The following is a 144,179-nucleotide window of genomic DNA, read 5'->3' as shown; positions in this document are numbered from 1 at the left end:
TGGATATATTAGCAGTAAATATCTACAGTTATTTCTGTATTATTAATTCTGCATTGCCTTCTGGGTTTGTTTTAATCCAGGGTATATGAGAGACCTAGGTGATAGCAGTGCTCACAGAACAGCTGCCATTTTGAACTCCAAGCAAGCACAAAATTTGAAAAACTACACAGTTTGTCAGAATAAAAAATCAACAGGCATAACAAAGTCATAGTGTTGAAGCAGAAATTCTGCAGAAAGCCTGATAATAGGAAGATGCAGCAGTATTTACATAATATATGGTTATAATGATTATTAATATTCTAGAGGTCATAAAACATTGTAACAGATTATATTGGTGAAGGAGTAGGACAGTACAAGCAGAGAAGGGTAGGGTGTGATAGATGGTATAGTAAGAATAGATGTGGAAAAGGTATGAGTGTAACCTCAGTGGATTATGAAAATTGGAAGGAAGGGTACCCTATTCTAAATTAGTAGTGGGGATAGAGAGAGTAGAGGTAGGAAAAGGTATTAGAGTACCTCAGCCTGGGCTCATACAGGAGAAAATCAAAGCTTTGTTGAAGTATTCTTTTATAGAGGTATTGAAGGAGTACAGGTTAGTAACAGTTTTGATAGTCAAAGGAAGGAAGTTCCATAGTTTTGCCACAGAGCAGGAGTAAAGGAATAGGCCTTGGGTTTTGTTAGATTTATAAGTTGTGAGAAGATAATTGTCTTCAGATCTGAGATGTTAATTTGGGATATAAAAGTTGATTAATGGGCTAAGAGCAGGACAAGCTAGTTGGTTATGGATGATTTTGTATACTGTATTAAGTTGTACGTATTGGAGGTGGAGGGGGAGTTCAAGCCATCTTAGTAAATGTAGGACTTTAGAAAGATGAGTTAGAGAGGTTGTGTTGTATTGCATCACCTGCAGTATGTCTGTCACATGCATAAGGTATGTGCTTCTGTAACTATAAGAGAAGAGCGGGTCTATATTAGATTATTGAAAGTTTTATTCAGCGAACGCTCACATGAGCGAAAATGCTGGAAATTGAAAGGGTGTTTGTGGGGTCATGGTACAGTGAGGAGTGGGATATTTGCCCTTTCCTCACTGTAGTGCGATCTTGGAGTTGTAATATATAGTTAGCGGGGGGGTGTGTGGGGTGCCCCCGACATTAAGCAGTTCAATTTACATCGTTTTTGCTTATGTGAGCGTTCACTGAATAAAACTTTCGATAATCTAATATAGACGTGAGAAGAGCAATATCTGTTGCTATGGTCTGCATGTTGCCAGCCTTGCTTGTGTGGTTTACCAATGTCTGTTCCATTATTACTTACATGTTCCAGGAGACATGGCAGACATATTGCCTCCTCTGATGACACACTTGGTAAGGCTATGTAGATATGTTGCACTTTGTCATGTCTCTCATTGCAACAGGATCCTTTATAATGTTTTTTACATAGCATAGCTGCTGTGACATCAGGTTGTCACCGTTCCAGTATGTATGTCTGTAGGCAGTCATATTCTCTTTTAGCCTTTGCATCATCTGTCTGCTTTTGACAGTAATGTCTTAACATGCTTGTTTGTTTAGTTTCTCTTGACATTACAGTGTCTACTTTACACCACCTTCTTCTTGCACCAGCCTTGGAGCAAAAACATGTTAAGACCGTCTTCACCTTATATATATTTGCAAGATGTTACACACACATATGATTGTTATGAGTACATTTTTAGTTCTGCATTTTGTAGGGCTTATACATTCTGCATAGTCAGATTAGCCACCCATTATTATGCTTGTTTCATATCCATTGTGTCATACATCTTTTCAAAAATAGCTGACAGCATGTATTTTACTAATAATGCAGTACTGTTTTCATGTCACGTTTTAATCACAGTGGCATTTCCTCCCACACTATCAGCAGTGGAGTCCTAAGACACATCAGGTATTTTCTCCCATAACTTTGTTGTTATACTCAAATTCACACTTGTCTGCTATATGACTGAAATGTTTGTTGCCTGCACTGCAAGATCTGTGCTACACCCACAATGAGGTAATCCATGATCTAGAGTATTATTAACTGCATGCAGACAGTCCTCTATATTTCATAGTCTTATTACTTTTTCTTTCACTTATGTACCAGTATACTACATGTGTTATCTGCGTTTATTTTTGCACGACCGTGGCATACCTCCTGCAATGGCACATCAACTGATCCTGAAAAGGCATGTGATGTGCCACAGTACAAAGAGCAGTGCATTGTCTTCATTGCCCAGTCCAGTAAAGGACAGTCTTTTAGGTTCATAGGTTCATAGATAAGTAGGGATACCACCTGTCCCACTTTGCGAGGGACAGTCCCTCTTTGGGCAGTTGTGTCCTGCATAAAAATTGACAAAATGGCAAATGTCCTGAGATATTAGGACAAACATATTTCCTAAGTTTAATGTAATAGTTGCATAAAACAGTTATTCTGTTTCTGAAACACATAAATGTTATAAGAAACAGAATAAGCAACTAAAATGCTACAAGAATAAGCATTTATGTAGGCAAAACAGTGAAGTTCTGTCCTTTGTACTGGCTGTAGGTATATTTTGCCTTGCAAAATCTGATGTTTGTACAAAAAATGTCCCACTTTGGGCATTTGAAAAGGTGGCAACCCTATAGATAAGTACTAGGCTAACTGCCCTTGTGGGCCATTTTAAATCTAGCCATTTGCCCCATGTGGGAATCAAACCCTGCACCTTGTGTTTGTAAGTTAACCACCTTAACCATTATGCCATCCCCCTCGTGGTCCAACCTCAGATTGTGCGGATAGTGTCACCATGCATTCTGATGATGTGGGCCATCAGAAATGCATATGTTAATGACCATGACCTACTGTCCATGTTCTATGGAAGTGTTGGTGACCCCTCCTCACAAAGGAGTCATAATGTCCTTCAGACTACACACAGGAGTATGGCTGATGTGCATGGAAATGTGTCACAAGGTGTACACTTATGTCAGAGGTGTATGAGCATTTCCAGTAACATCACCAATTGTATAGCACACTTGTTGCATGTGTTAAACAAAGAGTAGGAGCACAGACATGGTGAGGGCATACCAACACTGGCCATGCTGTATAAAAGCATGGTATTTAACTGTCCTTGTGGGCCATTCCAAGCCCATCCTATTACCAATTCACTTCTCAGTACACCTTCCTAAACATACTGGAAAATATTAAGATGCAACCAAACACTGTAATACTGGGTGATTTCAACTACCCTGCCATTAACTGGGAAAACTGCTCGTGTACCAACACCTTTGCCCACTGGTTCTTGGAATTCATAAATTCCAATGACCTGGATCAACTAATCCCTAGTCGCACCAGAGGCTCCAATATCCTAGACCTTGTCATTACCAACATGAGAAATCGATGCTCCACACCTATGGTCATCCCTCGTTGGTCAGGTCTGACCATAAGCTAATCACCCTTGATATCCACATCCCACCCCCATCCCACAGTAAGGAAACCACCATAAAAACTTCTCCAAAGCCAACTTCATGCTACTCAAGTCAGAAGTGACAAACTTTATGACACCCATGCAGATGGGAACTGAAAGTTTGACTGCTGAATCCTACACTAAGGCACTGCACAAGCACATCCACTCATGCATAAATTGTGCCATCCCCAATAGAACCAAGATGCTCTTCTCCAAAAAAATGAAGCCAATCTGGTGATCCCTTGCCATAAACAAACTTTACAACAAAAGGAAGAAACTGTTGCAGAAAACAGGAAAATCCAAGCATGCAAAAAACTCCCTTACCAGCCTCAGTAAGAAGCTGAGATCCCTCATAAAAGTCCTCCAAAGCAAGTTGCAAAAATTAAATTGCCAAAGATTCCAAAGACAACCACAAGGCATTCTATAGCTATGTCAATGCTCAGATCTGCTCTGAGTTACAACAGAATGGCATTAAATATACTGATCCCAAGGATATTGCCAGTATCCTGACAGGTCAATTCAGTGCAAACTTCACCCCCACTCTCACTCCCTAAAGGGCCCATCTCAATACCGAAAGATTGCCAAATTCTGGTAATAACAGTCACACAGGTAAAAAAAAACACACTTTCCAAAGCTAAGAATACAGCATCCATGCGACCAGATGACATCCCAGGCTGTGTACTACATTATCTACAAAATGAACTGGCACCTCACCTGAGTGTCATGTTTAATCATAGCCTCACCTCAGGCTTTGTGCCCACTGAGTGGTGCACAGCTACAGTTATCCCACTCCACAAGGAGGGATCCAACTTGGATCCCAGAAGCTACTGCACCATCAGTCTGATGAGCCTGATTTGCAAGGCCATGGAATGTATTATCATGGAACCTATAAACAAAGACATTGGCAACCTTCAATCACTGGACCCCACACAGTTTGGGTTTGTGAAGGGCTGATCCTGTCTCCTGAACTTGATTGACTTCTTTGAATCAGTCTAAAGAGCCATGTACAATGGTAAGGTGGTCCACAAAGCTTATCTGGACCTCACCAAGGCTTTTCAACACCATCCCCTGCTCTGGAATCATAGATAAACTTGCTAAGCTGGGCATTAATCCTTATGTCACTTGATGGGTTGTCAACTGGCTTACTGACTGTACCCACACTGTAAAAGTAGCCATCTCCAAATCCAGCTCCAGACAAGTGACAAGTAGAGCACCTGAGTGTTCAGTCCTGGGACCGCTCTTATTTGGCATCTACTTCTCTGAAGTACAGGCCAACACTAAGGGACTCTGGCTAACAAAGTTCACAGATGACTGCAAACTGGGAGCCATTATTGAATCATCAAATGATGTGGATAGTCTACAAAATGGCCTTACAGAAACAGATGCTGGGTGCCAGAGCCATGGGCCCAAGCTCAATGCAAAGAGATGTATAGTCATCTACGTTGGGAAAAAACTTGTACCTGTGAATTACCGCATAGGTGGCAGTACACTAAACACTGAAAGTGTGATAAAAGACTTAGGGACACAGGTGGACAGTTGTCTCATCTTCGATAACCACATTGCCACAACAGTCAGGAAATCCTTCTATGTGGCACACCTCATCACTAAGGGCTTTTCATCCAGAAAAAAGAAGTCATTGCCCCACTGTACTCATCCCTCATTAGACCCATTATAGAATACAACACCCCATTTGGTATGTACCTCTTAAGACATCTGCAACAACTGGAAAGGCCGCAGAAATACCTCACTAAAAGAATCACTGGCCTAAAGCAGATGCCCTATGATGACCATCTAAAAAAACTCCACCTCTGTTGCATATTGTCTACTCAGAGGTGATCTCTGCTTAACATACAAGGCCATGTCAAACCCAGAGCTGTTAGACATGCTACACTTAAAGAAATCCCAATCCCTCAGAGACACACACTCCAGGGATCTAAACCTTGTCATCACAATGAACAAAACATGCTAGAGGGATAGGTTTGACCCAGAGATTCCCCAGACTCTGGAATAGACTGCCCATACATGTCAAGCAGAGTGCCTCTTTGGCCGTCTTCAAAAGAAACCTTGATGATTGGATGGGAGATAAGAAATTCACCCCGGGGATCATGTCAGTCACCCTGCTAGACAGGGGTCCAGGGAAGTAAATGTTGTGGGAAGAAATAGCCAGGGAATTGTTATGGCTAGGCTTGTATAGGCCCTAGGGTCGATAGCCTAGTACCATCCTATGAACCTATGAACCTATGAACCACATGTGAGACTCAATCACTATGCCAACCTCCCACAATGTGTATGTTGCATACTCTGTGGAAAACATTGCTACAGCAGTGTCAGAACAGTGCCATTGTTCAAACCAGGTATTATATGCCCAGATCCTGATGAGCAGGTTGTTATCAGTAGGGAAAGTCAGATCCCCTCTCTGTAGACCCACCTGTGGCACTCACATATTAATATCTGTGCTGAAATATGCATACACATCTGCTGGTAGTAGTACCTCTCAGACACCAGCAGTGATGTCCAGACAGAGGCATGGCAGTAGTGCTCCTTACCACACATTGATCCATATTGTAGATGTCACCACTTCCAGCTCATTGTTAACATAAAATGCAAAGTGTTCCCAGACATGGTAATGGCAGTCATGGTGTGAGTCAAAAGTGTGGCTGCCCTAAAATGCATTAGAGTCACACTGGCAATTTAGCCAATGTGTGTTCTCTTATGTCATGTTAACCTTATAGCAATGATGACTGCTGTGGTGACCACAGAGTAGTACAGCTCTAGGTGGTTCTCAAATATCTGATACCACAGGGTTTGTATGATCATTTATCTTACAATAACAACTGTAATAGTGTTGTGTTATATTATACACATCCGTTATTGTCATGATTTAAATTAATAGTCATTGTTACATTTGAAACTCAGATTGCATACATTGTGACATATAGTACTACTTGACATACAGCAAATGTGTCCACAGCAGTAGCATGTTTTGTTCAACATTGAAAAATGTGTTACACATTTCATATCTGCCCTCCATTATGGCATGTACTATTGGCATACTTCATGCTGCATGCCAGAGACAACTGAGACATTATTACTGTGGTACTGCACAATTGTCCCACACAGCAATACATACACTTCCCTTCTCATTCATGATTTTGAAAGTCCATGTTGGACATTACCTTTCATGTGTTCATTTCCATACATACATGTTTGAACATGCACAGAATCATAGAATCATAGGAGGTTACTAGGCTGATGTCCCTATAGCCTTTATATGCCCAGCCATTCAGGCCCCAGTTTTCCCAACTATCAATGCCCAAGGGCTAGAAAGGCTATGGTGTATGTCTGTGCCTTAGGACATCTACAAACGGCCCTGGTCTATAAGGGTGCAGGCAACAAAATAGGGATGAATCTGTGACTTCTCATACATTGACCCAAAGTGTATACTATGTGGCCTTAACAAATAATAAGCTGCAAGTTCCATGGCCAATGTTTACTGCTTGGTTGTGATATTTGTTCTGATTTGCACATATGTGGCAATCATGCTGATTCATGTTGTTGCACATGCATTAGAGTGCTGCCTATGTGTGACATTGCAAGGTGGAATGTTTCATATGTTTTGTATGGTTTATGTTATGTATGTGGATTTGTTGTAATTATTCAGTATGCAGTTGATATTTTTGCATTCTGTGTTGCAATACATTTTTACATATATGTATGACGTGTGATATATGTCTGTATTTTGGCAATATATCTGCATATAGCATATGTGGATTGCAGTCAATTTCCATCATATATTCAGTAGTATTTTCTTTAATTTAATGTAAGTTATACAGGTGGATTCCACCATTAACTGTCTGTATGTTGACATGCACGCTAACTCTTCCTTCTGTTGTGACTCCTCTGGTGTGATGCATATGTGACAGTGTGCTTGTGTTTGGTGATGTACCTCACATTACCTTGTCCTGCTGTCCATGTTCTACTAGAGCTTTCCAGATATGTTCATTCCTACAGCACATGATTGATTTTGCAAATGTTTTGCATGTGTATATTGTGCTTAGGGAATGTATGATATTCAATGAGGACAGCTACCGGACCAGTATCATTAGCTCTGTTCATTGCCACTGTACTGGGGCAGCACTGTGTGAACATCACTGTTTTGTCTGAGTATTTCTGTATGTGGGTCATGACCGAAAGTTGTGAGTCAGATGCTGGCATGTTGCCTGAACTAGTAAATATGGCCACAGCCTCCATCACCCATTCTTCTGACCTTAGTGTCCTTCTCATTGTTTTGTGTTGCCACTTATAGCTCCACATCAAGCATCTGAAGCTCTTGGGGTAGCTGACCCATACACACTGTTGGCAAGCCAGCATGTTTTACTATCGTGTTGTGTAGTGTGGCACATATGGTGACCATTTTTGATGTCTTTTCAGGTGTATATTGGAGTGCACCCAGGGGTGTGTCCAGACATCTGAATCTTGCTTGGAGCATGACAAACACATACTCAATGGTGTTCATATTGAAGTGTGCACTCTGTTGTATGCTGCCTCATCAGAGGTTTCTGGGGCTCTGTATAGCATCATGAGCCAAGGCTAGAGTGAATAACTGCAGTTACCTGTTACTAGGAGGTAAACATACATATTTAGTCTACCTGCTCAATGTGGGAAAGTATGTATTCTTCAAACATCATAACTGTGATCCTTCACTTACCAAGTAGTAGCCACTCAGGTATTTCACCGTGTTGGAAGGCAGTCCTCAGACCACTTTCCCTCCAAATTGCTATACCATGCACATTACCAGGGTGTGTTGCCATTATATTAGTAATGAGGTCATCTGTAGAGCACACAATCAGACAGTTGAGTGATGGCCACCCCTTTCTAATAATGTAACATTCAGCATCAGGTACCAATAGTTTTTTTATTGTGGCATCGGTGCAGTCAGTTACACCAAGGACAGAGGGAAATTGGAAATGGTGGAGAATGCATCCATGGCAGTACTTCACTCCTTGGCTGTTTGTGTGGAAAGTGGATGTGCACATTACTGCCAGAAACTGTTCTAGAATGTAACTTGCATTGTCTAGGTCACTCCTAAAACACCATCCATATGTCACCAAAATGTTCCAGAGTCCAGTATACCCAGACTCAAACACAGTTTAGTTTCTGCTGGTACTGGGTTACCTGAAGATTGCACTCAGACATGTAGGTGCGTGCATCCTGCACACTGCCTGCACCAGTTGTCTGTCTAACCTGTATCTATCAATGATTTCTTGCCTGATCTGCAAGGCCATGGAATGTATTATCATGAAACTTATAAACAAAGACATTGGCAACCTTCAAACACTGGACCCCACCCATGTTTGGTTTGTAAAGGGACAATCTTGTCTCCTGAACCTGATTGACTTCTTCAAATCAGTCTCCAGAGCCGTGGACACAGGTGAGGTGGTCCACACAGCCTATCTGGACCTTGCCTAGGCCTTTGACACTATCCCCCTCTCTGGAATCATAGATAAACTTACTAAGCTGGGCATTAATCCGTACGTCACTCGATGGGTTGCCAACTGGCTTACTGACAGAACCAACACTGTAAATGTAGCTGACTCCAAATCCAGCTCCAGACAAGTAACAAGTGGAGTACCTCAGGGTTCAGTCCTGGGACCACTCTTGTTTGGCATCTACTTCTCTGAAGTACAGGCCAATACTAAGGGACTCTGGCTAACAAAGTTTGCAGATGACTGCAAACTGGGAGCCATTATTGAATCTCCAAATCATGTGGATACTCTACAAAAGGGCCTTACAGAAACAGATGCTTGGTGCCAGAGCCATGGACTCAAGCTCAATGCCAAGAAATGTATAGTTATCCCCTTTGGGAAAAACTAAACACCGAAAGTGTGCTGAATTGGGTGGCGCAGTGGTGCAGCGGTTAATGCTGTCACCTCACAGCAAGAAGTTCTCCGGTTCGATTCTCGGCTGGGGTGCCTTCTGTGTGGAGTTTGCATGTTCTCCCTGCGTTCATGTGGGTTTCCTCTGGGTACTCCGGTTTCCTCCCACATTCTAAAGACATGCTTCTGGAGCATTTCTCCCTGGGCATCTGCTGAAAACAGGATCTGTAGAACCTAGTCGGACTTTCCCGGTCAACAAATGTTAAATAAAAATAAAATAAAAAGTGATAAGAGACTTAGGGACACAGGCGGACAGTGGTCTCACCTTCGATAACCACAACAGTCAGGAAATCTTTTGTATGTGGCACAGCTAATCACTAAGGGCTTTTCATCCAGAAAAAAAGGAGGTATTGTCCCACTGTACCCATCCCTCATTAGACCCATTATAGAATACAATGCCCCATTTGGTATGTACCTCTCAAGACACCTGCAGCAACTGGAAAGGCTGCAGAAATACCTCACTAAAAGAATCACAGGCCTAAAGCAGATGCCCTATGCTGATCACCTTAAAAAACTCCAGCTATACTCTGTCACCATGTCAAACCCAGAGCTGTTGGACATGCTACAATTAAAGAAATCCCAATCCGTCAGAGCCACATGCTCCAGGGATCGAAACCTTGTCATCACAAAAAACAAAGCATGTTGGAGGGATAGGTTTCTGACTCAGAAGCTCCCCAGACTCTGGAATAGACTGCCCATACATGTCAAGCAGAGCGCCTCTTTAGCCCTCTTCAAAAGGAACCTTGACAACTGGATGGGAGAAAGGAAATTCATCCCGGGGATCACGTCAGTCTCCCTGCTAGACAGGGGTCCAGGGAAGTAAATAGTGTGGGAAGAAATAATCAGAAAATTGTTATGGCTGGGCTTGTATAGGCCCTAAGGCCGATAGCCTAGTACCAACCTATGACCCTATGAACCTATGGTCAGAGAGCTGGTTTATCTGTAGCTTGGCAGTGTGCCTTGCTGGCTGCCTTCTGGGACACATTGGTAGATTGTCCTCTATTTTGGCTTACAGAACTCCAGCCTACTCTAATGCATTAAATGCAGCTTGCATTTTTTATTTTTTTAATTTATATTTGTGGAATCTACAGGATTGTTACAGAAACCACAGTTAAATACTAAAAGTTATGCTGCAGCACAAATGGCCTCCGCTGAGTGTTTTCCTAAAAGTATTGGAGAAGTACTGTTATACATTTACACTGTGTTAGGTACAGCCATTATGCTTTTGAATCATTAGGCATGCTTTGAGTCCAAAATTATTCTACACTGAATATAATATTACTTGTGCTTGATTTTGTCTCCATTATAGAATCACATCTGCTGCCAACATCTTCCTTTTGTGTTCTGTGCTGCCCGTACCTTTTTTTGGAATATGGCCTTATGTTTTGGGGTTATACAAGTATATAAGGGGGTAGTCCCGGAGATCCATAATGTCACATAGCTGTGATAAATAGTATGGATGTTTTAGTGAGACATAGTATGATGTTGATTAGCTATATATTCAGCATAGTACTGACATGTCTTAGAAAGGTCTGCATAGTAAATTGTCACAACTGCTGTAATGGTAGCAATCATACACTCTATTGGTGTGCTTGATGCTATGTACTTTTTCATGCGCAATGAAGCACCTCCTAGCTTCAGCATAGGCACGATATATAGACACTAGGTAGCCAGTACAATAAACCTGTGTGTAGGAAGGAGAAAAGTGTGAAGGTAGCAGGGGTAGATAAATGTCAAACACAGATAGATGCAGTCAGAGGAGTTCTGTGGTTAAAATGGGTGCAAGGTAAAACAGACACAGGCAGAGGGTGGAAAAGTGGTTGTGTGGATTTATTTATTTATTTATACAGTTTATAAATTATAAACACAGTGTAGAGAGTGGCATACAAGGAAGGTCTGTCATGATGTAGGGGATAGGGTGAGAAATAGTAAACCTGCCTGGATGGTCAGTAAAAGTGCCAACCCAGATGGCAGTTTTCTCTGCAACTGATACTATAGGCAGGCTCTGTCTCTGGTCACTAGGTTCTCAGTGCAGTTATCCAGCTGCCAGCCCAACTTGGTGCTAACATTTTGCTTCTGGTGAGAGAAGAAGCAGAGGAGTATTGTATCCCAACAGACTGAAGCTGTGCTGAGACCAGCATTAGTAGTAGCCAGGCAGTAGTCATTCATGCGACTCCCCTTTTTTCATCATTCTTGACATGCTAATTCTTTGTTTCAGTAAGTACTGCTTGATTTCTTTCTAACTTCAGGATCTGCCTAAATACTTCATCCTTAAATGTTCAGGATCTATGTATTAGTTCCCCCTCAAGTGTTTGGCCGTGCTCTGTACAGACTCAGCTACCTTGAGTGACATTTTTTCTGTAAAAGTACAATTGAAATTTCTCCAATATCTAGTTGCACACAGGACAAATAGTTTGCAGTGATAAGCACTCTCCACATAGTTGCAAACCAGATACTCCTGACAGTGATTGATATTTTCACTCCAATAGTCTAATCTATAAAAAAGGTGTGTTACCATGGATAAAAAACAAAAAAACACCCAGCAGAGAAGAAGTACAGAACTAACTCAAAAAACAAGCCACCCTGATGGAATCACAAAATTAATCAGATGTATAACAGGAAGAAGAAAAACATGCAAAATTTAGGAGGTGCAGCACCCAGCAGGATACAAGCATTCTCATTAAACTAAACAAACGACTCAGAGGACAAATAAAGTCTACCGAAGCCAAATTTGATGTAAGTTTAGCCTCCCAAGCCAAGAACAAGCACAAAGCATTGTTTAGCTATGTCCACAACCTCAAAGGCAATACACAATTGTGTGCAAAGCTCATTGTAAATGGAGCCACCTATACTGAGCCAAAAGGTATAGCAAATCTCCTGGATGATAAATTCAGCTCCAACTTTTCTCTTCTCTCCTCCTCAACCTTCCCTCAGGAAATATCATTAAATATAACTCCCTCTACTGTCATTAGGGAACAGGTCCTTAATGTTCTCTCTAAGACCAAAAACACTGCATCAATGGGCCCAGAAAATATCCCAGGATGCCTTTTAAATAGCCTCAAACATGACCTATCAGGGCCTCTGGAATTACTATTTAACTGTAGCCTCCAAGCAGGCTTTGTGCCACATGAATGGAGAAAAAGCAACAGGTATCCCTCTTCCAAAAGGTGGGCCATCTACAGACCCTGGAAACTACAGACCCATAAGTTTCACCAGTCTTATATGTAAAGCCATGGAAAGAAGTATCATGGAGATGATCAATAGAGATATAGTAAACCTCCAGACACTGGGCCAAACTTGGTTTCTTAAAGGGCAGATCATGCCTACTCAACCTGGTGGATGTATTTGAGAAGGTCACCAAAGCAATGGATGAGGGCAACATTGTTCACACTGCCTACCTTGATCTGGTCAAAGCATTTGACACAATACCACACTTGAGCATTGCTGGCAAACTCAAGAGGTTAGGTACAAGCCTGTATGTCACCCAGTGGATAGCCAACTGGCTCACAGACAGGACCAGGAAGTTAGAATTGGGAAGTCCACCTCTACAATGAGGCCACTCACAAGTGGAATCCCTCAGGGATCAGTCCATGGACTGCTCCTTTTTGGCATTTACTTCTCAGAAGTCAAGGCCAATGTCATTGTTCTCTGGGTGACTAAATTTGCAGATGATTGCAAATTAGGAGCTGTCATTGAATCTTACACTGACACAGATGTTCTCCAGGAAGGGCTGACACAGTCAAACAACTGGTATCAGAGTCATGGACTAAAACTAAATGCCAAGAAATGCATAATTGTATCCTTTGGGAAGTCATCCATCCCTGGTAACTATCATATTGACAACACATCCCTTAGAGTTGACCCAGAAATCAGGGAGTTAGGGACACACATAGATAGTAATCCAGCCTTTGATCATCATGTGTCTACAGTGGTGAGGAAATCATTCTATGTTGTGCAACTTATAAACAAAGGTATGGCATCTAAGTCCAAGGAAGTCATTGTTCCACTGTATTCAGCATTCATCAGACCTATAATTGAGTACAATGCCCCCTTTGGTATGTACCTAACCAGGCATATGCAACAACTGGTATGCACAGAGGCTCCTCACTAAAATAATACAGGATGTAATTAATATGTCCTATGCAGACCGCCTCGAGGCCCTATCCCTGTATTCTGTCTTCTACAGGCTTTTGAGGGGAGATCTATACCTGGCATACATGGTATTATCATATCTCACTCTGACGGACCTCCTGCATATCACAAAACAAACAGCACCAGAATTACCCTTTCAAAAGACTTAAACCTTGCCTGTGATATAAATAGGACCTGCAGGAGCGATAGGTATGTATCCCAGAGACTACCCTGTCTATGGAACAGGCTCCCCATCCATGTGAATCAGAGTTCTACCCTAATCCAATTCAAGTGCAACTTGGATAATTGGATGGAAAACAGGAAATTCATCCCTGGTTTGACACTTATGTCTCTGATGCAAACAGGTAACCTGTAAATGGTTAATCACCCAGGCCCATGCTTACACTTATCAAGGGTATCAGAACTTGTCAGAGATTTGGGATGCATGGCTAGGCTTAAAAAGGTCCTTGTGGTCATTAGCCTAGCAAACACCTATGAACCTATGAACAAATTGCCACATGTTACACTAATTGTTCAAATGGGACCCTACCTGTCCACTTTTGGAAGAGGACACTCAACCTCCATGGAAAAAAGGCCATGGAGGCCACCAGTGAGCCCTCAAGGTTGCCTTCCAAAGGGTGATCTTCATCTTTCTGCAGACAGGCAGGCTTAGCGATGGTTTGTCACCCAGAATCTGACTGCCATTATTCTACATCCTATGCAACAGGTGAAAGAATGGAAACAAAAGACTTAAAAAAGAAAAAAATACAACATTTTAATGGAGTACATAATGCAATTTAATTTCAGTTTTAATTGATAGATGTTTACAAATTACACTTACCCACCCCATGAAGAACCTGTCACTTATTAGGCAGGCATCACCAGTTCAATTCAATGTCCTCTGCCAATATTATGCCCTGCTGAAAAAATTCATGTGACGAGGACTTGTTAATACATCATGTAGGCACAAGGAGGAAAGTAGTACCCCATTCCCATGGTAACACCTTCTGGATACCACATGACACTCTCTATTGAGCAGCAATGGTACACAATAGAAACCATCACTAGTGCAGACAAGTTGCACTATGAGCTTTGCAGAGTCCATGCATAAGCATACCCTGCACATGACTTCTTAGCCAGGGAATGGACAAGAATAACCATGGTATTACTGACTATGGCTAATAATCTATTACATTATGGGCACAATTCATTAACAGTTAGGCTAAATCCTGTTATTAAAGTAATTATTGAGCTATAAAGCATGGTCACCTCATTGTGGGAGACAACATTTAGTTGAATAATTTAGGAAAAGCAATACAGTAGGTTTTAGTTTGTTTTGCCATATAATCATACAGACGGCAGACAAAACATGTCAAGGGAAAATCAACTTCACTATTGCAAGCTGCACACATGTGTGCATAAAAATATAAGCAGATACTGAACAGTGGATGGTGGATGGTAACATAAAAGACATAATAGTTTTCTACCCTGTTGTGAATGTGAGAGCTCACTATGACAAGGAATTTACACAATGGTAAGATGCCCTATGGTCTTTTTTTGTGTGGTGGAGGTCACGTCCTGAGAGGAAAGAGACAACAAGGGCCAGACATAATAGTGTACAACCATGGATGCAGAGTCTACACTTTGACAGATGCACACAGACTGCCAGACATACTACACATAAAATGAAATCTCCTGTACATAGATCACACCATGTGCTCTTAGCCCAGTGCTGCAAAAAGGCAGGCAAAGGTTACATGTCCACTGCTGTTATATGAAAGGCACAGGATATGAATGGTGACAACACATTAGCAGACAGTTATGTGACTACCACATAAAGAGAAAGGTACAGTAATTAGATACAGGGGTATTCTAAGAACAGTTATGCATAGCTACATAATGACTCATATGTGTAATCAATAGATATACATGTCTTATCACAGTATATACAGAATAGCCACAACTAAAAATGTTCATAGCACTGGACAAAAAAAGTTACTACAGGCTGTATCCACTTATGGCATACATATCCTTGACAAGTGGGACTCAGGCAAGGCTTTCCAGAACTATGCATGGTATGGTGTGGTGTTGTGCAGGATATCAAATTTGTGGGTTGCCATAACAGAATGGTAGTGCAGGTGCATTGCAGCGTCAGTTGTATGATACTGCACCTATGATCAAGGCACATAATATAGCCAAAGACAGGTCCATCGCAGGAGGAACACTAATACAGAAGCATTTTTCAAAAGTGAAACAGATCCTGGTATCCTGATCTGGCACAGTTGAGTGAACCCTTTTAGTTGTGGTACTTTGGATGTTAATCAATGGCTGATGTTGCCTCCCTGTGTCTGTAGAAGAAACACAAGATTAGTTCTAGCATGTTCAATTACTTTTCTATACTGCTACACTGTTGTACACATATGTAGGGGCTATTCTGCATATAGATATCTGTTATCCAGTTACATTGTGTGTGGGGGGGGGGGGGTAACTGACACAACCTACATCACACAGTATGGGGACTTTAGTTGGAGATGCTAGCCATAATTTACTAGCCATAGTTCCAAGGCACATCCTGGATCAGGTGCACCACCTCAGTAAGCACCATTATGAATTGCCTTCTTGCTGCCTATATCCATGGAAACAACATATCCAGGGCTTTGTGGATCAACTGTGTGCACCTACCAACTAGAGGGCCCTATGGAAAATCACCCTATATGAAATTCAAGTATAGGTTGCATGCATGCCAAACATGGCAATCACGGGAGCTAAATGTGTTGTGCATAAACTGATTTTATACAATACCTTGTCTATTGTATATCACCTTGCAGTTGACTGCTCAGGCTCTTTTAGGGCTATAATTCTTCATAGGTTCATAGTTTCATATGTTGGTACTAGGCTATCAGCCCTAGGGCCTATACAAGCCTAGCCATAACAATTCTCTGGCTATTTCTTCCCACACTATTTACTTCCCTGGACCCCTGTCTAGCAATATTATCTGTTGTTAATCTATATTTCAGCAGTTTGATTATATTCCCAGCACCCTACTAAGAGAACTTCAAGCTAATAGCTGCCAGCTCAGTCCTTTCTGTATTAATGACCTTATTTCTGCTATTAGAATGTGTAATGTTTGCAGGAATTAACTATACCCAAGCTTGTCCCATAATAAATCCATATTTCTTTGTCATGATGGTGTTCTAGCACTTTTGCCATGCATACTATCTTTTTTGTGCCAAAGTGCTGATAGTTTTCCCTATTATTCAGCAGTTTTGAATCCTCTTATAACTTACTTTTGGAATATATGATTTGTACACAGTGACAGTGGAAAATTTGGACTGCAGGTGCCTGTATTCTGTAGGTGCTTATGCTTTTTCATCAGTACAGTGTCCGGGTGATAGATTTCCAAGGCTCAGGCAATGGCACTATACTTAATAAGTCAAAGTATGATTAGGTACCATGTTCCTTTATTTCACAAGTACATTCCAAATACATAAATATTGTGATACTTAGAAGCATCTACACCTGCTGCTTATTTACTTTCCAGAGCAATTAAGTATATTCCCAATAAGAGGGGTGCACGTTTCATGCTTTGTGAATATATAACTTATACGACAAAGCTTGAATGCACCCATGCAGCTTGATTGCCATGTGTTTCTCTGCTGCTTTCAGTTATCAGTCTTTGAGTATTAGTGCACCCATGCAGTTTGACTGCCATGTGTTTCTCTGCTGCTTTCAGTTATCAGTCTTTGAGTATTAGTGCACCCATGCAGTTTGATTGCCATGTGTTTCAATGCTGCTTTCAGTTATTAGTCTTTGAGTATTAGTGCACCCATGCAGTTTGATTGCCATGTGTTTCTCTGCTGTTTTCAGTTATTAGTCTTTGAGTATTAGTGCATCCATGCAGCTTGATTGCCATGTGTTTCTCTGCTGCTTTCAGTTATCAGTCTTTGAGTATTAGTGCACCCATGCAGCTTGATTGCCATGTGTTTCTCTGCTGCATTCAGTTATCAGTCTTTGAGTATTAGTGCACCCATGCAGTTTGACTGCCATGTGTTTCTCTGCTGCTTTCAGTTATCAGTCTTTGAGTATTAGTGCACCCATGCAGTTTGATTGCCATATGTTTCAATGCTGCTTTCCGTTATTAGTCTTTGAGTATTAGTGCACCCATGCAGCTTGATTGCCATGTGTTTCTCTGCTGCTTTCAGTTATCAGTCTTTGAGTATTAGTGCACCCATGCAGCTTGACTGCCATGTGTTTCTCTGCTGCTTTCAGTTATCAGTCTTTGAGTATTAGTGCACCCATGCAACTTGATTGCCATGGGTTTCTCTGCTGCTTTCAGTTATCAGTCTTTGAGTATTAGTGCACCCATGCAGTTTGATTGCCATGTGTTTCTCTGCTGCTTTCCATTATCAGTCTTTGGGTATTAGGTACTGTCATGTGGAGTACAAATACTACAAAAGCCAATGTGAGCAAGGGTGGTGCTTATATAATTTACTTACACTCTAAACAAGTAATGCTGACAAACAGAATTAGCATTACTAGAAGTGTGACAGGCCTTCGTTAACTTGCATTTTGCTAGGGAAATGTAAAAAAAGAGTGAGAGAAACACTGTATTGTCCATGAAGGGCAGACTTGTTAGGACAAAGCATTGTCGTTTTCTAGCATCTCTTATCATTCCAAACACCCACTTCTGCTCTCTCACATACCAACCAAGAGGCCAAGCAATGCTACTTATAACCCTGTGTCTTCCAAATCCAAACACAGATCCATTCAATTTGAAGTGGGATGGGAGACAGTCTGCTTTAAGGAATGGTGGATATGTACCAGCTACTTGTGTATTACATCGAGGTTGAGGATGGATGGATGGATTCCTTTAAGAACCAGCATGACTCTTTAATTCTGTGACATAAACAAAAATTGCATTAAAATAGCAATAGTAGCCAGAAGTTAAAATATCAGTTGAGTCTAGCCCCAGAGTTGGGGAGTGCTCATTCAATCTAAAAGTAGGGGAGTCGAGATAGAACCAAGCTCTGATTCCAAATTCATGAAGAGCTCTTGTAGTTTACAACAATGCCTGCAAAATTAGCTCACTGAATCACTTGCTCATTAATTCCAAAGCTAACAAACAGCCTTCTGTTAAATCATTGTTTTTTTCTATTTATAACTGGTCACTGTTACATGGGGAGTGTGTGGGAGGGTGGGTGGGGGAGGACTAGTTCTCTTAAGATATTAAAAGTTTAAATATCTCTAGTAGTGCAGTAAGCCTATCGGGATTTCAGAGATGAGTGTGAGAGAGCTGAGGAAGTAAGTAAATACAGGGAGGACTAAATGCAATTTAACTACAAGACAGTTGTAAATCTGCTGCATTCAAAGCAAGTGTGTTTGGATGATCTGACTGCATGAAAGAAAGTTGTGTTCTTTTACCTATGCTTGAGTTAACCAATAACTTCATAATTATAATCCTGACAGTTTCATGTTTGACAATACTGAGTCCTGGGAGCACAAAACAACCTGTTTAATTTCTAAATGGGAGTTAAAAATATCCAGTTTGTAAGCTGCTTTTAGAAATTCTTTAACAGACTTTTAAGTTGTGCTTGCTCAGGGATGGACTTACAGTGAGGTGAGTTATTGCAGGGTAAAAGACATTGCGACAGTAATTTATTCAACATCATTAATAGCAACATGTGATTTTTTTTCCAGTGTGTTGTGATCCTGAAATCTGTGCAAACCTATATATCCTTTATAATGCAATTTAGCAGTATGAATGTAGAATGGGAAAGTTTAAATCAAAGTTTTTGCAATTCCTTATATGAAGCGGTAACTATATATTGATTCTACAGGTCTTTCACAATTAATTTAGAAGTTCTTTCATATTGAATTAAGTTGGAATGTAGTGACATGCACTGGAAACTGAATTAGATATAAAACTTTAGGAATGTGTTTAATGTGATTTAAGTATGATCACAGTGTAAATTTAGATGATGCTGCCTTCTTTGATGTGTTAGTATTGAAGTCCTAATCAATCTTAGATTTGAATTAGTGGATTATTCATGATGTCTAATTAAATTCAGCACCAGATATGAATTTTTTTAGGTAGATCAAATGCCATTATGAGATGTCTAGAACTTATCAAGTGTAAAATTAATGTTAAGGAATACATACTTTTTTTTATTTTTATATTGTTGTAATGTGTGTTATGAGTTGTCTCAAATATATTTTATAAATATTGGCAACCTGTATAAACAGTATAGTTTTCTGTGGGCAATTATATTTACTTAAAAGTCTAAAATGATGGAGGTTTACTCTGATTTTTAGTGGCTGAGTGATTTTGTAACCTTTGGGACTCTCTCTCCTACTCTGCCAGCCATTTATTTCATGTCTGAAATCAAGTCATTGTCATCTCCTAGACCTACTGTAATGAAAAATCTATAGCAATGCTCCCTTCACCCAGTATCCATTCATCTTAAATATCACCCTTCTAAAGCTCTTTGCCTAACATATAAACATCTGAATTAAAGTTTTCATCCTTGGTGTCAGACTCTGAACTCTGGGAATAGTACTTTCCTCATACTCAAGTATTGCAGTGATAACCCCTTCCCAAACCTTTGCATCTCCACCTAGTTTCTGGAGTTTGACTTAATCCTACCAACTACTTAGCTCCCATTTGCTATGGTTAAGACACAATCCTCACAATAAATATGCTCAGAAAATCAGACCACTTTTCCTTCTTTAAATTTGTTATATTACATTTTCTACTTTCTGCCTAAGAGTATTTTTCTGACAGTCTATCTACATCTACTTGTATCTCTACCAACAAGTACATCTCATGGTTGGAGTTTCTAAAGTGACACCTAAAATATTATGCTTTTAATCACTAACTTTGGAATGTTGTTGTTTGTCTTTCGGCTTTTCCCAGTAAGGGTTTGCCACAGTGGAACTCTGGTCCGCTAATGATTGGCAGTAGATTTTTTTACAAAATGCTGAGGTGTCAGCTCGATGCCCAACCTTAAATGAAGGCATACCCATTTAGGCACTCATGTCTTTTGAATGCTACCAAACCACGGGGAGGACATGCAGACTCCACACAGAAGGCACTCCCAAGCCCAGCCGAGAATCAAACGGGAGAACCTCTTGCTGTGAGGTAACAACGCTACCGCCGTACCACCGCGTCATCCCTAATCACTAACTTTGGAATAACAATAGCAAAATATTATCAGTTACCGTATACCATGTCAGGCCTTTCTTCCTGTCTTAAAATGCAGAACTTTTGACTATGATATTATATAGCCTTTTTGTGCTGGGTGTGTGGTAAATAGGGCTGATACCCTGACAACAGCTCATACAAACATCTGACCTAGGAGGAATTATTGCCATGAGCACTGAAGGACATGCATGGGACAAGGTAGGAATTCTATGCTACATTGCTGATTTAGTGAGGTGCTATGGCCCCCTGTTAAACTTATATAACTTGAAATTATGTATTTTCTTATGTACTAGTTCTTATTTTTGTAATTCAGTTTCAAATGTTTTTAGATAATTCATGTAATTTTAGTGATAGCTAGTCTCTGTGTTTATTTAATTTTACCACTTTCTATTAAATCCAAATATGCTGCTTTTAATAAAAGGCATCATTGTTTTCTGATTGCTGTTTTTCCAGATTTGTATTGGTATTACTTACTGAATAGTATTGTGGTCATTGTTCAGAGAACATGCAGAAATTTCTGCCTAAAATCAGCTTGAAGTTGGTCATCACACTAACCACGAATGATATGAGGATTGATATATTTGTTTAGTTTTTGGGATGAGGTGATGAAGTCCATGGTCTTAATCAAATGATATTGCTGTTCCATGTCATCATAGCTCCTGTGATCCATTAATGAATCAAATTGTTTGAATTTGCATATGTAGTGTATATTTAAGCAGAAATCCATGACTGCCTATGGATAAATCTGACTTTACCCATGTTTGCCTTTAAACCACACAAACTGTGGGTAAATCCTGATACACTCATACCCTGTTGTGGATTGTTGCTAAATGCTATTACACAATGACATTATTAAAAAAAGAAATTACTTACCTTTCTTAATAATGTCTTTGTTTAACACCACTCTTCATCTGGCTTTTCCTGGTTAGGGGTCACCACAGTGGATCACCTGTCAGCTCATGATTGGCAGTAGAGCTTTTATGCTGTCAAGTTGCCAGCCTGGCACCCGACCTTCCACGGAAGGCACACACACATGCACAGGGCCAATTTAGAGTGTCCAATCTACCTACAGCATGTCTTTGGGAGGAAACCAGAGCACCCAGAGGAAAGCCATGCGACCACAGGGAGGACATGCAGACTCCACACAGAAGGCACCCCAGCCAAGGACTGAACTGGAGAACCTCTTACTATGAGGCGACAACGCTAACCACTGCACCACCATGGCTGCCCTGTTTAACACCACTCTAGTGTTCCTATATGTTTCTCCTTCTTTTTTGATGAACTGCACATTTGTATGGAACCTGTGACCCACATTTGCACAGTACATCAGTGCAGTACAGGAGAAGCAATGGAGACATGAGAATCTCCATTGCCATTTTTTAATGCAAGAAATCTGGGCAAAGCCGAACATAATTGGGGGGGACAAAGGTCCAAAAATAGGGACAGATTGTTTTGCTCAGAAATTTACTGGATCAAGAAGTTTTTTGTTGCATGCATTTTCTGAAGTTTATGAAGCCTAAACCACAATTGTCTGCCATTACTTAATTACTTCCATCCTTAGTGGCTTTTCATAAAACTTCTTTTTTTTTTTTTTTTTTTTTTTAGCATGAAAAGATCAAAATGATGAGGCAAAAGCCTGGACATTCTGTGAAGATCCACACAGTTGACCGGAATGAGACCTGCCAAGATTTAAGAGGGACAGTGCAGAAATTCAAGGAAAATCAGGTACATTGCTGTTTCTTTACTTTTGCAGAAAGTGTCTGTTTGTAGTTGAATTTTGCTCAGCCGTCCATATTATATGCCAATAGAAAAGTCTGTCCACTCAATGGTAATTGAGAGACAGACTTTTTATTGTAATATGCTCTATTTACAATGGCCACACTTCACATTTCAGGCAGCATCTATTTAAACTTATGAGCAGACCTCTCCCTCCACTTCACTCTTTAAAAGTCTTCTAATTCTCAGGGTCTCACTTTTTGCTAATTTTTGCACCTAGTTTTGCTTATGATAGAAAACAAAACAACCTAGACTGCTTTAATTCTGTTACTTCCACAACACTGCCCTTCACTACCTGCTTGGAACTTAAGTGGTCACTTTTTAGCTAAACAATCTCCACTTTATTCTCTTTGACGTCCCCAGTTGATCCTCAGACGTGCCTTTCGTTAGGCTAGCTATTTGAGTCTGAAGATTACTCAATGTCTCCAGCATCTTCCCATCCATCATGCTTTATCTCCAGTCTATAAATGTTTCCAACTAAAACCTAGCATCATGCATGTTCCATACTTTACGAAAAGGAAAATCTCATTACACTTGCACATAAATTCACCTAGCAGATTCAGAGAAAACTGAGCACTTGTACATTAAAGCACTCCTTATTCTCAAACATGCCATTCCCCAACACTGACAATGTGATAATGCCCTGACATGAGCCATTAGTATACCTGAATTGCAAATGTCCAACATATTCACAGTAGAATAATGCCCCCTCAGGAGCCTTAGTGTTCCTGATTCACAAATACCCCATAAATCAATAGTGTAAAAATGCCCTGACAGGAGCTATTAGTATGCCTGAGTTACAAATACCCCACAAACCCACAGTGCAATAATGCCCTGACAGGAGCCATTAGTATGCCTGAGTTACAAATACCCCACAAACCCATCCCCTGACAGGAGCAATTACTATTCATGACTTAAGAACGCCACACAGTCTCAAAGTGCAATAATGGCTTAACGGTAGCATCTCCACTGATGTCAACAAGACATTTGAATGATATAATTTCCAGATATCTGGGTCACACACACGGGGAGAAAGTCATGTAGGCACAATCTATAACATTTTATCTACTGCAAGGCTAGCCACAAACACCAAATCATGCTGCTCTGCCTTACTTTATTATGCATAGTTTTCGTACACAGCAACTGGGAAACCATTATTGCATATGTGGAATACATGACACGGTAATGGTTCAAGGCATATCCCACTGCTCTCAGCACCTTCTGTTAGTAGTAAATAATCCACGTTTTAGCTATAGGAAAACCAGAAGATGACCCAAAATGTGGTAAAAAAATGTCATGCTGTTTTATATTATATGTGTAATGAATCTTAACCTCACAGAATGGAATAATATCGCTCCAACTGATAATCCTATTATTAAGTATAGCATTGTCATATCTGACCCATGTCTGTTCATTGTTCTCTGGGATAGATAGACATAGTGGAGGATAATATCACTCTAATAATTTTTCAAAACCTAATAATTTTCTAACACAAGAAGCTTGCATTCTGTTTCTTAAAACAATAATCTTACCAAAGGCAGAGTCCAGGTGAGCATAAATAAACTTTTTTGGTTTATTGCCCAATCTCCTCAAAAGGAATACTAGTTGTTCTTCCTTGCTAAACCCCACAACCTTCCTGTAGTAAACAGGTCAATCCTTATTCTTATCAGTCTTAGACACAGACCCCTTTTACCTTAGTTACAAGCCCCTGGAAGGAAGTACCTTCTTAACTGCAGTCTCAGCCTTGTCCACTGTTCTTTAATAAGTCAGACTGTAACTCCAAAATAATAATCCAACTCACACTGCAGCCAACATCTAAACATATTTTGTTATTGCAGCTTGGAATAATACCCTATTCAAAAACAACCTTTCAATTCAGTCCACATTTGAGATGGCTCTCTGACAAGACTTTTCACGAGGAATCATCTTTAAGGATTCCCATGGCTTTATTTCAGAACGTGATTAAAAAGGGGAATGGTTTCCCTGTCTTTATCATCATCTGTTCTTTCTGTTTTTATAACAAGCATCTGAGTATCCAATGCTGCTCTAATATAGACATTTTCAATATATTTTTTGGCTGCTGCTCTATCCTCCTTGAAAAGATTAACATATCCCCTGCTCTGTGCTTCTGATACTATCAAGTACACTCTAACTAGTTCTCTCTTAGGCCTGACTTTTGCTGCATTTTTTTTGAGTACAGTGGTCTGACACATTTTAATCTATGTTTCTGTTCCTTACTGCTCTTTCAGTAACTTCTGTTATCTTTCAAATACTGTAGCATTTTATATTTATTTGCTTTTACTATCTATAATTAAATCACAGATTAAAACAAGGCTCACTATTTCACTCTATCTCTCTCATTTTGTCAGGGGAATTTGCAATTTTCCCCACTTTGGTGCAATTTTGGAGTTGTTATATGTATAATTAACAAGGATATGGGGTGCGGGGGGATTGCCCCCCACAAACAAGTTTTTTTTGTGCATTTTTCAGTCAATTGATCAATTGCATTTTATCTCTTGGGTTTGATATTTTTATTTTTTGATATATGGGTGTGTATATGTTATAAGATATATATATATATATATATATATATATATATATATATATATATCTACACACACATACACACACACATATATATATATATATATATATATATATATATATATATATATATATATATATATATATTTAGGTCTACTGAATATAATCAAAAGACCTAAATGTCAGTATTGAAAACATCAACCAAAAAATGTGAACAATGCAAACATCAACATGAAAAAAAAAATCACTCCAAAATATACACACTGATAAAGCCCACCCTGTGTCCCCCTAATCCCAAAAGTTGTGAAATCTCAATTACCTGTAGCTCGTCTGATTAGCTGACCAAATCAGATATTGACTAAAATGCCATTTGATTAAATTCATGACTCTTTATATATATATATATATATATATATATATATATATATATATATATATTGTGGTTCAGTAGTAGCTGCCAAATCTGGGAAATTCACTACTGACTACTGAAAAGTCAAACAAACCATCATCACAATAAATAAAAAGCAGCAGCTGCCACTAGAGCTGTATCATAGCCAAAGTCACTTGAGGAAGCAGGCTTCCTGATTACTATAATATTTACAGTTTATTTTGTTAAAAAGAAAATAAAACTGGGTGTGCTGATGCAACTTGAAACCCTGTCCACACACACACGCACACACACACACACACACACACACACACACACACACACCTCTCTATCTTTATATATATATGTATATATATATATATATATATATATATATATATATATATATATATATATGGATTCACTTCATAATCTCAAAATACTGAAACATCGAATTTCAGTATCTCAAAACTATGAAACCAAATCCACAAAACACCGAAACTACAAAACCCCGAGCCCAATACCGCGAAATTCAAAACACCGAACAAACCGCATACACTGCACCATGCATACCCCACAACACCCATATCACAACATAAACAAACAAAAACTGCACACATAGACAACTCATACACACATAAGCAGGGGGCCAAGCCACCTTGCACCCCCCACACCACCCCTACTTATATATACTAATTCCAAGATCGCACAAACAGGAAACAAAAGCAAACTCACACATGTACATTCTCCAATCCCTCACACACACATCAAACATATCAGCACACTCAAACACATCTAACCGCTACTCAAATCCCTTACAAAACATTCACTTACCTGAAAAAACACCTAGATCCACATACGGCACCGCATACCATAAACACACGATCCCGGGCATCACATAGCGTAAGGCCATAGATTATGAACTTCCGCTATTTTAAACATTCGGGTTTATAGTCTCGAGATACTGAAATTCAACATTTCAGTATTTTGAGATTAAAAAAGGCTCCTAAATATATATATATATATATATATATATATATATATATATATGTGTGTGTGTGTGTGTGTGTATGTGTGTGTATGTGTATGTATGTGTGGGTTTGTCAGCATATCAAACATGAAACGGAGTTTAAAGGATAAACACAGATAAAATCCCTTTAGCTAGCAGATCTGGGAGACTCCTCTGTCTCTCTGGTACCCTCATTGTGGGAGGAATAAATACACCTTGTTAAAGTTTCCAGTAGTTTATTCAGTTAAGTAGGTAGATGGACAAATGTTCTTGTTCTAAAGAAAAAATAAAATTGCGTTAGAACATGAATGAGACTTCATTACGGAATTGCAAGAAGTTAGCACATGAAGTTTTTCTATATTGTGATATTTATATCTGATGTTTTCTTGATTTTGAACAAGGTTATCAGTTTGTAGTCAGACTTATGAAGAGGTTACCAGTTAATGCATATAGTTGCTATATTTCTAAAGACGAGAGCAAGAATATTTTATTTTTTCCTGCATTTCAAATATAGGTACCAGTTTATTGAAGTGTGGTTAAAGTCTCTCAAGAAGATGTAGTTCCTTTGTGTTTAAAGGTCATCCAGTATATTTAAGAATGAGGCATGGTTTTCAGGGTTCATTGAGTTGTTGCTGTAGCATACTTTGATTTGATAATTGATTTTATTTAGTATGATTTATAAAATGTGATTTGTATCTCACACAGTTTGCGTGTCTGTAAGAGTCTGTCTTGTGGTAATGTGGCCTTTAACAAGTATGTTTACTTCGTCACAGTTCCAGTTGAGTCTAAATGCATAGTAGGTCCCAAACCATAGTATCTGAGAGTGCTTCCTGCACTTTTAAGTCAAGTTTCATTAATAATACATGCAAGAATGTGATCCAAATGCAGGATGGATTTGTTTTTAGTGTCCTCCAACTTCCAGGGCACTTACTTTCATTAGCTATTTGCTTTATTAGCAACACTACCTTGATATTGTCTGGTTCTTGATTTTTTTTAAGTTGAAATATCCAGTAACTGTATTCTCCCTAAAAAGACATTTGAGGGACAACAAGTCATTATGCAGAAGCCTTGGACTGAAAGGTATAAGCCTTTCTTGGCAAAGCAATAAGACTGTGCAGCAACACATCCCAAGAAGATACATACTGGACCCCCCACAAACTACTCTATTAATTCAGAATGTTGTTTTAAACAATCTTCTTTTCTTTGTACCTTGCTATTCTTGGAATAGGAAAGATTTTGCTCAATAAGAGGGTCTTTGCTGCATTTGTAACATGCACAGAGTGCTTGGAAATCTCTGCACATACCTCTCTCAGCGAGTTTCCTGCCAGGTTTACTTCCAAATGGACCACAACCATGTCATAGTTATACCTGCTAACTTTGAGGGTCTTAAGGGCTGCTGCAATGTCAGAGATCTTGGTAACTGAAAGACAATTCACTGTTATCCTATTTTTATTCAGACTTGTGAGAGTTGAGTCTACATTTGGGGGGGTGCATTTTTTTTTTTTTTGGTGATTCTCTACTTTGACTATTGTAGTGTGTACTGTGGGTCTGGCTTAACTTTGGAGGCTATGGCAATGACTTCTTTTATAGCCTTGGCATATGATAATTTTCCAGATATTTCTGTGGAGTGCTCTATAGGTCTGTGGGGGTTGCTGTGGGGGTCTACGGTTACTTGCCTGGAGTGGAAAGTCAGTGATCTGGGATGTCGGTGTTATGCGGTTGTCAGGCTTTTTGTTTTGGCAATACAAAAGTCAGGTAAGTGAAGGTTTGGTCTACTGAAGGAGACCCATCTGTGTTGCCCACAGTCTGCTCATATGTATGAGTGATGCCTTTATCTTAGTTAAATAATAGTACCTTTCACACATAGTTTGTAATGAGGTACAGTAAGTAAAATAGCTCACAAGGGCTGCTAGCCTAATACTCACATAAAAAGTAATAGCTATAACTTCAAATTCAGAGAAAACAATAAAATACAGAAAAAATACACAAAATAGTCAAAACTGCTTCAAATAGCCAGACTTTAAGTATAATATAATAAATATACCTTCCCAGATGAAAATTGCATCAAAATACCTGTTTTAGGTTTTAGTTTGTGGACAGGAGCTTTAGCTCCCTTGTATCTTAGGATATGCTAGCAGTGGCTGAATGGTTATGCAAGATACATAAGTAGGGAAATGAAAGCTGTAAACAGTTAAATTCTAACCATAATGTTTATATTCCCAGAACTGCAGAAATTACCCCAGTCTCATCAGGTTTAGCCACCATAAGCTCTAGATAAATCTCACAAAGCTCGCCAAAGATGGGTGTTTGAAGTTTAGACAGTGAGGTAAAAGCACAACAAATATTTGCAGCAATACATCAATAAACCTCTTAACATCACTGAATCTACAGAAAAGCACATACATTTAGTGACATATTGTTTATCCCTCTTAACAGCATTTATCCACTTGAAAGCAATACAGACTGCAGAATCAATTAATTAATAGCTGCAATTTCAAAATTGCTGAAAAAAAACCCAGAAAATTCAGGAAAAAAATGACAGAACCCTTTCAAAATTCATTTAAATAGCTAGGCACAGCACAGAATCTACCTGAAAGCAGTGCAAACAGTAAAATGCATTCAGTTATTTATTACATTCAGAGAAAACACAGTAAAATACAGAATACAATAACAACCACTCAAAAATTGGCAAGTTTAAGTATAGTAGAATAAATATAATCTTTCTGTTTCCCAGATACAAAATGGAGTCTAAACGCCTCTTGTTTTATTTTAGCTGTGCATATGTGCTTCAGTTTCCAAGAGCCTGATGATAAGACAACAACAACAGACAGCTCAGGAAAAAATGAAAGTCCTAAAAATCTAAAACTCTAACAAATAGTGTTTTCACTGGGTAAAACCTTAAATCTTCTGTAGTAGGTACCCATGGGATATATGCAAATAAACACTCAAGGACATAGCAGTGTTTTACTTATGTGGTTTCTTAATGGCCATTACTTTCATCCAAATAAAGCCATATCATACACATGCATTTTTCACCCTTTTTTAACTTGCTCAGTAAAGCAAAAGTGGATTGTTTTGCTATACTATAGAAACACTGAGCTTAATACCAAGCCTGATGTCTATAAACATTAGGCTGCCTGCAAGATAGCCCAAATAGCATCCAAACCAAAGGGAAAAATATCACACAGGCAAGCAGCTCAATAAAAACTGCACAGAATGATCAAGCCAAAACAGTCTTCACTCTTTCAATTGCATATCTACAGCTTGTAGGGTTAAACTTTGTTGGACTGAATGTACCTACGAAGACATAAAATGTAAAAATCATGGGCATTTAGAAGACATGTAGTTGAAATACTGATATGTCTTTCAGGGATCCTTTGCAGATATCTGGTGGGCCTCCACTACAAGAGATTTAACATAGTACACAGTGAAGGCTCTAGCTTGGCCTGATCTTTCTTGCAGTTTTTGCTGAATAGTTTGTCTGACTTTTTCAGCCTTTTGGTTGAACTAATAGTGTCCATCTTCCCAGAAACACATTACTCAACCCCACTCTCCCAAAAAGTAACCCCAGGGTTGCCAAATTTCATATCGGCATGGTAGGGAGGACAAAAAAAAGTGAAGAGCAAAAAAAAAAAAGCTCTTTAATGTGGAACTGAGTTCCACATTAAAGAACAGTAGATCTACACTAAACACGGAGCTTCTCGTGTTTAATGCAGAACAACATTGCAGTTCTGCATTCAACAGAAGTAGCTCCATGTTTAGCGATTTTTGATTACCCCGTATACCGGCATACAGGCCAATCAAAAATCACTAAACACAGAGCTACTTCTGTTTAATGCAGAACAGAAGAAGCCCCATGTTTAGCAATTTTTAATTGGCCTGTATGCCAGGTATATGGGCCAATCAAAAAAAAACAAAAAAACAAACAAAGCGGAGGCTGGCCAGGATTTAAACCGGCAGGGCGGGACTCGGGATCAGGCTGCTGATCTCAGGACAGTCCCGCCCAAATAGGGACATCTGGCAACCCTGGGTAACCCCCACAAGCTCTAGATGACTTGCATAACTAGCTAAAACTGGCTGCTTAAACTGACTAAAACCAAAGCAGATAAATACAGCAATACTGATTAATCCACTTAACAGCAAATCACAAAGAAATCACTGTAAAGCAGTGCAGTTTGTTAAAACAAATCAGTTAATAGTTGCAGTTTAAAATTCAGAGAAAAAAGTAAAAGTAAAAAATAAAACTGGCTAGGCAGAGAGTAAAAGCCAAAATATTTAATAAAACATATTTAAAATATTCACAAAAATACTAGTAAAACAAACCGGATGAGCGCTTTCATACTCAAAGGTACTTCATCAGATCCATTCTTACATCAATTAACGTTGCACTTATATGACTCAGTGTTTGAGGTCACGTGATTTTAACAATGGCTTAATGAGGATGATTTCATTCAACCCCTTGCCTGAATCAGCCCTTAACAGATGCATCCATTTCATTTCTGTGCATTCAGTTCTTGTTTTTATGTCACCACCTCACAAATTAAGTGTGTATATTTCTAGCATCAAAAACTTGAGCCAATGTTCACAACTTGTTGACAAGACATGTTTGGACAGTGCATTCCTATCATCTTTTCTATGGACAGCATACACATGTTCTCTTATATGGCCTCTCAAGCAGCGGTTAGTCTTTCCCACATAGAAGATTTTGCAGATAACACAAGAGGCACAATAAACAACATTTTTAGTACTACAATCTGCATAAAACCAAATATTAAATGTCTGCCCTGTTTCTAGATGCACAAAATGATCATCCTTATCAATATATCTACAAACATTACAGTGACGACAGGGAAAGGTCCCTACTCTCCGACTAACTGTCCCCTCCTCACGATCAGACAGGGGTTTATAACACAGCATTTTGTTTAATGGTGGATGATTTCTGAAACAAAAGGAGGGGGTTTCACCCAGCAGTCTCTTACAATTGTCATCTGACACCAAAATCTTCCACTGCTTTTTGACAGTTTCACAGACAGACCCTGAACCCCTGGAATATTTGAGGTTCATATGCACAGGTTGAATAGAGCTACTGGTAACAGGGACAACATCCTCACTTAAGCCTCTAAAGTATGGTCTAGTGCATGTGTCCCTTAACATAACTGCATCATTCTGTGCAGTTGTTATATCTAGGTCACTGCACCCTCTTTTCATTAAATTTGAGGCAAGTGTGTCAGAGGAGTCATACATGTCACTGTCTCTTGTACTTAGTCTGACTGTCCTAAAAACTGACCTTTGAGAACATTCTGCTTAACATGTTTTGGATGCATACTGAGTGAGTGTACTGTGTTATTAGTTTTGCAGGGCTTAACGTATTGTCTCCTATCTGAGAAAGTTGGTTGTGCTATTTAAATAGGACACAAACTGGTCAAGGCTTTCTAATGTGTGTCCCCATACAAGGAAGAGGTCATCCACATAACGACCATAATAGAGTACAGAGTCCTTGAACCTGTTGTTGTCAGAAAGAACATTCTGCATTTCTCATTCAGCTAATACCATATTGGTGTAGCTGTTGGCACACACAGTGCCCATAACTACCCCTGTTTTTTGCAAATAGTGTTCGTTCTCACATAGCTACCCCCGTTTTTTGTAAATAGTGTTTGTTCTTAAAGATAAACACATTATGTTCTAAAATCAGCTCCAGTAGAGTGCAAACCAAGTAGACCTTATCACTACTGAAGGTTGAACTCTTCCCTAAATGCATCCAAACATAGCCAATGCCTGCATCATTGGGAATGCAGATACACAATGAAGCGACATCCAACATGACCAATACGGCCTCTTCTCTAAACCCTGTGGTAGACCAGTTGCTCAATTTACTCAGGAAATACCTGGTGTCTTTGAGGATATTCCCTGTCCCATTGTCCACTGGACAAAGTTGTTTCTCTACAAAAATGGATAGTGGCTCAGTGGCCCATCCCCTACCAGACACTATGGGCCACATAGGTGGATGCAGTCTATCCTTATGTACTTTGGGAAGTCCATACATTTTAGGTACTACTGCATGCTCAACCAGGAAGTACTCGTACAACTTTCTGTCAACCATACCATCCATAAGTAAACTCTCCACTCCCTCTCAGATATTCTATTGGTTAACCTTGTAACTTCTCCAGTATTCAACTTAACATAAGTGTTCTCATTAACCAGCATTATCTGACTGTTGTAATTAAATCAAAAGGTGCTTCAACAAAGTATTAGTTTAAGGGTGTGCACACACAACAAATTGTTAGTTTAAGGGTGTGCACACTTATGCAACCAGCGTATTGTACGTTTTTTATTTTTTTATATTTTTCTCCTAACAGATTTGTTTGGTTTTCAAGTGAATTGTACAGGTTATAGGTCACATTAAATGTGGGAAAATGTTTGAAATTATTTATTATGGTCTCATTTTTTATATCACAAAAACCTGGCATTTTAACAGGGGTGTGTAAACTTTTTATATCCAATCTGTGTATGTATATACAGTGTTCTGTTTTTTTATATGGGTCTAGTTTGGAATTTCAAAATTCCACAATCTTGATGTTCTAAATACTGACACTCAGAACCTCAGGTTGTGGAATCTTGAAACCTGTAAATGGAGATCGCCATACAGTATGGAATGGGAACATTACAGTACTCTTCCCTGTAGTGCTATCTTGGAGTTAGTATGTTTAAGTTGCAGGGGGTATGGGGGGAGGGTGCAGACGAGCTTGCCCCCTGCAAAAATGTATTTTTTGATGTATTCTTGTTTGTCTTGTTTTTTTTTTTTTTTAATTTCAAGATTCCACAATCTCAAGGTTCTGAGCATCAGTATTTAGAATGTTGGGATTGTGGCATTTTGAAATTCTATAGTGGACCTATGTGTGTGTGTATATATATATATATATATATATATATATATATATATATATATATATACATACAAATCTTTATGTCATCCTTCCTACACTAGGTCAATCTATTACGGACACTTTAGTGAAGCATAAGGGCAGGTGCTGCACTCCTGAGTGTACCGTCTTTCGGATGAGACAACAAACTGAGTCCCCATCTGCTTGAGATGGTGGTAGGCCAGGTGGATGTAAAAGATCTCACAGCACCTATCAAAAAGAGTTTGTGTCCTTTATTAAATATCTTATCTACAACATTTGCAATAATTACATGACATACACTATTTACTGTTATTTACATCTGTTACACTCATTTTCCATAATTTGCATAATGTTATACATGCATTTCATTCTCTTTATTTCTAATCATTGTCTGACCCCCCCCACCTTTTTTCCGTAACAAAAATGTTATTTTTTTCAATATCGCTCCCATTTTGCAGTCCCATTAAATTTTAACTAATTCAGTCTTTTATTCTATATAGTCCATATCATGTAAAATATCTTTCTATTTTCTTTACAAATTCCCCTCTTTTATTACTTTAATATACCATATTCTAACATATCCATATTCACATCATCCATTTTCTTAATTCCTTCCACAACAAATCTTTCACATAGCTTTTCCCATAATTTCTTCACCCTTTACATTAAAAAAAATGTTCTGTTGTTTCAACTTCATTACAGTAATTGCATATTTTTATTCTGTTCTTTTATATGGTGTATTTTATTTTGCAGGCAACTTTTTTATTGATAGTCTCCATAGAAAGTCTGTACATTCTACGTATTTTTGACACCATCCTAGTTTTGCCTTTATGGCTTTTATTTTTTCTCCTTCCAACCTTTTCCATGGATAAATACAGTAATACTTATTCATTATGTTTAAATACAACACTTTCTTATCATCTTCTGTGTAACTTATCTTTATTTTCCATAACACATTATTTTTTCTTGATACTGTACTTCAGCGGTGTTGCAGCAGTAGCGTTGTTGCCTCACAGCAACAGGTTCTCCCGTTCGATTCTCAGCTTTGGTTGGGAGTGCCTTCTGTGTGGAGTCTGCATGTCCTCCCCGCAGTCGAGTGGGCATTCGAAAGACATGCATTGAATGGGCATGCCTTCATTGAAGGTTGGGCATTGGGCTGGCAACTCGACACCATAAAAAACAACTGCCAATCATTAGTGGACCGGAATTCTGCTGTGGTGACCCCTAACCGGGAAAAGCTGAAAGACAAACAACAACATTATTTTTCTTGATACTCTTATTTCCACATTCACACTTCCATTTTCTCTTTTAAAATTACTCACCATGCACCATATTTTTTTTATTTTTCTTTCATTATACTAATTAATGACCTACTTTCCTCTTTTATCCATGCCAATGCTTTACATATATTTAATGAAACTGCTTAAAACACTGGCTTTGCCAAGCCTAGTCCTCCTTCTTTTTCATTAACATATAATACACTTCTTTTAACTGGGTTTAATCTGGATCCCCATGAAAGTGAAAACACAATAGATATTAATTGGGTTCATATTTTACAGGGATCATGAACACATTTGCTGAATATACAATGTTCCCAGTAATACTGAATTTATTAAATACACTTTCTTTTTACATGTCAACTTGCATGTTCTCCAAAATAAACACATTCCTTAATTTTTATGTCTTCCCATTGCAGCATTTTAACTATCTCCTTTCCAAATGTTTTACCTAATATTTTTATTTTCTCCATGTTAAACTAAATATTTCCTATTTTACCTTTTATTTCCAAACCTTTACTTTTGTCCCTATTTATAATCATACCTATTCCTATAGCTATACCTATACCTATATATAAATTCATATGAAGAAATGTAATCCAAACTGTTATTACTCATCTGGTTGAAACATTTTTATGGATTTAAAAAACAGAAAGTACAACAAATGAGTGAATGTTCATTTGTTTGAATAATACATAGTTGAATTTAGTTTTGTAGGTGTGTGCAGGAAAATTAGTATTTGAATGAAAAATATGGTTATAAAGATGTACAAGACTGGTATGTATGCAGCTGGTATGTATGTGCAAGTGGTTGCCAGTTATGGTTAAACTCAGGGTTAGGTGAAGGGATAGATTCAGTGTTGTGCATGTTTCTTGTTGTGTGTGTTCTCTCTTCTTTTGTACTATGCAGTGCTACTGTTAGATAAAAGGTTTTTAGTAATATAGTTTGTACGGTAAGAGGCAGGGGCAGTGTTACGGTTATTGTTAGTGTTAGCATGCATGAGAAATGTGACACAGGGTGGCAGAGCTAACCATCTGACATATGGCTGCAGTAAAAGGGATTAAAAATCAACTACATGAATTGTGCAGTTTGAGTATACTAAACTGAATAGCTGACCAGCCACTCAGAATTATAGAGTTCATTTTATGAAGATATTGCTTTTGTACAGACAAAATTCAATTCTTTTTATCATGACACACTGGTGCTTAAATATTTATATGTATTAGAACAACATATTTTTATGACTAAGTAAGAGGTTAAGAAGTATTGGACATAATAATTATAGCATCCAATAGCTGGAGTGGAAAAAACTGATGGCATCTAGCAACATGGTGATAGACAGGGAAGTGTCTGATATCTAACCTGCACACTAATAAAAAAACATAGTTATTAGTCATTACGGGCAGAATAATTGTTTTGAATTTTAGGAAAAGGCATATACCAGGCTTATTTGCAGCAAAAGAACAAAAGAGAACAGCTCATATATAACTTTATTTTTTATAATATTCCCATAGAAGGAAATAATACTGTATGCACAGAATCAACAATATAAAATAATAATTATAATAATAATATTATTGATGATGGTGGTGGTGGTACCATGGAGAACAAACACAGAAAATACAGAGTTTGTAATGCAAGAAGAGAAGAATGAATTATCATGGCCTTGTGGCATATACTATATGAATATTCTGCCTCTGCTCAGATCCAAATGATAGATGAACACACTAAAATGTTTCAATAGGGAGTAATAGATGCAGGGACGTTTAATGAAGTTAGAGAAGAGTTTTTTATTTACTTGGCATAGAAGGCAGACATAAAGTGTTGGATAACTAGAGCAATTTATGATTATATGACATAGATTTTCACATTAGCAAATGTATTAAGTCAGAAAAACTAGTTCATCATGACTTAGAGAACAAATGCAGTTTTATAGGTTTAGAAAAGCAGTATATTATAGCTGCTCAATTATAGACATATATTTAATCCAATCTGTAATTTCTGAAGTACATATTTCACTTTATTTGTAGTCAGGTTATGATTTGGGTATTTTCAAAATACTGCTGTATTTATAAATGTGACAAGGAAAATAGAGGTACTTGTCTTCTTTATATACACATAACCCAGGATTCATAGAAATGTATTGTACTTCTTTCCAAGTCTTCAAACCAACCCAAGCATTGTAACTGTAAGAATAGACAAAGTCATAATTTCTATAGTACAATACTGCTACATAATGTATATATATATATATATATATATATATATATATATATATATATATATATATATATATATACATATATATATATATATATATATATGTAAAGAGAGAGAGAGGTATACAGGAAAGTAAAAAAAAATTGAAGGGGAGGCAAAGGGTCACACATAATGACATCATATAGGAATGATCAAAATGGGGGATAGCTGTCACATTTTTTTTTTTTTGTAGCGAGAGAAGGGGATTAAATAATTAATTACAGCAGGCAAAGAAGATAGGACAGTAAACACAGACAAGCAGATGAACAGAAATATACTTGCACTCAGGGGCAGAAGTGCACACATACTAAGATGGCTAGCCACTGGATGAAGAGAGAGAAAGACAGGACAGATACATTGCAATGGGGAGGGTTGGACAATGCACAGGAAGTGGGCTGTGAAATAAGAGGAAGAGCAACACATACTGGGGATGGTGTGGAATATAAGCAACTGCCATATTATCCCTAAACTAGGGCAGATGGGCATTACATGGGTCCATCATCATACGATTGAATGGGGTAGTCAATGGCATGTTCTCACCCCCTCCTCATAATCCAATACTATGGTATAATTACTTAAATGAACCTGCTATTGGCCATATATCATCCTATTGTTTGCTGCACTGTGTCATCTACCGGTTCCTTCAGCTGCAGCTGTGCAATCTCAGGCTGTGCAGATTGGCTACCTACCAGTGATGAAGCAGAGCCCTCACCCCAGGAAGGCTCTTTGAGAATCAAAATCCTCAGGGACTTCAGCAGTAATAACAACAGTGAGACATGGTGGAGGTATCTACAGAAGATAAGTCATCTAACATCCATACATATAATGAAAAAAAAATGCAGAAAAAGACATAAGTTAAAGTTTTTTGATATCAGAATGATACATTTAATAGGCATGTCAGAACTTGTATTGGAAAAAAAAACATTTGCTGAATGCAGACACCTCCCTCTTTCTCCTATGGAAGGTAACATGGATTGCATCATATTCTAATCATACTAAAAGAGAAAGTGTAGAACAGAGAACTGTGATAACCATTAGGTCAGACAATAGAACAGCATATATGATTCATAAGTATCTCCCATTATCTGCAAGACAGGGAAAAGACAGGTATGTGCATGCCCTGCACATATGTTAAGAGATGTAAAGTGAATATGGCACAGATATACACGGAGAGACACCATGAATTATGCAGTGACTGTGATATGGTTCAACCTGATGCCAACCCAGAACGGGTGCCCACAGAAACCTACACAAATATACGTAGAAGTGTAACAGATGCAATGTCACTCCACTTTTAGCATAGCTTACAAACCTATACAGTAGCAGACATAATTCCTAGGATGAGCTTGACAATTACTCAGCAGTAGCAGTCCCAAACTTATAACAGGATAAAAGACAAAACATAAATATAAATATATATGTATATATATAGACACACACACACACACACACACACACACACACACACACACACACACACACACACACACACACACACACACACACACACACATGCACACACACACACATATATATATATCTATGGGTCTACTTCATATGACTGAAACTTAATTTGACTGAAATAGATTTGACTAAGACCAAAACACTGACAGTTCATAAGACTGAAAACTCATTTGGCTGAAACTCATAGCACTGATACATTAAAGTAAATGCATATGTCCTTTTCCCTACTGTAGTGCAATCCTAGAGTTAGTATATATAGCTAGGGAGGGTGTGGGGAGCACAGCCCCCACATTGGGGGATGTGGGGGGTGAAGGCCCCCACATAGTTTAGGTAAATATTGTTTTCTGCAAAGAGTTATTCATTGCAGTTATAAATATCCATGTGTATGATTTAAAATGTATAAAGTATAGGGGTGGGCTATGCCCCCCCACCAACTATATATACTAACTCCAGGATCACACTACAGTGGGGAAAAGGGCATATACCTTTTATTTTAATGTGTCAGTGTTATGAGTTTCAGTCAAATGAGTTTCCAAGTCTTTTGAAATGTCAGTGTTTTGGTCTCAGTCAAATGAATTTCAGTCAAATGAAATTTAGGTCATATGAAGGAGACTTATACATATATATATATATATATATATATATATATATATATATATATATATATATACAAATAAACAACTCTCAAAGATTTTCCTGCCTAATGTCCAGTCCCAAGTGTTGAGCTCATCATGGCTCTTGTGCTGCAGTTCATCAAAACAATGCCTGCACTCTCCTTGTCTTCTGGCAATGCCTGTGGCTAATGGAAATTATTCAATCAGGATATGGCATGTATACACTTTAATATAGGTGCCATGATAAGGGGCACAGTACAAGCACCAGGAAATGGCCATGAAAGAGATAAAGCATTATCTTGGTCTGCTTCAGGTATCATGCAGATTTTGTACAGTAAGCACCAGCAGGATCGGCCATTCTCCTGTATTTTTGTGGAAAATGGTACCATGTTGATAAGGATTAAGTCATGGCATGGGAGTCAGACCTGTAATGTGTGATTTCTGCAGTACGACTCCTCATGAAGTAGTGTGATGTATGTACCAGCATGGCTGTCTAACACAAAGCCTTGTCCTTAAGCTGTTAGACGTGAGTACAGGCAACAGGCTGTCTCTTCGATCACTAGTCCATCACAGCAAAATATATCATTTCATGGACATGCTTGCATTCTGTTATATTTTGCTAAAGTTGAGCAAAAGGAATATATGTACCAACATGTGTTTTATGTCTGCAGAAGCCATGGACAATAAATTTTTCTGTAGTATCGCAGAAATGTGCCACTCTATATGGCTCTCACTATTACACTAATGTTATGGTCTGTCTAATGTATGTGATAGTCTGTGATGATCCAACAGACGTAACACATATCCCTCTCACATACTGCAATAAAGTCATATCCCAAGGTAATCCCATGTCCTGGAGACAGGGCTACCTACCTAGACCTATAGGGGTTAGGGTGGTTACCTTACAAAAGCAAAGTGCAGGGCTTGATTCTCACATGGACTGATTATCTAGGCTTAAAATGTCCCAAAAGAACAGTTAGTCTAGTACTAATCTATGAACCTATGAAATATCGGACATCATGCACACCTTTGGTAGATAATATCATTGTTTTCCTTAAAAATTGCATACGATTTACCCCCATAGCTGTCCCTTTGATTATTGTATGATCTGTGTAGGTTCCCCTTTTGTATATGGTTGCTGTTCTGCCTATGGCAAGTATTCACAGGTGTCCATATGCCTGGTTGACAAGAAGAACAGCAGATATTGAGCATCTGCCCTGATGTAAATTATGTCCTGCTACATGCACAAGAAATACAGTGAGTGCTTCTATGGGACAAAGGAGATGCTTACCAGCCTTTAAATAACCTGATGTGGCAGATACTGTCCATGAAATAAATGCCATGGGAGGATACACTTGCATACTGCAGCAGTGCTGTGAGCAGGTTACCAACATAATGTAGCATGCCAAGGCAAAGGCGTGTTGTATAGCACCCGAGAGGTCAGACAAGGTGTGGCTGACAGAGCCAGAAGAGGAGTTTTTGCCCATACAACAAGACACTGCTTTTGAGATTACCCCGGGATGAGTAAACACTGTTATCATGATATACCCACCCTCAGATGTCTTAGTGGATAATACACCAGGTTATCACTTCTTGCACTAGATTTCTTTACAGCTGCACTTTGTAGCTCCTGCAGACTGCCCATAGCAATTGTTGACTTTGTATTGTTTAAGGAACCAGAGGGTATCCAGGCATGTGTGGATGGCAACAGAAGCAAGCAGTTTATGAATGGTACATCTTGCATGGACACGCTTATAGAGCATGTTACTGTTTGTGTCACAGGAACCCATTCATGTTCTAGTGTGTTTTTTGCTGTGTATTAACATGACAGATTACTGGTAATATGACACTTTTACATCCTAGGGAACAGCATCAGGTTGATATTAGCATCTCTGCTGGGGCTGACCATGATGATGATGAAATATAGATTTCTAAGTCTCAATCAGATGACAGAGTGGCACTGCCTTTCTTCATCCTGAGTGTGGAGGCCTCCTCAATACAGGAAGACTGTGTGACCTGTCCATAGCTACATTAGAACATGTATCTGTGCAGCAATAGAGTTCAACATCTCCAGTGGGGGAGAGAACTTCCATTGTTCCATCCATAAACAATTCTTCCTCTACTTCTATATAAGCTGATTAAAACACTTAATCTTTGATGGACACATATCTATCATTTTGCAGACCAGTGGGGTTGATTAACATCATCAGATGTCATAGGTTACCTTGATGTGGGCAACAGTCAGGATCAGTCAGCTAATGTGCTGCTTTGTAACTCAGGTGCAAAACACTCCAACCCAGTTTAGTATGGTCCTCTTCACTTTGCTATACTGTGTCTGTGGGGATGTGGAGACCTGAGGCACCATAATGATTTGTCTGCTTAGGTCTCTGGTGAGCCAAAGTACTTCCATGTTCATCTATATGTAGATGATTGTTAGAGTCATCATCCCATCACTCACAAGCAGTGTTGTCCAAGGTCAAATAAGGAATGTACAAGGGGTAATGTGGTTTATGTTTCAGGGGTTATACTGCTCATATCTGCATCTACACTTGTCTCATGGTCAGTCATCTTCAGTAGTCTCACTTTTGAGTGGCAGGAAACTTCATGTGCATAACTCCTTCCAGTCACAGTTCAGACTTTACAAATCATCTCTCTCAGGGTTGACCAACTTTCTTATTGGGACAAAACAGCATAGTGGGCAGATATTGTGTACACTTAGTGACAACCAAAAATAGCACAGGATATCCTTAACCTTAGAAATGTATACACTGCATCAGGTCATGGTCTCAAAGTGGGACTAAAACTACTTCACAAGAGAGGTGCATGGCACACAACACCACACTGAGATTCCAGATTCAGACTCCTGCTACATGCCCCCTCACTTCTGTGCAAAGTAAGACTTGTTATCATCCCTGTACCCATCTAAGCATGTGATGATGACTGTGATCCAATACATCAATACCTGTCGTACATGTGGGAATATCTGATCCCTAACATAGCCCAATTAATAGCCTGATAATTACATTGCATGCCTCAAGTTTGATCTGCATGACAGTGCAGTGCCACTTTGTGCTCATCTGTCCTGATAAACCTGAAAAAGACATTACCACTTTGTCTATGGTGCCATGTCCTGTGCCTGTCAATATATGGAAAGATTTACCACTTTGTCTATGGTGCCATGCTCTTTGCCTGTCACTGCATGGAGGGATTTACCACTGTGTCCACAGTGACATGCCATGAACCTGTCTCTTTATGGAGGAATTTGCCATTGTGTCTACAGTGTCATGTCGTTTGCCTGTCACTGAATGGAGAGATGGCTGTTCACCTGCTGGAACTGCTGCTCCACCACACTGTCATCTGATGATAGTGTAGATGCACCATCTATGATGGCTATTTGTGTACCTGGTCCAATTGTATTTAGACGTAGTGTGCCTGTCTCTTCATCACCATACTATATAGCATACAATGTGTTAGATACATCCTGTAGGCTAGAGCTAAATCATATTACAACTCTCTTCCCAGACATCAATGTAGTAGAAGTAGGCTTTGAGCAGACAGATGTGTTCTCTATTGCATTGTGCTTCTGTATGCATGTGGTGTAATTATGGCAGAATATCAGTTCTCTGGGGCATCCATATAGGTGTTATATGCTATGGTTCCTACCTGTATCCAGTATTACCAGTAATAAGATGATATGTTGTGGGGGACTAAATACTTCTGGGCACACTAGCTGTGTAAAAGTATAATGTCACATTAGCCACAGCACTTTGCACTTATAAACTAGATGGCACTGTAGGATTTCACTATGCAAGAACTGGAGATATAGTTGAAATGTGTGCAAGATATTTGAATCGTGCAAACTTGTTGAGAGTTGTACAGACACATTGATAATGATCCTATGTACATCACATAGTACCTGCAGCTCATGGAATAGTACCCTTTCTTGTTCACAAACTTTTGCAACTGTGGTCCAGGTGGGCCTTTCTTTCTACATCCATTCACTCTAGTGGAGCAATTTCACAGAAGCCACACAAGGTGATAACTGTTTCATGTGGCATGCTAGAAAACCATACATGATTTTCTACATGTAAAGGTATCATACTGGGGAAGTTGATAAGTATTCCTGAACTGTGTAGGCCTGAGATATACCCAATTTATCCTTAGCTGGGCTCTGAAGAGTTCCTGTAGCTAGAATGGAAGGGAATGTAATGGTATCCTCTGATATGATACACAAATTATATATAAATGTATGTATATGTCTATATTCATCTATGAATATGTGTAGTATATATATATATATATATATATATATATATATATATATATATATATATATACATAGATAGATATAAATATAGATATAGATATGTGTGCCTGTTATTCATTTGATAGCACTACGACTGAATGCTGTATGATCAATACAAACACAGCAAAACAGCATGGAGTTTTCATTTATCTCCACTGCAGTATATTTAAGTTCAGGGGCTGTGGGGGGATGCCCCCCTCATAGAAGGTGTAGGGGCCAAAAAAGTTACCTCTGAGGATAAGCAACAGTTGACTTGCTGGTTTTTGTTTTTATTGCTTAGCACTCAATAATAGAGCTGTTGGTGGATCGATATCTAAGTGACCTTATGTATATGATCTGGCTTACTGGCACTAGTCCATGAGTTTGTGTGTGTGTGTGTGTGTGTGTGTGTGTGTGTGTGTGTGTGTGTGTGTGTGTGTGTGTGTGTGTGTGTGTGTGTGTGTGTGTTCATTGCTGTCATCAGAATTTCTCTCACTTATTGAAAGAAAAATAGCACTGGTACTATCCATGGAAGAAACCAACTGATCACTGAGCTGGTTTGTCAGATGAGGTAAAAGTGCATCTGTTGATGTGAGATCTGTAGGTGGAAAAGGAAGTCATTGAAAGTTCTTTTTGGACAATTGATATGACTTCATTAAAGGCAATGGATGTCATCTCTATCAGAATGGGCATATTCTACTGGCACATTCTCTGCAGGAAAGTGACTGAAAATACTATTGTGTGAAGACATATTCCATGTGATGGATTTTGGAATAATACTTTGTGTTATTTATTTATTTTTTGGAGTTTCCCATGCTGAACAAAAAGCATTGCTCTACTGGCTGCTCTGTGGACTCATTTATTCCTCCTGTGTAAGATTCATTCTTGGGGGTGACAATGAAGCTACCCAGGAGAAGGAACAATGATCTTCCTATTTGCACACTACTGTGATTTATTCACCAAACCATGACCTCCATTGCACATAGCTAGTCATGTCCGAGCAGATGGTGTGACATGGGTCTTTGTTATGTATACCCACACCTGTCTAGGAAATATAATCAGTTGGCCATCCTGCCTTCATAAACTCCTTCTATGTAAGGCACAGTCTGTAGTGCATCTCAGCAAAAGACAAAGGGTACTGGGCACACATTCCCTGCTGTTCAAATAATGCATAAGCAGCCTAATCCTGAAAATTCCTCTTATCTCCCGAACTAACACCACTAGGTGTCCTATACACATTTAATCCTTAAGCTGTCTTGTTCATAGCAGGGTTTTATATCTGATTTCTAACTAAGCTGCCTTACTTTTTTCTATTGTAACTTGATAGCATACTTACTTTTTAGCATGTTATGAAATACTTTTCAGAGTGAATCCTAACTTTATTTTATATCGATTGCTGGGGTTACTTGGTGTACCACCCAATAAAACACATCTTTTACAGCTACTTGATATGATGAAGTTTTCTACAAAGATTGCCAGTGAGATCTTTTTTTGTGTGGTGTGAGCTTAATTGTAGTACAAATTTTACTTTGTGATTTTTCTTTTTCTTTGTTTTACCTTTTAAATTCTGCATAATTGGCAGCTATTCCCTAATCAACTATTGTCACCAACCCATATGATTCACTTGCTGAGGTGTAAAATGAATAACTTAAGATTCTGAGGCAGATTGGCTTCATATGATGATAAAGTGAAAAATGTTATACCGTTCCGGATTGAATATAGGAGTTTTGCTCAAGCATTGTGTACAGATAAACGTATTATAACTAATTCATTAATTTTGTTTAATGTTCCAGTTCCAGAAGCCATGCCTGGATTACAAGTGCCTCTTATTTGATCCATTTTAGCCATAGTAAGAAAAATAGTTACAAAAACATGGAAATGTAAAATTGCTTTATCTTTTACTGACTTAATTTGTTTGGCTAAAAATGTTTGCAAAAAGGAACAGCCAACTTAAAAAAACGAAAACATCTAATATTACACAGTATAGATAGTGGGTAAAACTAAACGATTTATTAGATAAGTATTAATGGTTCGGTTTATTAAACTGAATTTTTAGTGGACCTTTCAAAATAGTTATGATTTTGTTATGTTTCTTGTACATGTTTGTTTCAAAAATAAAAATGAATTCAAAAAAAAAAAGCATCACTGATTAGTAGCTTTTGGTATGAGAACTGCATGGCGAGTGCATGTAGACGACCAAAAGTGGGTGTGTGATTGTGGTACAGACATTCCTAGGATAGAGCAGCATGATCATGGATAAAGAAGAGCTGTCTGGCATAGTAATAAAACATAGATAGGGGTTGATGAAGACTGTCTGTGAGATCATCCCCAGGTCTTTGTAAAGCTGCTTATTGAGCCACAAACTGCAAATGCACCAAAACCTTCCTCACTAATGACAAGAGACATCAATTTCCCATCCATAACTTAGACGGATAGAAGCAGCTCCCAGAGCAGAGAGACATATTATGTCACAAAAGGTGTTGGTATAATGAATGAGAGACATTGTGTTATACGTTGTGTGGAGGATCATCTCCTTTCACAAAACATTTTTACTTTTAGAACCAAGGGTGTGAGAAGGTCAGCTACTGGGAGCATGATACCTAAGGCAACTGATGCTGATATTGTAATGAACCCCAAAGATCACTCTGCAGTATCATTGAACTTGGAGTTATCAGTGTGGAGGGCAGGCTCTTAAATGGGGAGGAAGAACACTTTAATCTTCATGAAGATTGAAGTACAAGCAGTGCTTGCTTTAACTCAACATATGGTTTCAAACTCCCTTACCAGCCTCAGTAAGAAGCTGAGATCCCTCGTAAAATCCTCCAAAGCTGGTTATGAAAATAAAATTGCCAAAGATTCCCAAAGACAACCACAAGGCATTCTATAACTATGTCAAGAATCTAAATGGCAATGTTCAGATCTGTTTTGAGCTACAACAGAATGGCATTAAATATAATGATCCCAAGGATATTGCCAATATCCTGGCAGATCGATTCAGTGCCAACTTCACCCCCCTCTCACCCCCTAAATGGCCCATCTCAATATCGGAAGATTGCCAAATTCCAGTAATAACTACCACACAGGTAAAAAACGCACTCTCCAAAGCTAAGAATACAGCATTCATGGGACCAGATGACATCCTGGGCTGTGTACTACATGAGCTACAAAATGAACTGGCACCTCACCTAAGTGTCATGTTTAATCATACCCTCACCTCAGGCTTCATGCCCACTGAGTGGCGCACAGCTACAGTTATCCCACTCCACAAGGGGGGATCCACCTTGGATCCCGGGAACTACCACCCCATCAGTCTGATGAGCCTGATCTGCAAGGCCATGGAACGTATTATCATGGAATTTATAAACAAAGATATTGGCAACCTTCAAACACTGGAACCCACCCAGTCTGGGTTTGTGAAGGCCTGATCTTGTCTCCTGAACCTGAGTGACTTCTTCGAATCAGTCTCCAGAGCCATGAGTGAGGGTAAGGCAGTCCACACAGCCTATCTGGACCTTGCCAAGGCCTTTGACACCATCCCCCACTCTGGAATCATAGATAAACTTACTAAGCTGGGCATTATTCCCTACGTCACTCAATGGGTTACCAGCTAGCTTACTGACAGAACCCACACTGTAAAAGTAGCTGACTCCAAATCCAGCTCCAGACAAGTGACAAGTGGAGTACCTCAGGGTGCAGTCCTGGGACCGCTCTTGTTTGGCATCTACTTCTCTGAAGTACAGGCCAACACTAAGGGACTCTGACTAACAAAGTTCGCAGATGACTGCAAACTGGGAGCCATTATTAAATCCCCAAATGATATGGATACTCTACTAAAGGGCCTTACAGAAACAGATGCTTGGTGCCAGATCCATGGGCTCAAGCTCAATGCCAAGAAATGTATTGTTATCCCCTTTGGGAAAAACATGTACCCGTGAATTACCACATAGGTGGCAGTACACTAAACACTGAAAGTGTGATAAGAGACTTAGGGACACATCACCACGACAGTCAGAAAATCCTTCTATGTGGCACACCTCATCACTAAGGGCTTTACATTCAGAAAAAAGGAGGTCATTGTCCCACTGTACTCATCCCTCATTAGACCCATTATAGAATACAATGTCCCATTTGGTATGTACCTCTCAAGACATCTGCAACAACTGGAAAGGCCACAGAAATACCTCACTAAAAGAATCACAGGCCTAAAGCAGATGCCCTATGCTGACCGCCTTAAAAACTCCAGATATACTCTGTTGCATATCGTCTACTCAGGGGTGATCTCTGCTTAACATACAAGGCCATGTCAAACCCAGAGCTGTTGGACATGCTACACTTAAAGAAATCCCAATCCCTCAGAGCCACATGCTCCAGGGATCTAAACCTTGTTATTACAATAAACAAAACATGCTGGAGGGATAGGTTCCTGACCCAGAGACTCCCCAGACTCTGGAATAGACTGCCCATACATGTCAACCTTGACGACTGGATGGGAGAAATTAAATTCACCCCTGGGATCACGTCAGTCACCCTGCTAGACTGGGATCCAGAGAAGTAAATAGTGTAGGAAGAACTAGCCATGGAATTGTTATGGCTAGGCTTGTATAGGCCCAAGGGATAATAGCCTAGTACTAAACTATGAACCTATAAACAAATATCTCAGTGGTGTGGCTTATTTTTTTTTTCTGCAGAACACATGAGAATAGGTAAATTGATAATATTTTTTCATAACACATAGAAACCACTAAGATTTTGCAAAACCAATAACTTAAGCAGCAGTGTCCAATAAAAGATTATAAATTTTTGCTCAAGAGGTGAAATGACCAATCTAGCCCATGCTAATTAAAAATCTCAGTTACCCTGACCTGTATAAATGCATATATCTCACATGTATATGGATATGCTATTGTGCTAACCTCATTTGTCCTGAAATCCACACCTATTCTGAATATACTTATGTGTATCTCTGAAAATCAATGTTGTCACCTTGGATAAATCTAGTCCACCGATGGTCATTAATGCAATGAAATAAATGGTGCTGGAACCATGAGATTTAATAAGAAACTTTATTAAATTTTACTCAGTACAAATAAAAATAAGCTTTTGCATATGGACACTTTATCAGGTATTATTATTATTATTATTATTATTAGCGTACTTTTGAAGTCATGTGTTTTCTTTTGAAAGTTTACCCTGTACAATTAACTTGAAAGTAAAATTTAACACTTTGTTTTATTCTGGTGCACTTCCAGGCTGTTGCTGGAATGAGTATACTTTGGACTTGTCAACTACCCTGGTCACTCTGTTAACCAATTTTATTTACTAAATAAATACGCTCATTCATATATAGATATATAAATGTAATACTTCAAGAGAGCAATCAGTTAAATATGGAAAGGACAGAAACTGGACTAGGGGACAAGCCTGTTGGAATTCACATTCAGACAAAAAGTATATAAAGCAGGACAACAATAACAAATAATAATAATAATAATAATAATAGTTGTTGTTGTGTCTTTCGGCTTTTCCCGGTTAGGGGTTGCCACAGCGGAACTCTGGTCCGCTAATGATTGGCAGTCGATTTTTACATGCTGAGTTACCAGCCCTGACGCACAACCTTCAATGAAGGTATGCCCATTCAGGCATGTCTCCACACAGAAGACGCTCTAGCTGAGAATCGAACAGGACAGCGTCTTACTGTGAGGTGACAACACTACCGCAGCACCACCACCACAGTAATAATAATAATAATGGTAATAAATAATAATATAATAAGAATGGTACCTATTGTAAAACACCAATGGAAAGTTTCAGAGATTCTCCCAGTACTTATATATGTATTGAGTACAGGAGCTTAAACTGTGGTAAACTCACATTAGGGAGTTTCTCTGTGGCTGTAAGCTTCCTTCTCTGACAGCCAATCAGCAGGAGATCCTATCTCCCACCATTCCACTAGTGACAGTCAAAATAGCAATTATTAAGACTTCAAAAAGAAACACCTCTGGCCTGAATTCTTGTAATATAGAATTGGATGATGTACTCTGAGACAATGACAGTTCCTAAATATGGCATTATTCTAGAGTTTCCATGTAGAAAAGAAGGTCAATCCACCCACTATGGCGCCTATAATTTGAACACTGCCTATTCAGAGCAAAGGTCAATGCATGCCAGACTTTACTACACAATGGGCAGGATTCTCTGCTGAACATATTTATTACACTATACAATATAATACAAAATAATATTAACAGATAGAGTCAAAGCAGTTAATTTAAAATCAATTCTTCATTCTTGAGCTGAATTTCTTCCAGATATTAAAGAAGTTAGCACCTACCAATGATGAGGCTATACAAGTAGAAATGAAAATTGATGGAAATGTATCATGGCAGGTCATGATCAATTTCATAAAAGTCCCTAATCCTATAAAATGGTTGCAGATATTGGAGATAATAGGAAAATGGATTTTACTACCACCTTGTTTGAAGCTGTTTTTATTAACAAAACTAGCACTGGTAATGGAGACTAATGTAATGATATCAGCTTTGAGTGTATTTATAATGTGCCAGAATATTCATAAAGAACTCATTATAATTTAGTACTACAAGTTTATTTGTTTAACATTGTTTTTCTAAGTGTTTATATGTCAACTACTGCTGTTTTATTTATAGAGAATGTACTGTTTCTGTTAATTCCATATGTAATTGTGTAAAAAAAATCTTAAATCTGATAAAGCCATTTGCTCATCCGCAATAAATACATACATATATGTAAATACATACATACACACATAAGTAAAGCATTACTAGTAATTGTGAATCATCTCACAGAAATTCAAAGCTGCAGTTGCTCTATTTCCTTTGTGACAATGTAAATCCTATATACATACTACAATTGAACGTCCAGCTTTGCTGTCCAAAACATTTTGCTGGTGAATTTAATCCTGCATTAATACACAATACCAGTTGCCTTAATTTGTCTTTAGATTGTGCTAGTCTGACAGTGTACATAATGTGTGATTTCTGCAGCAGTGTGCATATGTCTTCTTTCAGTTAGATGAATGTAGCACAGTCCAAGAACTCATATGTACTAAGTTGCAGTGGCATTACTAATATTTATTATTGTTAGATAAAAAAAAATTATTGCAGTGATGGAGGGAGTAAATCTTGCTTTTCTTTTTGGGAAATTTTCCTGCTTTTCTTGCTAGGGAAATGTTTACAGGCATATAACTGATTCCATACTAAACATTAACAATGATGTTAGGCAGGAGTTAATTTTTGTCTTATCTGCAGAAATATTATTACAGTTAACCATGGTGGTAAAAATTAGTTGGCACAAGAAAATGATGGACATTTGTTATTAATCCTTTTCCTTTTGTTGGGAACTTATGTTTAATTTCTACAGTACAAATAACCATTGAATATATACTGGAATTCTGATGAAATATAAAGGTAATGAAACAGGCAAAATAAGGCAGCAGATATTAAAATTACTCATGATATGCAGTAAAAACATTTTCATATTGCAGTGCATGAAGTTATTTTTACATTACTGCTGTGGTTGTAGACTGGTATAAAGAGAATAGTCCATGTCAATAATATATTTTGATTCCAGCAATGGCTTACCAAGATTCTGTTTTCCCGTCATATATAAATATGGAGTAACAGTTACTGAATATGTATATTCTGGGTGCAGGCACAATATTAGGTAACAGGTTAATCCACTTTGACAGAAAATTAGGTTGTGTGACTGGTAAAGGATAGGAACCAGAAATAAACATGGCAGTAATGTTTTTCTTCACTTTTAAAGAAAAATATGGTAATGGAACAGATTTTCATTCATAAAATATGAATAACCTTACACATGACAGCCAGAACAGTTACTTAAGGTTATTAATACTAGCTAGGTAAGTTACATACAGCATCATCATATTCATATAAGTAAACTTTTGTGCTACTTTTATTAAAGCAACTAGCTAGCCATAAATAAGGATTGCTTCATTAATTCAGTAAGATTTATTTTGCAATATTCAGATTCAGAAGTCAGTAGGTGGGACAGTAATAATGGAAAAGCTGTCTTTGTCCAGACTCTTTGAATCAGTCTATGGAAAGTTTTGAAATTTAGGACAAACACAGACTTTTGTTAATGATAAAGCAATGATTGCATTAACTGCTCTGTAGTAAAATAGACTGTGGTACAATGGTACTTTCTAAACATCAATGGTTCATATTAATATGTAGAAGCTATTTTGTTAACACCGTAAACCAAATCTGTGTCATCATTTTAACATTTAATTTAGAATTTTATTTTAATTTGTGGAATGCACTAACCCAACTATCAGCTTATGGAATGTTGTTGTTGTTTGTCTTTTGGCTTTTCCCGGTTAGGGGTCGCCACAGCGGAACTCCAGTCTGCTAATGATCGGCAGTTAGATTTTCACGAACGCCGAGGTGCTAGCTCGACGTCCAACCATCAACAAAGGCATGCCAATTTACACATGTCTTTTGAATGCCCACCCAACCTCAGGGATGACATGCAGACTCCACACACAAGGCACTCCCCACACTCCAGCCGAGAATCGAATGGAAGAACCTCTTGCTGTGAGGCAACAATGCTACCGCTGCACCACTGCAGATTCAGCTTATGGAATGTGTTTGTTTCCAGTGGCAGCTGGTGACTTCAAATCAAAGGGGGGCTGCAGGAGACAGCTGAATGGGTGGGGTCAATGGGGAGGGGTGTGACCAACTAGAAAGGGGAGGAGCTATGCTCAAAACCACAAAAACTAACTAAATACACTGCCTTGGAGGTGCCAAACCATCATTATGAGAGTCCAATCAAGACAAAATGAAGTGTAGAAGAATAAAAATATTTCAATGCATTGGCTGCATGACAGCTTACTTAATATCTAGATGGAAACAAAAAGGTTGTGAGGCATGACAAATAAATTACTTTTTAAATACATTAATGGAATGCCAGTCAAAATCAAGTATAAGAAAAACAAGCAGCACTCAACTCAAACCACTTCTTGCACTGCAGTTCTAATTATAATTTATTTTCAGCTTTATTAAAGTACCAAGTAACATGCTGAAAGTAGAAATCTCTTTTGCCCTCACTTGTAAAAATGTTTCTTATCCAAAAAAAGACCTGCTGTCTGACAACTATCTACTTGCTTCATGGGGAAAACATGATCAAAGTAAAAAATGAAAAGCAAACAAGAAATAAGCTCAAGATACATTGCTTAAAAGGATTACTGTACAGGTTATGGACCATACGATTGGCATTCTGTTTAGTTTACGGGTAAAGCCTGCAGAGATGACTGGAAGTCTCCAAGTGTAATGAGCTTCTTAAAATAATGTAATCCTGTCCTTTATTACAAATACTGTCATATGCATTTCAATACCCAAGGCTTATACATTATCTAGTTAAGTATTCTCTGCATGGCAACAACAGAAAGGCTTTCAATGTTGGCAATTATTTAACAGTATGCTTATTAAAGCTTACTTGCATCTTACGATCTCAGCCAAGCTTATCTGATGGCCATTAAAGTATTGCTACTTAAACACAGAGCAACAGGCACTTTGAGTAATAAGCATAAATCAACAATACAAAAAATATGACAGAAACCAAACGATTCTGCAAAAATCAAGGACAGATGAAAAGCCACTCTAGTACTTGTGTCTACCTTGGATGGGGGAGGTACTCTGCACATTTACACTGCATAACTACTCCTTGCCTTGCTTCGACAAATCCAGAGTCACTACATGGGGGAGTGGGGTGCAACAAGTATGTCACAATTGGAAATATCTCTGGCTGACTGTGATGGCCCTGACACATTTGTCATACCTCTCAACCTCAGAGCAAGAAATCTGGACAAAGCCATACAAAGAAGTGGGACAGAGGCCCAAAAATAAGGACAATTTTAAATATTGCTCTTATAAACTTAGAAAGATAATAGAATAGGTCTTGCATTAGTATGAATTTTCTGAATGGTATGAAATCTGAAACTCAAATGTCTGTCATTATTTTCTAACTTCAGTCTTTAATGATTTGTCACTAATTTGCCAAAAAAACACAATTTTATGAAAAATGGACCAAAAATGTGATGTAAAAATATAAAATAGCCACACAATACAGCTGGGAACCTGTCAAAGAAGGGACACTTTAATATTAGTACTGCTAACTTGAGCAGCTGACAAAATAAAAGAATCGACATGCATTTCCAAAATAAAAGTAATCTATATCTCTGATTATTACAGTTATTTCTTAATTGTAAACCCTCCATGTTTTCTTCCAAAATTGCTTTTTTGCGATGGGATTATTAGGGGGAAGAGCAACATTTGGAGCCAAAATCAGGGACAGTTGAGAGGTTAGGCTATGCCTAATTCTATAAAGCAATTTATTTGCATGTACCTCTCAACCTATTAATGCAATAAATCTGGACAAGGCCAAATATATTGGGGGAACATATAAACAGTACTAAAAATTGCTCTTGTATAAACTGAGACAGTTGATAGAATGACAGGTCTTACTTTAGCATGCATTTTTCTGAAGGTTATGAAGTCTGAAACTCAGTGTGTCATTATTTAGTGACTTAATTCCTAAATGATTTGCCAGAAAACCACAAATTTTATGAGGAACAAACCAAAAATAAGAAGCAAAAATCTATTCATTCTTTGAAAATCTGGACAGTTGAGAGGTATAGTTCAGCTGGGGCTGTCATTAAGTTTGCCGCCCTTCCCCCTCACAAAATCATGGTCGAATGGAGCCTCCCCCTGCAGCCATTCCAATGATCCATTACTTGGCTATTTCACTCCATTTACCATAAACACTAATGTGCATGCTGATTTACTTCTATGATGATTTGGACTTCATTTGAAAGTTTTATTTTGCATTTTACAGCACAAACACTAAGACATCTGCTAAACAAACTTAGCATTAAAACTACTCTGCCCTTGAAACTCACATTCATTGAAACAGCATTGAAACCCACATTCAAAGAAAATACATTTTACCAGTGGCAGATAAAGATTAATTCTGGGCTGTTTTCAAATCATAGGCTCCTTGCATATGAAACATACATGTGCTCTTTGATACACCTTCCTATTGTTTTGAACATTTTTCCAGTAAACTATGAAACAAAGCACATGCACCAGTAATGACAAAACTGCCCAATTCAGAACATCTTTCCAGTAAACAATGAAACAAAATGCATGCACCCATAATGACAAATCTGCCCAGTTCAGAACATTTCCATCATAAAGGTCTACTCAAACTTCTACAGTCCACCATTATCAGTAAATATGCACAATTCTACAGTCCACCATTATCAGTAAATATGCACAATTCTACAGTCCATCATTATCAGTAAATATGCACAATTAATCTCTGAAGAAGTAAAAAAGTAATCTAAATAATTCCACATTAAATAAACCTGTAACTAATGAAGAGGTTGCTGCTAGCAAACACCTTTATATTTCATGATGCCCCTGAGGAATAAATTGCCTATATTACATTAAAAATGATAAGCTAGTAATATTGCAAAAGGAAATGAATGGCAAACTGATAACAGGCTCATAGTTAGTATTTTAACTTTTTCAGTATGGTAGCATTCACCCCTTGTGGGAGTAGAACCAACAACCTTCTGCATCAAAAACAAGTATACAACCTGTTGTTCTATTAACAATGCAAGCTGACTTAGCATAAGCAGCACTAAACTTATCTTCCCCTGCAGCTCTCAGCTCCTTGTAAAATCTCCTCAATACTCAACTGCATCTCAACTTCGCAGCACAAAAAATCTGGAAAAAGCCAAATTTATTTGGGGGGGGGGTCAAAAGTCCAAAAACCAGGGACACATTAAACATTGCTTGTATAATCTTGGAAAGTTGCTAGAATAAAATGCTGTGTTACCACCATACATTTTACTTCCAAGGTCCCTGTGCAAAAGAGTCAAAGCAACATACCACTATGCCAAATCAGCTGTTTTGTGAAAGAAAAATGCTGTGTTACCACCATACATTTTACTACCAATATCCCTGTGCAAAACAGTCAGAGCATCATATCACTATGCCAAATCACCTGCTTTGTGAAAGAAAAATGCTGTTACCACCATACATTTTACTGCCAAGGTCCCTGTGCAAAACAGTCAAAGCATCATACCACTACACCAAATCAGCTGCTTTGTGAAAGAGCGGAAGACTGAAACTTAAATGGCTATCATTTAATTAATTCAGTTCTCACCATAGCTGTCAACCTCTTAGCACAAAACACCTGGACAAAGCCAATAATGGGGTAATACAGTCCCAAAAATAAGGACAAATTTCAAATATTCATCTTATAAACTTAGAAAATTGCTAGAATAAAAGGTTGTGTTACTACATATTTTCTGAAGAATATGAAGTCTGAAATTCAAATGCCTGTCAATTTTACTTCTGACGGAACAAAAACAATTTTCAGCAGAGGCCCAGGGAGAAATACTGCAGACACATGTCTTTGTAAAATGGCAGGACACCAGAGCAAATCCACACAAACACAGGGATGAGATGCAGACTGCACACAAAAGGCACCCCAGCCAAGAATCAAACCAGAAAACCTATAGCTGTGAAGCAACAATGCTACCACTGCACCATCAAATATGTAAGGAATTAAACATTCAGAAACCCGAAATCTGAAATTCAAATGCCTGTCAATTTTATTTAAAATTCGTTAATCAGGACAGTCTGACTTGGAACAAAAAAACAATTTTCAGCAGAGGCCCAGGAAGAAATAATGCAGACATGTCTTTGTAACATGGGAGGACGCAAAAGCAAACCCACACAAACACAGGGAGAAGATGCAGACCCTACACAGAAGGCACCCCAGCCAAGAATCAAATCTGAAAACCTGCAGCTGTGAGGCAACAGTGCTACCACTGCACCATCAAATATCAAACATTGCAACATTTAGAAGCCACAGATATTATGAGGAACAGATCAGATCAAATATGAGGCAAATTTTTTTACAAATTGTGGTGGGTAGGGAATTCAGGTCCTTAACACCTGCATGCAAGGTACAGGGTTCAAGCCTGAGGTATTCCCTACCACACCACCATGAGTTTGTTCTAGCCACCAGTATATGCAACTGGGGCATACATACACACACACACACACACACACACACACACACACACACACACACACACACACACACACACACACACACACACTTTTGTACCTGGAGTGACCAGTACATGTAGATCCCTTAAGCTAGCGACACACTCCAAAATCCATAAATGCCCGCGCATTACATCCACAATGCGAGATCCGAGACTCTGTCTGCCGACGTTGCAGTCCAGGTCTGATCTGTTTCCAGCGACAGTCTATGCAGTTACTTCTGGGATCTCTGCTGTTACATGTTTCCCAGTCCAGACTGCTGCTGAGACAGTCTGAGCATGCTCCAGACTGTCTCAGCAGCAGTCTGGACTAGTGCGCATGCGCGAACATCTGTTTTTTTTTATCCGCAGATTTTAATTTTTTTATTTGTTTTTACTGTTCTTTACAGCTGGGGAGGGCTGCAGTCCGGCAGTTGAATAGCACGCACCACCCCAATTTGTTTCTAACATTTATGTTCTTTAGACTTATAGTTCTATTTATATATAGACTAATAATACTTTATTGGCTGTTTAAGCAGTTTTTTTTTCCATCTATTTCAACTTTCCGGTTTAAAAGCCCGCATTTGCACTTGTTTCCCACCTTTCCTATAACTAGTCTAGTCCAGATACAGAATTGCTTTATCCAGGACTATTTAACCATTCCTATAACTAGTCTAGTCCAGATACAGATTTGCTGTATCCGGGACTGTTTGTATGCTTCTGAGCCCCCTCAAGCCTTTCTGTGTCAGAGGGAAGCCTTCTAGCTTGTCAGTGGGAGTGGTAATCACTAGGTAGCTGATATACCACATGAGGAATGATTTCTGGCCCAGAATTTGTAGTTTATTGGCCGTTTGGGCAGTTTTTCCTTCTCTTTCAACTTTCTGGTTTAAAAGCCCACGTTTGCGCTTGTTTCCCACCTTTCCTGTAACTAGTCTAGTCCAGATACAGATTTGCTGTATCCAAGACTGTTTGTAAGCTTCTGAGGAGTGCCAATGTCTGTTCTTCATTTTTTCCTTAGATCTGCTAGTTCTCCCCTCTCCTGCACTTTTACTAGCTTATTAGTCTAGCACTTTACCATACCAGACTTTTTGTAGCAATTATTGTAGCACACAAAAGCGCTACCTGCACTAATCTTTCTACAAGGAAACAGCTCCAGTACTTATTATTAATGCCCACCCCTCCAAGCATGTCTAAGTTCCCTGTGCTTTCTCCTATTAACCTGGTGAAATTGGGCATCCTGAGGCAATGTAGCAACTGCCTCATGTACATCAACAACCCCTCTCCTCTTACCTCCTAACACTCAGACTTGCAAGAGATGCACTTATATATCCAAACTGGAAGCCACACACTCTCCAGCCAAGACCGGAATAGCTGGACAAAAGGAGAAGGTCAACACTTGCACCACACCACATGGAACACATAGCCCTCCAGAGAACACACCAGCACTGCCTTCACTTAAAAACACAAACCACGCACCCACCTTCACAGAGGCTCTCAATAAAAATCTACCCAAACAACAGAGACCTCCAAGGCAGAAATGCACTCGATCACTACAACACAACACTAATCATGAGACACATAACTCTCCTAAACAGTGTGCCACTCAGCCAAAGTCCCTAAGGAAAAACAGCATGCCGAACACACTAGACATAGGTGACTCAATAGTGAGGCACACTAATGTCCCACTCACTAGGTTGAATAAGGAGAAAGTTACAGTCAGCTGCCTGTCAGGTGCCAGGATCTGCCACATAACACATGCACTCTGGTCCCTCAACAACTGGTACAAATATGACTCTGTCATTGTATATGTGGGAGTGAATGACCTGAGAAATACCTTCCTGGACTACATGAAAAAAGACATGGAGGAGCTCTCTGATTATGTAGCCTAGGTGGGTAAGACCCTAGCCCTGAGCAGCATCATACCATCACCCAGGATGATACCACAGCAGAAGCAGAAAATGATTGATTTCAACAATTGGCTACATTTCTGGTGTCATTCTAAGAGGACCACAAAACAAAATGCCGGAATATAAGAACTGTAGACAACACACCAACCGTTGAGAAAAACACTTTATAAAAAGGCAAAGCTTTCGGGCAAAACCCCTTCTTCAATACCAATACAAACATGAATAACAGCAATATGCTTTAAATAGGAGCCAAAAAGATCGCCTGACTGCAGCCAAAATCATGTGACACCCATAAAATCATATATAAATACAATTTATAACAAAAATATAACAAAATTTATACATAGATAAGTAAACTTCAACAGACATACAAACATATAGATATAAATATGTCTCTTCAATTACATATCCAACTGCACATTGATAGGACTGTCCACATCCACTAAAACAGTAGAGACTAACCCCAATAAAGGGTTTGTTTCTTTCACCAAGAAGGATTTTAACAAACAAGTAGTTTCGATATGGCTGCACCGGCTCTCAGCAGGATCAATGTGCAGTCGGAAGGCACCGTGACATTTAACAAAAAGATGGAACTTTTGGAAAGAAAGGTAGGCGCTTATAAATGCCTACAATGGCAATGCTTTAGTTTTTCAGCTTACCTGGATAGAGGCATTGTACCACTAGGGCTTAGAATTTTGAAAATGCCCTCTTATGGTAATGCCTGTCTGGATCTTTTAAAGCGTTGGCAACAGTTAAATATCAAACTGAGCTTGGATTATATGACTTTAATGAATGAGTTTTTTTCTAAAAATGAAAGAGACTTAAAAGAAGAGATTATTAATATGGAGAATGAACGTATGGCCATGTCTTGTTTTTCTAGTATGCTAACCATATATCAACAGATGTTGGCTAGATTACAGAATCTTGATGATCGCCTTGAAGCAACTAAAAAGCGTAAATTACTGAAAGATATGGCCGATTTCCAAAAAGGCCATATATTTTCTTGGCCTAAGAATGAACCTACTAATATGGTCTCTAAAAAAAATTATTCTCGTCCTATTTCAATCAAAGTTTTGGATGAATTTCCAGAAGCTAAAACTAATAACTTTGTTTCAGATTCATCCACTACCCTATCAGGTGAAGCATCCAAAACCACACCCTCTGTGATAACGTCGGCATCGGCAGAAACGGACACTAGTACGCATGACACTGCATCTGCAACTAGTGGGGAGTTACTATGAGACGAGCATGAGGGTGGAAAGTTATATATGAAGAAAAGTCAACAGTTAGTTCTAAATTTTGCACAAAAGCATTTTCAATTAGACCAGCCGGAGAAAATGCAAGAGAACAATGTGCTGAGAGGCAGGTCTTTCACAAGTCAAACTATAAATCCAACTGTAAAGCCGATGAAACGCAAGAGCGACAGTCCAATTGGCAAGGGAAAATGAGCTGGAGATAAGTAAAGGTATTCTAAACTTATCTAACTTTGTCCTGGATGCTTTCCATTTTTCTTTATTTTAGAAAGGTCTATATTTTATACCTACAGCAAGTGATGACCTGGTATCTGCTTTAACTGACTTGAAACAGTTTGTTAGAAGTATAAATCTTAAGCTTTTATTTAAAGTGTCCTGTTTTGACCAGTCTATTTGTAAAAAGCGCAGCACTTTTATACCGGTTAGTGTACCAGTCCTAACAGCTTTTCATGATTTGTATTAGGCTGAATTAAGAAGCCTATACCCTACTGCTATTAAGACAAAATGTTACAACTTGAATTATAATGAGCATTTAGCTTTGAGAAATTTGGAAGTATGTAACAATATTGTCATTAATCAGGCCGATAAGGGGGGTGTTGTAGTTATTATGGATCGTAATAATTATATGTCATCTGTAATTGATTTTCTTAATGAGAGGAATGCTTTTAAACAAATTAGTCCCAGCGATGTTAAGAAGCATATCAGTATTGTTAACATGCTGGTTTATGAGTTACAGGTTAATGGTGACATTGACTTGGATCTGTTTCATTTTTTTACCGTGCATTGTCCGACTATTCCACAATTGTATGGGCTGCCCAAAATTCATAAATCATTGCTTAACCCATCCATGAGACCAATAGTGTCTGGGAATGGATGGATAACAAAGCCCTTTTCCATCTATTTGCAAAAACAGTTACATCCGTATTTGTTACAATGTAGCAATGTACTGAAGGATACTAGAGATTTTTTGGTTAAGTTGTCTGATTGGTTTAACAATCTACATGTCACGAATACACATATAGGAGAATATTTGTTCGTGACTTTAGACATTACATCTCTCTTTACGGTAATACCGAATGGTTATGGTATTGACTCTATTAGGGATTTTCTGACAGCAGAAGGCTCGTTGTCAGCAAGTTATGTTGAAAACATTTGCCTTCTACTGGATATAGTTTTAAATAATAATGTTTTTTTTGTTTGACAAGCAGTTGTATTTACAGCTTACCGGTGTGGCAATGGGCACACCGGTAGCTACTACATATGCAAACTTGGTCTTGCACCAATGGGAACTACAATTTATTCATGATAGTTCTAAATTTTTGAATGGCAATGTTTGTTTTTATCAACGGTTTGTCGATGATTGTTTTTTGATTTGGAAAGGCTCTTTTAATGATTTAATGGATTATATTGATTATTTGAACACGACTACTACTTTTTTAAAATTTAAAATGACTGTTTCAGATAGTGAGATCACATTTCTTGATGTGAAAATCATTTTGGAAGATTGATTGTTACATACTAATATTTATAAGATGGATGTGCATGCAGGCAGATATATACATCACAGTAGCATGCACACTCCACATGTTTTAGAGGGATTGTTAAAGCTCAGTTTACTAGAGCCAATAGACTAAATATGGCTGACACAACATTCCATATACAGTTAGATGAAATATTGAATGAGATTTTAAATAGTGGGTATGATTATGATATGTTGATGGATATAAAGGCTAGTACTATACAGAACAGAAAGTCTACATGCAGACCATTTTTTAGGACTACTCAGACTATTATTGAACATGCTCCTGATTTAATCAATGATATACCAAAGTTGGATAAATGTAGTTATGTTACTACATTTAGTAATAAAACATATTTGGTTAAACGTATTGTTGAGAAGAATTGGACTGTGCCCTTGAAACTCACATTCATTGAAACAGCATTGAAACCCACATTCAAAGAAAATACATTTTACAAGTGGCAGATAAAGATTAATTCCGGGCTGTTTTCAAATCATAGGCTCCTTGCTTATGAAACATACATGTGCTCTTTGATACACCTTCCTATTGTTTTGAACATTTTTCCAGTAAACTATGAAACAAAACACATGCACCAGTAATGTCAAACTGCCCAATTCAGAACATCTTTCCAGTAAACAATGAAACAAAATGCATGCGCACATAATGACAAATCTGCCCAGTTCAGAACATTTCCATCATAAAGGTCTACTCAAACTTCTACAGTCCACCGTTATCAGTAAATATGCACAATTCTACAGTCCACCATTATCAGTAAATATGCACAATTCTACAGTCCACCATTATCAGTAAATATGCACATTCAATCTCTGAAGAAGTAAAAAAGTCATCTAAATAATTCCACATTAAATAAACCTGTAACTAATGAAGAGGTTGCTGCTAGCAAACACTTTTATATTTCATGATGCCCCTGAGGAATAAATTGCCTATATTACATTAAAAATGTAACTAAACAGTGCTTCTTATTGTTATTATACTTGATATTATCTGGCTAAGTTGTAACTAAACAGTGCTTCTTATTGTTATTATACTTGATATAATCAGCCCTATTTTTGGTTTGCACAACGCACGAGAGTCAGATACCAATGCGACTATTCCAATGAAATAGGCGCAGCATGTACGGAACTAGTTTGAGCTGAAAGTAACCTACCTTCTACAAGATTGTATCTTTAACTGTAAAACTGCACTGAAACTAATTATAAGATAGTCGCAGAGTATATTGAACTCATTTGACTGCAAACTGCTATATGTATCAAGGCTAAATAATTGAAACTGATAACATTCTCTTAACTAGGTGCTACACCCCTCCCCACAACTTAGAAGGATTTGAAATATAAGAAAGAGTCTCCGCTGCAGCTAGAACACTAAAAGAGTTGCTGCACTACCCACAGCGTCCTACCAATAAGGTTAATATTGTGTTAAAACATTATTAAATTACAGCCCTGGGTCTGTAGCACTGGATGTGTCCCCATATACTGAAACCAAATGTGAAACTAAGCATATTGGCAGCTAAGTAACACTCTAAAGTAAGGTGTATACCAGTAGTAAATCAAGGCAATTTGTGTCATTTCTAAACCCAGAAATCAGCGAATTTGGCTACTCAAAAGTAAAGGAAATACCTGGCTAAAAATTGGAACTCTAATTGTAAAAAAGCTGGAACTGTGAGCTCCATAGTCAAAGAGTATACTTCTAACTACTTTCCTTTTAGAAGCTTGCAATTTGTGTCTGTATTAGCCCCGCTCCCTGCCCCCAAATCCCACCCGCCCCCAGTACCTCTAAATTTATACCACTCTAGCCACTCCCCTTATTTTCAACTACCAATCTCTGCTTCCCACATCACCAAACCTCCTGGCTTTTCAATACAATCCTACTCAGGCACCATCCTATAAGCTCTGTAAGCCTAATTTAACCCTGAATACTCACAATCACCAAACAAATAATGGAAACAAACAAAAATAACATGCTAATTACCCTACTCCCAATACTATTCCTAGTACATCACCTCACTGCTTATGAGCATATTGACCTACTGGAAAACCAACACCCAAAAGCTCAAACATCCACTTATGATGTTTTACTCAAGCTTAAACACCTACCCATCCTCCACTCACCAAGTATAGTGTCTCACACAAACTACCAGCCACACAAAATCACAACATGTAAACCCAAAGACAAAGACTATATAAAACTAATTAACAAGCTCCTAAAACTAAGAATATCCTATCACCAAAACCTTACAATACATGGGGACATTCATCCCAACCCTGGCCCATATACACTCAAAACTCACACTCCACTACCACATATACTCCCACTAACTCCTTCTAGCATTTCATCTAAATATCAGAAGTATTAATAATAAAATCCCCAACCTTCATGCCCTCTTAGCAACTCACTCACCGGATATTATGTGTCTTACAGAAACATGGCTTAAACCTACTACTACTGATAATGAAATAACACCACCAGGCTATAATACTCATCGACTTGACCGTCCACAAAGAAAGGTGGTGGGATAGCAATTCTATATAAAAATACACTAACTGTTCATAGAGATTCAGTAAACCCACCCCAATTCAATAATGCAGAACTTCTTATAACCAAACTACAAACTAGCTATAATAAATACGTGAACATCATCTGTGCTTATATACCACCAGGTAACAATATTACTACCCTAGAAGAAATCCTTTACTGGCTGAATACTACCTACCCCCAAGAAACCATAATCTTTGGTGACTTTAATATAGACTGGCACTCATGCTCAACCATACCCCCCACCACACCTATAAACCTATTTGGATATAAGCAGACCATTACCTCCACCACCAGGATCCACAAACCAACCAGTAGGGAAAGTATCCTAGACTGGATATTAGTCAATAACCAAGCCCAACAATACACAATCGGTAGTCTCCCTGATGACCTCAGTGATCATCATCTGACCTATATCATTAAACACAAGGCAGGGACCCCCCACCAAATCAAATACATAACACGCAGAAATAAAAAGAATTTTAACCCTGCAACATTCTTAAATGAACTAAAGGCAGTTGACTGGTCTAAACTAAAAAAGTTACCATTAGAAGAGGCCATAGCATATTTCAACAACAACTTCATAAGCATCCTTGACTACCATGCTCCAGCACGACGTTAAAATGAAATCTAACCCAGCACAATGGCTAACCAGGGAGACCAAATCAAAAATCAAAATAAGAAACAAAGCCTGGGCCTGGCCAACTAAAACCCCACTTGACCACCTAAAATACCGGCAACTCAGAAATGAAACAAAAAAATCAATTATACTAGATAAAAAAAGCTACTACCAGAACTTACTAAACAAGCACCATAATCACCCTCAAAATTCTGGGCAAGCATAAATCAGATCCTCCATCCAGGACAGTCTACCACCCCAACCCCCGCCAACCTTACTAACAGATCCCCTGAGTGCATAGCCAATGCCTTTAATAGCTATTTCACTGAAACCATACAGTCACTAGCAAATCAACTGACTCCACTAAATTCCAATACCAGTTCCAACCCCACTAGTAATCATCCCCAATTTAGTTTCCAGCCAATCTCCACTACCTATATTAAGACATTGTTAACAAAACTAAAACCTACTACCCTCTCTGCTGACCTCCTCCCTGCAGAGTACTTACAAATATCTGCTGAAGCCATTGCTTACCCTATAGCTATACCAATCAATAGAACATTGTCCGAGGGTACTATCCCCCATCTATGGAAGATTTCCCATGTCATCCCACTTCATAAAGGTGGAAACTCCACAGAATTATCCAACTACAGACCAATTGCCATTCTTTCCCCATTAGCCAAAATAATGGAAAAATGTGTTCATAAGCAACTAATGCAATACCTAATACAAAACAACCTACTATCTAACTCCCAACATGGTTTTAGACCACATCACAGTACCACATCTGCCCTCATTGACTTTACAAATGCCATAAACCAAAATAGGAATGATAACAAAATATCCTCTGCCCTCTTTCTTGACCTGTCAAAGCCTTTGACATGGTCAACCATGAACTCCTCATTCTCTCACTCAAATCTATGTCCCTCAATAGTCACACAATCCAGTGGTTCCAATCATACCTAACTGGCAGACAACAGGCAGTTGTATGGCAGAACAAGTTATCCAACCAGCTACCACTCACCCTTGGTGTCCCTCAGGGCTCTATACTGGGACCTCTACTTTTTTCTGTCTTCATCAATAACCTCCACACAGCTATTCCTAAGGCTACCTGCATCCAATATGCAGATGATTCCACTCTCATCTGCTCAGCCACCTCCAACAGACCTACAAAACGCAACCCAAAATACATTAAGCACTATTGAAAACTGGCTCACTAACAAATGTCTGTTACTGAACCCCAACAAAACCAAACTCCTACTTTTACTCCCACTAATAGAACCACCCTTTCTCATTCACTATCACTTCCAACAATGGTACCACCATCTCCCCAGATACCCACACTAAACTTCTAGGAGTCATTATAGATAATAAGCTCAAATTCGACCAACAGGTCAATAAGACCGTTCAGACCATCAATAAAAAACTCGGTTCAATGTACAGAAACAAAGCATTCTTAACCCCACAGGCTAGAATAGCAATTGCCAGGTCACAACTACTCTCTACTCTTACTTATGCCTCCCCCATTCTCTCAAACCTAAATAAATCAGAACTGAATAAGCTCTCACACAGCTATAACCATATTGCCAGATTCGCAACTAACTCCACCTACAGAACACATCACTGCCAGGACCTGAAACAACTGTGCTGGCTTGAACTCCCCAACTTAATTACACTAAATCAACTCTTAGTTTCCCACAAAGTTCTTTACCATCCTGAAAATACCCCCTCACTCTCTAATATAATAAAACCATACAACAACCTGGGATCACTAAGATCGGCTGACAAATTAATGGTCCATACTTACAAAGCCAACAATTCTGCAGGCGATTCTCTGTTTGCCAACTCTGTTGCCAAGACCTGGAAATCTCTACCAAATCATATCACCTTGCAATCCTCCTTAAACCTTTTCAAAAAAAGCATTACACAGTATCTTACAATCAACTGGCTTTGTCCATGCTCCTTCCCTGACTAAGCTGCATCATTATTCACTCTAATTAACCAACTTGTTTTCTAACACTTGCAGGCCGGCCTGTTCTCTACAAGCATACTGTGCTGATTGCAACTGTTAATGTAACTGAGATTTTTGTAAACAAATGCAATGATACTATATATTTACTACTGTATAACTTTTCAATATAAATAATCTGTGTGTTTATTCTTGTAAAAACTGAAGTTATCATGTTGGAGCTTTTCTCCCCGGGCCTCCACTGAAAATGGACATATATCCAGTTGGACTATCCCGGTAAACAAATGTAAAATAAAATAAATAAATAAATAAATAAATAAAATGATAAGCTAGTAATATTGCAAAAGGAAACGGATGGCAAACTGATAACAGGCTCATAGTTAGTATTTTAACTTTTTCAGTACGGTAGCATTCACCCCTTGTGGGAGTAGAACCAACAACCTTCTGCATCAAAAACAAGTATACAACCTGTTGTGCTATTAACAATGCAAGCTGACAGCATAAGCAGCACTAAACTTCTCTTCCCCTGCAGCTCTCAGCTCCTTGTAAAATCTACTCAATACTCAACTGCATCTCAACTACGCAGCACAAAAAATCTGGAAAAAGCCAAATTTATTTGGGGGGGGGTCAAAAGTCCAAAAAACAGGGACACATTAAACATTGCTTGTATAATCTTGGAAAGTTGCTAGAATAAAATGCTGTGTTACCACCATACATTTTACTTCCAAGGTCCCTGTGCAAAAGAGTCAGAGCAACAAACCACTATGCCAAATCAGCTGCTTTGTGAAAGAAAAATGCTGTGTTACCACCATACATTTTACTACCAATATCCCTGTGCAAAAAAGTCAGAGCATCATACCACTATGCCAAATCACCTGCTTTGTGAAAGAAAAATGCTGTTTCCACCATACATTTTACTGCCAAGGTCCCTGTGCAAAACAGTCAAAGCAACATGCCACTACACCAAATCAGCTGCTTTGTGAAAGAGCGGAAGACTGAAACTTAAATGGCTATCATTTAATTAATTCAGTTTTCACCATAGCTGTCAACCTCTTAGCACAAAACACCTGGACAAAGCCAATAATGGGGTAATACAGTCCCAAAAATAAGGACAAATTTTAAATATTCATCTTATAAACTTAGAAAATTGCTAGAATAAAAGGTTGTGTTACTACATATTTTCTGAAGAATATGAAGTCTGAAATTCAAATGCCTGTCAATTTTACTTCTGACGGAACAAAAACAATTTTCAGCAGAGGCCCAGGGAGAAATACTGCAGACACATGTCTTTGTAAAATGGCAGGACACCAGAGCAAATCCACACAAACACAGGGATGAGATGCAGACTGCACACAAAAGGCACCCCAGCCAAGAATCAAACCAGAAAACCTATAGCTGTGAAGCAACAATGCTACCACTGCACCATCAAATATGTAAGGAATTAAACATTCAGAAACCTGAAGTCTGAAATTCAAATGCCTGTCAATTTTATTTAACATTCGTTAATCAGGACAGTCTGACTTGGAACAAAAAAACAATTTTCAGCAGAGGCCCAGGAAGAAATAATGCAGACATGTCTTTGTAACATGGGAGGACGCAAAAGCAAACCCACACAAACACAGGGAGAAGATGCAGACCCTACACAGAAGGCACCCCAGCCAAGAATCAAATCTGAAAACCTGCAGCTGTGAGGCAACAGTGCTACCACTGCACCATCAAATATCAAGCATTGCAACATTTAGAAGCCACAGATATTACGAGGAACAGATCAGATCAAATATGAGGCAAATTTGTTTACAAATTGTGGTGGGTAGGGAATTCAGGTCCTTAACACCTGCATGCAAGGTACAGGGTTCAAGCCTGAGGTATTCCCTACCACACCACCATGAGTTTGTTCTAGCCACCAGTATATGCAACTGGGGCATACATACACACACACACACACCCACACACACACACACACACACACACACACACACACACACACACACACACACACACACTTTGGTACCTGGAGTGACCAGTACATGTAGATCCCTTAGGCCAGCGACACACTCCAAAATCCATAAATGCCCGCGCATTACATCCACCATGCGAGATCCGAGACTCTGTCTGCCGACGTTGCAGTCCAGGTCTGATCTGTTTCCAGCGACAGTCTATGCAGTTACTTCTGGGATCTCTGCTGTTACATGTTTCCCAGTCCGGACTGCTGCTGAGACAGTCTGCACATGCTCTAGACTGTCTCAGCAGCAGTCTGGACTATTGCGCATGCGCGAAAGTCTGTTTTTTTTTATCCGCAGATTTTAATTTTTTTATTTGTTTTTACTGTTCTTTACAGCTGGGGAGGGCTGCAGTCCGGCAGTTGAATAGCACGCGCCACCCCTGTTTGTTTCTAACATTTATGTTCTTTAGACTTATAGTTCTATTTATATATAGACTAATAATACTTTATTGGCTGTTTGGGCGTTTTTTTTTTTTCCATCTATTTCAACTTTCCGGTTTAAAAGCCCGCATTTGCACTTGTTTCCCACCTTTCCTATAACTAGTCTAGTCCAGATACAAAATTGCTTTATCCAGGACTATTTAACCATTCCTATTACTAGTCTAGTCCAGACACAGATTTGCTGTATCCGGGACTGTTTGTATACTTCTGAGCCCCTGCAAGCCTTTCTGTGTCAGAGGGAAGCCTTCTAGCTTGTCAGTGGGAGTGGTAATCACTAGGTAGCTGATATACCACATGAGGAATGATTTCTGGTCGAGAATTTGTAGTTTATTGGCCGTTTGGGCAGTTTTTCCTTCTCTTTCAACTTTCTGGTTTAAAAGTCCACGTTTGCACTTGTTTCCCACCTTTCCTGTAACTAGTCTAGTCCAGATAAAGATTTGCTGCATCCAGGACTGTTTGTAAGCTTCTGAGGAGTGCCAAAGTCTGTTCTTCATTTTTTCCTTAGATCTGCTAGTTCTCCTCTCCTGCACTTTTACTAGCTTATTAGTCTAGCACTTTACCATACCAGACTTTTTGTAGCAATTATTGTAGCACACAAAAGTGCTACCTGCACTAATCTTTCTACAAGGAAACAGCTCCAGTACTTATTATTAATGCCCACCCCTCCAAGCATGTCTAAAGGTCAGTTCCTTCTGCTTTCTCCTATTAACCTGGTGAATTTGGGCATCCTGAGGAAATGTAGCAACTACCTCATGTACATCAACAACCCTCTCCTCTTACCTCCTAACACTCAGACTTGTAAGAGATGCACTTATATATCCAAATTGGAAGCCACACTCTCCAGCCAAGACCGAATAGCTGGACAAAAGGAGAAGGTCAACACTTGCACCACACCACATGGAACACATAGCCTCCAGAGCACACACCAGCACTGCCTTCACTTAAAACACAAACCACGCACCCACCTTCACAGAGGCTCTCAATAAAAATCTACCTGAACAACAGAGACCTCCAAGGTATAAATGCACTCGATCACTACAACACAACACTAATTATGAGACACATAACTCTCCTAAACAGTGTGCCACTCAACCAAAGTCCCTAAGGAAAAACAGCATGCATAGCACACTAGTCATAGGTGACTCAATAGTGAGGCACACTAATGTTCCACTCACTAGGTTGAATAAGGAGAAAGTTACAGTCAGCTGCCTGTCAGGTGCCAGGATCTGCCACATAACACATGCACTCTGGTCCCTCAACAACTTGTACAAATATGACTCTGTCATTGTACATGTGGGTGTGAATGACCTGAGAAATACCTCCCTGGACTACATGAAAAAAGACATGGAGGAGCTCTCTGATTATGTAGCCTAGGTGGGTAAGACCCTAGCCCTGAGCAGCATCCTACCATCACTCAGGATGATACCACAGCAGAAGCAGAAAATGATTGATTTCAACAATTGGCTACATTTCTGGTGTCATTCTAAGAGGACCACACAACAAAATGCCAGAATATAAGAACTGTAGACAACACACCAACTGTTGAGAAAAACACTTTATAAAAAGGCAAAGCTTTCGGGTAAAAACCCTTCTTCAATACCAATACAAACATGAATAACAGCAATATGCTTTAAATAGGAGCCAAAAAGATCGCCTGACTGCAGCCAAAATCATGTGACACCCATAAAATCATATATAATTACAATTTATAACAAAAATATAACAAAATTTATACATAGATAAGTAAACTTCAACAGACATACAAACATATAGATATAAATATGTCTCTTCAATTACATATCCAACTGCACATTGATAGGACTGTCCACATCCACTAAAACAGTAGAGACTAACCCCAATAAAGGGTTTGTTTCCTTCGCCAAGAAGGATTTTAACAAATAAGTAGTTTTGATATGGCTGCACCGGCTCTCAGCAGGATCAATGTGCAGTTGGAAGGCACCGTGACATTTAACAAAAAGATGGAACTTTTGGAAAGAAAGGTAGGCGCTTATAAATGCCTACAATGGCAATGCTTTAGTTTTTCAGCTTACCTGGATAGAGGCATTGTACCACGGGGGCTTAGAATTTTGAAAATGCCCTCATATGTTAATGCCTGTCTGGATCTTTTAAAGCATTGGCAACAGTTAAATATCAAACTGAGCTTGGATTATATGACTTTAATGAATGAGTTTTTTTCTAAAAATGAAAGAGACTTAAAAGAAGAGATTATTAATATGGAGAATGAACGTATGGCCATGTCTTGTTTTTCTAGTATGCTAACCATATATCAACAGATGTTGGCTAGATTACAGAATCTTGATGATCGCCTTGAAGCAACTAAAAAGCGTAAATTACTGTGAGATATGGCCGATTTCCAAAAAGGCCATATATTTTCTTGGCCTAAGAATGAACCTACTAATATGGTCTCTAAAAAAATTATTCTCGTCCTATTTCCATCAAAGTTTTGGATGAATTTCCAGAAGCTAAAACTAATAACTTTGTTTCAAATTCATCCACTACCCTATCAGGTGAAGCGTCCAAAATCACACCCTCTGTGATAACGTCGGCATCGGCAGAAACGGACACTAGTACGCATGACACTGCATCTGCAACTAGTGGGGAGTTACTATGAGACGAGCATGAGGGTGGAAACTTATATATGAAGAAAAGTCAACAGTTAGTTCTAAATTTTTCACAAAAGCATTTTCAATTAGACCAGCCGGAGAAAATGCAAGAGAACAATGTGCTGAGAGGCAGGTATTTCACAAGTCAAACTATAAATCCAACTGTAAAGCCGATGAAACGCAAGAGTGACAGTCCAATGGGCAAGGGAAAATGAGCTGGAGATAAGTAAAGGTATTCTAAACTTATCTAACTTTGTCCTGGATGCTTTCCATTTTTCTTTATTTTAGAAAGGTTTATATTTTATACCTACAGCAAGTGATGACCTGGTATCTGCTTTAACTGACTTGAAACAGTTTGTTAGAAGTATAAATCTTAAGCTTTTATTTAAAGTGTCCTGTTTTGACCAGTCTATTTGTAAAAAGCGCAGCACTTTTATACCGGTTAGTGTACCAGTCCTAACAGCTTTTCATGATTTGTATGAGGCTGAATTAAGCCTATACCTACTGCTATTAAGACAAAATGTTACAACTTGAATTATAATGAGCATTTAGCTTTGAGAAATTTGGAAGTATGTAACAATATTGTCATTAATCAGGCCGATAAGGGGGGTGTTGTAGTTATTATGGATCGTAATAATTATATGTCATCTGTAATTGATTTTCTTAATGAGGGGAATGCTTTTAAACAAATTAGTCCCAGCGATGTTAAGAAGCATATCAGTATTGTTAACATGCTGGTTTATGAGTTACAGGTTAATGGTGACATTGACTTGGATCTGTTTCATTTTTTTACCGTGCATTGTCCGACTATTCCACAATTGTATGGGCTGCCCAAAATTCATAAATCATTGCTTAACCCATCCATGAGACCAATAGTGTCTGGGAATGGATGGATAACAAAGCCCTTTTCCATCTATTTGCAAAAACAGTTACATCCGTATTTGTTACAATGTAGCAATGTACTGAAGGATACTAGAGATTTTTTGGTTAAGTTGTCTGATTGGTTTAACAATCTACATGTCACAAATATACATATAGGGGAATATTTGTTCGTGACTTTAGACATTACATCTCTCTTTACGGTAATACCGAATGGTTATGGTATTGACTCTACTAGTGATTTTCTGACAGCACAAGGCTCGTTGTCAGCAAGTTATGTTGAAAACATCTGCCTTCTATTGGATATAGTTTTAAATAATATTTGTTTTTGTTTGACAAGCAGTTGTATTTACAGCTTACCGGTGTGGCAGTGGGCACACCAGTAGCTACTACATATGCAAACTTGGTCTTGCACCAATGGGAACTAAAATTTATTCATGATAGTTCTAAATTTTTGAATGGCAATGTTTGTTTTTATCAACGGTTTGTCGATGATTGTTTTTTGATTTGGAAAGGCTCTTTTAATGATTTAATGGATTATATTGATTATTTGAAAACGACTACTACTTTTTTAAAATTTAAAATGACTGTTTCAGATAGTGAGATCACATTTCTTGATGTGAAAATCATTTTGGAAGATTGATTGTTACATACTAATATTTATAAGATGGATGTGCATGCAGGCAGATATATACATCACAGTAGCATGCACACTCCACATGTTTTTAGAGGGATTGTTAAAGCTCAGTTTACTAGAGCCAATAGACTCAATATGGCTGACACAACATTCCATATACAGTTAGATGAAATGTTGAATGAGTTTTTAATAGTGGGTATGATTATGATATGTTGATGGATATAAAGGCTAGTACTATACAGAACAGAAAGTCTACATGCAGACCATTTTTTAGGACTACTCAGACTATTATTGAACATGCTCCTGATTTAATCAATGATATACCAAAGTTGGATAAATGTAGTTATGTTACTACATTTAGTAATAAAACATATTTGGTTAAACGTATTGTTGAGAAGAATTGGACTGTGCCCTTGAAACTCACATTCATTGAAACAGCATTGAAACCCACATTCAAAGAAAATACATTTTACAAGTGGCAGATAAAGATTAATTCCGGGCTGTTTTCAAATCATAGGCTCCTTGCTTATGAAACATACATGTGCTCTTTGATACACCTTCCTATTGTTTTGAACATTTTTCCAGTAAACTATGAAACAAAACACATGCACCAGTAATGACAAAACTGCCCAATTCAGAACATCTTTCCAGTAAACAATGAAACAAAATGCATGCGCCCATAATGACAAATCTGCCCAGTTCAGAACATTTCCATCATAAAGGTCTACTCAAACTTCTACAGTCCACCGTTATCAGTAAATATGCACAATTCTACAGTCCACCATTATCAGTAAATATGCACAATTCTACAGTCCACCATTATCAGTAAATATGCACATTCAATCTCTGAAGAAGTAAAAAAGTCATCTAAATAATTCCACATTAAATAAACCTGTAACTAATGAAGAGGTTGCTGCTAGCAAACACCTTTATATTTCATGATGCCCCTGAGGAATACATTGCCTATATTACATTAAAAATGATAAGCTAGTAATATTGCAAAAGGAAACGGATGGCAAACTGATAACAGGCTCATAGTTAGTATTTTAACTTTTTCAGTACGGTAGCATTCACCCCTTGTAGGAGTAGAACCAACAACCTTCTGCATCAAAAACAAGTATACAACCTGTTGTGCTATTAACAATGCAAGCTGACAGCATAAGCAGCACTAAACTTCTCTTCCCCTGCAGCTCTCAGCTCCTTGTAAAATCTACTCAATACTCAACTGCATCTCAACTACGCAGCACAAAAAATCTGGAAAAAGCCAAATTTATTTGGGGGTCAAAGTCCAAAAACAGGGACACATTAAACATTGCTTGTATAATCTTGGAAAGTTGCTAGAATAAAATGCTGTGTTACCACCATACATTTTACTTCCAAGGTCCCTGTGCAAAAGAGTCAGAATAACAAACCACTATGCCAAATCAGCTGCTTTGTGAAAGAAAAATGCTGTGTTACCACCATACATTTTACTACCAATATCCCTGTGCAAAAAAGTCAGAGCATCATACCACTATGCCAAATCACCTGCTTTGTGAAAGAAAAATGCTGTTTCCACCATACATTTTACTGCCAAGGTCCCTGTGCAAAACAGTCAAAGCAACATGCCACTACACCAAATCAGCTGCTTTGTGAAAGAGCGGAAGACTGAAACTTAAATGGCTATCATTTAAATAATTCAGTTTTCACCATAGCTGTCAACCTCTTAGCACAAAACACCTGGACAAAGCCAATAATGGGGTAATACAGTCCCAAAAATAAGGACAAATTTTAAATATTCATCTTATAAACTTAGAAAATTGCTAGAATAAAAGGTTGTGTTACTACATATTTTCTGAAGAATATGAAGTCTGAAATTCAAATGCCTGTCAATTTTACTTCTGATGGAACAAAAACAATTTTCAGCAGAGGCCCAGGGAGAAATACTGCAGACACATGTCTTTGTAAAATGGCAGGACACCAGAGCAAATCCACACAAACACAGGGATGAGATGCAGACTGCACACAAAAGGCACCCCAGCCAAGAATCAAACCAGAAAACCTATAGCTGTGAAGCAACAATGCTACCACTGCACCATCAAATATGTAAGGAATTAAACATTCAGAAACCTGAAGTCTGAAATTCAAATGCCTGTCAATTTTATTTAACATTTGTTAATCAGGACAGTCTGACTTGGAACAAAAAAACAATTTTCAGCAGAGGCCCAGGAAGAAATAATGCAGACATGTCTTTGTAACATGGGAGGACGCAAAAGCAAACCCACACAAACACAGGGAGAAGATGCAGACCCTACACAGAAGGCACCCCAGCCAAGAATCAAATCTGAAAACCTGCAGCTGTGAGGCAACAGTGCTACCACTGCACCATCAAATATCAAGCATTGCAACATTTAGAAGCCACAGATATTACGAGGAACAGATCAGATCAAATATGAGGCAAATTTGTTTACAAATTGTGGTGGGTAGGGAATTCAGGTCCTTAACACCTGCATGCAAGGTACAGGGTTCAAGCCTGAGGTATTCCCTACCACACCACCATGAGTTTGTTCTAGCCACCAGTATATGCAACTGGGGCATACATACACGCACCCACACACACACACACACACACACACACACACACACACACACACACACACACACACACACACACACACACTTTGGTACCTGGAGTGACCAGTACATGTAGATCCCTTAGGCCAGTGACACACTCCAAAATCCATAAATGCCCGCGCATTACATCCACCATGCGAGATCCGAGACTCTGTCTGCCGACGTTGCAGTCCAGGTCTGATCTGTTTCCAGCGACAGTCTATGCAGTTACTTCTGGGATCTCTGCTGTTACATGTTTCCCAGTCCGGACTGCTGCTGAGACAGTCTGCGCATGCTCTAGACTGTCTCAGCAGCAGTCTGGACTATTGCGCATGCGCGAAAGTCTGTTTTTTTTTATCCGCAGATTTTAATTTTTTTATTTGTTTTTACTGTTCTTTACAGCTGGGGAGGGCTGCAGTCCGGCAGTTGAATAGCACGCGCCACCCCTGTTTGTTTCTAACATTTATGTTCTTTAGACTTATAGTTCTATTTATATATAGACTAATAATACTTTATTGGCTGTTTGGGCGTTTTTTTTTTCCATCTATTTCAACTTTCCGGTTTAAAAGCCCGCATTTGCACTTGTTTCCCACCTTTCCTATAACTAGTCTAGTCCAGATACAAAATTGCTTTATCCAGGACTATTTAACCATTCCTATAACTAGTCTAGTCCAGACACAGATTTGCTGTATCCGGGACTGTTTGTATACTTCTGAGCCCCTGCAAGCCTTTCTGTGTCAGAGGGAAGCCTTCTAGCTTGTCAGTGGGAGTGGTAATCACTAGGTAGCTGATATACCACATGAGGAATGATTTCTGGCCGAGAATATGTAGTTTATTGGCTGTTTGGGCAGTTTTTCCTTCTCTTTCAACTTTCTGGTTTAAAAGTCCACGTTTGCACTTGTTTCCCACCTTTCCTGTAACTAGTCTAGTCCAGATACAGATTTGCTGCATCCAGGACTGTTTGTAAGCTTCTGAGGAGTGCCAAAGTCTGTTCTTCATTTTTTCCTTAGATCTGCTAGTTCTCCCCTCTCCTGCACTTTTACTAGCTTATTAGTCTAGCACTTTACCATACCAGACTTTTTGTAGCAATTATTGTAGCACACAAAAGTGCTACCTGCACTAATCTTTCTACAAGGAAACAGCTCCAGTACTTATTATTAATGCCCACCCCTCCAAGCATGTCTAAAGGTCAGTTCCCTGTGCTTTCTCCTATTAACCTGGTGAAATTGGGCATCCTGAGGCAATGTAGCAACTGCCTCATGTACATCAACAACCCCTCTCCTCTTACCTCCTAACACTCAGACTTGTAAGAGATGCACTTATATATCCAAATTGGAAGCCACACACTCTCCAGCCAAGACCAGAATAGCTGGACAAAAGGAGAAGGTCAACACTTGCACCACACCACATGGAACACATAGCCCTCCAGAGCACACACCAGCACTGCCTTCACTTAAAAACACAAACCACGCACCCACCTTCACAGAGGCTCTCAATAAAAATCTACCTGAACAACAGAGACCTCCAAGGTATAAATGCACTCGATCACTACAACACAACACTAATCATGAGACACATAACTCTCCTAAACAGTGTGCCACTCAACCAAAGTCCCTAAGGAAAAACAGCATGCATAGCACACTAGTCATAGGTGACTCAATAGTGAGGCACACTAATGTTCCACTCACTAGGTTGAATAAGGAGAAAGTTACAGTCAGCTGCCTGTCAGGTGCCAGGATCTGCCACATAACACATGCACTCTGGTCCCTCAACAACTGGTACAAATATGACTCTGTCATTGTACATGTGGGTGTGAATGACCTGAGAAATACCTCCCTGGACTACATGAAAAAAGACATGGAGGAGCTCTCTGATTATGTAGCCTAGGTGGGTAAGACCCTAGCCCTGAGCAGCATCCTACCATCACTCAGGATGATACCACAGCAGAAGCAGAAAATGATTGATTTCAACAATTGGCTACATTTCTGGTGTCATTCTAAGAGGACCACACAACAAAATGCCAGAATATAAGAACTGTAGACAACACACCAACTGTTGAGAAAAACACTTTATAAAAAGGCAAAGCTTTCGGGTAAAAACCCTTCTTCAATACCAATACAAACATGAATAACAGCAATATGCTTTAAATAGGAGCCAAAAAAAATCACCTGACTGCAGCCAAAATCATGTGACACCCATAAAATCATATATAATTACAATTTATAACAAAAATATAACAAAATTTATACGTAGATAAGTAAACTTCAACAGACATACAAACATATAGATATAAATATGTCTCTTCAATTACATATCCAACTGCACATTGATAGGACTGTCCACATCCACTAAAACAGTAGAGACTAACCCCAATAAAGGGTTTGTTTCCTTCGCCAAGAAGGATTTTAACAAATAAGTAGTTTTGATATGGCTGCACCGGCTCTCAGCAGGATCAATGTGCAGTTGGAAGGCACCGTGACATTTAACAAAAAGATGGAACTTTTGGAAAGAAAGGTAGGCGCTTATAAATGCCTACAATGGCAATGCTTTAGTTTTTCAGCTTACCTGGATAGAGGCATTGTACCACTAGGGCTTAGAATTTTGAAAATGCCCTCTTATGGTAATGCCTGTCTGGATCTTTTAAAGCGTTGGCAACAGTTAAATATCAAACTGAGCTTGGATTATATGACTTTAATGAATGAGTTTTTTTCTAAAATGAGAGACTTAAAAGAAGAGATTATTAATATGGAGAATGAACGTATGGCCATGTCTTGTTTTTCTAGTATGCTAACCATATATCAACAGATGTTGGCTAGATTACAGAATCTTGATGATCGCCTTGAAGCAACTAAAAAGCGTAAATTACTGTGAGATATGGCCGATTTCCAAAAAGGCCATATATTTTCTTGGCCTAAGAATGAACCTACTAATATGGTCTCTAAAAAAATTATTCTCGTCCTATTTCCATCAAAGTTTTGGATGAATTTCCAGAAGCTAAAACTAATAACTTTGTTTCAAATTCATCCACTACCCTATCAGGTGAAGCATCCAAAACCACACCCTCTGTGATAACGTCGGCATCGGCAGAAACGGACACTAGTACGCATGACACTGCATCTGCAACTAGTGGGGAGTTACTATGAGACGAGCATAAGGGTGGAAACTTATATATGAAGAAAAGTCAACAGTTAGTTCTAAATTTTTCACAAAAGCATTTTCAATTAGACCAGCCGGAGAAAATGCAAGAGAACAATGTGCTGAGAGGCAGGTATTTCACAAGTCAAACTATAAATCCAACTGTAAAGCCGATGAAACGCAAGAGTGACAGTCCAATGGGCAAGGGAAAATGAGCTGGAGATAAGTAAAGGTATTCTAAACTTATCTAACTTTGTCCTGGATGCTTTCCATTTTTCTTTATTTTAGAAAGGTTTATATTTTATACCTACAGCAAGTGACGACCTGGTATCTGCTTTAACTGACTTGAAACAGTTTGTTAGAAGTATAAATCTTAAGCTTTTATTTAAAGTGTCCTGTTTTGACCAGTATATTTGTAAAAAGCGCAGCACTTTTATACCGGTTAGTGTACCAGTCCTAACAGCTTTTCATGATTTGTATGAGGCTGAATTAAGAAGCCTATACTCTACTGCTATTAAGACAAAATGTTACAACTTGAATTATAATGAGCATTTAGCTTTGAGAAATTTGGAAGTATGTAACAATATTGTCATTAAACAGGCCAATAAGGGGGGTGTTGTAGTTATTATGGATCGTAATAATTATATGTCATCTGTAATTGATTTTCTTAATGAGGGGAATGCTTTTAAACAAATTAGTCCCAGCGATGTTAAGAAGCATATCAGTATTGTTAACATGCTGGTTTATGAGTTACAGGTTAATGGTGACATTGACTTGGATCTGTTTCATTTTTTTACCGTGCATTGTCCGACTATTCCACAATTGTATGGGCTGCCCAAAATTCATAAATCATTGCTTAACCCACCCATGAGACCAATAGTGTCTGGGAATGGATGGATAACAAAGCCCTTTTCCATCTATTTGCAAAAACAGTTACATCCGTATTTGTTACAATGTAGCAATGTACTGAAGGATACTAGAGATTTTTTGGTTTTGTTGTCTGATTGGTTTAACAATCTACATGTCACAAATATACATATAGGGGAATATTTGTTCGTGACTTTAGACATTACATCTCTCTTTACGGTAATACCGAATGGTTATGGTATTGACTCTACTAGGGATTTTCTGACAGCACAAGGCTCGTTGACAGCAAGTTATGTTGAAAACATCTGCCTTCTATTGGATATAGTTTTAAATAATAATTTTTTTTGTTTGACAAGCAGTTGTATTTACAGTTTACCGGTGTGGAAGTGGGCACACCGGTAGCTACTACATATGCAAACTTGGTCTTGCACCAATGGGAACTAAAATTTATTCATGATAGTTCTAAATTTTTGAATGGCAATATTTGTTTTTATCAACGGTTTGTCGATGATTGTTTTTTGATTTGGAAAGGCTCTTTTAATGATTTAATGGATTATATTGATTATTTGAAAACGACTACTACTTTTTTAAAATTTAAAATGACAGTTTCAGATAGTGAGATCACATTTCTTGATGTGAAAATCATTTTGGAAGATGGATTGTTACAGACTAATATTTATAAGATGGCTGTGCATGCAGGCAGATATATACATCACAGTAGCATGCACGCTCCACATGTTTTTAGAGGGATTGTTAAAGCTCAGTTTACTAGAGCCAATAGACTCAATACGGCTGACACAACATTCCATATACAGTTAGATGAAATGTTGAATGAGTTTTTAAATAGTGGGTATGATTATGATATGTTGATGGATATAAAGGCTAGTACTATACAGAACAGAAAGACTACATGCAGACCATTTTTTAGGACTACTCAGACTATTATTGAACATGCTCCTGATTTAATCAATGATATACCAAAGTTGGATAAATGTAGTTATGTTACTACATTTAGTAATAAAACATATTTGGTTAAACGTATTGTTGAGAAGAATTGGACTGTGCTGATGGCGTCTCCTGAGATAAGAAATCTTTTGGGTAGCAAACCTTATTTTTCATATAGGAATATTTGAACTTTAAAAAGTAGATTATGTTATAAGGACTTTAGCCAAAATCTCAGTCAATATGATTTGACTCGCCATGGCACATTTAGATGTATGAATTGTACATGTTGTGCAGATATTGTAGATGACCCTAATAGCTCTTACGTTCATCCTACCACTGGTAAGACTTATATGTTTAGTTTTACAACAAATTGTGGTAGTAGTAATGTGTATCCAGCTACCTCCATTGTGTGTCTCTCATTTTATGTGGGGAAAACCACACGCAAGTTAAAGGAGTGAGTCATTGAGCATAAATCTGAAGTCAGAAGGGGGAATGAGAAGAATGCCTTATATAAGCATATCAAAGCATGTGGTGTAGAACATAGATTTAAATTTAGAGTTATTGACATGGTTACTCCATCTCTTAGAGGTGGAGATATCAATAACTTATTGGAGATCAAAGAGTATGAGTGGATTCTAAGGCTTGTGGCTGATAGCTCGCCTGGTTTAAATACCGCTGCTAGATTAAAACCAGTTTTAATGAAGTTACAACAAACTAAATTATGTAATTGAAGAGACATATTTATATCTATATGTTTGTATGTCTGTCTGTTGAAGTTTACTTATCTATGTATACATTTTGTTATATTTGTGTTATAAATTGTATTTATATATGATTTTATGGGTGTCACATGATTTTGGCTGCAGTCATGTGATTTTTTTTTGGCTCCTATTTAAAGCATATTGCTGTTATTCATGTTTGTATTGGTATTGAAGAAGGGTTTTTGCCTGAAAGCTTTGCCTTTTTATAAAGTGTTTTTCTCAATGGTTGGTGTGTTGTCATTCTAAGAGGGTCCAGTATCTTCTGCCTGAAATGACATGACTGACAGACCTCGACACTTTGCAGAGATGGCCTGCATCTGTCACCCCTAGGCTTCCAGATACTGGCCAAGGCTCTTGGCACCCCTATAGTGCCTTTTTATGGCAGTATTACAAAGACCAAATTACCACCATAACAGCTACAAGAAAATGCAATCTGAGGGTAACGCTGCTCACTGCTAGAAGTCTAAATCTCAGAATGCACTCGCTCGAAGCACTCCTTACAATGGACAACATCGACATTTGTACTGTAACAGAGACCTGGTTCAAGGCAGCAGAAAGCACCCCTGCACTACCAGTCTATAACTCATTCCACACCTTTAAGCCCCAGAACTTGGACCCAAGCTCCAAAGGTGGTGGTGTTTTCATATTCATAAAGGATGCCCACACCTCCAGACTGGTAGCCCAACATAATGCATCAGAGATACTTCAGGTGCAGCTAACATTGGGTAAGACAGCAATTCAGGTCATAGCCTGTTATAGGTCCCCAACCGTGTCCCAAGACTCACACTTCACATTCCTAAGCACCCTGGAGAATATTAGGGACCAACCTAACACTCTCACACTGAGCAGCTTCAACTACCTCTCCATTAACTGGGAAGACTACTCATGTACCAATACCTTTGCCCGACATTTCCTGGAATTCATTAATTCCAATGCCCTGGACCAGCTCATTCTTACCCCCACTAGAGATAGCAGCATCCTTGACCTGGTCATTACTAACATGGATGACCGTTGCTCTAAACCAATAGTCAACTCCTCCCTGGTTAGAACCGACCACAAACTAATCACCTTGGAATTCCACATTCCTCCCACCCCTCACAAAGGAAACCACCATGAAAAACTTCTCCAAATCTAACTTTGGGCTCCTAAAAACAGAGGTGGCTAACTTCACAGCACCCATGCAAATGGAGAATAGTTGCATGACCGCCAAATAATTCAACAAAGCACTGTTCGACCACGTACACAAATGCATGGATCTTGCCATACCCAATAGAACCAAGACACTCTCCTCCAATAAAAAGAAAGCCAATCTTGTAGTCTCCTGCCATAAACAAACTCTACAACAGAAGGAGGAAATTGATGCTGAATAAGCTGAAGTCCAAGACTGGAAAAACTCCCTTATCAGCCTCAACAAAAAGTTGAGATCCCTCATCAAATCCTCTAAAGCTAGCTATGAAAACAGAATTGCAGCAGATAGTAAAGACAACCACAAGGCCTTCTATAATTATGTAAAGACTCTCCACAGCAATACCCAGATTTTCTCTGAGCTACTGCACAATGGTACTTCCTATACCGAGCCAACAGATATTCACAATATACTGGCCGACAGATTCAGTGCCAACTTTACCTGTCTACCCCCTCCCAAAGGACCAATCATAATACAAGTACATTGCCAGGCACCCAGTATTACTGCTGCACAGGTTAAAAGAGCACTGTCCAAGGCCAAGAATACAGCTTTCAAGGGACCTGACACTATCCCTGGCTGTGTTCTACATGAACTACAGAGTAAACTGTCACCTTACCTGTGTGCCCTGTTCAATCACAGTCTCACCTCAGGCTTTGTCCCTACTGAATGACGCACTGCTACAATCATCCCTTTCCACAAAGAAGGAGCAATGACAGACCCTGGAAGCTATCGCCCCAGTAGCCTGATGAGTCTGCTATGTAAGGCTATGGAACTCATCATCATCATGGACCTAATAAACAAGGATATAGGGAATCTTCAAACTCTGGATCCCACACAGTTTGGTTTTGTGAAGGGTAGATCATGCCTGCTCAACTTGGTTGACTTTTTTGAGTCAGCCACTAGAGCTGTGGTTGAAAGCAAGGTGGTTCCTACAGCCTTCCTTGATCTGGCCAAAGCCTTTGATACTATTCCCCACTCAGGAATTATAGAAAAACTCACTAAGCTACTTCTCAGAAGTCCAGGCCAACACAAAGGGACTCTGGATGACAAAGTTTGCAGATGATTGCAAGTTGGAAGCCATTATTGACTCCCCAAGTGATGTTGACATCCTACAGAAAGTCCTCACTGAGATCAATGACTGGTGTCAGAACCATGGCCTTAAGCTCAATGCCAAAAAATGTGTTGTCATCCCCTTGGGGAAAAATCCAGTTCCCATGAATTTACCACATTGATGGTAGTCTATTGAACACAGAAGATGTTATAAGAGATCTGGGAACACAGGTTGACAGCAATGTCTGCTTTGACCACCACATTGCCACTGTTGTCAGAAAGTCCTTCTATGTGGCATATCTCATTACTAAGGGTTTTGCATCCAGGAAGAAGGAAGTCATTGTCTACCTCTACTCTTCCCTCATTAGGCAAATCATCGAGTACAGTGCCCCATTTAGCATGTACCTCAATAGACACCTGCAACAACTGGAGAGGCCACAAAAGTACCTCAAAAAGAGGATCCTAGGCCTTAAACACGTGTCCTATATGGACAGACTCAAAACACTCCAACTATTTTCTGTTTCATACTGCCTACTTAGAGGCGATCTCTGCTTGACTTACAAAGCCATGCCTGACCCAGCTCTGTTAGAAATGCTACATCTAAAGAAATCCCAATCGCTCCAAACCACACACTCCCCGGACCTCAACCTCATTACCTCAATCAACAGAACATGGTGGAGGGACAGTTTCATAACACAGAGACTGCCCATGCTACGGAATAGACTTCCTTTACATGTCAAACAGAGCACCTCACTGGCCCTCTTCAAGAGCAATTTTGATGAGTGGATGGGAAATAGAAAATTCACCCCGGGGATCACTCCAATGGCTCTACTCGAAAGAGGCACTGGGAACTAAGATTGGGTGGCACGATGTCAGGGTAATCCTATGGGCTAGGCTTGTAAAGGCTCCAGGGCCATTAGCCTAGTACACACCTATGAACCTATGAACTAGTATAGTAGAGAAATGGTTTCATGAAGGCACATTTATTATCCAAGCTCATGATATTGGCAGAGAAAATGTACTGTCTCAGAGATATATTGGCCAAATAAAGAATAAGTATTTATATTTATTTATTCATTAACATTTGTTGATCATAAATGTCTGACACGGCAATACTTAACTCGTTTTCAGATGAGGCTCAAGACAAAAAGTTCCCAAGGTTTTCATTTTTGCAAGTATAACACAATACAATTTAATAAAGAGTAACCAAAGATACAGTAAGATTGTCTGGTGAGACAACGAAGCTTAACGTGCTTAAATTGGAAGAGGTGAAGAGATAGTGCTGTATGCCAAGGTAAAATAAAAAGGGGAATGCTTTAATGTCAGTGTTTTGTTAAGAAATGGATTATTATGGATTTATCATTATTGTCTTGCATTGTAGTATTTGACTTTAGAAATTCATTTCAGCCCATATTGGCAGAAATTAGGTCCTGCTTTAATACTAGATTTGTGTCCGCATTGTTCTAGTTTGCATGTAAAGCTTAATTTAGCCAATATTTAAGCAAAGGAAAACCAAACATGATTACTATACTACATGTATTTGTTTTCTGCCCTCTTTGCCAGTGTTTTTGTACTAAGTTAGGTTATTTGTTCAGTCTATTCTTCTGTACTGGTCCTATACTGTTAACTGCCTTTATTATTGATACGCCCTGTTCACATCATTCTCTGTTAACTGCCTTTTTTTTTTTTTTTATTTGTACCCCTTATTCTCATATCTCTCTAACTGACTTTCTCTAGAGTGCTTTTTCTTTTTCTTTTTCTTTCTACACACTCTCATTTCATCTCCATTCTGTTTTCCTCACCTCTTCTCTCAATACTAATTTCCAACTGACCTCCTGCTTACTATCCCTTCCACCTTTCTCTTTCTACCCTATCCCCTGGTTCACCTCTATTTAGATCCTTGCCTGATAATTCCTTCAGTCAACTTCTGTCTTCTTTTATTTTCCTTTTTCTAGGTCCCCTTCATAAACACATGGACTCACATGCCTGGAAGAATTTCCATCTTTGAAGAGAGTGCTCTGGCAGCAGACAGTCCCATTTATCTCAAGTCTTATATACTGTATGTTTATACAACCTTTGACTTCTGTTTATCTTACCGATTTTAGCACCTGGGTTGGCTGTAGCACATCACCATGACACTCCACCACCCCTTTTTTGTTTTTCTCCAATGTTAAAGCAGACCCTGTCAAAGTTTAAATTAGCTTCAAGTGGTGTCTCTAACCTGTATATAACTCCCAACTCCCCCTTTTTACCTGCATTCACCTCTACACTCCCTACTCTATTAATTGTTTACTTCCCGCATTGCATTCATGCAACTGTAAGCCTAGCAAAAGCTACAGAAAAAGTATAACAATCCACCAAAAGAAATTTAGGTAATACAAATTGTTTTCAGAGAGCTGTTGATGAATAACTGCTAGATTGAACAGACTCCAATATAAAATAAGGGTCTTACTGATTGGTTTTCTTTGGTTACTCTCCACTGAAACCGTGCTGGTGTAGCTCAGGCTTACTCTGCTCTCCTACTCTACTCCCATTCCCACCCACCCCCACATCCATTACATTTATAGTCTTCTGGACAGCTAATCCCCCTTTCCCACCCCCTCTTCCTGCCATTCATCATTTCACCATTAACTACACAGCATCACTTAAACCCCACCCACAGCCTTGCTGTACTGCCATCCAGCCCCTTCCTTACATCATCCTACTTTACCAACTTTTATACCTCACAAACCTAACTTCTACTCTACCTATCTTTACACTTTATATATCTCATCGTTTGTACTCTACACACCAGGCATCCTCCCCAATCCCACATATCCTTCCAGACAAAATGCTACATCTGCTTCTATCTATAACACTGCTTGCTCCTCTCTCACTCTCCATATCCTACCATCATTACCTACCTTGCCTGTACCAAGGTCCTACTCTTCCTAACCCACCTTCTCATTCCCAGACAGTACACTCATTCCCTCCTACACATTCTCTTTTCTCTCATCATATTAAATATCTACACAAAATTAAGCTCTCTCCTCAGCAAATTTCCCCTCCTAAACGTAAAGCCAAATCTTTCTATCTCAACCCTTTCCTCTCTAGTACTAATATCTTAGTATTGAACTTGTTGCTCTCAGGGGATATAAACTCCAATCCTGTCCCTACCACCAACTCCACTCTTCCCTCCAATCCTGACATTTCTTCCTCTCCATAGATCAGCCCCCAATCATACACTACCTCAAATACCAAAAACCTCAAAATCATAGCTCTCAATATCCGTAGTACTCTAAACAAAGTCACCAAGCTACATTCCTGGATATTACTTCATACCTCAGATATTATTTCCATATCTGAAACTTGGCTAAAACCCTGCATTTCTAGATGTGAAATCTTATCCCCCAGCTACAATATCGTACATCAGGACAGACCCTTGAAAAAAGGAGGAGGGGTTGCTATACTATACTACAAACATCTCACCCTCCATCCCACAACTTACACTCCTCCTAATTTTCACCCAGATGAAATTCTCATTGTCAACTGCAATTTGAACAATAGAAAAGAAATTGCCATTGCTACTATTTAAATACCTCCTAGCAACAACATTCCTACCCTTGAACTCTTTGTTGCATGGATCTCACAAACCATCTCCTATGAAACCATCATATTAGATGATGTAAACATTGATTGGCATACTTTGTTCTCTAACTCTCCCAATGCTAGCATTGACCTATGTATATGGCTTTTCCCAACTAATCACCTACCATACTGGTATTAATCAGCAATGCAGTGCTAGCACAACCCTTAACTGGATTCTCACCTCTCACCCTGACCGGGTGATTACTTCCCGTCTTCCATCCATTGCCACTCATCCCGAACGTCTAAATTACACATATATAGGGACTGTCCTAACCTATCACACTTCAACTCTGACGTATTCAATCAAATTCTCTCCACAATAAACTGGTCTTTTCTTTTTGACCTGCTTCTTGAAAAAGCCATTCTAAAATATAACACCATCTTCCTTAACTCTCTTAATTCCTTGGCCCCCATCAGGAAAATAAGGATTCAAACCCACTTTGCCCCTTGGATAAGTAAAGACACTCTCTCCCTCATGCACAGAACAGACAGTGCCTAGAAAACCTGGCGTAAGTTCAAAACTCCTTCCAATCTCCTGCTCTATAGGAAACCTCAAAATGTAACTAAAAAACAAATCAGCCTATATAAAACAATTATGTTATCTTAATCCACAGAAAAAACACTCATTCTAAGACCAAACAATTCTGGAGTACTATCAACAATTTCTTACATGCAGGGAACCCATCTGCTCCTAATCCGTCCCCTAATAGCTCTCTTCACAAAACTGCCACTCTTCTGAACTCCTTTTTATTGACTCCATACAGAAACTAACAAAATCAAGCACAGATACCTTCCCTGTCACCTACCCTACCCTCCCACACAACTTCTTTCTCCTTAAAAGCTATCCCCACTTCTCATATCAGATCACTCAGTAAACATAAACCCTGCTCCTCTTCTGTCAATAACTTGCCACCTCTCTACCTCAAGCTAGCAGCTTCCTCCATTGCCTATCCTATCTCCATTCTAATCAATTAGTCTATTCAGGAAAATCTTGTCCCTGATATCTAGAAGAAATTCTATGTTATTCCCATACATAAAGGAGGAAGTTCCACTGACCCCTCTAATGTCAGGCCTATTGCTCTTCTATCTCCCTTTCTAAAATTCTTGAAAATGCATAAATAAATAGCTCATTACTCATTTCAGTCAAGAAAAGCTCCTCACCCACACACACATGGTTTCCATCCTCATCACAGCACAACTACCTCACTAAGGTCATTTACTCATTCTGTCTCTACATTTGTTGACAATGAGACAAGTTAGTCTCATGCCTGATCCTTGACCTCTCTAAAGCCTTTTGACACTGTCTCCCACAAACTCCCCTCCAAACTAGCTGATCTTAATCTTTCCAACTCTACTTTCAACTGGTTCTCTAGTTACCTATCTAATAGACTACAATCTGTTAGATGTCTCTCTGCAACTTCCCCCTTCCTCTTAGTTCAAACCAGGGACCACCAAGGCTCCATCCTGGGGCCCCTGTTATTCAACGTGTTTACTAATAATCTCTACCAATCCTGCCCACATTCCACACTAATACAATATGTTGATGACTCCACAGTCATCTCTACCTCTAGCAATCTACCTCACCTACTCACCCTCACCCTCTTTGCACTCTAGTGTTACTGAAAACTTCCCAGGGGAGGGTTAGGAAAATCTGGCAATGATTTTTTTTCAAAGGTCCCTTTATTTAAAGTAACAAAATAGATCAGTACACAGACAGAGACTAACTGTGATGGGCTTACATTTTATGACACACTCAGAGAAGTAGGGGTGTAAATTGGGGCAGAGACTGATGGAAACCTGAAATGAGCCATAAGCAGAGCTGCCAACCTCTTAACACAAGAAATCTGGACAAACCCAAAATTAATGGTGAACCAAGCCCCAAAAAATAGTGACACATTTTAAATACTGGCCATATACATAGGAAGTTGCTAGAATTAAAAGGTATTGTGTTATGTATTTTCTAAAAAATATGTAGTCTGAAACTCAAATTACAGCAATTATTTAGTGACTTCAATCCTTAAAGATTTGTCAGAAAACCACTAATTTTATGAAGATCAGATCAAAAATATGAGCCAAAAATCTGGACACTCTGTAAAAATCTGGACAGTTAAGGGGTATGGCCATAAGCTTCTCTTGGCTGCACCAGAACAAATAGAAAGACAGAAACAGAAGCAAGACTGGACCCCAGCTTGATGGGACAGCTGCATATCCGCAAGTCAATCTCCACTCGAGTAACTCATATGCCTGGCCTCAACCTGGTCTGTGACATCAACAGGACTTGTTGGCAGGACAGATTTGTGTCCCAGAGACTCCCGCATCTGTGGAATAGACTCACTCTCCAAGTGCAACCTGGATAACTGGATGGGAAACAGAAAATACTCCACTGGGATTCCAACCATGTCCCTGCTGGACAGGGGCATCATGTGCTGACTTGTCTAAATATGGGCTAAACTCTTGGCTAGGCTTATAAGGACATCGGGGGCAAAACGCCTGTTAACTTCCTATGATCCTAAGATCCTATGAAGACATGAAAGGTAGCTAAAATAAAAAAAAGGTAACTATATGAATCCATAAAAGAAGTAAGTTATTTTCATGAAATACCCTTTCTAGTGTATGGATTATATGAAGGAGGGAATATTATGCCCGACATTGAAGGGTAAGATCTTACACGCTCCATTTTGTGTCAGGTTACTGATAAAACTAATGTTAACCTGCTTGACCTCTGGATAAATCATATTTGCACCTAATGAAAAGTTTAGTAAACCTAAATCCCATTTGAGGGAATAACACTGGATATTATATGACCATGGGTGAAAACATATTGACCAGCATATGCTGGCAATCTTTGATTAGTAAACAAAATTTCCTGATGCAATGATCTTATAAAGAGCCAATGCTAAGTATATAGATGTAAAACTATTATTTCTTTATTCAGTATTAGGAATTCCGTACAAAACATTTATAGATGAATACACCCCATTTATGTCTAGACTAATATAGTGGATCAGTGACTGCAATAAAAGACAGAAAAGTAAGGAATACAAATGGATACTCAGTAAAGATCTACAAGTGGGGCAGAGAGGCAAAACAGGCAGTTGTAAATGAAGGAGGAACATGGAAGGATAAGAGAAACAGGGTAGGTGACAGAGACATGAAAATAGGTAGGGTGGCGAGATCCCAAAAAGGGAAGGAAGCAGGTTGGATGTAGGGAACTACAGACAGAATATTAATGTGATTGTAAAAGTGCTATCAAGGAAACTGGATGAAATTATGTCAAGAGTAACATGAGAGGGTCAGAATGACTTTGCGAAATGAAGAGGTGCATGCATTAATTGGGGAACCCTAATGGAGATTATAAACAGGGAATAGCAGAAGGGGGGAACATCTGTAGTAATGGTCTTTTCTGACTTGCAAAATCACTTTGATACAGTCAGATGGGAATTATTCTGGGAGATACTAGAAAAGAAGACAAATAGAGGCAAATGAATAGGACTAATAAAGGCAGTTTGTTATGAGACAGCAATAGAGGTAATGGTACTAGAAGTAGGAAAGGGGACTTGACAAAGGTGCACCATCTTTCCCCAATCTTCCTCACTTTAGTCAAAGAAGAACCAGTAAAGGAGTTGTGGAAGAAGTTAGCAAAATTGGAGGGAAGAAGAGAAGTACAGTCAGGGGTCCTAATGTATGTGAATAATTGCATGCTTGTGCCAGAGGACAGTAAGATGGCCATAGAGGAAATGACACCAGTATTTAGAAGTTTTGAATGGGTCTAATGCATTTGGTGCAGCCCGAAATCTAAAACTACAGGAGAAGGCCAAGGAAAAGGAAATGAAGGAGTGGAACAGATTCAGGTGAGGGAATACCAGAGGTACCTGGACATATACAGAGAGCATGGAGCGTACATTTACTGATACGGTGGAGGAGTGGAACAGATTCAGGTGAGGGAATACCACAACTATCTGTAAGTATACAGAGAGCATGCAGCGTGCATTTACTGATATGGTGAAGGAGTGGAACAGATTCAGGTGAGGGAATACCACAGCTATCTGGAAATATATGGAGAGAGCATGGAGTGTGCATTTACTGATATGGTAGAGGAGTGGAACAGATTCAGGTGAGGGAATACCACAACTATCTGGAAATATACTGAGAGCATGGGACGTGCATTTACTGATATGATGGAGTGGAACAGATTCAGCTCAGGGAATACCACAGCTATCTGTAAGTATACAGAGAGCATGGATCATGCATTTACTGATATGGTGGAGGAGTGGAACAGATTCAGGTGAGGGAATGCCACAGCTATCTGGAAGTATACAGAGAGCATGGAGCATGCATTTACTGATATGGTGGAGGAGTGGAACAGATTCAGGTGAGGGAATACCACAGCTATCTGGAAGTATACAGAGAGCATGGAGCATGTGTTTACTGTTATGGTGGAGGAGTGGAACAGATTCAGGTGAGGGAATACCACAGCTATCTGTAAGTATACAGAGAGCATGGAGCGTGCATTTACTGATATGGCAGAGGAGTGGAACAGATTCAGGTGAGGGAATACCACAGCTATCTGGAAATATACAGAGAGCATGGAGCATGCATTTACTGATATGGTGGAGGAGTGGAACAGATTCAGGTGAGGGAATACCACAACTATCTGGAAATATACAGAGTGCATGGAGCGTGCATGTACTTATATGGTGGAGGAGTGGAACAGATTCAGGTGTGGGAATACCACATCTATCTGGAAATATACAGAGAGTGTGCATTTACTGATATGGTGGAAGAGTGGAACAGATTCAGGAGCGGGAATACCACAGCTTTCTGGAAGTATACAGAGAGCATGGAGCATGCATTTACTGATATGGTGGAGGAGTGGAACAGATACAGGTGAGGGAATACCACAGCTATCTGGAAGTATACAGAGAGCATGCGTTTACTGATATGGTGGAGGAGTGGAATAGATTCAGGTGAGGGAATGCCACAACTATCTGGATATATACAGAGAGCATGCATTTTATTGATATGGTACAAAAATGTGGAGAGAGAGAAGAGAAATGAGATACCCAGGTGTGGGAATGGGAAACAATGGAAAAGTAAAACGAGACTGATTTATGAAAAAATGAGGGGGTGGAGTAATCCACAAAAACAAAGAACAGATGGGGGAAGGAAATAGCATACCAGTGAAGATTAAAGCTGAAAATTCCTCATCAAAACATCACAGATGCAGAAAATCCATTGGGAGGGAGACCAGATATTAACAGTGCTACATAAATGATATCTTACACTGAAAAAATATATAAAGAAATTAGGAATGTGAACAAGTGAGATGGAAATGCATGACAGAAGCTGCAGGCATGAAACATATGCTTTTGGAGTGTACCTGGGAACAGTAGATCTGGACAGTTGTCCTCGAAATTGGTTAGAATAGATCTGGAAAAGAGGAATAAACCGCTGGGAATTTTTCATGTGGGATACAGTGTATAAAGAAAGGGGTTGGCAGAAAAAAAAGTGTAGGTGATACAACTAATGGCAATGAACCCTGAATGTTAAATTGTGTTTTTATTTATTTTATTTATTTATTATACATTTGTTTACTGGAAAAATGTCCGACTGGGCAGGGTTGCCATTTTCAGTGGAGGCTCAGGGAGAAAAGCTCCATAGAGTAATAAACATACCATAATAAAATACAGCAGTAAATACAGTAACAAAATACAGTGATAAAATAGTAAGTAGATGAAGCATATACTATAGCGCAATAATAATGCATAGAGTACTACAGACAATTTGACATTACAGCAATTGCATGTTTTGCACAACATTGTGTAGTCAGATCGATTTATATAAATAGTTAAGATCAAACATTTAACAAAAATAGTGTCAATACTCTTTACTGGTTTACACATTTGATACATGTAGATCAGTCTCAGTGTTCAGTTGTTGTTGTTGTTGTTGTTGTTGTGTCTTTCGGCTTTTCCCAGTTAGGGGTCGCCACAGCGGAACTCCGGTCTTCTAATGATTGGCAGTAGATTTTTACATGCTGAGTTGCCGGCCCTGACACACAACCTTCAATGAAGGTACTCCCATTCACGCATGTCTCCACACAGAAGACGCTCTAGCTGAGAATCAAACAGGACAATGTCTTACTGTGAGGCGACAATGCTATGTTCAGTGGTGAAAATATATGATGGTGGCATCAGTAAGCACACAGTGAAGCACAGTAAGCTGTACAAGTATGCAGGATTAATAGTGATAATATGCATACCATCTGCTTTAGTGTAGAAGCACTGAAAGAGATAGCTTAGATGAGAGAGAGGAGGTGTGTGTAAGAGGGTTGGTAGGTTTTACTCAGGGCTAGTACAGGAGCAAGTCCATGAGTTGGATAAATGTAACTTAAAAAGGATCTTAATGTCATGTGTGTTTTCTAGTGACCAGATGTCTAGAGCAAGTGCATTTTAGGTTTTTGTGACAGTAGTAGCATAGAGAGAATCCTCTGAGTTATATTTGCTTTTAGTAATGTCAGCTATTGATTTGTTGGCACTTCTTAGTGGGCAATTACTAGCATAGTGGTGTAGTAGTCCCTGTAGGGCTGGGTTTTTCTTGGGGTAATATAGGATTTGGTGGACCATAGTAAGTTGGTTGAAAGTTAGTAGGTTTGGTAATTCTAGTCAGAATAGCTTTTTAAGGGATTGGCAGTGATGGGATCTGTACAGTGAGCTGGTGGCAAATTTTGCTATTTTGTTATAGCATATAGTTAGTTTATTTAGGTCACCTTTGTTTAGATTGGTTAGTACTGGGGAGCCATATAATAGTGTTGAGAGTAGGTGGGTTCTTGCAATAATGACTTTACTTTCAGAGATTAGATTATTTTTGCATCTATAGAGGGTACCTAGCATTTTGCGAACCTTTGTGATGGTTTGTGTTTCATGTTTGTCGAATTTCGTATCGGGAATTATGATTACTCCTAGTAGTTTAGTTTGGGCAATGGGTGTGATGGGGGTATTGTTGTAGGATGTTATTTTATATAATGGAATTGGGTCAGTAGCCTTAGAGGGATGGAATAACTTTAGCTGGGTTTTTTAGGGTTAAGTATTAGTTGTGAGCCAGAAAGCCATTTTTCAATTGCTGAAAAGGATTCTTGGGTGATTAGTTGTAATTGTTGGAGTGATGGGGCAGAGCATATTAGGGTAGACTCATCACCATATTGGACCAGGTTGGCATGGAGGGTAGCCTTATCTAAGTTGTTTGTGTATATGGTGAAGAAAAGGGGTCCAAGGATGGATCCCTGTAGAACATTTGCATTTACAGGAAAAAGGGGGGACAGGGTGTTTTCCCATGTTTATGGCTTGTTGATGGTTAGAGAGAAAATCTTTGAACCATGATAGTGTGAAGTTGTGAAGTTTGAGTTCTAAGAGTACAGTTAGTAGTTTGCAATGGGAAACCATATCAAAGGCTTTGGAGAGATCAAAGAATATGGAAGAAACATGATTACCTTTGTTTTGTTGTTGATTTAAGGTACTGCAGAAACTGATAATGGTAGTAGTGGTACTATGGTTTGGGTGGAATCTGTGTTGTGTTTCAGACAGGTGATTATTAGTTAGTAGATAGTTTAGTATTTGGGAGTGAACACATTTCTCAAGCATTTTTGAAAGGGGGTATAGTATGGCAATTGGATGGTAGTTAGTTAAGTCAGTAGAATTGCCACCTTTGTGAATTGGTATTATATGAGAAATTTTCCAGAGGGATGGTATACGTTGTTCAGCTATTGACCTGTTTATTAGAAATAATACAGGATAAGAGATTACTTTGGCAGCAATCTTGAGGAATTCACCTGTTTGTCTACCAGCTGCTAGGGTAGCCGGCTTTAGCTTTGCCAGATATTTATATATTGTATTAGCTGGGACTGGTTGTGTAGGGAGAAACCATTTTGGTCAAAGGCTGGTGTTTGGGAGTTTGAGTTGTAGGAAAGCTGTTATTAATCAGATTTTGAATGGAGTTGGTAAAGTATTCATTAAATTGTGTTCCGGTGATGCTAGTGGAGCTGTCAATATTAGGGGGAGTGGTGGTTGTTTTCCTAAGTTGTAGTATTTCATTTATGGCTGCATACAATTTTTGACAGTTTGTTTTGTGTTTGGCCTGTACATCAGAGTAGTGGTTTTGCTTATCGATACTTATTTGTTTTTTGGACTTGTTTCTTAGCTCCAGGAAGTTTTGCCTATTTTGGTTAGTTTTGTTTTGCCACACCATGCTTCCCGTGCCTTATCTCTCTGTTTTAGGAGTTGCCGGGTATTTTTGGTAAGCCAGAGAGTGCAGCTAGACTTTTTTCTTATTGTTCTAGTAGGGGCAAGCTGATCAAGTATGTTTAGGAAAGTAGAGTTTAAATAATCCACTGCTTTATCTAGTGATTTAAAGCAGTTATGAGGTCCTAGGATTTAAAGGTTTTTGTGTAGCATATTTGTTGTAAAGAGGAGGTTTTTCTGTGTTTAATTTGGTGCCTTAGGGCAGAATCCAGTCTAGAATGGGTTCTTTCTTGGAGGATTCATCAGTTCTGGTAGATATTTGGATTAGCTTAGTAGTGAGTGGTGGGGAAGGAGAGATACATGTGGACCAGTCAATATTAAAGTCTCCTAGTAAGAGTGTTTCATGGGGGAGGGCCTGGGATTACCAGTCGAGTATAGTTTCTAGTGTGTCAATTTTGTTGCCAGGGCAATATATGCATCAATTATGTTTAGTTGCTTTTGAGCTTTGAGTTTTAATTTGGTGAATAGGGTCTCTGAGTTATTAAATGTAGAGGGATTTATGCTTATAATGTCTATTGCAAGGTTGCTTTTGTATAATATGGTGATATCACCACCCTGTTTAGTTATCTTGTCTTTCTTAAGTAGATTATACCCTTGGGGAAGTAACTCATTGTCAGTAATATGTGGCTTGAGCCAGGTTTTTGTGAGGAGGACTATATCAGGATAGTATAGTGACAAGGTTGCATGCAGTTCCTCTGTTTTGTGGACTATGCTTCTTATGTTGATATTAAGTATTAGTAGGTCTGGTGTACTCCTCTGGGAGTTTACTGTAGATGTGGATTGGAATGGGAGGGTTATGGGATTGATTGCTGGACAGGGTTTAGGTGTATGTTACAGCTGATTAGCAAATGGAATGCAGTATACACAATATTTTTTAAATATTTAGACATGTGCAAGTGGAATTGTTGGGGGAAGTGTTTTTTGGTTCTGAGTGGGGCTAACTGAATGTGAGGTGGTTTGATGGTGCTCAGTGAGGCAGGTAAGAGTGCTGAGTTTTGTTTTGGGGGAGATGGGTCAGTGGATGATTGGGTTATTAAGTTAGAGTTAGTATTAGCATGGTATGAGGTGATGGCAGTAATAGTGAGTGCTATGATGATCAAAACATATAATGTTATTGTACTTTGCATTATTTAATTGTAGCCCTACTGTAGGTAGGGATATATTTATTTTTAAGTTAGTTGTAATTAATATATATATATATATATATATATATATATATATATATATATATATATATATATATATATATATATATATATATATATATATCTGGGATCCGTACAGATGCTCAACTGCATCTTTCACCAAATCCCAACTTGGTGAGCATTCTTACACAAAAGTGCTGTTCACCAAAGCAGCACTTTCACATAAGTATGCTTGTTGTTCCAGTCGTACTATGGTGCGGTAAGGGAAAATTCCCTTTCCCTCACTGTAGTGCGGCCTCAGAGTGAGAATATTAAAGTGGGGAGTGTGGGGGGGCTAGCCCCCCACATTTTGTGTTTTTTTTTTTTTAACATACTTTAATGAAAGCACTTTTTCGATGAAAGTGCTTTCATTGAAGTGTGTTCAATGGTAATGGATTTGGGCTATGGATCTTTTGATCCTATATAAATATATATATATATATATATATATATATATATATATATATATATATATATATATACATATTCATACATATGTGTATTTGTGGGTGTAGATTTAGTGGAGTTTGTTGTACTTGGTGGTAAGTTATCCTGTTGTTTGCAATTATGAGAACTGTGGGTGATGGAATTAGTAGCATTTAAGATAAATGTATAGTTTAGGGTTGTACGGGGTTGTGCTGGTTATACTAAGTGGAGGAAGTGACATTGGAAGTGAAGTCAACAGAAGCGTGAGTTGATTGGTCGGGAGTAGGAAGGGTGTGGTTTACATAGATATACATGTAAGGAAAGAGGTGGCTGGGTAGAAATGGTGGTAGGGTATGGGAGCAGAGTGTGCCTGAGCACAGTGCAGGCAAACGAAGCGGGTAGGAACCTGTATTCCAATCCTCAGTGAGAAACGATCAGTATTGCAAGCTACAGATTAGGTGAGTCTTGCAAGGTGGATAGTTAACCAGCAAAAATAACAAAAAATAGTCAGAAATGCTCGAAGAGCAGTCATCAGGTCAAACAACAACTGATTTAATTTGTGCAGTTGTGTTAATGCACTGAGCAGTTAGAACCTTTGCCGCTACTAGTACAATAATACAAGATAATACAATGATGGAGGGATTTTATATCTAGTACAAACTTAAGGTGGCTGGTGGTGTGGAATTAGACAACCAGGCCAGAATTGGGGGTGGGGAGATACAAATGACATCCTGGTGATGTGATATGGCTTAGTAAGTAACAGGTACTTAAGTTTAGATCATAAATACACTTACAATGCAATGTTTTACAGTACATGTTTGACTTTGCCCGCAAAGTATGCTATCCTTACTCTACAATATCTGTTTCAGCCAGTCTGGGACTTACAGGCTGATATGTTTTGCAGCAGATTAGTTGCTTGTGACGTGTGAAGAGGGAGAGAGATGGGAGGTTAATTTGCTTTGGGGCAACAGGTTAATAACATGCAGATACATGAGGTATATGAGAAAAGCTGGGAAGAGAAACAGTAAAGTAAAGTAATGTAGTACTGGGATGGGAGCTAAGAGTGGCAGGTTATAAGTAGAAGGAAGGAAAATAGATGTGGGGAAGATACTATTAGTTGGAAAGCAGATAGGCACCAGTGGGACACTGCTATTGATTGCCCAATAGGTAGTAAATTGTCAAGGTTCATATGTTTAAATTATAGTTCAATTGTAAATAGATGGTGAGTGGCATCAATAGGTGGGTAAACAGACAGAACTGTCCAGCTGAAACACCAAGCAATAGTCAACCAATAGTCAAAGTGAGGTACGCTACCAGTGTTGCCAATTTAGCACTTTTGCGCTAATCCTAGCTCTTTTTTTTAACTTTATAATAAAGCTCAAAAATTTGGTCGCTAGCACCTAGCATGAAATCTAGCCCATTTACTAAAAACATGACTGTGACCACTGGCCAGCAATGGCCATTATGTTGTTTTCAGTTCACCTTAAATACTACTGTCTTTTCCCATACTTCTGAAGTCCTGTCCCACTAGCGGCTGGTATTGCTGCATTAGATGAATGCATCCAATCAAACTTTGTGTTCCAAGGGTAGATGTGGTGAACAACAGTGGTTACGCATAGCAACTCCAAAATCATTGGTGAAGGGGGAGCAGTACTTAGGGCTATTGAAACCTTGGATTTCGCATATCCAATATGCAACTTGTAAATAATTTCTCCACAAGCACTAACCTGGGGGGAGGGGTAAAGGGCAAAACTCAACATTAGGAAAATATTTTAAACACTGCTTTTTTTGGAAAGTTACTCAAACAAAAGGTTTTGCATTAGCAATGGCATGTATTTTATGAAGGATGTCTCGGAGGATTTAACCATATTGACTAATGTTGATGTGACACCCAATCCGATGTAAAAATTGGGGGCAAGGGGCTAATGAAGAAGATTTGAAGTTTGAAACTCAAATATCTGTCATTATTTAGTTACTACATCCTAAAATTGGCAAGAAAACCACAGACGTATGTGGGACAGATCAAAAATAAGAGCTAAAATTATGGACATTCTGCCCTGGACAGCTGAAGGGTATAAGTTTGCCACTTTTTTGATTCCCACCCCAAATTGGGGCATTTTTAACAGGGACACATGACCAAGTCGCCATTGTGCAACTGTCAACCAGCACATAAATCACCCCATCAATGTTTGTTTCCCTTAAACCCAATTTTATCTAACATGGGTACACAGCTGACAGTGTGTAATCACATGCCATAAACTGCACATAGTAATTAGTACATTCTGATAAAACTCCAGCATTCCACCACATACAACCCCCCAAACTAGTAAACTGAGCTACACGTGGTACAACTTCTGATCAGCAATGGCAACAGCTATATGTCTATATCTTCAGACCTTGGTTCTCATACAATAAAAATTGTTGTTACTGATTGGTACTGTACATGAGACATACTGTCCATCTTCTTTTAAATGCGCATAGTCATCATTCAGAGGAGGAGAAATCACTCCTGCAAAAAGCAGACATAATGCACAAACTTCAGTGGTTAGGGTGCATGCTATACACCCAAAATCTTTCTGGTATATAGCTTAGGCTACCCTAAACGTGATCTAATGACAGGCATCATTAACAAACAAACACACACTATATATGTAAGAAAGTAAATTTGTAAACAATAGTATTTGTAGATGGAAGTGAGAAAAAATAAGATAAAAAAATGAAACAGTGGAATCTGCATAATATCCTTGCACAAATTTCATGCTAACCAGTGTACCTCACAAACACAGGGTAAAGGGTATAATTCTCATATTTGATGAAAAACTGACTACACTTAAAATAAGCTGCAAAGGCATCTAGCATAGTACTTAGCAATGAATCTATATTTGCTGTAACTTGGAATGATATTTAAAAAATTATACTAACCTTCCCTACTGTTCTCATAGTTATTACTTAAAACAAAGAATTTCAACTCAATGCAGGATGGGAACAGTTTAATACCAGCATTATTCCTGTTAAATTATAAGGCTCAGTAAGAAACGTCGCTTAATTTAAACCTTCCAAAAACAGTCTTCAGCTTATAAAAGTTATATAAATATTGAACTCGAGCCAATAAGTTTTGCTTTTGTTATTTACAAAAAGCATAATACAAATGCATTTACCAGTTTAATCATGTACTATAAATTTTATTTAACATACACGTTGCTTTATAAATGCTAACAAATAGAAAAAAAATAGATTGGGATGAAACAGTAACTATTAGTTAAGCGGTATCATAAAATATAATAGTAAACTACACCAAATTATTTTTATTCCAACTGGGAATATAAGTGATCTATGAAAGTCCATTTTCCACCCAACTTGGAACATGCATCAAAGGTAGTCTCCACATATAAGGAGACATCCAATCAGACTCTAGTAAGCCCTCTCCAAAGTACTGATCAAAGATGCGATTTTGCCAAAAAGGAAAAGAAAATTTTGCGCTCTACAGACTCTAACCTTCTAAATAAAAGTTAAGTAAAATATTAAACTACCAAAAGTATAAAGAATTCAGTAACATTTCTACCACACAATCACTGGAAATTTTGATCACTGCCCAACAACCAGTCTTCATCATGGCCAATTTCAGTCTATGAGTGTGACTTTGACAATGATGAATTACTGTCAGGATTTGCTGATGATCTCTCCTATTATGTTGACATTGTACCCACGGAACGAATTACTGTGTCCGGTATTGTGTACGTCTGACACGTGTGGCCAACAACTTTCAAACCGTATCTTATCTGCAGTATTGCATTAAGTGTATCCAGATTCATACAATTTCTCAGTTTTGATTTTACAATGTTCATTTGACTGAAAACCCTATCGATCTCCACGTTCCAGTGCAACAAGCAGAGTACAGTTATTGCCAAGTCACAAAGATCAGTGAAAGGGTTTTCACCTGCAGAATTTCTGTACTTGTTCACCTCAGACCAAAACTGGACTGTGTCAGAAGTGTTAATCCATTTCTTAAGATGTACCATGTTCCATTGTTATGATATCCTACAATTTTGTCAGCACAACATCCCAACAACTCCGCAACTTGGCTAATATCACGACTCTTGTTATGTTTCAATGTTTCTTCAACACTGAAGAAAGACATATGTTGAAGTATTGCGACATTAACAGGGAGTCTTTCTTGTAGTTCTTTAGTTAGGGCCACAGTAAAGTTGATACAATGCTGGAACAAATCCTTTCTTCCTCTGCTGGAAGTTTTGCTTCTTTAATACCATTCTCAAAATTATAGCCAAGATATGCTGAATTATTAATGTATTCAGCAACTGACCTGTTGAAAATGTTGATGTGAGCATTGGGTAATGCCACTCGTCTACTTAACGACTGCAGTAAAAACAATAAGCTATTTAGAAGCTTAGCTGGATCAGTCCATTCGCCTTCAAATCCCTTCATTTCTCAGTTGTTCTTGCAAGTTCAAAGTGAAGCGTCAGTTCACAGCACTGGCTAAGAATGTTTAAAATAGCAGGTCTAATTGAAAGCCAGTGTGTATCACACATCTTAATTATGGCCAGTGGACTTTCACCACAATTTATAACTTCATAAATTTTTCGGTAGGCATCTCTGCAATTTGGTTATATGGAAAACCAATTGTAGGTATCTGGGATCATAAATTCTATGTTCCTTGGAAGCAATTCTTTGGAGGCATGTGATATGGCCAGTTGCAATGAGTGACAAACACAACGGACCAAAACCAAGTGCGGTAAATCATATGTCGTTTTTAGAATTTGGTAAAGTCCACTGTTAACACCAGTCATTACAGACGCATTGTCTATTCCAGCAGCAACTAAGTTACTTATATTAATTCGACAGGCCCGCAACAAACGATTGAGCACATTGGCCATGGTATTGGCATCAGCTTTGTCCAGATAAAGTAGACCAAGAAAAATTGATGTAATAGATCCAGTTTAAGCACTAAAGTATCGAATGACAACACCGCGATATTTAGACACACTTATATCAGTAGATTCGTCCAAAATTAAACTGTATTTGCTGCAACCGAGGTCATCAACAAGAACTTTCAAAAAAAATGTGGACCCAACATATTTTTTATCACTTCAGTACACTTTGTTCGATGTAACTTAAAATCAGAAGCTGTCTTTGAATCAGAGAAAGTCTTCTTGACTACTTCTTCTAGATGATCGATGGTCAAGATTGAACAATGTTCAGCAATTGTCATGGCCAGCATAACTTCAGCAGAATGGGCTAGATTAGCTGATATTTTTGAATAAGTCTGAAAACCAACTCTTTGTAGTTTGGTGTCACAGAAAGGATTGGTCTTTACTCTGTGCTTCGCCATTTCACCATGCCTTTTAATGTCACTGTATTTAGCCATAATTTCAGTTTTACAATACACACAAAAGGCTTTGGTGGAATCGCCTTGGATGACTCGCAACTGAACTTTGAATGGGGCTCTGCCGCCCATTCACTTCTGTATCGTTGACTGTAAACTTATTTTTAGACATTATTTCAAAGTTTAACTCAATTATTTAACAATTGTAACAAACAGTCTAGACTGAACATATGGTCTGACACACTGATAGGTCACCAATCACCATTTGTTTAGTTGGATCATCTCTGGATCATCTAATCTGATTATCATGCATGTGTAAAGTCCTGGTTATTACGTTTTAATAAAGCTAAGTTAGCATCTTAATGATGTAGGGTACATATTTTAATTCTTTCTGCTTGACATTAACATTTTTCATTTAAATTCAAGCCATCTGCTGACAAAAACAGTATTGTATACTCATACACAACAGAGATGGTATTTTACAAGGGATAAACGCAAAACAGATAACTCAAATGTGTAAATTTATTTCATGTTTTTTACAGGTGGGAAAGTTTGACTAAATCCTCAACAACTAGTCCAACTTACATTTGGGACTATAAATGAAAACAGGCTGAACTAAAGTGCCAAAAATAACGTGAACAATCAGCTACAAGTGGGAGGGAGGGAGGGTGGCAACACTGAACTAATCTGTCTGCAGCAGCAGGCTTTTTAATGTGTATGTAAGATGCTGAGTAAGTGCACGTGCAGCAGAATTCATTACTCATTAGTCATTGACTAACCGGGGTACGTCAGTATGGAACTTGAGAGCAGTACCATCCCTGTTAGACAAAAGATGGGACCAAAAATCCCCACAAGTTCATTTGTTTTTGGCTAATTTGTGTACTGTTATTTCTGTTTTCCATTCCGTATGATCTGGATAGATTGCAGTTCTTGAGTGTGAGGTGGGAATGGAATTTTGCCTTCAAAAGATAGTAATAGCGGCTCTGGTGGTGGCAATTGGACAGGGAAGCTATGACGGAGTGTCTTAATAATTAATTAAGTAAAACAGTATGTAGTTATTAAGTTAAGACTAAAGTGTGATGGTGATACATTGGTGTGCAGTTCCTTTCCTACTTGGGGTGCAACAGGTTGATTGTCGGTGACAGGAGATTTTTTTCTTCTGGCTTCTTGTTCTTCCACTAATTGCATGGAGACTTTTATTCCCTTGGCTGATTGGTTACTGCTGAGATCAGGGAAATGGCAACCTCTTGAAAAGGACAAAGACAGTAATTGTAAAGTGACTGGTACTGGAGCTGAGTGACCATCAGCAGTGACCGGGAAATACTATCAGGGGGAAAGAGAAGATGTACGTGTAAAGCGATGGCTTCTAGAGAGTGACTTTATGAATTGTAGATGCTCTATTACGCCAAGTTGAGGAGAAGTTGTGGCAGGCCCAGTACAAAAATCCTTATTCTCCTCCCTAACAGCATCTTTCTTAGAGGAATTCCTCTAAATATTGTGTCTTAAATATTCGCTGTTTATTTACTGATATAGTTATGAATTTATGAGATCAAGTACTAAAACCAAAACTAATTATTTAGCATTTCTAGATTTGCTAACCATTTAACTTGATTACTGTTTCTTGATGATGTATTTTCTTTTCCTGCTTGGTTTTTTACTCTTTTTTTTGGGGGAGGGGGATATATGTGTTGAGTGGATCTGATCAGCAATAATAATGCGTTAATGCATTAAAGTGTAATATTCCCAGAGGGGGGACAGTTTTACTCTTGAGTGTTGTATTCCCTTTCTAGATATAGTATGACAGATATTAAATGAGATGGGCAGAATGGAAGCTACAGTATCAGCTGCTGTTAAAACTGCAAATTAACACTCAGTTTATAGTATGTGGTTTCTTAACTCATTTGTTTACAAACATTCCCTGTTATGTCTGTCCCTGTTTAGATGTGATTGTACAGTGAGTTCAGAGGCATGATATATGAGCATGCATGCATGCAGTTCCTAGAGGGAGCATGTGAATAGCTTGTATTTGCTGTGTATTCTTTTCCTAGAGTATCAGTAGTTGAGTAACATGTATAGTACTTGGCACAATAAATCTGTAACAAACACCAAAGTAATGAGGGACAGCTTTTAAATATTACTCATAAGTTTACAAAATAGCTAGAATAATTAGTTGTTTTACCATACGTTTTCTGAGGGATGTGAAGTCTGAAACTCAAATGTCTGTCATTACTGGATTAAATCGTCATTTATTTGCCAGAATAACTTGCTTTGTTACCATGCATTTTTCCAAGGGATGTGAAGTCTGAAACTCAAATGTCTATTAGTGAATTAAATCCTGACTGATTTGCCAAAAAAACACAGGTTTTACAAGGAATAGCCCAAAAATATCTGGCGATAATTTGGACAATTGAGTGGTATGGGAGGTGGGGGGACTTCAATCTTGTAGGTTCTGGTGATTGCTTATATTAGGACACACAATTGTACTTCTTGCCATGTGTGGGACCTGTTTGACATCCAGATGGGGTGTCAGTTAAGTGTTTTGCACATTTCTTAATTGTTTCTACATTTTTTTATATTGTGTATAATTGTGTGGAAACTATAGTGCAGTACTAACTTTATTAAGCATGATACATTCTAATGTTATGCTTTTTATGTTTTTATTGTTTCACTGTATTTTTTTATTTTGTATTACACAGTACATTTTAGTTTAGTGTTTTAATATTTTGTATAATGGCAACTAAGGCGTTCTTCGGGATGAGGCGGAATTAAAACACAAGCGTGCAAGTTAAAGCTCTTACCAGTATAACTCTTGTTGGAGAAAGTTAGTGATAAGTATTTTTGTGTATAAATATTAATTTTTATTTAAAACAAAAAATAAAATGGTTATGACTAAAGCTGACTGTGCTTCTGGCTCCTACAGCAAAGGTAAGTCAAATAATTTAGGAATGTTATCACTTTATTGTTCATGAAAAATTAAATGTTTTTTTATTTCAAAATAAGTATGAGCTTATTACATTTGTTGCAGTTAAGTATTTTTATTCTTTTGCTTGTATAGTGTTTTAATGGATGACTGGTATTCTGTTACTTTTAATCTGATAGTGCAAATATTTGCCTTTTTACGTAACATTGGTTTTGACATTTCTTTTGACGTTTATATGCAAAGAGCGTATGAGTAGTTGTAGTTTTGCTGTATTTTTTGGCAAATTAAGTGCTTGGTGGGAGCTAACGTCTAGTTTTGTTGCGACTGGTGAGGAGGGCAGGGGGGTATTACAAAATCTAGCATGTTTTTGTCTCGGACAGTTGGCAACACTTCCTGGATTCCAATTCTCAGTGAGAAACAATCAGTAACGGAAGCTATGGACTATGTGAGTCCTGTAAGGTGGGTAGTTAACCAGTAAAAAATAACAAAAAGTAGGCAGAAATGCTCGCAGAGCAGTTATCAGGTCAAGTGACTACATATTTAATTTGCACAGGTGTTAGTGCTCTGAGCAGTTAAACCCATTGCCACTACTAGTAAAATAATGCAAGATAATACAATGGTGGAGGGATTTTATATCTAGTGCAAAGTTAGTGGGTGGTGTGGAATTAGACAAGCAGGACAGACTTTGGGGGATACAAATGGCATCCTGGTGAGGTGCTACAGATTATTAAGGAATAGGTACTTGATCTTAGATCATAAATACATAAACAATGGAATGTTTTACAGTACATATTTGCCAGTGCGCACGGAGGGTGTTATTCTTACTCTGCAATATCTGTTTCAAGCAGTCTGGTACTTGCAGGTTGATACAATTGGGAGCAGATTATTTGCTTGTGATAATGCAATGTTTCACAGTAGATGTTTGCAGATGCCCACGGAGTGTGTTATTCCTACTCAGCAAAATTTGTTTCAAGCAGTCTGGGACTTGCAGGTTGATACAGCTGGGAGCAGATTAGGTGCTTGTGATGCTGCAATATCTGTTTCAGGCAGTCTGGGATGTGTAGGATAATACAGCTGGGAGCAGATTAGTTGCCTGTGACAATGTAATGTTTCACAGTAGATGTTTGCCAGTACCCACAGTGTGTGTTATTCTTACTCTGCAGTATCTGTTTCAAGCAGTCTGGGACTTGAGGTTGATACAGCTGGGAGCAGATTAGGTGCTTGTGATGCTGCAATATCTGTTTCAGGCAGTCTGGGATGTGTAGGATAATACAGCTGGGAGCAGATTAGTTGCCTGTGACAATGTAATGTTTCACAGTAGATGTTTGCCAGTACCCACAGTGTGTGTTATTCTTACTCTGCAGTATCTGTTTCAAGCAGTCTGGGACTTGAGGTTGATACAGCTGGGAGCAGATTAGATGCTTGTGATGCTGCAATATCTGTTTCAGGCAGTCTGGGATGTGTAGGATAATACAGCTGGGAGCAGATTAGTTGCCTGTGACAATGTAATGTTTCACAGTAGATGTTTGCCAGTACCCACAGTGTGTGTTATTCTTACTCTGCAGTATCTGTTTCAAGCAGTCTGGGACTTGAGGTTGATACAGCTTGGAGCAGTCTAGTTGCTTGTGACTCACACATCACTTGTAAAGCTTACGGGTATCCTAGCTGGGAGAAGAGATCCAGAAGATATGGTTTCCTCATTTTTCAAGTGCATCTACCTGCATAACTGAATACACTACTTGAAACTTCAACAAAGCATTTTTTTTCCTTCCATAGAGAGGGTATGAGAGAGAAAGACTCTTTGCTAAAGTGATTTTATCTGGTCTAATCCTTTGCACCTTACTTCATTTTTCAAGATCAGGGAATTTTTTTTCTTTTATGTCCTGTAAATAAATCCTCAATTAGAAACTGGTATGCTGACTTCAGAGTTTCTCTTCTTCTTAACACAATTTTAAAGCTCCATGTAATATAATATAACATAATATAATATAATGTAATATTATAACAACTTAAAGAGCTGTCTTTGTGTGTAGAGTATGTGAACCTATAGGGCTTCCTGTTAATCTCCTAGCAGAGTCAGCATTGCTTTGAGTTTTTAATCAAGTCTATCAGTAGGTAACACATGTAATAAAGATCACAACACTTAAGGTGTGCAAAAGGCCCGTGGAAAGAGATTATGTTTAAGAACAACTCCATCAAAAGGATGAATGTGGTTTTCTCACAGCCTTCAGTAGCCTCCTTGTACTAGATAAATTCTTGTTTTCTCAATAGATGCAGATGGCCACAGACTTTCTCTGTCATGTCTTCATAATGCAATATTATGCAAATTTCTATCAAGAAACATCAAAGCAGTAATACACTGTGCAGTGTTATAAAACATAACTGTAGAAATGTCGACTAAAAAATTTACAGTCACTTGCTGAAGCATAAGCGCATGCCTGTATTACATCTCTTTGCATACAAACTGATATTCAATTCTCCTGTTCAAGGCATGTATAAAGTAGATAACTGACTTCCACCTCCTACCCAAAAGTACATTACCAGCAGGATAGCCCAAGAAATAGTGAACAGCCAAGGAGAAATATGCAATCATTTGTTTTGCCTATTAGTCAGCTCTTACTCCCAGTGTTTGGTGAGTAACAGGGTCACCTCACAGCAGGATTATCTGTGGTTTGGTTCTTGGCTCAAGTTATCTCTGTGCAGAATCTTCATGTCTTCCTTGTAATTACCTGGGCTTTCTCTAGAAATTGCAGTTTTATCTTAAATCTGAAAGACATGTAGTAGGTGAACTGGCAAAACGAAATTGTCTGTAGGTAGGCGTGCAGTGCCTGTGTGTGTGTGTGAGTGAGTGTGTGTGTATGTGTGTGTGTGTGTGTGTGTGTGTGTGTGTGTGTGTGTGTGTGTGTGTGTGTGTGTGTGTGTGTGTGTGTGTGTGTGGTGTTTGATTTGGAAAAAATAATTTTTTATTTTATTTATTTTACATTTTGTTGACAGGTAAAGTGCGACTGGATATATGTCCATTTTTAGCAGAGGCCAAGGGAGAAAAGCTCAAAGTACAAGTTGGTTACATGCAAGTAGAAATATAGCATAGTAATAATAGTAAAATATAACAAGGCGGAATAAAATCCAGTATGCAATAATACAGGTACAAAGAATATGGCAGTTACAGGACTGAGGTAGTTACATTGTAGTGATGAAAGAGAATGAAGATTATTTCTACAAAAACACGAGAACAGACCATGGTAGTAAAAACAGATATGCATATAGTTAGCAAGCATGAGGAAAATAAATCTGTTGTATGTATGGATAGTAAGAGTATATAAAATGGAAGATACCAGAACAGTATTTTAGGTGAGGAAGGCAAGTAGGGGCATCTCGAGGGAAGAAGGTGGGGCGAAGTACATAATTTCTATCCTATAGGGTTACTGCAGGAGCATATCCTATGTGATCTGTAAAAGAGTTTCACTGAATTTTTAAATTTGGACACTGATGGTTCTTGAATTAAGTCTTTCGGGAGATTGTTCCAGTTTTTGGTGATATAGTTGGAAAATAGTGAGTCTCCCGCCATGTTGTTTGATTTAGTGGTATTTAAGAAGTAGTTTACTATCTACTTCTCTTCCCATCTTTCTTAGTAAACATAGTAGATGATACCCAAACTATGTGAATATGAGTGGTGTAGTAGTCGGATCTTTCTCGACAACATTTGACTCAGAGAGGGAAAATTAAAACATAATATGCCTGTAATTTCTTTAATTTGGAGATTCTGAACCTGAATTTGTGATATCTGTACTACCTCCTTCACTGATGTGTCAATTTTAGCTTTATTAAGAAGGTCTATTACAAGACACCTCAAAACAAGCAGTAAATTGGATGGAATACAAACTGATAGCAGACAGTAGCATATTGATTAGCACTGATGGAGGGGTTTATACAAAATGCTAAAAGCAGGCTAGGTGGATGAAGACAGTGTATTTAATGATAATTTGGCAAAGGGGTGAGATATGTATAGCTAGTGAGAGGCAAACAAGCAGAAATGTCTTAGAAAGTCAAACTAAGTCTATAGAAACCCAAGAATATGAAATTATAAGCACAGGTATGTACAGTAAATGTAGATAATAATGCTTATATAATACATTTTGGCATAAGGAATTACTGCTAAGGACAGAATTAGACATGAAGTCATTGGAAACTGTAACATGCTGGAAGACCAGATGTCATAAATCAGTATAATGCTGCTTAAATTCTGAGCATGTAAAACTATGTTTTATTCAAATAGTGAGCTTATGGTAACTTCATTAACAAAAGAAACCAAAATCTTTCAAAAACCTCGTATTACATCACAACTGTCTTCTTTTATTGATTGATTCACCATGATCCACTGATTACAAAACTGAATTATGTCCGCGACATTGATTTACTCTCTTATTACTCAAGGTACTAAATGAGGGATACTGTCCCCCTTTATAAAAGATTACTACCTTTATAAGAAGATTACTACCTTTCAAGGAACAATCATACTCACTTCAAAATTCCCAACAATATATTGTCACTCTCATTAGGGCCCCTGTTAAAACTTCTGTTGGTGAACAGACATTCTCTGGTCTAGGTCCTGCATTATGGAACAAACTCTCTGCTAAAATATGGTGGCTAGAATCTCTTCATGATTTCTAAAAATCTCTATTTCAACATCTCATTAATAATTCTGAATGCAAATGTTTAATGATAATGGTTGATTCTAGAATTAAATACTGTATGGACTTAACAGCCTGGCAGCTCCTCTTTTGCACTCTTGCTCAAGCAGATGGCATCTTATTTCTTACTATATAATATAATATAATATAATATAATATAATATAATATAATATAATATATAATATGTAATAATTCTTATATTTGTGTTAAGTGCAATAATGATTGTACTTCCATCCTTTTTGCAAATATTGTGTACTAATATAATTGTATTCTTTGTATGCTTGTATTTTATGCTTGCTTTTTGGCTGAAAGAGTTTTTGAACCAGCCTAAATGCCTGTTTATCAAATAATAAATAAATAATCTATGAAGGTAGCACCACATTCTCCAACTGTCATCAAAGTAAAGTATTAGCAATGATTTAATACTCTAAGCACATCAAACAAAAATCCACCTTGCCCGTCTTTGTTCAGGGATTAAACTTAGCCTTACAAGAAACTAATATATGCTCTTTGAAAGACTGAATCTCCTCTTAAGCCCTGCTGATACATTTACTGCCAAATGACTTTAAAAGTGCAGCAGCTACCACATAAGAATATTACTTTAATTTGAGTATTCAGCAAACGTTAAAGATTACTTGTGAACATTGCATTTAAGGAGCTGTCATCACAAATCCATAATTTTGACAGGATAAGAAAGTTTCTTGGCTATGGTGTGTTCATGTCAAATGAGGGACATGAACTGCTAGTTATCTTGTCATCTTTTGATGTATACAGTTTCAGATCCAACAGAGAAACTTCATAATGTGTATTCACCCCTCTCCCTTTACCAAGTACTACTGCTGTCTACTTTTCTGAAATATAAGGTTGTCACTGGTCTTTCCTGGTGACTTTTCATTTTACGTAAAGCTAACTATGTTCTTGAGTGCATAGGTAGTTACTAGGCCATTGATTTGTCAAGACTTTAAGAAGCCTAGCCTTGCATTCCCAAGGTAATTATTAGACCTTATATTTTGCAAAATGAATATCCAAAGACTGGCTGAACAAACATATATCAGAGTAGTTATATGTTTGCCATATCCTTAACACCCAGTGCTGCTAATCCTTGGGTGAATTTGTTGTTACTCATTCATTTGTTAAAATTACATTGTACTCTACTTAATGTAGAGTGGAAGATGATTCCATATGAGTGTTATTCTGTGTGATACATAGATAACTATCAATACAGCATGTTCTGCTAATTTTCCAACAGATTGGGGTCTCTTGAGCAGGTGATTACAACACCACTGGTCTTGTGAGTTTGTAATAGATCTGGTATAACAGGATCTGTTGAGGCTGTAGATATAAGGGAAAGGTCACTTCTCAATAACCTGTATGATACTAAGAAGAGATGCTTTACTTTAAGTCCAACAACATTGTTTTAATGTATTAGGCCCTTAACTTTTTTTTTCTTATTGAGAAAGTGTTGTAATCATTTTAGATGTGACAAGTGTTTGGGCAGGTTCATACTGAAAGGAACATTATAGTCAATGAAAAGCCTAACCAGTGCCGACTACAGTGAACAACTATATTCTTGGATCTTGGTACCACACCTTTAGTTATATGCTGTGCAATGTAAAACGATTTCTTTACAATTGTGAATATGTGGATATCAAAGGACAGTTCCCAACTGTCTAATTATGGAATCAATTTTTAAGGGTGTGTGATGTCAATGGGATAATAATAAGGGGAATCATGTTTGGTGAAGGATATGATTATGGATTTCATGGCTTTTAGTTTTATTCCATCGTTTTCGCATCATCTGTTTGTTTGGGACAGGCCCTCTTATAGGATTATGGCGTTCTGTGGGAGATTTATCATGATACCAAGTTTGCAGTCATCTAAATACTTGATCAGCCTCAAATCCTTAACATTAGCTTTGATCTCTAACAAGTAATACTAATAAGAAGCACCAAAGATTGAACCCTATGCCAGTCCACTAGAAGCATGTATTTTAGAAGAGGTGGAGCAAATGACCCTTACTTCCTGGGTGTTATTTGTGATCCAATTTGCTAGCCAGTGAGTAAACATATGGGTTAACATTTAGTTGAAAAACTTTACCTATGATGCCCATGTGTGCAATGCTGTTGAATGCCTTTGCAAGCTCAAGATATGCACTCTGAACAAATCTGCCCTGCTCCACTGCTTCAGTGACTTTTTCCGAGAAGTTGACCAGATTAATTAGGCAGGACCTGACCTTAATGAATGCAAATTGGGCTGAGCTGAAAGTCTGTATATTACTTATATCCCTATGTATTAATACCATAGAGATCCTTTCCATAACTTTATAGATGAGACTAGGCAGCTTTATGGATCTATAATTACCCAGGGTCTGCTAAAGCCTGTCCTTTCTGCAAGGGAATTACTGTTGCTGTCCTCCATTCCTCTGGTTCAAAGCCTGTTTTATGGCTAATATTGAATAGTGTCTGTAGGGGGTCCATCAAACCATGTTTCAGGTAGCCAGATATGTTTTCCAGCCCCATAGATGAAGTGTTCTTGACCTTAGATAATGCCTTGAGGACTTGCTCTTGAGAAATTTAATGGGCATGGTGTAGATGTGGGTATTTGATCTGAGAATATTGGAGAAGGGGAGAAGGAGAATTTGTCATTTCCTTTAGTAGATTTGTTACACCCTCTCAATTTTTGTACACGATAATCATTCACTGTTAGGTCAGTGGAGTGCTGGGTATTCTTCTCAAATTTCTAATGTAGTTAAAAAAGGATTTGTGGTTATCTTTCATTCAGGTAAATATTTTACCACATTACTATCTGGCTGATTTGGGACTGCGGTGGTGGTGCTGCGGTAGCGTTGTCGCCTCACAGTAAGACGTTGTCCCATTCTATTCTCTGCTAGAGCGTCTTCTGTGTGGAGATATGCGTGAATGGGCGTACCTTCGTTGAAGGTTGTGCATCAGAGCTGGCAACTCGGCACGTATAAATCTGCTGCCAATCATTAGCAGACCGGAGTTCTGCTGTGGTGACCCCTAACCGAGAAAAGCCAAAAGACACAACAACAACAACTATCTGGCTGATTTGATCAGGAGTTCTTTTTATAATTTAGTAAGAGTGTTTTGGCATCTTGACAGTTAAGTTTATTTTTGCATGCAATGAGTTTCTTTTTTTTCATATTATAGAGCCAGTTATATATTGGGCTCCTCTACGGGGGTTTATTTTTGAATTTGGCATTTGTTTCTGAGGGGACAAATGCATCTATGCAACTATTTCCATGTGCATACAATTTGGAAGCAAATGATTTTGTGTAAGAAATGGGATTGTTGAGGTGGAATGAGTTTTAGATTTTAACAAAGTAATCACTCAGTTTTACTAAATTAGCCTTTGCATAGTTTAAGAATACTGGGATATTGGAGGAGGTTTCAGGCTCCAGTCTTACCATGAATTTAAATGACTTGTAACCCAATTTGATGAGAAAAGATGTTACAATTGATAGGGAACAGAACTGCCCCATGTTGGTGAAGACCAAATCCAGGATTTTATTGCCCCTGGTTGTGATATAGACTAACTAGTCCACCAAGTTTGTATTAATGAAGTCTAGAAATATCTGAGCATACACTTTTGAGGCGGATAAGTCTTCCAGATAATGGAGTTATAATTGCAGTATCCTAGAAGAAAGGTATTTGGCTTAATATGTGGCGATGCCCATTTGGCTAGGTAGGATATATGGGCTCTGGAGCACATAGAGGAGGTAGTGGAGTAAGCTATGATGTAATAAAGGATTTTGCTTGTAACAAATTGGGCATTAAGGCATTCCATTTTTTTTTGTCTAGAATTTTTGGAAGTAAGATGTGTTTTAGGAATATAGAGACAACTCCACCTCTGGTCCCTTTTTCTAATGCAGTGGGCCTATATGAGTGATAGACATTGAAGCTCTGGACGTATGGAGTCCATTCACTGGTCTTGAACCAGGTTTTTGTGGTGATGGATATATCAAATTTTTCAAGGGTAAGTAGTGCTTGTAGGGTGTGGAGTATTTATTTTTTTTTTGTTAAGGCTCCAAGCACTGAACATTAAAACTTTAGTTTGGCCATATTCTGTTTAGTTATGTTGGGAGTTTTAGGAGACTAACATTTGTGAAAAAAGCACTATGGGTACAAACATTATGATACCAGGAGCTAAACCATTTGCTGGAATCAGTTTTGTTTTGTTCATACTGTGGCATTAGACCTTTCAACTGTCCCTATTTTGGAGGAATGTTGGCATTTTCAGATCTGATTTACCCATGCTCAGGATGTCCCGATTTTTGGAGGTATGTCCCTGTTTTTCTGCCTGACTCACCCCTTACACAATTTTCTGAATCGCCCTCATCCCGTGTGATTTTTGAAGGTGCCTAGTTCATAGAAAGCCATACTACATGAACAACAAACTAGTGGCAGCAATAATTTAAAGAAAGATGGCACGCATTTTACATCACACTTTTTTTTCCTGAAGCAAAAATAAATGACTTTGTGTAGCAGAATTTGAATTATAGTTCATTGAAGTCAACACATTTTCTACTATCTCTTTGATAATGTGCCTATATTTTTCCATCATTTGGTCACTCTCTCTTTTTAAACATGCGTCTCTTAGTAGTATCTCACAATCTTGAAGGAAGTGGGGAGAGTAATGCACTATTCTCTATTCAAATGTTATGCTAATTATGTGTCCAGATTTTTAGCTGGATATGCCTACTTTTCAAGGGGATGTGTCCCTATTTTCAATGTCTTCAGCTTAAGAGTTATGTGCGATTTGATTCTTGGTGATGGTATAGTAGTGAAGCTGCAGCAACCAGGAAAAACACCACAAAGGCACTGCTGAATACCAGGAAATAGGAAAGCTGCCAATGTCAAAATGAAGGCAGTGCCTTTGTGGTATTTTTTTTTTCTGGTTGCTGCAGCTTTGTTGTTGTGGTTTTGGGCACTGTGGTTTCCTTTGTGCAGTTAATGGTAAAATAGTGATCAAGGCTAGGTTCATATCTCTCTCAGATACATATTTTAAAAGCTCCATCGTGTCTCTCGTCATATAGTCCAGGTAGGCAGATCTCATGTCTTTCATACCCACAAGTACACCAACTGTATCTTGTGTGTGCTTGTGGTGCAAGGACCTGAGTAATTGTGTTGTGCAATAAATCCTGGTGCCTGATAGGCAGCTGACTGTGACCTTCTCTTTGCAAAGCCTGGTGAATGGCACATCCATGTGTCTCGGTATGGAGTTACCTAAGACAAGGATATTGGATTGTGTGGTGGCCTTATCACCTTTTACTTGAGACAATGTGATTCTTGGATTTATGTTTCAGGGTGTGAGTTGTCTGTGTTGTGTGTTTGGGAGGCCGCTGAGGGTGCTTGTTTCTTATACAGCATTTAGGAGTCTTTTTTGGTTTCGGTAGATTACTTTTAAGAGTCTCAGCATATGTAGGTTTGTAAAACAACAAACTTCTTTCTTACAAACTAAAAGAAAGACACTCGAAGGCAAAACTGGTGCTAAGCGCTTTCATTCTTTAATGATATCTAGAACTTCTTCAGAGCTGACAAAATTAAAAAAAATGCCAGTATAAGTAAGGTACACAAGATAGAGAGAGAGAGAGAGAAAGGGAGATATAACCATGACAATAGCATATAACTTCTGCGAATACAGTGAGGAAAAAATTAACCAGTCAGAAACTACACATTTTGTACAATTGTATATACTTAACAAATATTAGTATAAAGTGGGAGTGGTCAGACTCCCCATCTCAGTACACATTTAACAATCAGTTTTTCATTGAGTCCAGGAGGGGTCTCAGCATTAAGTAATAACTGCCATCGCAATTCTTTCAGTTCAAGCGAAGTCTCACAATCTCCAGAAAATTGGTTAACTTGTTCTAATATGAGAAATTTGAAACCAATAAACTTAGGGCAATATAACCTGTGTCTTCCTAGAGCGTTTTTTCATCTTTATTTCTGATAGCTGCCAAATGTTCTTTTACTCTGTCAGAAAGCTTTCTGATCGTCTTAACAACATAACATGCGTTGCAAGAATTACACACTGCTACATAAACTAAAAACTTAGAATGGCAATCAAAATGTTTTTTAAAATAGACTGCAATGTTACAGTGTTGAAACCTGAACTCAAAACCAGTATAAATGTACTTACATACTACACTTTTGTTGCAACTAAACATGCCCTTAGTGTCACTGTTCTGTACTTGTAATACAGAAAAATGTGTGTTATCTTTTTCAAAAGACATTTTCAGAGTGGTGTTTTTTTTTTTTTTTTTTAAGGAAAGGGTAGGATTATTCCCGAAAACTTGGCACAAATCATTTCTAGCTCTAATGATGTTCCAGTTTCACTGCACGATGTTTCTAATGCCTTGTGCATCCCTGCTGATAGGAAGAGGAAAACTGCAGTTCCTGGTCAGTGTTTTCAGTTTGATCTAGTGTGTCTTTGGGCACTAAACTGTATTTGAGTATAGGTCTATGTTTAATGTGCCTATGAGCTGCTACTTCTGTGAAAACTTTCTGCACTAGTTGTTCAGGGTAATGTCTCTTCACAAACAGGTGTGTTAACTACTTGCTTTCTAAAAGAAAAGTATGGTCATCAGTGGTAAGTCGTGACAGTCTAATAAACTGATCATGCAGCATTTTCTTTTTCATAAAGAAAGGATGTTGGCTGCAAAAGTCCAAAAACATTTTCTTTACATATCTTTTCTGTACACATTAGAGCTAAGAAACCCTGTGTCATTGTCTATAGAAATCTTGGTGCCAAGAAAATTGATTACTTTGCAACTACCTGACGTGATAAAATCTAAGGGTGGGAGGATGGCATAATGGTTAAGGTGTTTACCTTATGAACACAAGGTGCAGGGTTTGATTCTCACATGGGGTAATTGGCTAGGCTTAAAATGGCCCACAAGGATAGTTAGCCTAGTACTAACCTATGAACCTATAAGTACAGAATACTGTCGGAGAGTGTATTAATGAACAAAGCTAGTTCAGTTTCAGGTCCATCCCACACGAAAAAACTCTCTAGGAAGACACAGTTTATGCTGCCCTAAGTTTATTGGTTTCAAATTTCTCATACTGGAGCAAGTTAGCCAATTATTTGGAGATTGTGACTTTGTTTGAACTGAAAGAATTGCGATGGCAGTTATTACTTAATGCTGAGACCCCTCCTGGACTCAGTAAAAGCCTGAATGTTAAATGTGCATTGAGATGGGGAGTCTGACCACTCCCACTTTATACTAATATTTGTTAATGTATATGCAGCTGTACAAAATGTGTGGCTTCCGATTGGTTAATTTTTTCCTCTCTGTGTTCTCAGAAGTTATACGCTATTGTCATGGTTACATCTCTCTCTCTCTATCTTGTGCACCTTACTTATACCTGACATTTTTTAAATTTTGTCAGCTCTGAAGAAGTTCTAAATATCATTAAAGAATGAAAGCGCTTAGCACCAGTTTTGCTTTCAATTGTCTTTCTTTTAGTTTATAACAAAGAAGTTTGTTGTTTTATTAGAACAGTTCTTCGTTTACGTTAGTTATCACAGTTTGGTTTTATTATTATTATATATAGGGTTATGTTCTTGGTCTGACCTGTGTATGGCTGCTTTACTACAGTATTGTGTGGTACTGATAACCTGCTTGTTAATTGTTATGTGACAGCTTCGCCTTTGATAACACTGTTGTTGTTGTTGTCTTTCGGCTTTTCCCGGTTAGGGGTCAGCACAGCAGAACTCCGGTCCACTAATGATTGGCAGTAGATTTTCATGAATGCCGAGGTTCCAGCTTGACGTTCAACCTTCAACGAAGGCATGCCCATTTACACATGTTTTTCAAATGCCCACCCAACCGCGGGGAGAACATGCAGACTCCACACAGAAGGCACTCCCCACACTCCAGCTGAGAATCAAGTGGGAGAACCTCTTGCTGTGAGGCAACAACGCTACCGCTGCACCACCACGGAAGTCTCGCCTTTGATAACATTATATAACTTAATTTCTCGCACACTGTGTCAATTTGTTTTAGTAATAGTTATGTTGTAAATAAACATGAGACAATTGCCACATTGTGTCTGGATGGCCATTTCAACAGGCTGGCTTCAGAAATGCTTGGAAAGTACATTTCTGTAGCTATGACCATCTCCCTGACCACCAGCATCACATCCACTCAAAAATGTAACTTTTGTCTCAGTGTCATTTTTCAAATGTTCGCCTTATGATTGGTGAAATTACTTTTGCTATCCCTACTGCTTGTGTCAAATCTAGGGATTAGTTCTTACTTATCTTTGGCTCCCACACTTTGGAATTTCTTTTATCCAAAATTCATAATCTCTTACAAGTTCAGTGCATTTACAGTTAAACCAAAGTGGTTTCCATTCAGTGATTTATACAATGTGGGGTTAAATGATCTGTTTCTATCTAACACATGGTGACATTAAAGATGTGCTATCTGTAATGGATTTTTGCATACATTTTAGTGCTGTCATCTGCATTCTGTGCATAATTATCAAATGCCTGATATCTCCCTGTTGCATATATTACAATATGAATTTTGGATTCTTACGTATTATCGCAACCAGATTTTCGTGGTTGGGAATAGCGCCTACCTGCACACAAATGAGTGGCTGGAAGATTTCTAACTGCTAATCATAATCCTTACTACTTTCTAAAAAGTTTACATGACTTTAAGGAACAGGAACAATTTAAGAAATCCTCTTCCTGTTTCGCGAGCATTACAGACGCACGCATGAGTTGTTATGGCTTGTGTCGTACTGTGTGTTGGAATATTTTCACACTGGGCAACAAATCCTTCACAGAAGGAAAACACAGAAATGCTATGTTTGCTTTTGGTAAACTTGGTCCTTGTAACCAATGTTTTAATTAATCTTTTAACAACCATTGCATTGTTAATGATTTGACATTATGAGGGTGGATATTTTGCACTTCACTGTTTCTGAAGAGTATTTTCAGAAAACTGATTCCTGTCCCGTTTTCCTTTTCTACACAAATGTTTACAACTGTAAAGAAACAGTATGGACTTCTTACTAAATATAGTATTGTATAACAACACAAATGCCAATGAAATTATATGGTTTTCAACCAACTTTCAGCCATCACAAATGCAGGCATTATGTTTTAAGGTTTCAGCAATTAACCTGAGTAATGACATGCTGCTAATTTGGCATAGCACGTTAAGTGAAGTTACCCAACATATACTTGCTCCATTTCACTAGAAATGTTTACATAGCCACAGAACTCCATCAGTAAAAATTGGGGAACTTATGTATTATCATTTTGTTTCACAAGCACCATCATGCAAAAATAAATGTGGGGTTTTCTCACCCCATTTCACTGTAACATGAACTAGTTTTCTTGTAATTTTAGTAATGATAGTCACTATTCCCTGCACACTTTCTTGCACAGACTGTAAATAATGCAACTGACAGTACAATAGCAGGCATGATAACTTAAGCATGTGTCTGTAACGGACGCAAAAAAGGAAGATGATTTCTGAACTTGTTTCGGTTTGTAAAAGTTATGTACAGTTTTTGGCCACTTCTAAGGACTTACAATAACACTTTGAAGAGTTTAATGCACTTTCTTTTATGGAGGTATGCGCATTTCACAACCGCAAAAATCTGGTTGCGATAATACGTAAGTACCGAATTTTGTTTTTATTTTAATATGCCTGTTTCATAACTAGGAAGCTTAAATAGCTAACTAACCAACCTAGTTACAAATTAATAACACTAGCAACAAGAATAGTTCTAAACCCAGCTTGCTATCTAGCCAACGTAGTTATTAATTAATAAAATTAGGAACAAGGACGGATCTAAACATGCTTAGACATATTAAGGTAAAAAGAGGAGTCACTACACAGTCATGAATACAATTCATTATTTTATTGAACCTCTTTTAGTACTTAGGTATGCATAAATTGACAAGAAATGAATGCACTCTTCCAGAAAGTACATGCTTTGATTCAGACTGTGGAAATGCACTCACAAAATGGTCATTATGTCGGCGATATTGTACTTAAGGCCTTACCAGATGCGCAGTAGCAAGCCCTACCCAAAACCCACCCCTGTGATATGTCATTCATGAATATGCATTCCCTCCGAACGTACAACAATATGTAAAAAGAAAACAATACTTTCACAAGGGGAGTCTTTACAAGTACAATATCACCAAAAATTATTGCATCTGTGCTCATTCTGAATACAGTTATTTTATTAGCACACTGTGCTCCACGTAGTGACCCCGAGGAGGAAGCTTTAGAAAAGTAAGACTGTGGTACTTTCTTTCTACGCTCTTATGTCCACTTCTTTTATTACTGGTTATTTCAGCTTACACACACACACACACACACACACACACACACACACACACACACACACACACACACACACACACACACATTCATACCTACTTTTTTTTTTTTTTTTTGAGACCGGGCCGGAACATATATAAAGGTAAATGTAATAGATGAAAATGTAGCATGAAGTCTGGCTTATTTATAATAGTGATTAATACAGCTATACTTGCCGCCGATTATTGATGTTTTATAAAACTTCCTGAATTAGTTCTGCTTGACTCAATGCACAGTGAAACGATTGTTTTGAGAATAGGGCCATCATAGGCCAGTTTTTCGTAATTTACAGACTATTGAACAGCCCAGGTCCACCGCATCTCTCACTCAATTCGCAACTTGCCCACTTCTGTGCGAAACAAAGTGGTGAGGCCATCAAGTACAATATCGCCATTATGTCTGCATTTTTAAAATAACGTGATCTTTGATTTTTTTTTTTTTTTGAGGGACATTGCTCCTGCAATATAATAAATGGTACTTATCACACGTAAGAGTCTGCTTATATCTTTGGGTACATGCAATATTTTTTAAAGATTAGGAACGTTTCCTTATTTTATGTATGCATGGCTGCCAAGGTAGCTCGGTGATATTTTACTTGAGTGCCTCACCATTTCGCTTTGTGCAGAAGTAGGTTTGTCGCGAATTGCATGACAACCCAGTCTGCATATGTAATTAGCCTTCAAGCAATAGCGCGTGCATACATGATGTGAAAATATTAACGTTTCTCTATGGAATCTTGACTTTAGGCTCAAAAAAGCTGGCTGCTTCTACTTTTCTGCCATGTCATTCAACAGTGCAAATAATCCTTTCCTGTTAATAACCATTTCAGCAAAATATTTAGGAACTTACGGCTTAGCCAGTCATTTTCCATATCAAGTCTTACATAAATACAGGGGTCTTTACTACCGGTCAGTCCTTTCTGCCAAAAGACGTACCTTTTGCTACTCTTAGACTATCCATTTAAGGTAATGTAATGTGTTATACATCACATTACATGAATAAGCTGTCAGGAGAAAACATAATTTCACTGGTATGTTGGAGTGTTACTGCTAGTCTAAGGCAGCTCCTTTTCATCTTACAACCTGTCTGACAAGGAATACCAGACTGTTAAAAAAAAAAAAAACTCACCTGCCTTGGCCTGTACTTTCCATTCATATGATTTTCTGAACCCACCAGCCCACTTCTTGAAAAAGTATGTTCTCATATCTACATTAAACTGTCTACCTTTGCTCTCCATCTCCTGAGCATGGCCCTTCCTTATCACACTGTTGTTACTTTTAATTGTGATTCTCTCACACTTCTTTTTAGTGCATCGTGTACCTTGTATATATATTCTGTTCTCTCTCCCATCTTTTCTTTGAAAATAAATGTAACTGTTAGTCTTTCCCCATATATTATATCCTCTGATCCCTTTACTGTCCTTGTTGCATGCACTATTTCTAGCACTCTAATTGTAATATTGGGAATTACTGATGTTGGTAACATTTTACTGTTTTATTTATTGTTATATTACATGTCAGTGTGCTTGTTTTCTTTTTTTGACATCCGATGGTACATTTGGAGGGAATGCATATTCATGAATGACATATCACAGGGATGGGTTTTGGGCGGGGCCCTCAAGCAAAATATTGTCGGTAGCCTTAATGTCTAGTTGTTTTTGAGTTATGGATAACTAAAGCTCTAATTGTGACTTGAACAACTTGGGACTGTTATAACAGCCTAACAGCTGGTAAGGATGGTTGGGAGTCAGAGGCTGTGCTAGCTAGTCCATACTTGGGGGTATAGAGGTGTGCAGTCACTGCAGTACTGCCACATACTGGAGACAGAGAGAATTGCATTGCATGTGGAATAAGTGCAGGGAAGATCCACATCTGTGTTATAGTATTCATGTCACGTATGGGAGAATGCCTACCCACATGGGGAGAAATATAGCAGTGCTTACTTCTGAGCATGTTCACATCAGCCACTGGAGGAAAGTAGGTCCAGAAAATAGAATAACACAATATCCCTCAATGTTTTCTGGATGATGGCTACTTTGTGTTGAAATCTTGGTGATTAATCCTGAATGGACAAGGTTTTAGTCAGGGCTACATCATCCTCCTCAGTCACAGAGATACAGAAAAAGTACATAGAAAAAATGGGCTTAAGTGGCCGGCCCCAATATGGATGAGTATTTTGTGACTGTGAATACCAACAGTTCAAGAATGTGGCTAGCATCAGGTATTCATAATTGAACTACTGACAGCAATGAACAAAATACTGCAAGTTTTTAGTTTAATTAAGAATGCTTTACAGAATGTTTCAGCCTTTGGTTTATGCACAAGGCATAAAAGCTGCAATAGTTAATTAACCCTTCAGGCATCAGTGTAGTGGCCACTACAATGACCCAAACAATTTTGCATCAGTGTAGTCTAAGAACTGAACTTAAATATATTGCTGTAATGAGAATATAGTTAAATTGCAACAAACTAAATATTGTATTATATATATTCTGATACCGTTTAGCATTAAAAAGCAGGCGTGTCAGCACACATTCTATATCATTACTGCCTATATTACATTTATATTGCTTTCCCATACATTGCACTGTAGTGAAGAAATGAAACATTTCCTGAGAGTTTTTACAAGTGAGCTGAAATTTTCCATTTACATTACTTTTGATGTGTGTACAGAAGGGTGTCTCCTGAATTCAGCATGCTCAAAAGAAGCTGTTGTGCTCTCCATAGGCAGTTGATAAATTGCTGTAATATGAAACATTTTCATGCTGGTAGGCTTAATGATCACTTTGCGATTGACATCAGTATTCTGCATGGTTCACAAGGCACAGCACGGCACTCATGAAGGGCAATGGCGGAGCACAAACTGTAGGAAAGGCAAAATCAAGAGGTTTTTCTCAGATGTTTTAAACAACAGAAAAAAGTAATGTTTGTTTCATTTTATGTATTATAATATTTATCATCTAGACTATTTTCTTTCTCTAAACATCCTCAATCCATCATAAATGCAGATTTTTATGCATTTCCTAAAATATGTGTAGATATATAAAATGTCAGGCTTATATTTTATAAAAACAGCACACTAATAACCGTGACTTATTAAAGTTGCAGAGTTTATACATTAGTTTGGGCTGTGCTCACTCCATGCAAATAATATTTTCATGTATGGATTGTTGTTTTATTTATTTTTTTTAACTTTTATCTGGAATGTGTCAAATTACAATTTAATAAAAAAAAGTCTGAGAAACAAACTGTTTACTGTATGTTTACAAGTAAAGTATTGATAGCTGCTTGTGTCGATTAGAAGTTTTGGAAATGAACACACACACACACACACACACACACACACACACACATAAATATATGCAATGCATAAGCACTCAAGGAGAGAAGAATAAAAAACTAAAGACTGATCATAATCTTACAGAATTAAATAAGAATATTTCGGAATATATAAACAATTATGTATGGCAACTGTGCAACATGTCACTGTTGGGCCATGTATTTCTACAGGTAAGACTGTGTTGGGTTCAAATGTAGACAGAAATTCTAACTCCACAACTCATTTCAATATATGTGACAGTATCTCAAAAATGAATACTTTTGAGGTGGTGCTGTTTTTGTATGCCATAAGCTAAGCTAAAGGAATAAACTTTTATTCAAGGATCATATCTTCTGAACTAACTGAATGGTAATAATAAAAATGCTTATCATATTTATTTTATAATGCTTATCATATTTATTTTATAATGCTTATCATATTTATTTTATAATTGCCATCATATATATGTGTGTGCATGTGGTAGCTGGTATCAATCATCATATCAACACATATAAAATAGCTGCATCTCAGCCTCTTCCTTATTGTGGTACAGCATTGTTATCAGACTGATTTTAGGTACATAATACTGCGGTGGTGGTGCTGCGGTAGCATTGTCGCCTCACAGTAAGATGTTGTCTTGTTCGATTCTCAGCTAGAGCATCCTCTGTGTGGAGACATGTGTGAATGGGCGTACCTTTGTTAAAGGTTATGTATCAGGGCTGGCAATTTGGCATGTGAAAAATCTACTGCCAATCATTAGTGGACCAGAGTTCTGCTGTGGCGACCCCTAACTGGGAAAAGCTGAAAGACACAACAACAACAGAAGCAATGTCAGCTGAAGGGTATACATACAGGTCTATATTAGATGAACGAAGCACACTTTTACTGAACGTCCATCTAATCGGAAGCTGACAATGCTGAAAACACAGGTTCCGAAAAATTTTACTTGGCCATGTTAGTGAATGTAGCTTGTGACGTAAACACGCTAAACTATCTGGAATGGCTAGGTAAGCTAATTCTTTCCTTGTGAAAGAATTCACTTTGGGATTACCAGGAGAGTGCCCTTCCCCTAATGTAGAGCGATTTTGGAGTTGGTATATTTACTTAGGTGTGTGTGTGTGTGGGTGTGTGTGTGTATGTGTGTGTGTGGGGGAGCAAAGCCCCCCACATTGGGGGGTGTGGGGGGGGTGAATATCCCCACCTTCTTTTAAAAGCAGAAGAGTATGTTGAGCTTTAAAAGCTGTGAAATTATGTGATTGAGTAGGGGTTTATATATATTGGTTGTATGTATGTGTGCTGTTTGTTAGTTTAGGGAAGGTGTTGGCCAAACAAAATATTTCATTTAAGTGATATTCAGGCTTTTAAGTTTTCAGTTAGGTGAACATTTGATTGAAGTGTGTCAAGCATGTTGTTCTCGACATTTTGATTGTTTGTTTATTTAATATAGACCCATGCATACTACCTTTATCACAATGTAAGCAATGCAAAACTCTAAAACAGCTCTTCTTTATTGACAAAGCAATACACCTTACATTTGCCAGTTAACAGTCCAGAATAAAATAGGTAACTACCTTTAAAAATTTTGACCACAAAAGGAATCTGTTACTTTCAAACAGCTAAGAAGTTTTGCTAACACTTCCTAAAGCATTATCCACTCCTAAACAACCAAATCCATAATTGTAAGTCAAATGTCGTGTCACATCCCAATCGCACTAACTGCTTTACTTATTCATTCTCTTCCTTCCGCTAGTCCATTTAGACTTTTTATTTTCATTTGACATACTTGTGACAGATAGCATCAGCTACAACTGCCTCCATGGCTGCAAGGGAACGCAAACTTTTTCGTACCAAAACAGTCTTGTAATCTAATTGAATCTGATTTACAGCTAAGGAAAGTGATGTACATGATGTGGTTTGAATCTCTCTGCTTCCTGCAATGTCTCAAATAGAATGGGTTATAAAATGCAAATCTATACCACTGACATCCAAATATGTATGTAAGAGGGTATTTGGCCTTAAACAACTTATGGCAAGTGCCCACATAAGTTTTAGATTTTCAGCAGCACCTTCCCACCCAAACGTGCTGTACAATGTCATCTCCACAGCAGTGTTATAATCCTTGTTTTTTTAGGATTTTCACCCACATCAGTCTAAGACCCCTGCTTCTTGTGTAACTTATCATTAGTTACAGAGGGGCACTCACGCTATTTTACATGAGGGGCTAATTATACCCTTCTAGTTACAGTCCCCCCTGCATCTTTTCAGAGACTTTTAATCTGATATAATAAAATCAGTTATTGATCACTCTTTTAATGAGTGAAGCAACATTATTTTATCATAACTGATTGCCAAGGAATATCTTTTTCTCAAAGGATTGGTAAGCAACACCTACTTCAATACTATGAGGATTTTTTCACTAAAAGAAGTAAGGGCATCGTCCACAATATTTGTAAGCTGAACAAATGAATTTAGTATATTTTTAAAAAATCTAATTTTGCATACAAATTGGTATTGTAGTTGGACAAATAATGAAAGTAAAAATTGCATATGAACATACTGGTGACAGAAAAATATCTAACTGCATCTATTTTCCCAATACGTGTGATAGATAACAGATGCTTCAGTGTGAGAAATCCCAACCCAATAATGCAATCATGTTGCTGTAGCTTCCTCTGGTGGTTAGAGTTCCCAGTGTCTAATTTACAGCCTCAGACGAACATAAAGAAAATGGCAGCGGCCTCCCTCATGAATTAAATTTGTCAGAGGTTGGATGGTTTTCTAACACCAAAACGCAATCCTAGTCAAAAAGAATAAAAAATAGCAGTGGGTCAAATTCAGTGCACTCTACAGAAGTAAAAATATCTAGAACACACATAGACTGTCTTTTGTCTTGAAACAAGTTATAGAATACTTAGTTTAGTTCCATGATAATCTAATGCAACTTCTGAAAGAATCAATGATTAAACAATCATAAATAATTTCATATTCTTAAAGGAAAGTAATTCTAAATTCCACCTGTTTAATGGAATGCCCAGTTCTTTACATTTTAGCTCCACGGCAACAAGTTTCATCTGACAATACCATCATTAATAAGTTCGCAATGATGACTTTAAGTCATTTATTGATAAAAGCTAGTACATTTTAAAATAAATTGATTTTTTAGCAATTACATTTTCAAGCAATGTTGAGCCAGTTTACTGTAATATCATTCAACCTTGATAAGGCCTTCTATTCCTGTTATGGCTGTTTTTTTTTGGAAACACAAATTTTAAAATACTGAAACTGATGGGTTGAATGATGGTCCAGAAGTTAATGTTTCTGGCACATATATACATCATCCACAGTTTTAGTTTAGTCTTAACCTCTTAGCACAGCTTTGTGGTCTCTAGATGTTGCCTCCATCCATCCATCCACCCATCCATTCTTATATCCATCCATCCACAGCCTCCACATGGGTTGGGGTGTCACTTCAAAAGTAACAATGATATCTCCTTGTCTGTGTGGAATTTTTCTAAATTCATTTCATTGCCACCTATTTTCCAAACTATGCTTGTTAAATTACTAATGCAAACAGTTCATACATATGTTACACTCATGAGGCCAGGATCATGACTGAAACAGGTCCAGGATGAAAAAGGCCATTTACCAATTAGTAAAATATATTGCATTAGAAAGTTCCCTTAAAAGCATTGTTTCCCCTTTTGATTATTGCATGACAAATTCATGTTCATGAAACAAACTTGTAAACTACAATTCAAAAGAAACAAACCATCTAATATCACAGAGTGAAATCAAATGAAATATATTTGAACCTATGGCAAGTGAAGATAATCAAAACCCATATGTCCCTAGGTCTTAATTGGTAATTTCCTCTTTCTCAGTAATAAACCTATCACGTTGAAGCACTTTTCTATTGATCACATTAATAATTGCAATAACCATTATGTTCCAGAGCTTCATCCTCAATCAAGTAAATACAATATTTTAATGTCATTTACATGCACAAGAAAAAGGACCTCAACATGATTCTGAATATCTTTTTCAATGAAAAAAAATCTATGCATAATTACTAGATGTTTTCTTCTCAAAATGCATATTCGGCATGTTAGCAACACATTCACTGCTCTAATTAAACTCAGAAATGGCATTAACTGACCTTGCTGAATATGTCTAATTACCAAACACCTTCTAAAGTTGTCCTGAGGATTTTTTCCACAGGTTTATTCCTAGAGTACTTTCATTGCTCACTTTCCTGCGTTTGTAACAATCATTGTAAAAGAATGCAAACCACTGCCAGTCTTGTATAAAAATAAACAAACAAGTAAGTAAATAAATAAAGTAGGTCTATTAATGCAGAAATATTGTGTCAGCATATAATGTTGGTGACCTGGGATTAACTAAAGATGAGATAAGCTGGAGAATTGGCCAGTAAAGTGAATTCAAGTGGCCATCAACTTTAATGGAAGCTAAACAAGGCCATACCTCTGTGGATATGCCTAGAGGGTTTGGAAGGTCATGTCCCAGTACAATGTAAGGGAGTCTGTCCATTCATAACATGCCAGTTTACTCCCTCCTACTGTGGGAATAGGCATAAAATATAAAGTCCTTGCATACCTAAATAACACTGGACTAGAATGTCTAGATGTCATTTTAGTCTCCCTCAAAGAATGGTGCTTTTGTCTTCCACCTGCTGTGATCTTTGATGGTGAAACAGTTCTGTGGATTGGTAAGGTTAATATGGGGAAGGCAGGCAGTAGAAGGATAGGTACAAGTGGTAGCAGCAGGTCAAAAAGCCCCAGTATGGAACTGGATAATATATGCCAGCTATGTGACACAGATGGATACATTTATGACTACAACATGTGCCCCAAGTTTGAGGAGCAGTTTGAACACTTGACAAACCTGGTAGAAAAGATGGTAATGAGTGTCATACCTCTTAAGTTTTACCTAAAGAGTTATGGAAAAATTAGCAGATAATATGGGGAAGGGCCCGGATTAGGAATACTTTTTAAAAACTGATACTACTAACATAAGACTTCGTAAAATAATTTTCAGCTTCAATAAGGATGCACAAAAATTTGCAAAAAAATAAGGGGTGGTCCTCCAAAATCTAAGCATTTGAGAGGTCTGAGTATGAACATACTAGAGGGAAGAAGGTATTCTCTGGCTAGTTTATTGATGTTGAAGGGTAAGTATGGTCTTTACCATAACAGTGAGAGTGTGCAGAAAGGACATAGGCTGCTGGCATTCAAATTAGTGATGGTAGTCCTTGTTGCTACATTCAAAGGAGTGCACTTGTTCAGGGTATAGGGGCACATCCAGCCTTTGCAGTAATGCAGGTGCTCACATCACCCACAGTGGGTCTAAGGCCATAATATTTATACATCTTCTCATTGTTAAAATGCCCATGAGAGCACAGGCCTCCATCATGGCTGCCCATATGATAGTTTTCCCTGACAATTCCTCCATCCATACAGAACTGAGTAAAAACCTTTCTTACATGGACGAACAAGTGGGTTGAAATAGAGCTAGGATGTGCTTAAAGGACTGCAAGCATGGGGTCAAAATAAAATGAGAAAAAGGAAATAGTAAAACATAGTTAAATTAGTTAACAACACACACACACACACACACACACACACACACACACACACACACACACACACATAGATACACAGATAGACAGACAAACAGACAAGCAGAAATGGGTAGAAGATATATATATATATTTTTTTTTTTGTACATTTGTAAAGTCCTTTCTTAGGTTCTTGAAATAAAATGTTTGCTATGGGCATTGAAGCATATTAGCAGAATTCTACTACTCTTTGCTCACTTCATTTAATACTCCAAGACCAAACTTGCCCGTTATTCCAATTGTTCTGTGACTGCCAGCTTTAGGATTCTAATGAATATGAGAGGGAAGGGAGTATTTTGTTCACTGGAGTTACATTCAGACGTTGCTACAGAACTTGTCAACTTCCTCCACTTTTGCATCTGTGTTTGAAACATGAACTTGTATCATTGTAATTCATAAAGAAAAAGATGGTACCAAGTACTTTCCACATGAAAGCATACCCAAACAAACAAGCAAAAAATAAACAATACTTTCCAAGACTTTGTGGGAACATGGATGAAATTCTCAGCTAGGCTTATAAGGGCCTCCGGGCCAATAACCGAGTATCATCCTATGAACCTATGAACCTGTAAGAAGGCAGAAGAAAATAAGGATACAGGGTGAGTAACAATATAAACTTTGATAAATCAATAAGCATGCTTATCTCTTTACAATACAAATGCAGAAACTTCAGCAAACCACTTTTCCAACAAAAACATTCCACATTATATAACATTTAAAATCACATCACTCCATACTAAAATCACATGACCACATTCTAAAACCAAATGCTGCTTAAAGGACAGTAACAAATAAGAGTTTTACTAGTTTAGATTATTTTTCTTTAAAAGAGCATTTATATTTCACACTGCTCTTCAGACCTGGGTATAAACCTATATTTAATATGACCTGCTATTTATACTGTGTGTATCCTTACTCTTTTTCCCTGTATCCACTTCTTTCAACTGCACTATAATCTAATATATAAAAAATAAATGATTGGGGGTTGGTTTAATGGTTACGGCATTTGCCTCCCAGCCACAAGATGCAGTGTTTGATCCTCATCTTTGTAAAGGAAATTGGCTAGGCTATTAAGAAAGTTAGCCTAGTAATTAACTATGAACTTATGAAACCGTGAATCTAAGGGAAAATTAAAATGTTTGTGCACCTGATCAGTAAAGGTATGGCATCTAGGTCCAGGGAAGTCATTATTCCACTGTATTCCACATTTATTAGACCTATAATTGAGTACAATTCCCCATTTGGCATGTACCTAACCAGACATATCCAAAAATTTGAATGTCCACAGAGGTTCCTCACCAAAAGAGTACATGGCATAAGTAACATGCCTTATGCAGACCACCTCAATGCCCTATACAAACATTCTGTCTCCTACAGGCTGTTTAGGGAAGATCTATGCCTGGCATACAAGGCAATGTTAGATCCCACTCTGATGGACCTCATGCATATCCACAAAAGAAGCAGCACCAGAAATGCAAATTTTAAAAGCTTAAACCATGCTTGTGATATAAATAGGACATGCTGGAAAGATAAGTATGTATCCCAGAGTTCACCCCTTCTTTGGAACAGGCTCCCCATCCATGTGAAGCAGAGTTCCTCCCTAACCCAATTGAAGGGTGACTTGGACAATTGCATGAGAAACAGGAAATTCATCCCTGGTTTGGCACCTATGTCTCTAATGGACACAGGCAGCCTGTAAAAGGCTCATATCCCAGGCTCATGCTTGCACATTTTTCATCTTCTAAACCCCTGCTTACACTTATCAAGGGAACCAGAAAACTTGTCAGAGATTCGAGATGCATGGCTAGGTTTAAAAAGGCCCTTGTGGTTGTTAGCATAGTAAAAGCCTATGAACCTATGACTCTCTTAAAATTGCTGTACACAATGTTATGTCTTTATAATGCCTTGTTTCAGAAACCTGGTACAGGCACATAAATAACTCACAGAAATATCAAAAAAAAGTTGCTGCATACAATGGCATGCATTTATAATGCACTGTTTATGACAATCTTTACAAGCATGTAAATAATTATTTAGAAACAGCAGTACCAAACTAGATTACATTTGGACAAACTCCAAAAACAAGCTCCCTTGTTCCACCCCTAATATAAATTAGTTGTAGAATAAAAGAAAGAAAATCCTGTCCAAAATAGGTAGGGCTGTGGCCAAAAGACAAAAAAAACCTCCTTCATGAGTCTCAACAAGCCACGGGACTAATCAAGTCCATTAAATCCAACTTCAAGGCAGAAATAGCCTTGTGACCTAAGGAGAACCATAAGGCATTTTTCAGTTACATACCCAGCATTAAAGGGAACATCCAAAAGTGTACTGAACTAACAGCAATTGAAACTTCCTATTCAGAACCAGGAGATGCAGTAAGTTTGCTGGCCAATAAATTTATTACCAATTTCACACTCCTTTCACCTGTAGTTCCTTCCCTGGAAATGCCCTCTAACATTTCTCCGCCATCTATCACTAAAGAACAGGTCTTCACTGCACTGTCCAGAGCTGAAAACACTGCATCAGTGGATCCTGATAATATCCCAGGATGCTTCCCAAATAGCAGGAAACATGACCTGTCAGGCAAACTAGAATCTCTATCCAACCACAGCTCCCAGAGAGGCTTTCTTCCTTCAGAATGGATGATTGTAATGGTCATCCCTCTACACAAAGGCAGACCACCAACAGACCCAGCTAACTACAAACCCATAAATTTGACTAGTCTTACATGCAAGGCCATGAAAAGAGTTATCATAAACCTGATAAGCAAAGAGACCAGTTGGCATAAGGATTAAGGTCTTAGCCTCCCATGCACAAGGTTTGATTCTGGCCTCTAGGCAATGCTTTTTTGGAGTTTCCATGTTCAACTTGTGTGGGGTTATTCCAACTTTGAAAAAGCATGGTGAGTGTTTTCATCTCAAAATCACCAATGAATGGAGCTGTAGTCAGTAGCACAGACTCTTCATGGTGCCCTATAGGGGGAAGAGTTGTATAAAACAACCACTTTTGGCATCTACTGTGCTGTGCAGTGAAATATGGCTCTATGTAATGGGTATTTGCCAGTGATAAGCAAGTTGAAGATCTGACCCATGTGCCCCGAAGTGTGTGCACCTGCCATAAAGCCAATGCAGAGGGCCACTTGGCTTGGGATCCAGTCTGATTAGGGCATTACCTATAATGGAAAAGAGTGCATTCATACAAGGACCCACAACATGAACTGGTGATAATGGGTGACTTAATGCAAACATGAATCTACATGGGTGAGGTGACAGGAGTAAAGAAGGAGAGGCCATTCTTCTGTCTGGCAAAGCTTGATTGAATACATTCAACTCAAGTGGAGACCACCTCAAGAAGAAAAATGGCAGTGCCTCAAAATAGCGAACAGATATGTGGCCAAGCACATAAGGAAAGCTGGTGGTGGAAAACTATATCAGACTGCAAGGGAAAGGCATAAAGAAGATAGTCAGTCAGACACCCTTCATAAGGGATGCCAGCAACAACTTACTCACCAGTCCACAGGACATCAGCTTCTGAAAGAAGAGTGGGAGGTTTGGCATAATCATTAAAGTTTTTGCTTCATATGCACAAAGTACAGGGTTTGATTCTCATCATAGATTGTTGGCTAGGCTTAAAATGGCCCTTCAGTGAAGTTAGCTTAGTAATCACCTATGAACAAACAACTGCTTATGAACATAGGAAATCTCCAAACACTAAATCCATCCCAGTTAATTTTCATCAAGTAATACACTTGGTGGACTTCTTCAAGAGGGTATTTGAGCCATCAAAGAGGAGAACATGCTACATACTACCTACCGTGATCTGGCAAAGGCATTTAACACTGTACCTCACTCAGGTATTATAGACAAACTTAGAGATTTAGGCATAAATCCCTATATTACCTGATGGAGAGCTAAATGGTTCACAGATAGGACACATAAAGTTAGGGTGAGAGAGTCCACCTCTACCAAGAGGTCTGTTATTAGTGTTGTCCCACATGACTCATAGCTGGGTCCTCACCTGTTTAGAATAGACTACTCTGAAGTCAAGGCAAATGTAGAGGGCATTTGGCTGACCAAATTTGCTGACAACTGCAAGTTGGGTGCAATCACTGAATCCCTCAAAGATGTAGATATCCACTAGGATGGCCTGACATAGAACCATGGCCTAAAACTTAATGCAAAAAAAAATGCATACGTTTTTCATACTTAACACTGCATGTACCTTTTGGCATTACCAGCACATGAGTACACCCACTACAATGTCACAACTAATTTTACTTGGGCAAAACTAATTTTGGAATATGGTACCTTTGTTTCTGTATTATGTTATTGCAATCTGTATTTTGATTTTACTTTTTGTAACTATTGGAGTATGCATGAAATGATCCTGTACCACATCAGAATGCCTTCAACTTATCAAACGTTTAAATAAGTAAATGCATGAAATGTTTAGAACAGGCATTGCTTTTCCCATGATTATGCATTTTGCAATAAAAAAAATATATATATATAAATGCATATCATCTTATCTAAATGTTTTGGTTTATAAAAACCCGATGCAACCTGCTTTTGCTGTTTAGTTTCTTCTTATAATTCTAGGTGATGTGCAAAGCTTCCAGTATTAATTCTGGCTGCTTTGCTGCTCACAGGTTACAGTCCTAAGTAATGTTAGCTCCACCTTTTTTTATGTCATAGTCATATAGCTATAGAGCAGGAAGAAATGTATGCACCTGAGATAAACGAATGAAAAACACAAACACAGCTCAGTGTTTAGATATTGCAGTAGTTATTTATAATTATAATTAAAATTGAAATTAAAATAAAAGTGGCAAATTACATATGTTGCTGTATTATCCTACTCTTTGACAAGCCCTCCCCATTAGCATTAAGGAAATCAGCACTTATTCCAAATTCAGAATGTAACTCAAAAAACACTTTTTCATCCAAGCCAAATGCTCCTGCTTCAACACAGGACATAGCACCTAACCAGTCTCCTTTCTGAGTCTCTTCTCCTCTCTCAAGATTCACTGAAGATTTACCCCTTTAGATACTAATCTATATACTGTACATTACTCTGAGCTTGAATGTACATTGAAATATGCTTATTCACTAGAATGTATATTTACGATTTTTGCTATGAAATTAGTTTGAAGTACTCTGCTATTGCTTACACTTCTGTATTTTTTGTCTGTGAAACATTTTGCATTTCACCCAATCTAGGCCTGAAATTGATCAATATTGATCAGAGCACTACCTTGATAAACAAATATAAATAAAATAGTGTATTTTTGATGTAGATGTTAACAAATAAACAAATAAAACAACAAATATGATGCAGTTTACAGATACTTGCCAAAATAGTTACTTCAGAAAATCGTGAGGCATTAAAAATTTTCGACAAATAACTCAGCACATTTACAAAAGAGTTATTGGCTTATAATGCCCTTATGCAAGTAAGAAACATATGTATTTTGTTTCTTACTGCTTAAACTAATGTCCAATCTTATTTAGCATACGTATCCAATTAACCCCGTCCCCTGCTGTGGATTTATATTTCTAGTTTCTATCACTCAGTCACAAACCTTTCAGTTGCTGAATGACCAAAATAACTAGACTCTAATTTTACTGCAGGCATATGGACAAGTACACACATAAGCACACAACACATCTGAGTATCTACTTGCCAAAAAGTCCTGTTATAGTCTGCATGCATTAAAAACAGGAACTCATGTTATTTATACTTTCATTTCAACAGTCAAACCATTATGATTTAATAATACCATCAATCAGTAATACTAGAATCAAGCTAGAGCAAAATGCAAAACTCCTCAGAATAGAACATGACTATGAATTAAGATTTGATCAACACATCACGTGCATAGACAAAAAAATAAAATGAAATAAACTAGGACTTCTTTTTAAGTAAAAACTGTTCTAACTGCATACCCCTGTACAACTACAAGTCATGCTTATGTTTTCTATACACAAAAACATTTTTTTTTACTGATCTGTAGTCTTTTCATCAAGCTGGGGCAGCCACGGTGGTGCAGTGGTTAGCATTGCCGCCTCACAGCAAGAGGTTCTCTGGTTTAATCCTTTGCTGGGGTGCCTTCTGTGTGGAGTCTGCATACCCTCCCTGTGGTCATGTGGGTTTCCTCCAGGTGCTCCAGTTTCCTCCCACATCCCAAAGACATGCTGTAGGTGGATTGAACACTCTAAATTGGCCCTAGGTGTGAGTGCGTGCATGTGTGTGCCTTCTGTGGAAGGTTGGGCACCAGGCTGGCAACTTGACACTGTAAAAACTCCACTGCCAATCATGAGGGGACAGGTGATCTGCTGTGGTGACTCCTAACAGGGAAAAAGCCAAAAGAAGAAGAAGTCTTCTCAGCTAGCTAAACTGGAAGAAGTTATCAGAAAATTGCAGATTGCAAGCTCTGATATCAAATCCCACATTGCTCTCTTTTAACTTTGAGCTATTTAACCTACTAGTCTACTCTCTCCTAAACATGGCACACATGATCCTCAATACCCAGAAAATGTCCTGCCTTCAGCCAGTTATTGAACTAGGACACACCTCACAGAGGAAATAACACCTAGTATTCATTCAAAAATCTAAAAATCATAATGGTGACAGTTTATACTCACTGTACATTACTAAACATTGGAACTTAGTCCAAACAGATCCCATCTACAATTTAAAATGTCAACAGGAACATGTTTCAAGAAAATGGCTCTGCATTTGTAACATATACCATCACTAAATCCTTTTATTCTCCAGGGAAATCAAACAGCTGTCCTAAAAGTCTTCACACTTTTGCTATAATAATCCCCTTGATGTCACTCGTCTTGTATATCTAAATAAGCCAATGAGACTAGGGTGTTCATTTAAGTAGTTTATTTCACAAAAACCCATCAGGATGCATGAATGGAACAGCAGACTTAAACAAACTAACTAACTGACTGATTGCTATACACATTCATGCTTTCACTCTGCCTGCTCACTCGAAATGGCACTCTTGCTTGCACGTGCTCAGTACTTATTTGCACATGCCGACTGACTGGAATGCTTCTTAAAGTATATCACACACTCTGATCTACATCCTCCCTCTTTGACTAATTTGTCTCACAATGACAATGACAATTGAATAGGCATGCAAATTATACAGACAATAATAAACAACAACAGCAATCATGTCCAGGTTGCCGTGTATCTAGGATTAGGTCTTGAGATATGACCTGACCTCATAATGTAATAATCAGAACTGGGTTTAGCAACAGGGACAGTCACTGGGGAATGCTCAACTTCAGGATTTTCACTGGACAAATCACTCTGAGAATTAGCGTCTCTATTGCAGGAAAAATACTGTAATACTGGCTTGGACACCAGTAATAAATGCGCCGGATTCTGCCTAAATTCCATTCTCTGTGATTCCATGCTGTACGATCTTGGTTCTTCATACAAATGTTTCCCAAATCCAATCTGATCAAATCCTTTCATTGTCTGTATTCTCACTATATCTCCTTCTTTTAATGGATTGAGAGGTGTGCTGGTTTTGTCATAGTAGGACTTTTGGGACAAATACTTTTTTAGAATTTGGGCTTTTACTGCTTTGTTGTTCTTAGCACGTGGAACCAAGAAATTCTTACTGATTGGTAATGTGGCTCAACCTAAGTCTTTGGGCAGGTGAACCAAGTAAATTATCGCGAGGAATGTTTCTGAGATTAAGTAAGTTTAGAAAAACATCAGTATTATCTCATTTGGATTTCTCTAATAGGTGTTTTGGACTCTGAACTGCACATTCGGCCAAGCAGTTTGATTGCAGGTATTCAGGACTACTCATAACATGAACAAAGTCCCACATTTCAGCAAATCTTTTGAACTGCTGACTTGTAAACTGTGCAACATTATCAGAAATGACTCTGTGCAGACTACCATGGACAGAAACATGTCTCTTCAACTTAGCAATGACAATATTGAACATTAGGCTAGGAAGTAGGTCAATCTTGAACCAGTTTCAATAAGAAACTACTAACAATAAGTAATGTTAACCATCCCACTCAAAAATATCATTGGTCACTGTCGACCAAGACAGTTCAGAAATCTGGCTTAACTGAAGTGGTTCTTTTTGTTGATGTGGTTTAGTACTATTACAAACAGAACAATATGAAATTTCCTTCTCAAGATCTTTTGACATGAAAGGCCAAAATACTAGTTCGCTCATGCTTCTTTTGGTAGAATCAGTTCCTGGGTGGCCACAACGCAAGATCTTAATATACACTTGTTGCAAGTATTTTGGAACAATCACATCTGGACCTTTCATGATGATACCATTGTCTAACAAAATCTCATCTCTGTAAGGAAAATACTGCTGCATATCTACTGGTAAACAAGATTACTTTGACATCCAGCCTTGACTGATAAAGTGATTGAGCTTCTGAAGAATTGGATTTGAAGCTGTGGGACTTCTGAGCTCATCAAGATGTGTGGAAGAAAAATTTCTCACTTCCATGACTTCAAAATCAGGTTTCTTATTTTAATGCTGTTCAGTGTTTTCTCTGGTTGATCCGGATAATTTATCAACAAGATAAAGAAGTTTGCCTTTTCTGTAAACAAGATTGAAATTGTACTTTTGCAATTTGAGCATCATGTATTGCTATCTAGCAAGAGCTGTGTGCATTGGCTTTTTCAAAATAGTGACAAGAGGTTGATGAAACGTTTCAGTTTGAATAGGTCCACTATGAATATAATCATGGAACTTCGAACATGCAAACACAATTGCCAAGATCTCTTTCTCAATCTGGGCATACTGCATCTCAGTTTGGGTTAGAGTTCTTGATGTATAAGCTACTGGTTTACCCACTTGAAGAATGTCTGCACCAAGACTAAACTTTGAAGCATCACAGGAAAGAGTAACTGGTTTGTGAACAACATACTATCTGAAAGTGGGTGGAGTGGCAATTTTCTCTTTCAGGACATCAAATGCTCTTTGGTGGTATTCTAACCAGGACCAGGTTACATCTTTACATATCAGATCTCTTAGCGGTAATGAAAGTTGACTTAAATCTGGAATGAACTTTTCCAAATAGTTGCCTCTGCCAAGAAAATGTTGCAAGGCTTGAACATTGCCTGGAGCTGACATATCAAGAATTGCTGTTTGCTTGGAAGGATCTGGTTGTAAGCCTGAACTGGTAAAGAAATGACCCACATAAGTAACTTCTCTTAGCCTGAGTTTACATTTCTGAGGATTCAGCTTAAGATTCACATCACAAGCATGTTCCAGAATGAGGGGTTCCTATTAGCTTGTCGAACACGTAAAAGAGAAAATGCTCTTTGATCAACAGCTAATAGTCAAAGCCACAAAAACTCGGATGGCCAGAACAGAATTTTTTTTCCCAGGGGAAAAAAATGGCTGTGCCATTGTCGGCACTTTGCAGTTTCCTCCACTGTGCTGCAATCTCAGAGTTGGTATAAGTAGGGGGGTGTGGGGGCACAGCCCCCCACATTGGGGGGTGTGCTGGGTGAAGCCACCCACTTTATTTTGTTTGTGGATTTTTTGTTTGTTTTTATTTATTTATTTATTTTTTGGGGAAACAGCGATTTTTTTTCTCCTGGGAAAAAAATCACTGTTTTGGCCATTTGACTTTTTGTGGTTTCGAATATTAGCTGTCGATCAAAGAGCATTCACTCTTTTGAGTGTTCAACAAGCTAATATGAACCCCAGAATGAGCCTGATATTTCTGCCATGCTCGACTTCACCATTGCCTCCTACAAGAATATCATCTACTATTATAGCACATGGATAGCCAGAAAAATATTTGTTCCATGGCAGAATTTATTCCAAATGCATTTTCAAAAATCTGTACCTTCCAAATGGTGTACTGAATGTGGTTAGTAATGAAGATTTTTGCTCAAGCAAAATTTGCCAAAATTAACATTTTGCATCTAAGGCTGAAAAAACAGTGGCATTTGGCATGAGGGCAGCAACCGCTTCATCTGTATGCAATGGATGATCAGGTCTGAATTCCAATATCATCTGAGCTTTTCTTAAGAGCTACTACCATGGAAGATAACCAGTTTTCTCTTTCAGGACATCAAATGCTCTTTGTTGTTATTCTAACCAGGACCAGGTTGCAACTTTACATGTCAGCTCTCTTAGCAGTATTGAAAGTTGACTTAAATCTGGAATGAACTTTCACAAATAGTTGACTCTGCCAAGAAAATATTGCAAGGCTTGGACATTGTCTGGAGCAGGCATCTCAAAAATTGCTGTTTGCTTGGAAGGATCTGGATGTAAGCCTGAACTGGTAAACAAATGACCCACATAAGTAACTTCTCTTAGCCTAAATTTACATTTCTGAGGATTCAACTTAAGATTCACATCATGAGCATGTTCCAGAATGAGGGGTTCCTATTAGCTTGTCGAACACTCAAAAGAGTGAATGCTCTTTGATCGACAGCTAATAGTCGAAGCCACAAAAAGTCAAATGGCAGGAACAGCAATTTTTTTCCCAGGGGAAAAAAATTGCTGGACCATTGTTGGCAGTTTGCAGTTTCCTCCATTGTGGTATGATCATGGAGTTTGTATATTTAAGCAGGTGGGGGTGTGGGGGCCGAGCACCCCATGTTGGGGAGAGGGTGGTGGGCAAAGCCATTTTGTTTGTAGATTTTTTTTTTTCTGGGAACAGTAATTTTTTTCCCTGGAAAAGAATCAGTTCTGGCAGTTCGACTTTTTTGGTTTCGAATATTAGCTGTCGATCAAAGAGCGTTCGCTCTTTTGAGTGTTCGACAGGCTAATACGAACCCCAGATTGAGCCTGATATTTCTATCATATTCAACTTCACCATTGCCACCTACAAAAATATCATCTACTATTATAGCACATGGATAGCCAGAAAAAATTTGTTCCATGGCAAAATTTATTCCAAATGCATTCTCAAAAATCTGTACCTCCTGAATGGTGTACTGAATGTGGTTAGTAATTAAGATTTTTGATCAAGTAAAATTTGCCAAAATGAACATTTTGCATCTAAGACAGAAAAAAACAACAGTGTCATTTGGCATGACGGCAGCATCCTCTTCATCTGTATGCATTGGATGATGAGGTCTCAATTCCAAATTAATCTTAACTTTTCTTAAGAGTTACTACAATGGAAGATACCCATTCAGTTGATTTTTCTAGTGGACAAATTACTCCTAGCTGCACCATTCTGTCTAGCTCAGATTTGACTCTGTTCTGCATAGCTACCTGAACTTTCTGTGCTGGTCTGATGACTGGAGTTACTTTGTGGTCTAATTTCATGGAGTACACAACTAGGAGTTTGCCTAGTTTGCCTTCAAAAATATCAGCATAGTCAGAAAAAAAAATGATGTACAATTTGAGCTGTTATTATTCAAGCTTACATGGTGAACTTCTTTGTTAAATGAAAGCATTCTCATTTTCAAATTGTCTTTGAGGCCTAATAATGACTGCATGTCTCTTGACTACACTGCACATCATAACTGTTTCCAGCAGATTAACATGATAGCACTACTGAGCCTTTGGTTTGAATTTCTTCACCACCATAAGCAACACGTTTTGCACACTTTACCAAATCAAGATTCTCACTAACTTTTACTCTAGCAAATGTTTTTGCTGACATAACATTGCACTTTGAACCAGTATCTACTTTGAGCTCTACAGGTTTCCCGTTAATCCAAACAGTAGAAAAAATGTACATTTTGCCCACAAATCTACTGCATTGATTGTTTCACCAAGCACAGACACACCATTAATATAAAAAGTAGGGTTGCAGCTTTCTAATTGATCAACTTGTCTCTTTGAATGCTTTCTTTTAATAAAATAATGTGTCCCTTTTGATTTACAAAGCCTTTTGAAATAATTCCACTTTTTACATTTGTGGCACTGCTGACCAGAAGCTAAGCACTTTTCTCGTCTGGGCTCATGAGTACCTCCACAATTACAACAGACAACTATGAAGCCTGCTACAGGTTTTGCTAAGTCCTCCACTGCTTTACTGAGCATGCCCTGGGTCTTATTGAAGTTGCTCTAGGTTTTGCTGTGGTGGCATTGCCCTTAGGCATGTATATTTTAACCTTGTGCTGCATACTATCAACATGATCATTGGAAGGCACTGCCAGCATGCTTTTCTCATTTGTAAGCTCATATATCTGACAAATCTCTATGGCCTTGTTTAACATTAAATCACTGTCTCAAAGCAAAATCTTTCTCACTGCATCATTAATAACACCACACACAAGCCGATGTTTTATCAACTAATCTCTCAAATCACCAAGGCTGCACATTTTAGCCTTATTTCTGAAGTCAGTTATATATGCTGCAAAAGTTTCACCAGGTTTTTGAACTATTATGTACAATAAGTTCCTTTCCATTGTAATATTTGTTTATGAGTTACACATTTCTCTAAATTTATGTTTTAAGCACTCAGGGTTTTCCCACCGGAACCACAATATGGTGGTCTTCCCTCACTCCGGCAAACACAGTAAGAGCACACACAAATTAACGCTATCTTTCAATGGCTTCTGACCCAACTAAATTAAGCAAAAGAAATGCCTTTGTATGTGGGCCTTTGTCAGAAAAAGCAGCCTCTAGGAAAATATTGTAGTCTTGCTCAAACACTCTACAGTTTTTTTACAATATTGTTATCAAACACAAGTGGACTGGGACTGAAAAATTCTTCTGCCATGCCAACAAATTACTTTTAAACACAGTGCAACCTTGGCCCATGTAATTATGTGTGAACATGCACACACACCAGGTGTTTGTAATAATATTCAGATGCACAATAATCTCTTTGAAATGACTGTATGTTGCAAAATAACTGTACTGTAATACTGCACACACACACACTCACCAACACTTTGCACGTCGGATACTTTGAATAGCTTTAGTTAATGTGAAGAAGTAGTACATTGTGAAAAAAAATGGGTTTTTTTTCCCTTTTTTATACATTTTATGTAATTTGGATATTGTTTCAAACATTTTCATAATTACTTTGAATATTTTTATCAATATGTCATAGTTTTGGACATTTTGTTTAATTAGAAATTCATTTTGAATGTTTTGAATGCTTTGTTTTATATTTGTTGTATGAAAAATTATTTAAGCGAGTTTTAGTACTTGGACTTCATTTCTGACCAGTTTGTGAGTTGTATGAGTTTTAGATGATACACTCCTATTTATTCCTCCATTTCTAACTGTGTGCCTCATGGTTTTAACTCTGGATCCCATTCTGACTCCATGTTGCTCATCTTGTATATCTAAATAAGATGATGAGGCATGGCTGTTCATTTAAGTAGTTTATTACTCACAAACACATGGGGAGGCCACAGTGGTGCAGAGGTTAGTGTTGCCACCTCACAGCAAGAGGTTCTCTGGTTTGATCCTCGGCTGGGGTGCCTTCTGTGCGGAGTCTGCATGTCCTCCCTGTGGTCGCATGGGTTTCCTCTGGGGCCACCCACATCTCAAAGACATGCTGTAGGTGGACTGGACACTCTAAATTGGCATGAGTACGTGCATCTGTGCCTTCTGTGGAAGGTTGGGTGCCAGGCTGGCAACTCAACACCATAAAACTCCACTGCCAATCATGAGCAGGCAAGTGATCCACTGTGGCAATCCCTAACCAGGACAAGAAGAAGAAGAATTGCTCACAAACACATCAGAAAGAATGAATGGAGCATTAATGTTAAACAGACTGACTGCTACACACATACATACTTTTACTTTGGCTACTCACTCAAAATGGCACTCTCGCTTGCACATGCTCAGTTCTTATATGCACATGCTCACTGACTAGAATGCTTCTTAATGGTACATCACACAGTCTGATCTACACTTGTTACAAGATTAAGTGCATATGTAAATATGTTTTTGTATGTTTCACTCTAGGTGCAAGTGTGCACATATGTTTGTTGGTTTGTGTGTAAAGCTCTTCAAAGCCAGTGTGACAAAAGGAGGAACTGCCAGCACAGCTAGCTGGAATTTTATAAATAATTATATGTCATTTGTGAATATCAAACCAATTTATATAAGATGCTGGTGTTAAAAATGTATTTGAACTGTATGTCATGTGTATATCAAACTGCTCTGTACAGATGTTTGTATTGAAAAGGTGTTTGTAAGTGTTGTGTAAGGTGATTGTAAGTGCTGTGTTTAAGATGTATCCACAGCGTGTCTTACTAAAAGAAAACAGAAATGTACATGCAGTTTTTTAACTGTTTAAATGTATATATTTTAAAAGTGGAAAGTGGAATACAGAGGGTTAACCTCAGTCCAGTAAACGTTAGAAAAATATTTGAAATTAAATCACTTGGCTATCTCTCGAGTTTTTGGTGCAGCTAAAGACACAAAGTCTGTACTAGGAAGCTTTCTGTATTGTCTTTGGAGTGAAATAATTGCTAGTCTGGAAGCATGAAGGAAGGCAGTTGTTTTATGACTTCCAGCATCTGCCAAAGATCTGAGCAAATGGCCTTGTATGAGTATTTTTACAGGTAGATGCTAAATACTGCCAGCTTCAACAATGTGGACTTTGGCCTGGGAGCTAGCAGCCAGATAACCAGAAATTATGTCATTCTGGAAGCAGTCCCAGCAGTAATATTTTATATATTATTTTAAGAAGTTTCTTAGTGACACAGAGCATTCTGCATTCTGTCTTGGGCCTGGCTAGAACAAAAAGAACCATTCACCACATCTGCCTTGCTCTAAGTAAGGTATTAGGCAATCAGGAATAGAGAAGCTTAGTTTAGATCTTCTTTTTCTTTATTTGTTTGTGACCCTGTATGGCAATGTTATTTTACATATTTCCTATGGTTTTGAACTCTGATGTCAGTGTGAAAATATATTTAGTATTGTCTTGTTCTTTTATTATTTATTATTAAATATATATAAACCTTTCATTGTGGCCGATCTGTGTAGAGATATTTATGTTTTGAGAATACTTGCATATTTATTTGGTGACCCTATTTGGGCTCCTCCTTATAGCCTTGCTCTTGGTCAAACTACCCTTTGTATTAATATTAATATTAATATTACCCATTAAGATTGGATACCCTTTGTTAAGGGCCTTAA

Source organism: Protopterus annectens, chromosome 1.part1 (genome assembly GCF_019279795.1).
Source record: "Protopterus annectens isolate FY-2018-M chromosome 1.part1, PAN1.0, whole genome shotgun sequence".
Lineage (NCBI taxonomy): Eukaryota > Metazoa > Chordata > Ceratodontiformes > Protopteridae > Protopterus > Protopterus annectens.
This window is presented reverse-complemented; position numbering follows the sequence as displayed.